The sequence below is a fragment of the Diadema setosum genome, chromosome 14, assembly GCF_964275005.1.
Source record: "Diadema setosum chromosome 14, eeDiaSeto1, whole genome shotgun sequence".
Taxonomy (NCBI): Eukaryota; Metazoa; Echinodermata; class Echinoidea; order Diadematoida; family Diadematidae; genus Diadema; species Diadema setosum.
This window is the reverse complement of record NC_092698.1, coordinates 27371654-27515832: the sequence shown is the minus strand read 5'-3', so window position 1 is coordinate 27515832 and position 144179 is coordinate 27371654. Positions and strand designations below refer to the sequence as shown.

At 39.1% G+C, this 144179-nt stretch overlaps 5 protein-coding genes and 1 long non-coding RNA gene across 7 annotated transcripts in view; 4 read left to right on the top strand and 2 right to left on the bottom strand.

Moving 5' to 3' along the window:
• The window catches only part of LOC140237498 (phosphopantothenate--cysteine ligase-like), a 57623-nt gene extending 46038 nt beyond the window's left edge, over positions 1-11585 (bottom strand). For both annotated transcript variants that reach the window (XM_072317424.1, XM_072317425.1), the window contains exons 1-5: positions 11465-11585; positions 7721-7809; positions 7029-7174; positions 5621-5835; positions 604-789 (exon numbers count right to left, since the gene is read on the bottom strand). In XM_072317424.1, coding sequence (XP_072173525.1) covers positions 604-789; positions 5621-5835; positions 7029-7174; positions 7721-7809; positions 11465-11581 — 753 coding nt within the window. In that variant the 5' untranslated portion in view covers positions 11582-11585. The remainder of the gene's footprint in view (positions 1-603; positions 790-5620; positions 5836-7028; positions 7175-7720; positions 7810-11464) is intronic.
• A 2322-nt stretch (positions 11586-13907) lies between these two features.
• Positions 13908-31909, top strand: LOC140237709 (3-hydroxyisobutyryl-CoA hydrolase, mitochondrial-like). The gene is made up of 9 exons (XM_072317630.1): positions 13908-14400; positions 23770-23950; positions 24917-25001; positions 25843-25976; positions 26767-26991; positions 27685-27771; positions 29449-29589; positions 30329-30448; positions 31210-31909. The coding sequence occupies exons 1-9, from the start codon at positions 14372-14374 to the stop codon at positions 31354-31356; spliced, it is 1149 nt and encodes a 382-aa protein (XP_072173731.1). The 5' UTR covers positions 13908-14371; the 3' UTR covers positions 31357-31909.
• Positions 31910-46216: 14307 nt separating this feature from the next.
• On the bottom strand, positions 46217-108705 carry LOC140238034 (uncharacterized). The gene is made up of 5 exons (XM_072317960.1): positions 108671-108705; positions 76780-78856; positions 71153-71244; positions 65021-65182; positions 46217-46564 (listed from the first exon to the last, which is right to left on the bottom strand). Exons 2-5 carry the CDS (start codon positions 78731-78733, stop codon positions 46313-46315), a joined length of 2460 nt encoding a protein of 819 aa, XP_072174061.1. The 5' UTR covers positions 78734-78856; positions 108671-108705; the 3' UTR covers positions 46217-46312.
• Positions 108706-112934: 4229 nt separating this feature from the next.
• On the top strand, positions 112935-119130 carry LOC140237941 (prolyl-tRNA synthetase associated domain-containing protein 1-like). The gene is made up of 2 exons (XM_072317871.1): positions 112935-113192; positions 118552-119130. The coding sequence occupies exons 1-2, from the start codon at positions 113085-113087 to the stop codon at positions 118987-118989; spliced, it is 546 nt and encodes a 181-aa protein (XP_072173972.1). The 5' UTR covers positions 112935-113084; the 3' UTR covers positions 118990-119130.
• A 5589-nt stretch (positions 119131-124719) lies between these two features.
• Positions 124720-127219, top strand: LOC140237607 (uncharacterized). Its single transcript, XR_011901856.1, has 3 exons — positions 124720-125063; positions 125622-125775; positions 126462-127219. It is a non-coding gene; the product is annotated as an uncharacterized lncRNA (long non-coding RNA).
• Positions 127220-137725: 10506 nt separating this feature from the next.
• LOC140237666 (CDK5 regulatory subunit-associated protein 3-like) overlaps positions 137726-144179 on the top strand; it is a 12755-nt gene continuing 6301 nt past the window's right edge. The window contains exons 1-6 of the mRNA XM_072317591.1: positions 137726-137766; positions 137864-137939; positions 140256-140387; positions 141213-141313; positions 142571-142708; positions 143524-143613. Coding sequence (XP_072173692.1) covers positions 137761-137766; positions 137864-137939; positions 140256-140387; positions 141213-141313; positions 142571-142708; positions 143524-143613 — 543 coding nt within the window. The 5' untranslated portion in view covers positions 137726-137760. The remainder of the gene's footprint in view (positions 137767-137863; positions 137940-140255; positions 140388-141212; positions 141314-142570; positions 142709-143523; positions 143614-144179) is intronic.

Here is a 144179-nt window from a genome sequence, read left to right as displayed (position 1 = left end):
CTTCACTTCACCATTCTTGTTGGTGATTTATGCATTTTTTCCCAACTGACTGACACCAGCCAATAGGGATTATCAAAGTAGTCAGTTCAAGTTTGGCGTTGGTAATTTTTAGATAGTTAGATGAAGTACGATTCTTTTTTATTTCATTCTTGTCGACATCACAGCCAACCTGCTAGGGCTTTGTAACCCATCCACAGAGAAGCTTGGTATTTTGCTCTTGCAATGTTTGCCAATGAAATACACACAAACAATGGAGACATAGCCAAATAAATCTGGGCATGGAAGCAAAATTAAAGATCGTGCTTTGGAGACAGGATGACATTTGCAGCATTTTAATGTCTCCCCATCATGGGTCTAAACGTAAGCGTACTACATTTGTTCATATTTGACTTGAACAAAGCGTTGTCATTTTTTTTTCATCCGCATGATCCTGTGGACATTGTGCTGGCGTGTAGATAATGCTAGTGTTTGGGATTGATGATTACGATCAGCTTTGCTTTCTTTAAAGACAATCTAATCATGACCATGTAACTCAGTTGTGAGCAAGATAACACCAGCACCGAACTTGAAATCACACAGTGAGAGGGAAAAAGTAAAAGTTACCTGATGTTTGTTTGTCTCTAGAGCTTTCCTTGACTTCCCAATCAAGAGCTTAGGGTCTGTCTCGAGTTTGAACGAGACGACAAATGCCTCCGGTGCCCAGTGGTGGATGAGGAATACAAGCATCTTGGGCACTGCTGACAGCTTGATCTGAGGAGGGCCGTGAGAAGACTGCAGTTTGTGCTCAGGCTGTGGAGAACACAAAACCCAAAGAAAACAAAAAGAAACAGATCAAAAAGGTTATAAAACTTGGACAACTTCATACAATGAATCTGTGACCTCATCAGCAAACCTCACATATTATGTTGCACAAGATGTTAATCTATTATATTATGTTCAATAGCAATGAATGGAATACCTGGGAATATTGGTCCTAATGACAGCAATTTTCCATGGTATTCCATGATATAAAGCCATTTGATATCAATATTATCAATATCAAATAATTATCTAAAGGAGGCATATGCTGCTGCGAAAAGCAGTTCCCACAATTTGAAGTAGACCGCAATTAAAGGACAAGTTCACCTTCATTAACATAAGGATTGAGAGAATGCAGCAATATTAGTAGAACACATCAGTGAAAGTTTGAGGAAAATTGGACAATCGATGCAAAAGTTATGAATTTTTAAAACTTTTGTGTTGGAACCGCTGGATGAGGAGACTACTAAGGCTCGTGATGTCATATGAGTACAACAGTTTAAGAAAATGTAAAGAAAATTCAACATATTTTCACTTTTTTCGCATAATAAAAGAGCACTTGACTTGCCTCTTTCTAAAGGCAATGGGAATGATATTACCCATAACATATGTCAGTAACAAGTCAAGGGAATGTGTACTTTTTTCAAAAGATGAAATTTTGTGAAATTCTCTTTATATTTTCCTTATATTGTTGTACGCATGTGACATCATACACTGCAGTAGTCTTCTCATCCAGCGGTGACTGCACAAAAACGTCAAAAATTCATAACTTTTGAATGGATTGTCCAATTTTCCTCAAACTTTCAATGATGTGTTCTACTAATATTGCTACATTCTTACAATCCTTATGTTAATGAAGGTGAACTTGTCCTTTAAGTGCACTTATAGCACGAGTTTGTGCACTTGCAACCAGAAATCACACATGTAGCATGCATACACCTGCTCGTGACTAAACAGACGAAACAAAATCAGGTGTTGAATTACATGGCCTCTTTCCTCAGCCTATGGGATGCATTGAAGAGCCCTGATATTGCACATGCAAATCAAGCGGACAAAAAAAATACCTTTTTGATATGCTGCTTAAATGCCAAATATAGATAACAATGCTATGGAAGGCAGGTTGCTGCAATCCCGCCTACACACTTGACTACAGCAATTAAAACTTACTGTCGGGCAAGTAGCACGTATATTTCTGGTAGAATCCCATTTTCTTTGCTTATTTTCATTTATATCATAATATTCCTGGTCAGTTTCCCTTCTACCAAAATGTCTGATATTGTGTAAATATGGAACTATGGGAGAGCTAGAACAAAAAGTAAATGCTAAAAGGTTCAAAATTGGTTAAAATCTTTGAGTGACCATGTTTGCCATACCCAATATCTCCCATATAGCTGGTAGTGTTAGAATAAACCCTTCAGTAAATAATTCATCAGCATAATCCATGTCTTCATAGATCTCTTGTAGTAATGGCAAAAATCTAAAAATTATGTATGCTGGAGTGTTTCTTCATGCATTTCAGGGTCATAAAGCTCAGTCAGCAAAGTTCACCAAATTCTGATAATGATCTACCACAATGTTTGATAATGTCTTGAGCCATGGACCTTTTACCTGGCAAGCAGTCAAGTCTTATCCATCAAACAACTATGCTCCCACTAAAAATCTTCCCACATATATCATTTAACTTGTTTCACCCTTTCAAATAATTTGAGCACATTATTCAAGAATCTCTACACAGAATGTGACATATATTGAATATTTACACAAATTGTAAAACATTTGTCTATTGCTTTTACCATACATGCAGTCCATTGATATCATGCTCACCCCAGAACAAGCAGTTGTGAAATTACATGCTGTAGATATCAACTCCAGCAGATCAATAATTTAAACAGCGCCATCTCGAGTTCATGGTGGATGCTTCAACCAGTTCCACTTGACAGTTAAAACTGAAGGCCCGGTCACACCGCCCGAATTTTGTTGGAGCGTTCCTTGAACGGTAGGGAGAGGGGCCGAATTTCGACAACGCTCGTCACCACGCACAAAATGCTTTAGCGTTGGTTTAACGGTAGCGAGCATTGGTTTAGCAGTGACGCGAGCGTTGATAGAGCGGCGTTCTGCGCATGCGGGCGTTGGCTCTGCGGGGGTTTAAAGTTGGTTTAGCGGCATACCGCTTTTGACTACGGAGCTGAACGGATCGCTTTGATAGAAGTTCTGATAGATTTTTGATAGAAGTCGATAGTTGAAGTTCATCATGCCATGTGGACAAAAGAAGAGGAAGGCTGGAGAAGGAAAGGCAGCAGCCTCCAAGAAGATTCTGCTGCTGGACTAGTGCACCAATCATAGCAAGTCTCTCAGCATCCATGGTAGTACAGTTTTACTGTAACTTTGAGCAAATTCGATATAAATGAGGTCTGCACTCAACGGCAGCTCGATTCCAAATGGGCTCCTGGTCCATTTCTCCCCATATTTATAGCCAAATTCTGGTCCCGCTCTGACACCTCCATACCAACGCCAAACCAAAGTTCATCACCGCAATGGATCGTTGCTTCAATGCCCGACACCGTTCCAGCAATCCCGTGTCCACTCGTAAAACGCTTACAACCGCTCCACCAAAGTTTGTGCAACGTTTAATCACCGCCCGGGCAAAGCTGGCGAAGCAGCGGTAGTCCAGCGTTCAAGATTTCTGCGTTGGCCTAGCGGACCCAAGCGTCTACGAACTTGCGTCTAGCGGTGCCAAACTTTGACTGGGCGTTGTTGGAGCGGTGCCGAACTTTGCCGGAGTGGAAAATTGTCTGCTCCTCACCGCTCGCAATATTTTGTGCAGCTCAAAACTTTCGGAGCGGTAGGAGGGACCATCAGTGGTGGCCGAGCGTATACGGCGTTGCCTTAACGGAGGCCAACTTCTGTTAAACGGTGGTGAACGGTTACGAGCGGTGATGCATTTTTTTCACCGCTCCAGGAACGCTCCAGCAAAGTTCTGGCGGTGTGACCGGGCCTTGAGAAAGCTTTGATAATACGACCTAAAACAAAGAATGAGCACATCCTACAGCAGACCACGGTATGAAAAAAAAAAAAACAATCAGCAAAATACAACGGAATTGTGTTCTTTACTAGCACGCTCTGTTAATTAGAATATTTGCACTAACCTCACAACAATTATTGCTTGAACTATAACTTTAAAACAATGTTTAATAGACTAAAAACTTTTAACTACAGCCAAAATAAAGATCTTTTAATATCTAATGAGCAATAAATGACATTAAAATTATCATCCTTCACAAAAAGCTATTTTATGAGACAACCATGGTAGACATTGGGTACCCTGCAGTCTGCGCTAGCATTTAGCACCATGCTATAGGTAGAACTCTGACAAAGACAGACTATACGATAGGTGGCAACTTGCTTGCAATCACTTCTCCTTTTCTATGATTAAGCTATGTTTATTGAATACTTACACCCAAATACTGTATAAGCGGTTATTTTCGGGTACAGATATTTTTGCGAATGAGGTCTCGGACATCTTCGTGAGATGTTGTTTTCTCGAATGGAAACCTAGGTTATCGTAAGTGTACTGCACATGGATTAACCTGGCACACAGCGGCATTTTCGCATGTTGTTAAATTCGCGGTCCAAGAGTGATTCGCGAAAATTAAACCCTCGTGAAAATAACAGCTTATACAGTAAGACCCCGTTTACAGCCCAGCCTCAACTGCGCGGCCGAGCCTCGCAATTTTGTCCATTTACACTGCTGGGCTCGGCCGCGCTTTTAATTCAAACCTTTCAATATTTTGTCGTAGTGGCGCTCTGCTTGTAAACAAACGCAATTTGGTATAGTCTGGTTTTCAGACCCTTTGCCAACTGGATTCTGTGGCGACGAAGTCGCCGTTCGGGCAAAGGCCTTTGCCGAAGGAAAAATCTTTTGCAGGACAAAACCACCTTAAACTATACTAGCTTTCGACGTTGAGGGGGTTAATATCCTGAATAGTGAAATAGTACGGGCAGAGGGTCTGGAAGCCAGACTAAAATTGGCCGCGCATTTGGCCCAGTTTGCGTTTACACCAAGAAGAGGCCGAGACCACCTCCAGAGCGAGGCCAAATGCGAGGCCAATTTTGGCCCCGCATTTGGCCTTTTGCGCGTTTACACTGAAGCGGGGCTGGGCTCACACTGTAAACGGGGTCTAACTAATACAACTATGGTGATAAGTGTGTAGCCATCAGTCTACATTATAGATCTCCTAATTGTCCTTTTCACACTAAACTAGCTTCCACCAAAAGGGGTAACCTTGAATGTCACTGTACTGCTCTTCTATATTCTCATGCATGTCAGCTGTTGGGGCAACAACTGCAGTTTTAAACTTTAACAACACAAAGTAAGATTATCGTGATTATGATTATGATTATGATTATGATTGTGACTATGATTATGATTATTATCATTATCATTAGCTACTGTTTTGTGATGTTGTCTTAACTGGAGCCTTGCACTAAATGGTCAGTATACAAATGATACAGAGGTCTGAATGTGTTGGTAGGAATTGCATGCATAGGGTAACTATGACTTTGTTTCACCCAAGAGGTGCAGCCAAACAGATTTAGACAAGTTTCCATGACAGTTACCACATACACGCTATTCCTAAAGAAAAAAAAAGCTTGCCACCACTGAGACTGTTGAGATTTCTCGACCTGATCCATGATACCGAGTGACAGAATTCTGCAAGAGATATGATGGCACAATACTCCCTATTACGACATAAAGTACACCTCAAGTAAGTCATGTGCCAGCAGATAATCAAGAGTTTATCCTCAAAAAATTGATACAAACCAGTTCATCTCTTGGAATGTAGAAGTCTGACACAGCTGCAGCGAGGAAGATCATGGCACTGTGGCGGAGCAGGGAGAGCGCCTCGGAGATCCCTCGCAGGAGGTAGAGGTAGTCTTGGAGCGAGAAGAATGGAATGATGAGGAGACTGTTGGAGCTGAGTGCCTCTTGTCTGGCCTTGACCAGCTGGCAGACTTTCACCCTGTGTGATGGGTTCACTATTGAGGAGGAGAAACAAGAGTCATATAAAAACAATTCACAGAAACAACATTGTTTCAACTGATATGTCTTAGAATTAAGTAGATCACTTGGTGTTCTTTTCTGCATCATCCTTCACTGATCATACACAAGTTTATCATCAACAGACAAAACATGGTCTCTCTGACTTTGCTATATCCTTTCAGAATCTTCCAGTCACTTTCTCCATTGAAAGCAACATTGCAAGTGACACTGGCATACCAGGTATTTCTCTTTAAAGTTACAAACTGGTTGCCCTCCTAGCACTGGTCATGCCTAGAAACAGCTTACTTGTCTCTTTCTCCTGGACATAAAGCAAGATTATTTTCCTGTACAACTACATTTCAAAAGGCCAGATTTCCTTCTTTTTTTCTACTATGGTTCTGTGTTCTACATGTTTACAGTTTACTCTAACAAGTTAGTAGCACAAGGCAAGTGCCAAAATGTGTCTCGCCCATTCGTGCAGAAGAAATTAATATTTTTTCTAAAATTCCCGGAAGTTCATTGACCCTGCCTATGACCTTTGACCTTGTGGTGACCTTCAACTCCCCAAGGGACATTTACCAGCCAAGTTTGGTCACAAACGGACTTATGGATCAAAAGTTATGAGCCATAATTGAAACGTGCCATAAAAAGTTAACATTGGTCCCTAATAGTTCATTGACCCGTCTGTGGCCTTCGACCTTGTGGTGCCCTTCAACTCCCCAAGGGACATCTACCATCCAAGTTTGGTAACAAACGGACATATACATACAAAGTTATGAGCCATAATCGAAACGTGCTGTAAAAACTTAACATTGGGCCCTAAAGTTCATTGACCCCTGCCTGTGACCTTTGACCCTGAGGTGACCTTCATGTTTGGTAAAATGTGTAACTTTGAATAACCACTCATCCCTCCAAGTTTGATTGAAATTAAAGTCCTCAGTAGAGAGTTATTCAAGTTTTTGTAGCGTTACGGACGGATGACAGACGGACAGACATCGAAGGCGATCTCTTAGTCTCCCCGCACCTCTGGTGGGCTCAACAAAAACGAGACTGTGCTCATACTATCCACACTGATGGGTCCATCATCTAAATGCAACTACGAGACACCATAAACACATCAAACTGACGGAGACCGGTATCAAGGTAAGTGCCTCGATTTAGAAATGCTAGTTAATATGCAATGACTAACCTTGAACGGAGGCTGCGTCCGAGTCATCCTCTGTCGTCAGCGTGAAAAGGTCAAACAGGGACTCATCTGGAAAGTGCCTCAGAAAAGGCTTCGCTGACTTACTCCGCTGCAGAAAGATGACCGCATAATCTTCTGCGAGGAAGTATCTGATATTGGTAAGACCAGGTTTGAAAAAGAAAAAAAAAAAGATGAACAAAACAATTTAGTTATAAGCAAGATGTAAAAAAAGATAACTAAACAAGATGTCTGCAGTAGCAGCACCACAGAGTAGTTTGAAGCAATTTACTGCACACTATCAAAAACTGTACATTGTCTACAATATCAAATCATCTCACTCTGTTACAGATGAGATGCCCTTGATGGTACTGCCAAGATGAATTCCCAAACATTATACCCTTCCTCTGTGCATTTGTTTCTGACAAGCAGCATTTTAAGAACTTTTAAGAAATGCCTAATACTAAATTCATCTGCAATTTCCATGAAAAATTAGACTACCTCCTAAGAGCTCCAGGCCTCGATTGAAAACTAGCCCAATAAAATTTGCAAAACTTAACGGCACAACAATCAGGAGCCAAAGTTTTGAAAAGAAGGCTTGAAATAGGAAATACCCAACACAGTCAGATAAAATTTTGCGACAAATGAGATGCTCAGTTTCTCTAAATTTCCAACAAGAAGTTAAAGGAATCCCATACTCAGTGGATGCAGCTCCTCGAGTCCCAGTACTGAAGTTGTCGATGAATCTAACCGTCCGGCTCTCGATGGGCACTGCCGTTCCTCCAGACTACCGGTAAAACAAACAAAAAGCATAAGGGCATATAAATGGCTTTCAGGAAGTGAAGGAAAACTCCAGATATTATTGGCAAAGAAAATCATTTCATTCTAGAGCAAAAAAAGAAAGGTATAATGGCTTATGTACAAGTACACAACTTTTCTTAAATGCAATGAAGGAAACATTCTACGTTTATTTATATCAAAAAATTAGTAAATGTCTACTCAAAAAGGGACAGACAGACTACAGAGTAAAAGTAATAAGAGCAACGTCATTTGCCATGAGGTACACACAATGTATTGCAAAAATAAAAAGAGATTCCTTGAATGATTTTGCACTTTCCATAAATCAATGTGCATATCAACTGACATACTGACTACACACCACCTAAATGAAAAGTATTCTTTCCACTACTCACCGTAAACTGTGAACATCAGTTTCACTGCATTCTACACTTGGTGATAGTTTTTGCAAATTAATGTATTATCCAGCCTTCAATAGTTGAAGTAGGTGGTTTCATGGAGCAAGTAGTAGTACCTATCAGAAAATGCAAATAAGGTGATAGTCCATTGGGAATATTTTTGCCTAAAGTGCACTGGCCTTGTCTCCCCTGTGCATGTTCAGTACATGATGTTTAGTAACAATCGTATGATTGAAGTACCGGTACTCACTACCTTTATGCATCAGCAATTCTAAATAACTAGACTATATATAACTAAAACAAGGAGGATAATATCAGAATGAGGTAACTTAAAAAATGAGTACTAAAGTACATAATTTTCAGCCTTAAAAGCACATCATTGAAATCTGAATAACAAACAGTAGTACGGCTTTATACAAAATAACAGGATAAAAGCAATTTTTGATTGTCGTCACATCCACATACTATGAATCAAGTGTGAAAAACAAACATTATTTGTGACCGTGCATCACAAAACAAACAAAAAGTCGCACCCGTTGATTTTACGTGAGGACTCAAGAAAGATGAAACGGGTCAACTAAACCAATTTTGAGTTATCAATATTTTCTGAAAGAGCTATTCTTCTTCTGCATTATTCTTGAATTTGGGATCATAAATTGAATGGGAAAGTGGGTTTTCAGCAGTTTTTCTACAACCCCCTTTTTGGTAGAGTACCAGTAAAATGATTAGGTTTTTCTTAGAGACCCCTTTTCATTTCTTGAAAATCCTTTTCACACTCTTCATTTTCAACTCTAATAACTTTTGAAAGGATAATGCTGCTGCTTTGAAAGTTGACATTTATCATGGTCAGAATGTGTTAATAGAGCATGATCAATTTCAGCTTAATCTGATAATCTCTTTGTTGTTTTGATACAGTGGTTTACATCATGTTTTTGTGCCATTCATGGCACAGGTACCGTAGCACAGCTTGAATAGACCCTGTACTTCAGAGCCTCTTTTCTCAGTTCAAACTTTTCCAGAGAGTGGGTTTTCTTTCCAATATTTATATACGTTAGGAGAATCCATTTGAATTAAGTTATGCATCATTTTAAAGCTTAGAGTCTGCTCTTTCAGCATCTACCCTCAACTAAAAATTCATGTCTGACGACTTTTTGATGGTTTTGTGGTGCAGGGTCACATTTACTCTTGGTCTCATTTCACCTGTCCACTGTAAAAGAGTAATCAGCAGTCATATTAAAGGTACATGGTCCCGGTGGTTTAGTCAAATGCGTATGTGGGTGCACGGAGCAAGTTTCCTATAGAGACTACCCTACGCTATTGATTCCTCTTTAGTGCTTACGCTGTGGCCCACTTCCCCGAGTCCTAAGAAGTCTGATCCACTGTAGCCAGTGGTCCGATCACAGTTCGGCTCATGATTCGGCTGAGGGGATGACAGCTTTAGGAAACTTCTTTTGTGATGTCATAATAAGAAACACATATGCACGCACCCTGGCATTACTACAGACTGCGTGATGGGCAGAGAAGACAACAAAGGCAACGTTACTTAGCAACACCTACGCGCTTTACTCTTGATGACAGCTCAACTTCGGCAATCTTCGTATCAACCCTAACGGTGATCGGCAGTATCATCAACAGCGCCCTCTACATTACCGGGACTATGTCTTTAATGTATGTTCTGAGTTACCATCACAACATTATGTTCACGAGTCCTCTTCAACTCAGTGTATCTTGCAATTTGCATGAAGGAAAGCAATCTTGGCTCATAACAGCTTGGCCCATACAGCATGCTGCTACTAGTTCAAGCAAAGCAAGTATCAAACACGTTTGCATAGCTCGGTTACTTTCCGTTGAGATCTGTAATACTTCAATGTATATTATCAGGGTTTTTTCCCCCTTCTCAGTTCTAGTTTTTCCTCTTTTCTTCCCACCTCCCTTTACCAGCCCAAACGCTAAGTATAGTGAGGTGCCCGCACCTCGTCAAGGGCCCGAATACCGTCACCCTGCTTAAAATTGTTACAAGCGCACTGAACAAAAAAGTACGCCTAGGACTGTGTTCAGCACGCTTGAAACTTTGCAAGGATAGAATCTACCACAACTAAGCAAATTGAGTTGAAAACTGAACAATTTTGGGGGGTAAAAATCTTAAATTTATATTAGGAATATGTGTTACAGAGTATCATCACGGTAACCTGCACACGTCTTTTACTTAATTGACTGAAAGATTGGTCTGTATCTGGTCGCCGGGGGCATGTTTAACTTCGCACAGCATCTGGTCGGGCCAGGCATGTTCAGCGGGGACTGTGGCTGGCTTCATGGATCCCCTCGAGGAGAGTGATAACGTCAAAAAAGTAAAAGACTCCTCTGGACAGATGGATCTTTTTGTCTATACGGTTAGGCGAGTCTTTTACATGCTTTGTCTATGGCCCAATGGGGGAGCATCATGGTCACCCGCACAAGTCTTTTACGTGCCTTGTTATGGCAGCGCGGGGTGACAAGGTGTGGGCCCCTTCCTCAGCACACAACCATTATATTTAAATTTATGCATTGTTCGCGTTTGACGACGATAGCTGCAAATTTCTGGTATCGATCAGTGAACTTGTGCAGTTCTATTGGAATCTTCAGCATTTTTCTGTATATGTGAGTGGGATTTCATAGAATTTCAGTGACGAAATGTGATTAAAACATGCAGAAACATCAACTAGAGTATTATTTCTAGTAATGACGAGACGAGGTGCGAGTCGTACTGTGGCCACCTCCTATGAAGGAGCGCCCCGTCGTGGCCCCGCCCGGAGATGGGTAAAAACCCTAACGAGTACCGTAAACGTAAACGTTTATGATGTATGATAGCACTAGCAGACGACTAGTAATGATGAGGGTCGTCCTTCTTTTTCAGACCTCCCATGCAAAAGTGATTTTTATACTACGTCTAGACTAGATCTAGAAGAAATAAACGACATTCTCCGAATTGACAATTAGAACGGATAAACCGACGTACTTAACCAGTTAGTAACACTAAAAAAAAAAAAAAAAAAAAAAAACGAATTTAGTAAAACTGAAGTCGCGCCGCTCGCGCTGCTATGCGCGCACGGAGTCATTTACACGGTGCTTGGCAGTCGTGAATAGATCGTGCGACATGTACTGATGCACGAAACACGCGCAGCACAGGGTTGCAAAATGGGCTTTCACCTTATCGGAATTTACTTGACTTGGCCCAAAACTTCACACTGATTCAGAATTTGTAATTACCGTGACAAGGACAACGCTTTTCTTGGTACTCTGGTGATGTTCCACAAATTTGGTCACTCGCTCACATGTCGCCTGAAAATCTTTGGGAGCTGGGAAGTCTTCGAAAAACTGATCCATATCGAGTTCGAGTTTCGGCAAAAATTATGTAGTCTTTCTCAAGACGTAGTTTACAACAAATGCGGCGCTCTGTCATCTTTGTTGTACTGATAATGATAAAGGACATTTACGCAATTATGTATAGTCTACTGCGCATTACAAAATACCATACATAATTCAAACATAAAATATATTACTTCAAGAGATAATCATTAATTGTAGCTGCTTGTCTTACAAAGGGAGATTATTCCATAGTTTTGGTGCAGCATACAAAAATGCCCTCAAGCACCAAGAGTAACTTTTGATTTCCCTGATGGATATTTCAATAATGTTTGATCCTGTGAACTTCAGAGGGGATAAGAAGTTTGAAATGATGTTTTTAACTCTACAAGTTCCTGTAATGTACACTGGTGCTGTACCATGAATAGAGCTCTATCAACATATTTTTTAATATGAATCTCTGCTTTACAGGCAACCAATGTAATGCACATAGTAATGGACTACAATGAGAAAAACGAGGAGAATTGCAAACTAATGGCTAGCACATGCATTTTGCACCCTTTGTATAGTTTACCTAATTTGATTATCAGGTAAGCTATAAAATAAATTGTTAATACACTTGTGACAAACGCCATGCACGCCATACAGACAGGCTTGCGTCGAAGGGACATCCCCCCCCCCCCCATGTTTATTCCCGATATGTGGAAAATTTTCAGCTCTTTTTTTTTTTTTCGAAAACCATCCAAATCTTTCACCCAAAGTGTGCCCAAAATGGTTGCCATGAATTTGAATTCTGAAAATGTGGGATCTCCTCGCATGGGAGCGGAATATATTCCCCTCCCACACCCTCACCTGCTTGGTCCCATCCCACTGATTTTTGTACACTTTCAGACTGAAAAAAATTCTCAATATTTTCAAATATAGGCGTCCCACAAAGTTGCTATGATAGCAGCTCTTGCTGGAATGGCAATTGTCATGGTATGACAGAATCCAGCATTGTTGCTATAAGCCTGTGGGAAGTTGCTGTTCTATATTAGTCAAGAGTTGCTATCCTAATCTTCAAGTTATGAAACAGGGCCCTGATCTGTCACTTCCAACAAATTTCACCAAATGTGCACCAGATTGCTGAATTACACCATGTTCATTTGATTCATCTTCATCAAATGCTTTCATTAGCCATTTGTGAAATGAAAAAAAATATGACTGATGAATATCAATGGGTGAGAGGGACCCTTAAATAATGCAAATGAGTGAAAAATGATTGCCCAACCTATATATATACATGAGTGGTGGTTTTTTTTTTTGTGTTTTGTTTTTTTTACTTTTACAGAGTTGATTGAGCTCCCAATTCCTAATCAGTTTCATTACTACAAATCTGACAATTTAAAGTATTATTTTAATATTCTTCCCATTAGTACATTGTTCAATATTTCCTGTCCTTTGTACCTGCCTATACAATTGATGATGATGCAATTTAATAACAAACTGTAAGTACCTCGATCTGCTCGACATAGAGTAGAACGGTCAGTTTCCAGCATTACCGGCGTTTTCTAAATAGGCCTATGTTATGCCAAGAATTAAAGAAAATGTCAACAATTACATCCCCTTTCACCCACTAACGAGATAGATATGCTACCATAGCAAAATGCAGACAGAATCCCTTTGATAACAACATCACATCATACTCCATACTTTAGAAATAAAGGTAAATATGCCTAAAAATTTGCCAAAGTAGGCCTACCACCTCCAATTATTTCTTGGCAAGAAATGATTATTCAAATAATTGTTTTTCTTCACGTAGATTGGCAAATAAAATGTGCAATTATAAAGAAGAAGAAGAAGAAGAAGAAGAAAATCATGATACCAGAATTGATGAGAACAAGTCTTCGCTCATCAGAACTTATACGGGGTCCAAATAGGGCAATTACCCCGGACCCTTCCCCTGACCCTAATCAGTGGCGGATCCAGAGGAGGCGCATGGGCCGTACGCCCCTCTTTATTTTTTGTTAAAACAAAAGAAATAAAAAGAAAAATGGGGGGGGGGCATGAGCACCTCCCTTTAATTTTGTAAAGGCACCCCCCACGGAATTCCTGTATCCGCCCCTGCTAATCCTAATCCTGAACCTAATCCTAACCCTAACCCAAACTCTATACCCTAAACCTAACCCTAATCTTTACTCTAACATGTATAACTAACCAGTATTTAGCCGGGGGTAATTGCCCTGATGCGGGTCCCGATTGTGTGCCCACCACCACCCCCTCTTCTTTATGAAAAAAAAATCAATAACGACTGGAACCAATGCTAAGTTTCTGATGCTGTGTGCATTCGATGGCTTCACCGGGGATTTGACCTGTCATGCGTCGGCCAAAGACATTGAAATTGGACGTTAAATCATAGGGATATGCTTCCGTTGGCAGCCGTTGTACCCCTCACACAGAGACACCCACTATTGATGGAACGTACTGAACTATCGACGGAGTATTTTGACGATCTCAACGCCATTTTCGTGACGTTTTAGTCTTGCATTCGTCTTTAGGCCTCCTCTGATCTACGTGGTGTCCTTCTGCGAATGAGCGTGACATCCGCAGCCGATGGTTCTGGCCCAATCCAGTTTACCTAACCCGTAGCGTTGCATCAGCCTGACGCTCCAAAACAAGTTGTCCATGAGCCCCTTGCGTGCTACTACGGCCCTGCCAGCTCAGCTTCTTTGACCTGAAGCGTGATTTCATTCGGTCAGATTCGATCGATAGGACTCCCATTTTACAATCAGGAGTTTGCATTTTTAAACGTTTCTGGGCTGATCCTTGACCATGTTGGCGCCGAGATTAATGTTGACAAGGTAGGCCTACGTCGGTTCGTAGTAGGACAAACCTACACTACTTCTATTTCTCAATAGCAGTGCCAGTGGGTCAGGTATCGCGTGTAGCGTGTTGCGTGTGTGCACAGATGAACCTGACCTTGATAAAGCTTGCCTTGAGCCGGCCCTGAGTGATACACTGATACTGATAGTGATAGTGATGAGGACAAACCCGGCCCTGCATGGGTTGTGTTCGAATCGCCTTCAATTCGAATGAGTCTCTGTTTATACCCAGGAATGAGTATAGATTCTACTTACTTGTACGATTATATGAGTAGGCGTGGTGCTAGGCTCATTAAAAATTGTAGATTCACATAAGTTGTTACGTTGATGTGATTGATGTTTTGTGTTTAATTTTGTTAGTGAATAGTGGCGTTTTCCATTCTCTTTAGATCTAGAAGATTTAGAACCTAGGACTACCCCAGCTAATGAATATTAAAGCCAGTCAATTAATTAGCTAAGTTGTTATTTTTTGGCGCTTCTCAGTCAAACATGACTATTTTATTTTACGCCTGCAAGTTGGTTGTGCTGAAGTTGTGGTGTAGCTGATGAGATACCCAAAAGCCGAATGATCGCTTAACACTTTACACATATAAAGCCGAATGATCACTTTACACTTTACACAAAAGCCGAATGATCACGTCAGCTTACACTACAGCTCACACAGTAGGCTCTACTGCAGGAGTGATTGTTTTTGTTTTGTTTTTTTTTTAGATTATGTTTCAAGATTAAGAGGGACAGTTTTCTATTTTTATACAAAAAATAAAACGTTTAGGGGGCCTAGAGTAAGGGAGGGAGTATTTGGCCACTTAAGCATTTTTTTTAATGATATAGGTAAAAAGTAAATAAACAGAACCAAAGTGATGACTACACGAATAAAGAGTGTAGACTTCTAGACAAATCCCTAAACATGAACTGAACCTGTGGTAAGATTTTACCATGGCAACAGATAGAAATGTGACAAACTTCTGTGGAGGGAGTTTTCAGCTATTGTGGGGGAGTTTTTGGCCGCTGTCTAGTGTGTGATAAATTACCTTTCATGGTGACAGTAACAAAATGGCTGTATTTGTTATAAAAAGTTGTATATAGAATTCAATCAATATTCCTCTCTTCTTCATTCATCCATGAATTTCAGTTTTTTTCTGCAAATCTTTTCTTAATGTGTTTTTCTTGACCTACAACATGTACCCTTCTTAACACACTGTAATACAGTGAAAGTCAAATTGTTTCTCCCTTCTCTCTAACATTTCTTATATAATGTGGTGATGGTCATTTTCTCTTTTCTGCTTGTGTGTAAATCATTGAACTTTCGGAGATATCTATTCCTCATTTATGATCTTTTCCCCCTTTTATTTGTCTTGTTAGATACACATATAGGTCTACTATTCAATAAATTCTATTATTATTGATGTCAAAACTTTGCTGTTCATATGGGGGGGGGGGGGGCCAAAACTCCCCCCTCACCCTCTAGAGGTGGGGTTGAAGGTTCAAATCCCTACTAAAAAGCTAGCAATTGGTCATTTCACAATGGTTGTGAGAAGGTGAATATGCGGATCCTAGAGCTTTAGTTTACATAAATTTTTGCCTTAATCCTTAGGAATATGACAGTGAGGACAGTCTAGGCAGGCTTAGAAACCCTAGATGTCTTCTTATTTGCATGCATAAGGAAGTGCAAAATTGGACTCAACTTAGCTAAGTTTTTAAAGTGAAAATAAAAAAATGGAAAACTTAACATGTCAATGCCAAATCTCTGAAGCTAGGTCTCTGGTAGCTGTAGCCATGGATGTGATATGGTTGATTGCTATTCAGATCGTGTGAGCAAAGATATGAATCGAAAGTTGGCAAAGGTGGCCGAAAACTCCCCCAGCCAAAATTACCCTCACTTACTCTACTTTGCAGACCTTGGTCCCAACCATTCTGAATTTGGAGGAAAGAATATGAATTTTTACCATTCCTATCTCTTGCTTCAATAGAAACAGGAGTTTCCTTTTTTTTTTTTTTCATAATTTCACGACACACTCTCATAGGCTATGGGAACTGCTCATACTTTCCTATTTACGTGACTTGAGCCAAGTCATAGTGTTCTACTACTTTTCAATCAGAAAGGTTGGGAGGTGTGTTCTTCAGCAGTCAGAAATCTGCTCATGAGCATAAAGGGGGTGGGGGGGGGGGGAATGTTCCTGCTCATACGGTTCCATCCCCGTCATGAGGACCCCAGGGGTACTTGTAAGGCCCCTCGGCCCAGGATGCTCACGAGGGTCTTCTTCATTTCTCATCCATTGCACATCTGACACATAAATTGTCGCAAGTTTGCACAGTGATTTTTGTTGCACACACATGTCCACTCTCTGTGATGAAGAGAAGAAAAATTCTGTATACTGCGCTTTTTGACAAAAATCAGGTTCTGTTCAAATCATTCGATGTGCAGTGACTCACCGAAGCGTGAGTACCAGTGGTTTCGCTCAATGCAGGGCTGCTGCCACCTATCTGACTCGGCCTGATCCAACTACATTGTCCACAAGGCAAATATGAAAGATTTCTGTCAGCGCATTTCTGGCCAAACCCATTTCATGATTTTTAATCTTATGATGTCTTATCGAAGTATCTGTCAATTGGACATTTCTCGCATATTCCTTTTAGACAAGATTTCACATGGGGTATCATGTCCACAAGGCAAAATATGAAGGATATCCGTCTGTGCATTTTCTCCATCTGTAATATACATATTTTGTAATTTGGACTTCACATAAAAATATCTCTTTAAAAAAGAAATCTCTGATTTTTCTTGCATATTATTGCTTGATGATATTTCATATTGGGTATGAATAGGCCTGCACCATCTACAAAAGCAATTTATGTGAAAGATTTCTGTCTGCGCATTTTCTCACCAGACACAATTTCATGCCTTGATGTATCATCAAAGTGTCTCTAAATTGAATATTTCTCACACATTGGTTTGATGATATTGTGGACAGTGTAGTCATACCGGCTACATATTCTTATCAAAGCAGTTTGAGAAAAATGTCTGATTGAGAGTTATTTTTATAATAAATCCGAGCCATGGAATGTGTCTGGTGAGAAAATTCACTGACAGAAATCTTTCATATTTGACTTGTGGACAGTGTATTCATACCCTACATGGAAATAATTGTAAAATGATGTCAGACTTCAGTTTCATGGGGCCGATTCGTGCTTGGAGAGGCGAGAGGCTCAGAAAAAAAGTATGAAAATTTCAAGTCAAATCAGGCCAATAGCTGTGCAGCAGCCCTACATTGAGTGAACCTGCTGGCATCTGTGCTTAGGGTGGTTGCTGCATATCAGTTGATTAAAACTCGATTTTGTCAAAAAGCGCATACAGAATTTTTTTTCTTCTTTTCATCATGTAGAGTGAACATGTGTGTGGATGTTCTGGATCGAGGGATCATATGACATTAGAAATCTGCTGACCGTACAAAGTACCAGACACTTAATTAATGCCTAGTTACTGTCAAAGTTTTCCTCATTGTATGTATGAAATGATAGACACTTTCTCTATTTATACCCCCACTGGCCTTTATTTCTAAAAACCATTACCAGGTACTCAAAACTACCGGTAACTCTGTCCGTAACACCCAGGACTTGGGGTCGCTTAATTAGAGTAATATCTTCCACAATTTGATAAGGTACAATGTAACTTCTAATACAGGTGTATGTAGGGCCTACAATGTTAAGCAGTGTGTGCAACATGCGTGATGTATATTTTTTTCTTTTTGTGAATGTACATTTAGAACTCTTGCCAATAAGATACTAACCCTTTGTCAATTAGCTGTGGTGTACATTCAAAACTATAATTATGAACAGTGGATGAAGTTATCCTTCAATATAGCATTGGCATTATATATGTAATCATTGTATCTAGGGCATACATGTATGTACTTATATCTAGGACACAGCAAGCAGGGGTATTACCAATACAGTTTGCTCATAAGAGGAATTGACAGACTTATAGCCGGTAACTCGTAACCCAGAGTCAACAGTCTATCTGGGCAGGAAACGGAAAGTAAGGCAGTAGTAAGGTACAGGGTGATTGCTTGTTCAAATGTCAGTGATTAGATTCAGAGTGACTGCACAAGTGTTAAAGACACAGTATTTGTATCTGTAAGGTGTTCAGCTTACAAAATTTAGAATGTCAGTGCTTCAAAATGGAGAAAGCTACCTAGAAGCCAGTATAGCACATACGGTACATCTGCTGATACATTTTTTTTTTTCAATATTGCCAACTGTCAATTCTTTACTGATGAAGGGAAAAAAATTATACCAAGCATCACCAGTAAAATGACTGATATGCAGTAATGTACAAGACATACAGCTTGTACTATTGTACTCGACGGTAATTATTTGGGAAAAAAGAACGGTAGGAAGGAGAGTCCTTTGAATAGGAATGAGACAACAGAAGGATACAGTACAAGGTTCCTTATCAATGCACTTGTATTTAATGTTTCATTCCATGCAATTCTGTGAAGTACAGCTTTTGACTTTCTTCTTTTAATATATTGTCACCGTATTGGGATATGAAATAACCTGTTAGCAAGTGTTGGGTACTTGGCAAAAATGTTTTGAGCAAATATCTACTACAGAAAGAAGTGTATGACTTGAGAAAACTGAAATTAATCCCCCCCCCCCCCCCAAAAAAAAAAAAAGAAAAAGAAAAAAACGTTCGTACTGCACAATTGAGGTTCTTTGATACATCTGTCCAAAAATGTAGAAGGTGGCTAAATTTGACTTCCACTTTGTTACATATTACTGTACGAGCTGATATTTTCGCGAATTGCTACTTGGAGGACATTTTCGCGTGTTGTTAATGTCGCGGTTTGCGTGGGTCTACCTGAACTTAGTTATTCGCGCGTTGTTATTTTCGCGGTTCAAAGGCGATTCGCGAAATTCGCGAAAATAAAACCACCGCGAAAATTTCAGCTCGTACAGTAAATGCAGTTGGTACAACTGTCATGTAGGACCAAGGAGGTTCTAGAGAATGGAGTCACAACCGTCTTATTTCCTTTGCTAGATGTTGGTAGGACCAAGGAGGTTTTATACATGGAGTTCCAACTGGCTGTTATTTATTCAAACAGTTGTCAGATTTCTATTGATGTACAAAAGAATTCCACAGGTGCACTTGTGCCTTTGATGATCGATGTTCCAAGCCGCCATCTTGCTGAGCAATCTGAAGATTCTTTTTGAACGTTATCATAATGTTGGCCATATTTTGCTTATCTATTTATTGAATGAAATGAAATTTCACTTAATGTTATAATAATAAAGCATGTAAAACAAAAGTCAATTCCGTTCAGAAATTTGCACAAAAGTGTAAATCAGAGCTGTATTATGTGAAAATGTTTAAAACTGTACCATCCTGGAAAGCTGGTTTTATCACTTTTCGACTTAATTTCCCCAAATGAAACTAACATGTAATAATCTTCAAGTATAATTCTTTATTGATAGATATATCAGATTAGTGCCCGCGTATGCACAGTCAAGTAATTATCATTTTCATTTCAGCATTTTTTCCTCAATTTCTGTTCGCGCGTCCTCGTGTCTGTACCACCTAGCTTTTATAAGAAGGGATAGCGAAAAGTAATTACCATCACAAAGACATATCTTCCTTTGAAAGTGGCTGGTGATTATGCAATGAGACACAAGTCAATTGTCCTCGTATCGGCGCGGCAGACCCTGTTTGGCACATGCTTCAAATTTTTTTGAGCAGTGGCTTCGAACATAGATCAAAGGGAATAACACTGTTGTTACTCCATTTCTTCAACCTCCTTGGTAGGACCAAATATGTTGCCTACATGTGTTACAGGCTGCACATCCAGGCAGCTACTTTTCAACTCAGCATGTTATACAATTTAGAACTGAATATCAGATTATGAGCATCACGTTGTTTGAATGCCCTGCTGCAGTATTTGTCAGGCTAAAATGGTGAGTCAACATGGCAGCTGATAACGGGATGTGCAATGCTGCTTGTGAGGGCTGTGGGATTACCATATCATATGCTAAGCTATTTTGGGCTCAAGATAATCTCTTCATTGTTTGGAGAGTTGCATACGGTACTTTTAAATGCATTCTTATCCTCTCTGTTGCCCTATGCTGGGGGCCTCAAATATTTTGTCAACCCAGGGTACTTTCACAGATTTATACTTGAAAATCCCACCCTATATTGAATGATTTAGTATTAAATGGGGGGGGGGGGGGCTCATGTAGGTAGGTAGACAATGTTTGGTTTGGTTTTTTAAAAGAAATACATGTACCGGTGTAGCTTTGTTTGAACTTAAACTCCGATAGCATTTGTTGTTAAAAGTTTTGAGGCCACAGGCTTACCTGGGAAGTTCTGTGGTACATCAATGTCTACCCAAAGTGAACAAAGAACAAAGATCCACTTACTGTAGTGTAGTACAGTAATTCATGACTGCTATTAGAACATGTGGTAGGTGTTGTACATACAGTACTGAATGTAAAAATCTAAGTACCGGTATGTCTGGCAGAAGATGTTTAGTTGTATTGAGCAACTAATAAAAATAATGATAGCAACAACAACAAAGAGTTTAAGTCACCCAAAGTGCTGGTACACTTATGATGTACAGAGGTTATAGTCCAAGTGTGCATTTCAGCTGGAATTTGATACAACCATCCAGTAATTTTGATGAATGGCTTGCAGAAGAGAAATTTACAGCACAAGGTGTACAAAACTATCCCTGCTGGCACACTAAATGTTACCTGGTACCTGCTTTAAATATGGCTCATGAGACTAGGTAAGAGAACTCATCCAGATTGTTCATTTAAGGGAATCTATAGACATATTTACAACTATTGTGTTACTTTTTATGTAGACTGCAGTGAAAGATATTTAGTTTATGCACAGACTCACTGCATTTGTCTTGACTTAGTGTATGGAACAAAGTATACCATGTTGGTTAAGATAAATATATCACTATCATAGGATGGGTCGAGAAAATTTCGCGATCACATAGGTCAAGAGCTGTGTTTTTATTTGTACGGGTTGCACGTTGCCTCACTAGCAATAGACACTGTAAACATGTTATATATTGCACAATAATTGTAGCAAGAGTTCGCGCACAAAGCAAGCTTTTGCCAACTCAGTAAGAAATGCCTATTTGCTCTGCATCCGCTAATTAATGGATGCATGGCTTGAAGTACTGCATGCACAGTATGCGTCTGTTGTGGAGACAAAATGAAATACATCCAATACATCCGGGCTTTTAATTCAAACCTTTCAATATTTTGTCGTAGTGGCGCTCTGCTTGTAAACAAACACTATTATTTGGAGGGCGCCGGTCGCAATTTGGTATAGTCTGGTTTCCAGACCCTTTGCCAATTGGACTTTCGTCGCCGCCTCTGCCGAAGGCAAAGGCCTTTGCAGGACAAAACCACCTCAAACTATACTAGTTTTCGACGTTGAGGGCGTTAATATCCTGAATAGCAAAATAGTATCGGCAGAGGGTCTGGAAGCCAGAATAAATTTGGTACCGCACTTGGCCCAGGTTGCGTTTACAGTGAGAAAAGGCCGGGATCGGCCGTGGCCGAGACTACCTCCAGAGCTTCTGGGCCAAATGCATGGCCGATTTTGGTACCGCATTTGGCCTTTTGCGCGTTTACAGTGAAATGAAGGCCGGGCTCGGCCACAGCCAAGCGCGGCCCTTTCACTCACTGTAAACGGGGTCTTTGAAAACCCAAACTATTCCAGGTTTTTAAATACTTCCACCTCATTCTGGATAAGATTTAACAGGTGAATGATTGGAGTTAAAATTACTCAGTATGCTAGTGAGCTTGCTGCCATTGTGGATTGAACATTGCACTGGCCTAGCCTTGATAGATCATGCATAAAGTTACTCAGAACTCGTGAGGCCTCACAGAACTCGCACATAACGTAGAGCTTTGTGGAACAGGATGCGATTGTGTGTGAAGTTATGCATGATTTGGAGACTTGGTACGCATGACTTCAATCTGAACTGATTTCTTTGTAAAACACCCCCATCATTGCCCTGGTCAAACATCAATCATGCAATCATGCATGAAACATGCAGTGAATGCAGGGAGATATAGCCAATACAATGTAGGCAAAAGCATTCTCTATGGGCTATCACCCCATCAGAATTTACTCGACCTGAGACTATTCACACTGATTTAGAATATGCAGTTACTGTATAAGCTGTTATATTCGCATACAGATATTTTTGTGGATGAGGAGGTCACAAACATTTTTTGTGAGATGTTCTTTTCATGAATTGACACCGATGCTGTCGTTTCTCCCAAGTGGGTGTACCTGATGCTTCTGGTAAATGCATCTCTCTTAGCTCAAGGCCACATTTTTGCAATCCAACTGTGATTCGCGAAATTCACGAAAATTAAACCCATCCCAAAATAACAGCTTATATAGTACTGTGACAATGACAACACTTTCCATGGTACTTTGAAGATGTTCTACAAATTTGGTTACTTGCTGGGAAGCTTTTTAAAAAACTGCCGATCCATGAGGAGGTTGAGTATCGTCAAATTTGACTAGTCTCTCTGAAAGAGTATACAGTATTGAGACAGGTGCACTGGGGTTAGTGCACGCAAGCTGCTCACCTGCGATTGCCTCACATCCCCACAATACAGCAACTCAAAAAGGATGCAGGTGGGGTCAAGTAACACAAATTTTGTATATTTACGTCATCATTTTTAAAGATACAATGTATACAACATTTTTACTGTTTCTTTTTTTTGTCTTTCTTTTTATTTGGCCTGACATGTAGTTGATGGAAAGAAAACAGTTTTGCCTAATAAGGAATTGATATTGAAATGAGTAGAAGGATATATCACCAACATTTGAATCTCGTGAACAGAATATACTCATTATCCCTGAAAGGTAAAAAAAGAAAAGAAAAAAAGATATATATTATACATGTGAGATTAAAACAAACAAATGTGCGAGGTCAGCTCTGTTTTTTGTTTTGTTTTGTTTTTTTAATTTCGCATGGCATATCACCTACTACTCTTATATGAGATTGCATTAGATTGTTAGGTGCACTGCTAGCATTTATCCATTCAGGTCAAGTTACAAATAATATTCATTTTCATTACAAGCATGTGAAACTGAAGCTTTCTCCATGAACTGTACCATCAGCCATTATTGGTTATGCAACTCTTGAATTGTTGAAATACTAAGAAATTAGAAAAATATATCATACCTGTTGTGACACCCAAAAGCATCCAGAAGACAAATTCGAATTGATATGTGTATTTGACAATATGTTACGTGTAAAAAGCAAGGTTGATTATCACTCTCTTGTGTTTTATCTCTTTATCTTGGTGCAGGGCTTCTGTTCAGAGAACCGCCGTTGTCTTACGGCACGTCAGGATGTCGTCGACCACGAGTGCAGAGGAAGATGTCGTTCTGGAGAGAGTGGATTCAGCAGGAGTCATCACACTGAACAGACCAAAGGCCCTCAATGCCCTCAACCTTTCCATGGTGATGAAGATAACTCCAAAGCTTAGGGTGAGTCAATTACCACTGCACTCAAAGACATCTAGACCTTGAAGAGCTGCTGTGGCTTAGTGGATCATGAGGTCCCTGATTCACGTCCCCCTGGCTGCAATGGTTGTGCCCCCTGAGCAAGGCACTTTCTCCTCATTACCCAAATTTGGTCCCCCATAGGGTTCCCAGAGGGGACTTTGTTAGTCCTGTGGCTGCTTACATATGAGCATTCATTGCTCATTTAGCAGTTGCATAGAAACAAATAAATTCAATTCCTGTGATTTCAATTCAGTTCTTTCTCCATCAGTCCTTAACTCCCCCATTCCTACCACAACTAGATACACTGTATATTTCCGCAAGCAATAGCTGGTTTTAAGATATATTCCAGTTCTAAATCCTCTTCTGCCACACTGAGAGCTGGTCAGACTTTACCGATAACTATTATTTACAGTATTCATGATACCACTGGAACAACCAAGCTTTGACAACTTTCTTTGTCCCCTTCCCATTGGCCTTTATGTAGAAATGAGCTTACATCTACATAATGTGGATCTCTTGTTTAGGGAAAGTACAAAAGTTTATAATGTATTCAAGTGTGTGCATGTTTCATCCTTACAAACCAGCCATTAACCATTTTTCTCACCTGTTACATATAGATTCTAAGTGATGCTCTTTTCTTTATATCGCTAGGAATGCACTCTTCATGTAGTTGTTGTAAGGTCCAGCAAGCCTTCAGCAAGCTGTAGGGTTGTCAGAGGTAAACTTTGTGATGGAAATGAGCATGGAATTTGAAAGCAATTACGAATTTGAAAACAATAGTAATCTTGTCTATTGTATAGTCTAGAATCATTCTTATGCACATTTTTCCAACGATAGAAGTCAATATGTGTGTAAAATGAACTGCAGATATGTACAGCTGTATGTCTTATAATTTTACATCATAAATATACTGACATGTATATGTGTTAATGTTCCTTCGTTTACTAGGAGTGGTGTGCTGACCCCACAGTGTCTATGGTCATTATGAAGGGGACAGGAGACAAGGCATTCTGTGCAGGAGGAGACATCAAAGGTACTGGTCTTCCCACCTCTACTTTTGACATGCTCCATTCTGAAGTCAAAATGTCACTTTTGTGATGTGTGAATAGAATTACTTGGATGGAAACCAAAGGGTTGTGGTAAAGAGCAATTTTGCAGTCGCCCGTATGCAGTCAAGTGTTATTAGTACTCAATTGCTCACGAATTTAGTCTGCTTTTTATGGACAGTGCAAATTTTTGCCCTCGCTCGATCAAATCTTAATGAGAAGAACCGTATGTGCTATACTTGCCATGAGAACATTAAGAGTACAGACTTATCATTGCTACTGCACTTGAAACAACTGACTGGATCAAAGGCACCCATACACAACACTGCCAGACTTACGGGCAATTCAATACCGGTATTAATTTCCGAATGTTACATGATGCAAATTCAGGGCTGTTACTAATCCATTCTCCAGCACCCCTATAGAGACACATGTTTTGTTAGACTTACACCTTTCACTTATTCATTGTGTTGTGGTAGCTCTTTCCATATAACTGGTGCAGGTAGCAACATCCAAAGAGCAGTCCAGACATGACCATTACAATATAAGCTGTAGATTGAATCAACAATGGATTTTACAGCATTGCATATTGGAACTGATATCTTCTGTTTGTATTTGTTTTTCTAAAATCATAATCATTATGTCCGTCCGGCACATAAATGTGGACATTTCCAATCTGGCTTGCTTTTGTGTTGAGATAGCAGGATTGACTCTCTTATATGAAGAAAAGACTTGATTACCCATTCTAAAGTTGTCTTGTGAATGATTTTCCGTGTAAATCTAAACAGCTTGATTTTTTTGAGTGTTTTCATTTCCATTCATGCACAGCTGTGACAGATGCTGGCAAGGTTGGCGATCCATCAGCTGGCAGCTTCTTCAAGAACGAATACATCTTGAACCACGCCATTGGCACGATGCGGATTCCATACATCGCATTCATCCACGGAATCACGATGGGTGGGGTGAGGACAGCCTTTCGTTGTCAAGCTTCTGATGTAAACATTCTACCCCAAAGTGAATACCAAGCTGTGTTGTATCTCATATCAGAGAATATTTTCTGTACTTTGAAGACAAATTCACATGTGTTTGTGAGGAAACTTGCAAAAGCATTGCTATAGACAACCAAGACCAGGAATGCCCCGAAACTCCACAAAAAGACAAGTCCTCTCAAAACCTTCATCCCAACATGCCAAGTTCATGTTTATATGTTCATACTTAAGTGCAGTGTTTGTGTAACTCACAACCATTACATAGTTGTTCCATGCCAGCAGCACTTCTTGTATGCCCAAACTGAATAGTGTAAGATTATTTCATCTTGCTGAACCGTATAATGAAGAGGAAAAAGAGGGGATGAGTCTACTGCCAATGATAAGATATGAAAAATACTCTAGACTAGAAAAACACGTCTGTGCAATGAGCAAGTTTTCTAAAGCAATAGTCTCCTCCTCTTGATCATTTTTGTTTGTTTGTTTGTGTGTTTGTTTTTTGTTTTTGTTTTTTTTTTGGGGGGGGGGGAGAGTAGTCAGTTTATGTAAAAGGAGAGGAGCACAGTTTGGTCTGTTCACACATCATATAATGTTTGGCATAGATTTAGGCAATGGAAACCTCCCTGTATAATGTTGTATTGATGGTATTTTCAATGAACAGAAGTAACAGTAGGCATGCATCTCTTTGTCTCATCATACCCTGCAGTACATTAGTCTAGATTCATATGTCTACCTCTTGACTTTCTTTATCCCCCCATATCTCAAGGGTGTTGGGCTGTCAGTCCACGGTAGGTATCGTGTGGCCACAGAGAAGACACTATTTGCCATGCCTGAGACCGCCATCGGTCTTTTCCCCGACGTCGGGGGTGGCTACTTCCTCCCCCGTCTGAGTGGCAAGCTGGGACTCTACCTCTCGCTGACCGGTTACAGGTTGAAAGGCCGTGATGTCTTCCATGCCGGAATTGCCACCCACTTTATAGAAGCTCAGAAGGTGAGGGCTGAATGGGACGGAGACAAGTCTATAAGGTTTTTATAGTCAGCAGAGAATCAATGGGTGGGGTTTCTCCAAGAAACTGAATGGCTCGTCTAGCCAAAAAGGTATATCCTGCCACCAATAACTGACGGGGCACCACACTCAGCTCGCCAGCCCCTGGGAACATTGAATGTGTAAAATGATCAGCTCTAATGGAGAATTTTTTTATAAACACTCAAATAGACTACATTATAGGAGAAAATTTACTTATCTGATGTGATTATGTAAAGAGCATTTTGCACAGTGGTCAAGTTGACTGTAGTGAATAGATTGAAATCAGGGCATTTAAATGGTTGCAAAAGGGTTGCAATTCCATCATAATTGTACTTAAAGTAAGAAAGATATGACATTTTCGGATGTCACATACTTTCATTAATTGGCTATTTTGGTTGCAACAACTTGTGCAAATTACCTGGAATGATGATGTGATCACCTCAGAATATTCTACTTGTTTGTGTAAAGAAAAATGTATCATGAAATCAATTCCCATTTTTATGATGATAGAGCAACTTCAAACCCATCCCCCATCCCATTGTCATTGCAAGGTTATAGCAACCCAACTAAAACATGATGCAAAGGATGTGAATATTTCATATGATTTTACCTCTAATGGTGATTTATTGAAAATGTATTTTGCATTTTTTTTTTCAGCTGTCTGACTTGGAACAAGAGCTACTTAAACTGCCATCACCTCAGGATGCCCAGATCCAAGAAGTTCTACAACGTTATCACCAAGAGGTAATGGCTGTTACTATGAACATAGAATACTTTGTGGTGTGAAAATCTTCACAAATCTTATGCTCAATGAAACTGTCACTAGTTTATCAACATTTGTGGAGATATTAAATAAGGTACAAAATTACATTTCCAGCTTGACTTCAATTGCCTGGCCCTCTCTTGTCCGGATTTCTCTCTTATTATCCGGATGCCTCCATGCAGTGAAAGCCCGAAAAAGAAGAAGAAGAAAAAAAAAATGAAGAAGAAGAAGTGATTTTAAACACAATTAAAACTCCCTAAAAACTTGGGCAATTTACCTATGATATTCCCTCCAGAAGCATGTTATTAATCTTACAGTAAAATGTGTCAATTTCAGGACTATGATTTCATATATGCCAGCATAAATTAATCTATTCTTGCAGTGTACAATATGTACATAGGGCTACCACTGGGTCGGTAGCCTACTTGCACTTTTATATATAATACATAAACATTGTTTCTCTCATGTACAGCCACATCACTTAACCAGATGGGCACCAGTCCTGACATGGCTGGATAACAGGGGACTAACTGTATAAGCAAAACAATTTTGCACCCAAAGTTAATTGAAATGGGCCTAATGCAAAAAATTGAGGATGCTTAAGTGTCCAATTACAATAGTTTACAGAAGCAGGTTTGACTTTTAACTTGCCTGCTTGCCTTTGGCAAGTAAAATTGTATTTGGGCCAATGAAAATATTAAAAAGTCACTTACTTGCCCATTTGGGCAAGTCAGATTTTGACTTTGATATGAAAATCAGAAGCTCCTCAAGTCAATTCAATTCAGTGGCATTTTTGAGGGGTTAATACTTTTTCTTTCGAGCAAGTAAGAATTTGAAAATAGAGGACTTTTACCTGGCTGATGGGCAAGTGGAGAAAAAATGTTAAAGGGATAGTACAGTATTGGTGGAGATGAGAATTGGGCTTTTAACTTTTTGCGAGGTACCAAGAAAACACCTATGAAATAGTACCAGTTTAAGAGGAAGTCAAAGTTTATTTGATGAAAATTGGGTTTGGAATAACTGAAACATACAAAAACAAAGTAAAACAAAGCGATCGTAATAAAGTGTGGGTCCCACACTTTATTAGAATCTCTCTGTTTTGGATATCTCGGCCATTTCAAAACCAATTTTCATCAAATAAACGTTGAATTCCTCATGGAATTACATGCCCTTTCATATTTCATAAGAGGTATCTCATTATCTCACCAAAAAATGTTAGAAACCTGAAATTAGGTCTCAACCAGAACTATACAATCCCTTTAATGTCGGGCCCTGTGGAAGTAACGAGTTGGCTCACCCAATATAATGTCTGGGTAACAATGGTGTGACTTTGGGTGCTAGGCTCGATGAAACCAGCTGAGAAGTTTTGTATGTTATGATTTTATCCCTCTGTTGCAAGTCAAGATGCTCTTTCTGGCATTAAGAAAGGACAAAGAGCATTCTCTCACATTTTATCTTGTATATTCTGTACTATTTTAATGTTGTAGTGCAAAGCTGGAGTGTTGGCACCACTATGTAGTTCCTGCAATCAATGATTTCAGATATATAGGGAATGCAGGCAGCTAACCATCTACACCATAACTCTCGTCAATTTCTCTTAATAAAGTTTCATTGCCAAAACTGCACAGAACTGTCATTCATTTGCATGTTTCCTGCAGTGCACAATTGATGTCGACAAGCCATTTTCCCTGGAGCCCCATAGAGAACACATAGATAGGCTGTTTGACGGGGAGTCATTGGAGGAGATATTTCAGAAATTGGAGCAAGATGGGTCTGAGTGGGCCACAAAACAGCTGGAGGTAGGTTTCAGTCACAGCCTCAGACTACTGGTATCTTTGATTTTCAAAAAAAAAAAAAAAAAAAAAAAGAGGTTCAGACATGGCTTATGTGGCAGGCCTATCCAATGTATACATTATACAGCAGGTCATTTCAAAGTTTTGCCCAGGTAGATACTGATTCAAAGAATTTGGAACAGGAAAATAAAGGTTCTTTGTGAAACATGATTAACATATATGTGTATTTTTAAAAGCAGTTCCAAAGCACACACACAATGATATTTCACAAGTTTAGCACATAACTGGTAGTAGAGTTTAGAGTCTACATTATCAGTATATAACAATGTTGGAGATCTAGAAAAAAAAAGTGTTTTTACTGGCACGCGTTTCCCTTCTTTCAATGTCAGTAGAATTCTCCTGCCTTGTTTGACATAGTCCCGTATTATTGTGATATTAGTCAGATTTCCTCTGTCTATGCTTGCATGTGTGCGTTACTTTTGGATCCATTTATTGTTGACTGTGAAATCCCAATATTTTGTCGTAAAGCCATAAGGTTATTAATCAATGGAAAGTCTTATTTTGTAGATATGAGATAATAGTAGCAGAAATTTAAACAAAGTTGATTTCAGTCTTGAACAATAAAGTAAATGAAAGATACATTAGTGCTGTTATTGCTATGTTGTTGTTTTTTAGAGAGATAATTGAAAATGAGTGAACAGTGAATACTGTATGAGCTTATTCTTTGTATGGTCTCAACTTGCAGACACTGAAAAAGATGTCGCCTACGTCGATGAAGATTACCCACAGACAGCTGACAGAGGGCGGCAAACTCTCCCTGGCTGATGTCCTGTCAATGGAGTACAGGATGGCACAGGGATGCATTGTAAGTCTTACAAGTTAACTCCCTTCCCCTGGTTGGTTTGTATCAGACTATATCCATCTTGGATTACTAGGATTGATCGCAAGAACTTCTCAGTAAAAGCTTCAAAAAGATCTCTTTTTTTTCTTCCATCAAAGTCACTTTTGCTGTGTGGCTGTGAAGCTCTTTCCACCCTAAAAGCCTCATAATAGTTTTATTTTGGTTTCTTTTCTTTTTTTGAGGGGGGTGGGGATGAGAAAGAGTTTTTAGAAGTGAAGTCGATTTAACAAAGATTTAATGTAATCACAATTTCCCTTCTAGAGATCCTCAATTTTGAATGCAAAGGTAGGAAAGGAGAAAAAAAAAATTAGCAGTTTTGTGGCAAATTTTGACACTTAAAGCCCCTTGTGAACATTTGCAGATAAGAAAAACAAAAATTAAACACAGCTTTAGTGCTTCAAAATGAAATATGAAGTGAAGCTTGAAAGTATTAATCAGAATAGTCAATGTTAAGTATTTTCAAATATAAAAATTTTAACAATAGTTTTACTTTAAAAAAATTTCTGGAATAAACCATCACCGCGACGGCTTGTTGAGAAAATTAGTGATATCTCCTAAATATATTTGTGGCTTTATTGCAAAGTTTTTGTACAGTAGGGTGTTTTGTGATACAGCTGAACTATACATATGCAGCAAATGTGATAATTCTAACAGTTGTTTAATCACTCCTCCCAATGTTGAATAGTGGCTTTAATGGTTCGCTCCTGTGTCCTTTGAATCCCCAGAGGGGCCACGATTTCTATGAGGGCGTGCGCGCTGTCCTCATCGACAAGGACCACAGCCCAAAGTGGGCCCCCGATACGCTGGAGGGCGTGAAGGAGCAGATTGTAATGAGTCACTTTCAACCGCTTGACGACGAGCTTATTCTTTGATGACCAACGAGGGCACCGTTCGGTGCCAAAACATTGATAACAATTTATTGTGAATGCTGTGGTTTGCATGGAGCAGGGTGGATTTTAAAGTCCAACGTGATGAAGAAAGCTTATATTTTTATGTGGTGGCATCAAATTAGCCTGAAATTAATGACGGTGAATTACCGTGTAGGAACACAAAAGGTGAAATGATAGAGACATGGTTTGTATATAAATGTTGATAAAATTTACAGTTATCAAGGTTTTCTATTATGTTGAATGATGAATGACGTACCAGCTTGAGTCTGGCATTGTTCAGACATCTCTTTGTTTCATATTGGGTGAATGCTTGTTTACATGACTTTGGGAGCAAGTGATACTATGATATGAAGGTTTTATGACAACATGATTTGTATCAGTTTATGAGTAAGGTACCATTCAGATTTTTGCTAGTGAAGACTTTGTATCTCCTTCCATTTAATCATGATGTGAAAATCTTCCGTGACAAAGCAATAATGTGATATTGTGCAAGCCGTATCAACCCTGCACCGTCTCATTCTCACCATAGGCACATTCGGTCATTCAACAAACTCTGAGTCACTAGAATGTTCATGATTGATGATCGTAAGCAGCGAACTGAGCTTTAATTTTCAGAGAGCGGTGAGTTCAGCTTGCTGTCCCTGGCAGGGCATGTTGCTCTACTCTTTCTTTCTTCCACACCTGCACTCTCTCTTGCAGCTGTAGACGTAAGAATTCCTTTAAGGACTTCAAAGATGCTGTTTGAATGACTTGCCATCCCCGTATTTACCCATTCATTCATCTTATGTCAAGAATTTTCATGACTACCTCTCAAAGCACAACTCGGGACAGAGTGTTCAGGTAACTATGAAAATAAAATGCGATTCAATCCAGTGATTGGGTTTTTAACAGAAATGCACTGAATTTTTGTGAGGTTCCAAGTTTTGAAAATGTCGGGAGTCTCTTATTACTGTGGACCCCATACTTGGCATCAGAAATAATTCACTACAACATATATGGGAAGCTCAAGTCTGTTTCTTTGTTTGTTTGTTTGTCTGCTAGTGTGAGTAGTATTTGCAGATGTTCTGGTGCTGTTGTCCTTGTTTTGGGCTGATTTGTCACAATAAACATGATTTTTGATTTCCCTCATCATGTCAACAGCAACAACGACAAAAGAACTTCTCGTAGCACGTCCAGGCGGTCAAGCAGGAAAGCAGTTCAGGGATGTGTAGATTTGAGATTGACTTGAAGTTTTTGTGGTAGTGGTAAGATATGAGGCAGGTAATTGGTGAGTCGGTGAGAAGTTGCAGGCAATTTGGAGATTTAATGTAAGTACTGCCATTTAGTCAATAGTCTGCTGCAGAGAGGATTTTCCAAGGCAAAATAGAACTGTGCAAGTACAAGCAATATGTCTAATTTTCAGACATTGTTTGGGAAATAAAGCCACCAACACCATCTATTTCTTGTTCATCCATATTTAATGGAAAAGTAAATTGCAACTGATGATTAACATGGAAAGCAGTATTGAATGATTGACTCACGCTTTAAGAGGAATCAAAATGGTAGGTATTAGGTTTTAGATTTTGCTGTTTTGGGATCAAATTGTTAATTTGCCAAAGGTCCTTGATGAATTGTGCCAAAGTTAAACAGTAATGCATGCACAGACAGCAATGCACTCGCATAGTACATTTTTCTAGTATTTATGGGAATGTGACGCTGGAAATCACGCATCCTGTATGCAGGACATGTTAGGTCAAACAGAGGTGATTTTTTTTCCAGGAATGTTTAAGGCATTGACCAAAGATTGAATTTGTATGCAAGGAAACTTGTGTCTATCTCTTTTCGATTTTTTTTTTTTTTTTTTTTTAATTGAATCGAAGACTATAACAGATGTGACACCAGTGCTAGACAGGTGCGTTTATAGCTTTTTAGATGTGGATATTGTAATTCATTCTCGATGTTGAAAATAAAGTCTGACCGTCACCATATCGTATTTCTTACTTGTTCATACATGGACATGGCAATATATTGTTGTTCTAGAACTGACCATTCTGGCACTAACAATCTTTGTTCTCTAGTGAGTTCTTAGCGATGTCTGCCGGAAAATTCTTTCCCAAAGGGAGTGCCCAAGTTTGTTTTGACACTGCTTGTAAATCCATACATGGGAATATTCTAAGTGGGTAAAGGGACACATTTTGCTTAGAAAGAGAATCTTGTTATTCGTGGTAGCAGAAAGTATATTGATGAGGATGTGAGCTAGATCAGACCAGTGATGGAAGAGATAGTGACGATTTGTTCATAATCATCACCTCAACTGGTGTGCATGAGCTACACTGTATATTTCTCAATAGCTGTCTTGAATGTGTAGTACCTGCAAACCAGTGTCCATAGGCTTTACAATGCACTATTCTCTGCTCGATTTCATTGGGTAAGTGGAAGCAGATTTTGCCCAACATGTAAATAGAATTTGAACAATTCTATTCCATCCATTAGAGGTATTTATGAGATCTTTATGACCGTTTATTCAACTGGAGTAAACCATCGAATTAAACTGCAATATGAGACTACTGTATACGCAAAATAGGCAAAACAGGACTTTTGATATAATACTCCTCATGGAGAGACTGACTTCTTCAATTCAGGAAGAAAGCGTAAAGACATATTGTCCTTAGTATTTGAAGCGGTCATAGTGAAGCCTGTTTTCTAAATGTTAATGCACCAGTGATATAAGACAAAGGATTACTGTTTCAGCTGATTTACAATTACTGTATATGAACTAGTTTTCGGATGTCAGAGAGACACTGTGTTCATTGGCTAATCAAAATGATAAATGTCTATGATCTAAGTATATTGCCCAGATTTCAGTGAGCTATTAAATGTTGATACACTGCCCTCCTTCAAATGACATTCTTGTCGGTAAATTCTTCTGTGATGTGGCCGCTTACCAGTATTTTTTTCCCCTTAACCTGTTGAAGATGAGTCTCGAGTATACTCGGGCAGGTGTCTATTGGAAATGCGTGTTGTAGCAATATCAGCCCGTCCTCAAAGGGTTAATCTCTGGAGAGGCAAGAGATACTGAATTGAATAAGGCATGCCTTGTGCTTGTGCATGACATTGAACTGTAGCATTTTATTTCTACTTTTCTGCTTTCCATTAAAGACAGTTTTCTTGTTGGTATCCATTCCTTCATAATATGGCTTTCAAATGATGCCATACAAAAATAATAATAAAAAAAAAACCTTAATAGGAATGTTTTGAATTTGCAAGTTCAGTATGCCATAGGGCAAATACTTTGCCTTTTTCAATAAGCTTATGCATATTTATACTTCATAGTGGTATTTTTTCTTGTTTGTGATGGTTGCAATGGCAGCAAAGTCCCTTAGGAATGGACATACAGCTTTTCATAAAAGGAGGAAGGGTAGGAAAGTGTGATTCATACGAGTGTCAACACTTCGTTATTTCTGTCATGATCTTGTGGTGCAAGCGTTGACAGTAGTTCACCTCTTCTTTGTGAAGCCCTGCAACTTTTGACTATGGAGAGGACATTTACTGCCAAAGCAGCACTCGTCTAAAGTCGAGTGCATAACTACCTTCACCAGGAATGAAACCATTACCCGTCTTTTCTTTTTGTATAATTTGATTACCGGGTGTGTCTTCCGTTTACCCAAAGGCTAGATTTTGACTTCCAATTGACATATTTACATTGGTAATTGTCATATTCAGGCTACTCAGAATTCGATCATAATTTCAGTTCCCCTCCCCCTCCATTAAAAAAAGAAAAAAAAAGAAAAAAGAAAAAAGAATGCCTTGTAAATTGTGACAACTACACGAAGGCTTTCCTTGCTGTTTATTTGATTTTAAATTGTGTGTGTGTTCTGATGCAGTGATTTGGATATGGACTCGATAGCAATCAGTGTGAAAATTACAGGTTAATGTGCTTGTAACACATATCGTCGCTGGGCTGACAAAACTTTGTATCTACAAAATGTCATATTCAGGAGAGCAAAAAAAAAATGGCAGCCAAAGCACTGTATCAAATGGGAGAGCCTTTCCTTTGACATGCCATGGTGGCTTCAGTTTTGGGGTAAGACCACTGGGATTTGGACAGGACAGGACATCACTTAACTGATTGTCTGACCATTAATCAAAAAAAGTCATTTTCACCAAAATTTCAGATACAAGGTCTTGTTGCCCCAGCAACGATATCCTTTGATAAGAGATGTTAGCATTGTCTTTATAAATGGGGTCAGTCTCTCTCATTCTACGTTATTGTCAGTTGCATAACTGCTGTAAGTACAGTCCATATGAATCAAGTCAGTTTACAGCCCATGTCTTTTAGAATGTGGACCTTAAAGTTGTACAAAACCTTTTTCCTGGTGGAGTTAACTTCTGGGAGACTGACCGTATGAAACCATGCTGCAGAATGAATTGTACTTCTGTCAAACAGTAGTAACTTGATGCGACAGAAGCATGTTCAAAGTATGAAGATGTGTGTATTCTTGTGTTTTTTTTTTTTCATGAAAAAGGCAATTAATCTCTCTCATGCTACAAGTTTCATGACCAATGGTTTGGAGATTGAATTCATTTCATGTAAAATGTTATGAGCAAGCAACATGTTACTTTAGAAATTAGACTCATTCCCTTTTGTAGTGTTACATAGGTTGAAGTGTAAACTTGTTTTGTTCTTTGTGGGTATCAGTTGCTGCTCAACAAGCTGGAATATTATGCATTCTAATTGTGGTAATTGTCAGGGATCCACCATACAGTGTTATAGATAACACTCCCATTATAACAAACACTCTATTAACAAAAGTCTTGATGCAATGAAGTAAAAATTCAGGTCCAAAAATTATCATCAATATTTTTTGTTTATGATTAATTGTTGGGCCATTTCAAAAAACTAACAAACAAAAAATGCTATGAAATGAAAGAAAGCTGCCAGTCCCGAGGACTTTGTTATAACAGGAGTCTTCTGTACTCTCACCGATTCTGGTCACCCACTGAACAGTGAAGAAAATGTCCTGTATGCTCTGCATCTTTCTTTCTTTCTTTTTTGTTTTTAATATCAGTCTTTCATGGTTGACATATAATTTTGTATAGATCACTGAAATACTACTAATGCGCTCAATTATATGATCGCAAAAAAAAAAGAAGAAGTTAATGTCATGATTAATGATTGCGTTCTGAATGCATCAAACTGTCAAAGAGTGTGAGAGTGTACGCACATTGGTCTTGAATCCTATGATAATAACAATGCATGTTCTTCAATAGCACCAAGTTACAGCTTTGTATGTTGAAATATGTGTTCAGCTTTACAAAAAGGGGACAAAACTGTGTGAAAGCATTTCCAGTGGCTGCATATATGTGCTCACACATCTTGAATGTAATATGTTGATGGTAAAGAATTTACTTGAAGAATGAAATCAAAGAAAGATTTTGTGTTTATATTAAAGAAAACAAGACACTCGAGTCTTCATCACAAAAAGAGTCTTGGCTTGCAGCATTCTTGTTTCATAAGCATATCTCTTAGTTTATTATTTTAGCATTTTGTGAACAATATTTTTTTTTGTTTACTTTACAATTATGTGGCACAACCAGCATGAGACTGACTACAAAAATAATATCTTATCATGCTAATACAATCTTCCCTGTGTTGAGTTCAATAACTTCAATTTTTCTCCCTCACAATCGTACTGCCTCTGTATCTTCATGCAAATGATCATACCTAGGCTACTTTTAGTCCGAAATAAGTTGAGATCGTTGCACCCATTTATCATACTTCTGGATAATCGCTCTTCAGGAGTGTCTTCATGCAATCTTGAAAATAACTTTCAATTTCTTTCTCTGATGTCCAGTAATTCAACACATCACATCATTTGTGTCTCCATGGCAACTTCACCTTGCCTACATGACGGCTGATCAGAGGCAGACACAAACACATTAGTCACATAATTAGCCATGTCCAATGGTTGTGCTCGCGTTGTCATTTTGCCAGGACTACAACTTCGCCTCTGACTCTCACACCCAACCTTGTGCTGTTCCACTGTTGCCTCCACCCATATTGCATTGGTTTCAGAGGGCACACCAACATGCCAAACCTTCTACATCCCCTTACCCTCCACGAGACTCTTTACTCGCAGAACATAATTACACATAGAGTAAAAAAAAAAGACAACGAGCATGCATGTTGCTTCAAACTACATTATTAGCAGCAGGCAAGACTTATTAGGATGGTGCCTTTAAAATATCACATAATTTACAAAATGTGCCATCTTCTCAGCTACTGTCTGTAGACTTTGTATAAAATTCACAACTCGTACAAACTTCGTATAAATTCATTTCATGCACTCGGTAGTGTGAATACATACTTCTTACCATGTGCATACTAATCTATGCCCATCCTACTTTCCTTTTTGTTCATTCTCTACCTTTGTTCGATTGAAAGAATATACCTTTTCATAGAGTCTCATTGCCTTTCGGTGTAAAAATATTTTTTTTTTGTTGAAAGCCACATAAATTAAGAAAGATTTCAGCATGAAGTCGATGCAAAACATCAATAACAAAATGTTAAAAAGACAGAAGATGTACACTGTTTCAAAAACTCATTGCATAAAATTACATTTGGGTAATTATACAACGGAGAATAATCACAGCAAGACATATAAATAAAACCACTTTGATTACCACAGAAAGCTTGTGATCTTCCAGTCAACTTAATAGCAACCTGACTCCCTGGAATGTGCCAACTTGAGTGTTTAGTAACAGGGACTGTATTCTCATCTACCTTTTGCTTACACTTGGACTCTTTCATTTTTAATCTCATCTATTTTCTTCTTCTTCTTTTTTAGTCACCTGGAATTTACATTTCCTTCTCACATAATTCTTACCTTACCGAATTCTAAGAAATATGAACTGTTCCTCAATGACCACAAAAGGTAATCTCCTATCCAGTGCAGTTGTATTTACCAAATTTAGCCATAATCGGCCAGCTGCACTTTGAATATTACTCTACCATTTTAAAAATACTCGCTACTTAGTAAATTACATTTGATGTGACTTCAACATAGGTTTGTATCTTCAAAACATGTTCTGTAATTCATATCACTGGCCTAATTTCATAGAAAAATTTGCAATTACTGTTTTGAGTTGCAAAGTTACCAAGGCAACAGTCAGAATGCTCACGGACGATTGGCTGGTGCCAGGCTGCTACCACGGTTACTGTTGCTAAGTGTAATATATATTATATATATGGTATGACGACCTGGATGGCGAAGTGGACACTAAACAAGGGAGGAGGGGGTCACACTCACGGTGTGGGGACACCATGTCGGAAGACTGGGTCAAGGAAAAGGATTTTTGGAAGAGGACTTCTGAAAACCAAGACGGAAAGTAATAAATTAATGTAAAAAAAAAAAAAAAAAAAAAAGATTAAAGAAGATCTTACTTGATTCACACACAGGATTCCTGACCCACGGATCATAGAAGCAATTCATTTGGTGGTAAGATGTTAGATACCAAAATCATTATGCCAACATGTGTAAGCTCTCTACGGGATCTGACAGTCTTCTTCCACAATGAATAGTCTATGTGAAAAAACAATGTGAGGTGCATATATATAAATAACACATCCCTATTTCACATGTACAGTTAGATCAAAAACTTCTCTATTTAAGTGCACCTCATTTTGGTTGTTTGGGCGGATGGGATGGTTGGTACAAGTTTATAATCTACTGCGCCATACCATGCTCCGTGGGGCAGCCATGATAAATTACCCCACACTGACCTACTGCAGCACCTCTGAGAGCCGCCGCCTCTAACGAAGAAGCACATCGTATGTACAGCCAAAACTGCTACCATGGCATAATCTGCATTCTTAGCTGAGATATGTTCCAATGGAGTGCAGGTAATTGACAAACTGGCAAAAACCAAACTACCACGAAGTCAAGTGCCTCTAAGCACAAACCTGTATTGTGTATGCCTACATTGTGCCCTACCGCCTGTACATGAAACAATCAACAATATTACCTCCTCAACTTACAAGGAACACTCCTCCATACCATGGGTCAAAAAGAGATTGTAAAATGAAAAACCACAATAATTAATCCTCTGAACCTACGAACTCACACAAAAACTTTTAAGTAGAAAATGGAGAAATTGAGAGAAAAAAAGAGGATAAAATGGAGAAACAAAATGGAGGATTTCTTCTGTAGTAGATACTGTCATATTTAAAGATTTACTACATTCTGGAAGTTACAGTTTCAACAAAATGACTTAAAAATTTCAGGTGAAAAAGGAAGAGTACACAGTAAACAGAGCTATGACATGAGTTTTCTTGACTACTTTCTTAAGACATTCACAGCAATACTGGGTTAAGTTGGCTTGCGCACAACAAATGTACAGCATATTACATGCACAGAAGAGATTCTTGTACTGCACAACCGGAAGGGCCAAATCAAGACTTTAAAGGCTAATGCCGATGACGAATACACGTCCTACAGCATCTTATGGACATTTCTTGATTAACATGATGAAACTATGCGCTTTAAAACATTGCAAAATAGTATAATGCTGAGTGTTCCGGAACATGTTCAAGTTAATGTCTCTCTACGTGCATAACATTCCCCAAAAATGACACGCGATATGACCTGATTGTTTGTGGAAAAAAAAAGAGGAAGCAAAATTGCACCTCTCCGTTATGTGCGGAAATACAGCAGGAATATAAACAGCAAGGATGGCTTTCCTGTTTTAATCCTTGGTCGGTCAGGAATGTGAACAATGCCACTTTTATTCAGAGCTGTTTACAGGGGAAGAATAATCCTTGAAAAAAAGAAAGATAGAATACAAATTTCCCCAGAATGCCAACAGCACAGGAAATTGGATAAGGGATCACATTATTTACTCTATACACATTTCCACCTGGCATGACACAGCATGTGCTTCAAAGGCAACATTTTTTTTTTTTTTCAGCCTGTAGAAATCCATAAAATCTATCGATTACAAACCAAAGAGATATTATATACAATTACTTCAGGTCACGTCATGCAGGTAGCTTTACGCCATATTTCAAGTATGTAGAAGCCAAATATAATCATGCATGCTGAACTATACTGTAACAGTAGCACTGGTACTGGAGACCACACCACAACAACAACAAAAAAAAAACAAAACATATGCCTGGCAAGAGAGAAATTACTGTTACTTGTACACGGATAGAATATATATATTTATATATATGACATCTTACACTGATGTAGGTGAGTGCATCGACATATACCACAATAATCAAGTTATATTTTCACAGTTTGGTAGACACTAGAAATTACAAAACTTGTAGCCAGAGTATTTACTTAGAAAGAATTACCACGTTCATGTGACGAATAGACCTTCTCATAATCAAACGAGACAGCGGAACATTACCATTCATCTAATATCTAACCTTTGACAAATACAGGGGCCTTCTCAGATATCTTCCTATAACATTATATTCATCTGCAGCCAAATTTGATTTTTCACTTCACATAGTTTGTTGAGTTGATAACATTCTATAGTGCATATAAAAAGATATATCAATATGTCTTGTACGAGAAGCAATAAATACGACCTACCCCAAGAATATATGATCATCCGAAATGGCAAAATAATACATGCACCATACATTTGTATAGAAAATTATATTCTTTCCCAATATAAATAAAATATATACGTTTGTATGAGTGTTCTGGTGTACAACAGAGTGCAAATTACGTACAGTATACAAGTGCATGGTAGAATGCACTACAATTATGCACATACAATGCACTACAATCATGACTTTTATACTTTCCACAAATGTTATCTACAGCATGTACAATACAAAGTGTATAACAGGTACATTGTACATACAGCATAGACAATGATAAGCATGATTAGGTATGTAGAATATGAACTGTGAGAGACATCAATTGGTTACAGTACAGTTTACATCAACAGCATGAAGATTTTCAGTCAAGAAATACTGTCTCCTTTACTCTTACAAGAGTTCATGAAATAGTTTCTTTGTGTACAAAATTATCTTAAAAACTTTACCCAACTACACAAAAAATGTAGCTGAAATTTTGTATCGACTTAAACAAGTAAAATTTCATTGCATTTCCCTTTTCCATTAAACAGTAATTCAAAAATTCATGAAGTAGAGAGACCAATCTCTCTGTATGCATACCAGGGTAAAATATTTTTGTTCTTTTCAAGACTTTCACATGACAAATAGGACAGGATACCAAAAATTTCCCGTAGGAGTAGAACCACTACCTATACATGGTGGAGAAGGAATCCTGCATCAAGACGTGCCGTATTCTCAGCTACGGGCGCTGTTAAAACGTCTTTCATCGGCAGCACCCCTGCTGCATAGCAACACCCACTCCCATTATGGATCAGTCACACGATTTCACATTTGTTGTTTTCATATTTAAAAAATTAGTGCTTACAGATAAAAGCAATGACTCCCAGCCTGATAATCTTCATCTCCGCTCCTGCATCTGAAATAGACTGAACCCCTTCACAATACCAAAGCAGAAGATGCCTTTTGTACTGGTAGACATCTAGAGTTGGTGTTGGTGCTAACCCCCTTCAAAAGCCTTCTGGGTGTTCATCAAAATTTGTCTAAAGATGCTGTAGAGTACCACAGCAGTGTATTTAAACTTTTACATCCAACATATTTTGGCAGCCCAAGATGAAACCATTTATTGTGGCATCTTCTACTTTCTCCGACTGCTTGATAAATCTATTGTTTTTTTGAATGTCCCTTTTATTTGGAATCGTATTAGTTTCTTATTGCATGAGACTACTCCCTTTAAGAATGAGGTTGTCATATTTGTTTTCACCCTTTATAACACCCCCAAATCAAGACAGCGTGCCTTCTGTGACTCACATATATCATGTTTGAATTTGACAGGAAATTGTAAACAATCCTTCAGAGATCAAATTGATTATTTGCATTCACTAATCATGTTTACACATTCTGTATGCATTCCAACTGACGTCTGACCAATGAAAGCAAATGGAAATTGCCCTGCTTCATGTACCGTGCCCCAAAGCATTACGATAATGTATTCTGTAAATGCCTCAGGGCTGATAGTAATTTACCTGTATATTCATGTTTTCTTTCTCTTGCAAAGTTGTTGCAATTCAACACCCAAGTTTTTTTCTTTTTTTTTAAAGCAGTATTTAGTAAGAAAATGTTTTGCATTTCTTGCACTGTACCACAGTTTGAAAAAAAAAAAACAACAACAAACAAACAAAAAGAATTAAACCCATCATTTCCAAAGTGCAGGCTGGCCTTAAATATTAATTTTGGAGAAAATGTAGACATCATTCTGCTATCCTCCACACAGACAGGACAAACTCGACTATCATCCAGAACTGAGAACATAACTTTGTTACCACACACTCACACACACAAGAAAAAAGGCATGCTCACCACAACCTATAAAACAAATTAACACAAATGCTTACTCTTTAACATTTGCGTTCACTCTTCCCACTGTCCAAACTCTAGTGTTTACAACTTCTTGACGAAAAAAAAAAAAAATGTGAAGAAATAGAAAAATATTTCAAACATTTTTTTTGCTCTCTCACTCAAGTTAATTGCTCTATGAAATGGAATATGATCTGTCAAACTTGAGCGTTCCTGCAAACTGGTCAACAAACGAAAGCCAATCAGAAAGCGGATTGGCCAACAAGGGCCACAATGAAGAATGTGACCTCAGCGACAAAGACATTGTTGGAATGCCGATACTGTTGGTCTTTTGTGGCTCAACCACTTGAGAGGTATTGGGTCTCAGGTGCAATGCCCTTTAGCCTTAATAGTTGGGAACACAGATAGAACAAAAGAAAAGTTTCGATCGCAAAACGAGTTAAGCGTCATATTTAAAAATTTTAAAGTCCATCATCAGATAGAGCAAAATAAAATGCTTCCAATGACACCTCACTTGTCACAGAGCAAGGAATAAACATTGCTAAAGTTATGATGAACAACATCCCATACTTTCTTATTATTTTCTTTGTTCTTTAGAAGGATTAATCTCAAATATATCATATTGACAAGAATTGGAGTTAACTCGTTTTGTAATCAAACTCTTCAAATATATCGTACACAAAACAGGCTTCCCAGAAAACGTGCAGATGGCCAGAACTTTAAAGAGATTATCAGGAAGGAACGATCGGCACTCCCCCATGGTTGAGTCAGACCAAATAAGGTCTGATGTAATAATGACAAGAAGAAATTGCCTTCATTACAAAATTATCTCATTGCGTGTCATTATCGGCACAAGGATATCATAGCTAACATATTAATTTGAAGTGCGTACAAACGGATGAGCCTAGCTGTATTCAAGGTCTAGATAGGCATGTTTGCATGACTTTTTTTTTCTATGTGCTGTGATGAAGATTTTTCACTCAAAAAACAAAACTTTGGCACACATTTACTATAAATTCTCCTACCACTTTTTCACATCATAACTCCACAAAAGAACAACAGAGGAGATGTAGCACTGGGATGATACAAAACAGAGTAGATTATCTCTATGAAAACTGGGACGGCTTGACAAATAGCGTGTTTGGTCTTGTTGTGTTTTTTTTTTTTTTTTTGATAAGCATGTTGTGTTCCTGGAATGAACACACACACACACACACACACACGCACACACACACACACACACACACACACACACACACACACACACACAAACACACACACACACACACACACACACAAACACACACACAGAACTGTTTTGGACCCACTTTGTGCATCTTCCTGCTGCAATGACTGGCAAAGCAAAGGAAGGAATGACGTTAGTGATTACACGGCTATTGGGGGGGGGGGGGTGTGTGGAGGAGGAGGGAAGGAGACAGACGGACAGACTGACAGACAAAGAGTGTGACAGACAGACACAGACAGAGAGAGCTCCGTGGGTGCCGACTCCGCTCAAACTATGTCCTCTCCCACAATCTGATCCATGAATCACATCGAAATTCAGAAATATGTCTGTCCCAGTTTGAGTAAGTTTTTTGTTCCTGATTAAATTTTGACGGCCAGAATTGCCATTAATCCAATTGAATACCGGTAAGCCTGAATTCATAGTTCCAACGTCCTCTGTTCGTGTAGGTGTTCATTCTTACAAGCTTGTGACCTCCTGCAATCATACAGGATTGTTTTACTAGCAAATAAGACATGTTAGATGGGGAAAGTCTTTCCTTTATCTAAATAACAGAGGCCATACAAAGCACCAAAAAGAGTGATTCCTATCCAAACAATACACTGATGTCCTTGTGGCTGACTTCCTTCCAAATGAGGCCAAGTCAAAAGAGATTAACTGTCGTCCAACCTTCAAAAATAGTGTTGGCCTTCTCAATATTGAGTGGAAAGTTTAAGCATCATGTGCTCTTATGAACCCTTTCTATCCCAGGGACTTTGGACAGTGTGTACAACGCTGTAGCTTTCTGTGCTAACCACCACTCAGAGCACACAAAGGGTTAAGGAATACTGTAAAACATGATATATTCGCGGCATGATTTTTTCGCGAATTTGAGCCGACTGCCTTTTTTGCGGCATGAAATTTTCGCGAACTGCCACTGGCATTCAATGCATATAGTGTAGACAAGAACTTTTGCATGCATTTTAATTTCGCGAATCTCGGCGCTCGCGAAATTCGCGAAATTAAAGTGCACGCGAAAATTCCTCGTTTTACAGTATTATTAAATGGAGCCCAAGATTGTCAATGCAGCTACCATACTCCATTGCTACCCTTGTACCATGATTAAAGTAGATCACATAAGTTTTCCTCTTCTTCATAATTCCTACTCCCAACAGCACATACTGATATTCTAATGAACTTTGTCCTCTGGCCGTGAAAGGCCGTAAAATCCTGTGGACATACAGAAACAGAAATGTGGTCTCCCTCTACCAGTACCGGCGGCACATTCCCAAGAAGAATCCTCGCCAGGGATGTGTGTGATTTGACACGTGGCGGCCAGCAAAGCATGACTCCAATGCTTGACTGATTTGAGCCATCTTGAAGGGTATTATTGCCTTGTGGTCCGAGGGCCAGAATTGGATGAACTAAACAAAAGTGTGTGGGTAAAAGGATGTCAGTGTAATACTGTTTTTTCTCGCATATATTGCTATGCCACAGACATATAACACTGTCATAATATTGAATTCTACATCATTCTTAATTTGTATGAAAGGTTATCATATGTGTAACCCCCTCCCCTCATACAATTGAACGCAAAGCATGTAATATATACTTTCTAAGAGATTGTAGATATCCCTTGTCTCTGGTCCAAAATATCATCCTAGCACACAGAAATCCCAGATATCCTAATAACCACAAAGATGAGTAGGAATCTGTGATTGCATACTGTACTTTCCATCTAGCAGATAGCAGTAGGCACAGCATTACTTTAAAATACTGTTAATGCTACTCACTAACACAGAACAGATGATGGTACTGGACCAAGGACTTATACAATTTGACTTTCTTTTGTGTGTATGTGTGCGATTGTGATAGACATCTTGATGCACTGGAAATATCACTTGCCAGGAAGAATGTTTTGTGACAGCTTAAGTGGCAAGCATGAATGTAATCTCAACCTACACTTTATCCCATTGGGATAGTTAACAATAATTGAGCTCAAAGCCATTTTGAGCTTTTACTATATGCAGAACATCACTGCATCAGCAACCGTTTATATGAGGAAATGTAATTTCATCCCTACTACGCTTCTGGAAAAGACTAATTTTAGCACATTTCCGACTCCCCATAATGTCAAGAAAGTGCCACATGACGCAACTCTGTGAAGTAGCGCTGGTGGGATGTGACAAGACTCGGGTCCCCTGATGGTCTGTGATGTTGGCAAGCAGCTTCAGGAGTATCCCAGTTAACTGGTCCACCAATCCAAATGGAGGAGCAGCTACCCATCACTGCTGCTGCCCGCTGGCCGTGAAGATCTCCACCTCCGTCTCGCTGGAGTTGGAGAGGATGCGTTGCCGTGCCGCCTGCTTCTTGGCGGCAATGAGCCTCTTGCGGGCCTCCTCCCTCGCCGCCCTCATCTTGGCCGCTCGGCTCTCCTTCGCCTCGTTCTTGTTGGAGTCCTTACCGTCCTTCTCGTCCTTGTCGCGGCTGACCTGGCGACCGTAGGCACGCTTGGCCGGTGTCTTCCTGGGTGCCGTCTGAAAGAATCAATACCAATAGACGAAAAACAAAAGTTGAGTGACGCTGTTTTCGTGGATCATTCTCATTTACATACCGTTTGAAAAAAAAAATGTAGTTTGAGGTTCTTTCCAACACATTGAAACTTTGGGGATTCAAAACATTGATATCAAGACATTTACCTAGTTTACATTTTCTCAGCTACTTCAAGATGAAGGGTCTTGAGATCACCTAGCGGTGTATGCATCACAATCCAAGAAGAGAAAACACTCCAAGGAATAAGCAAAGTCACCATCCCCACTTTTAACAGTTCAGATAGGAGAGAATCTGCATAAATTATATGTGACCTGCTGTCACTTTACCCCCATCAAACTAGCTCACTTCAAGGCTGAGAAAGCCGGAAAGTAAGAAATTTACAGTTTCTCCAAAGGTAAGTTTATTTGTAATGTAAATTCCTTCTAAATTCCCCACATCTATGAAGGTTTTGAAATGTGAAAAAAAAAATTAAATTCTTGAGAATGACTTCTCAATTATGGTGAGGAAGAAATAAATGATTTATGGTTTGGTTGCTAAGTAACACAAGTTATGAAAGTTATCTTTTGCATTTACACAGAAATATCTGACTGGCAGTGATTCTATTTGTAAGTTCATCTGGTAAAATGAAAATCTCCAACATTCTCCATTAGACATATTTCACTTGATTTTAGGTTACCACATATTAAAGACACGAGAATTGAAATCAGTCGGTAGTCAGTCAATGAAATGACACAGATGACAGAACTCTGCCTTTACAGCATGAACCACAGTAAAAAGCCCACTTCTCTTTTCTTTCCCAGTGCAATTTTCATTGCATTCCATTTATTCTTTGGCAATGATGGTTGATGGATGCCCACATTACCGTCTCATGACTCAATAACCGGTAACAGTCAACGCATTATCATTATCAAATACCTGCGGGGACGAGCAAGAAAATGTGGAGAATGCTTCGAACGTGTGAAGTATGTTCCCTGTCAAACCCATCAGGGTAATACGTGGTGAATTCCAATCCAGACACAAGAATCACACCCCCTCCTGGCATTTAAGCAAAGGGTCCTAAGTGTTAGTTGAGAGCTATTAGCCATCTCTCATTCAGACCCAGCCATCAATCTCCATCTGGTCCCCCCGCCTCTGCTCTACTCCGAGGAGCTCGACGCAATTTAAAACGGCATCATCAAAAGTGTACATAATGAAGTCAATTTTAGAGGTGGGGTGGGATGGGGGGAGGGGGTGGGTAGCGAAGGAGGGAGATTCACAGGGAATGTTTGAGCAGGATTGGAAGCAATAAGTCACAATGTATGCAGTGTGAATGGCATGGTACAAAAAGTCACAACATATAAACTAACTGGTGTTCAGAGTGAATGACTTTGTACCTCAGTTGCAACCTACTGATGCAAAGTGTGAATGGCATTGCAGGGTACAAGCACACGCCTGTTCCGTTTTTGCTCTTCTATATCATATCACAAAAGATAAATAATTAAAAAATATGCTGTTTTCAAATGGTACTGAGACTGAAGGTATGATGTGAAAATTACAATTTCTAAATGAACATTTCACTTCTTTTTCTGCAATACCTGCAGCGTGGAAATATGGCTGACCCGACTTCTTTATCGTTAAGTGCATTCACACAATTGCACACAAGTGTGTCATAAGCTGGCTGGGATCGGTTTGTTTCATATTGAGAGTCTGTGAAGTTTTCATTACTGTTGTGTTGGCAGCATGGCAAGGATGCTCCTTCCAGCATGAAATGTAATTTCTACAATGTGACCGTGTGATCTGATACAATGTCTCAGAGATACTTAATTACTCTCAAACATATGTTTGGAAGAAAAAAAAAAACATCTCTTCCTTCTGTCTACATAGTTACTCATCGAATGGTTTGACTGTACAGGGGCGGATCCAGGATTTCCGTAAAGGGGAGGCGCCCTTACAAAATTAAAGGGGGGCGCAAAAGCCCCACCCCTCCCATTTTTTTTTTTTTATTTCTTTTGTTTTGACAAAAAATAAAGAAGGGGGCACACGTCCGGTGCGCCCCCTTCCGGATCCGTCACTGACTGTAGCGATGCTCACAGAACATTAAAGAATAGCCATGAGCTGGCTGCCATGGCCGCGGATGTTTGATGTGACATATGCCGTCTTAATAATGACAGTCATCATCGCCTGTGTGAAGGATCAAGGAACTTGAGAGGGGCTCAATCTGGCCCTGTATGTACAGTATGTATGCACATCCCTGAACCATAGATTTATATTATCTGTGTGCAGACAGGCATCCAAGGCTATCACTGGCTCAAGACATCATGATCTACACACACACATTCATGCACTGCCAAGGGATTCAGATGCGTCCTCTCCAATTACAGCATTCATCCCTGCCTAGCTCTATGGCTGTCAGCACAGTGCATCCTTCCACACAAACTCATTACAGTCATTAAAAACAGGCGATTGTGCATGCGACAGTATTACAGCACATATCCACTCTCAATGTTTCTGATGAAGCGGATTGATTTAATCTCCCTCGTGACACTATCCAGGCAAGTGATGTAATGTTTAATAGATCCCCCAAAAGGGGAAGGGGAAAAATAACAGGGGGAATGTCTTTTATCAGAGGGTTTGTAAAAACACATATTTCTTTTTTCCTTTATGAGAATGACAAAATTTAAATCCAAACATGCAAGATCATGCATGATGAGGACAATTATGTTTTGTTTTTGTTTTGTTTTTTCTGTGTCAAAAAAGAAAACAGTTTGTTGTGTGAATGTGTGGGTTTGCATGGTGAGGTGTGTATTGTATTTGTGTGAAGGGAGTTTGCTTCGTCACCTCGTGAAAGTCCTCCTGAGGACTGTTAGAATTCTTTCTGGGTAAAAACAGTTCTAAAAACAAGAGCTAAGCAAGCTTGAATAAGCTTGACTTGTTCTAGGAACCAAGTAGCTGCTCACAGGTTTATGTTTCAGAGCAGACTGAGTTTTAGAATTTGTGAGACCATTACTGAATTCATTACTTGCTGAGCAGCAGTCATTGCACAGTTAGTGAACGTTACGCCATCTATTATTTTCCTTCTTGTTTCTAAATCTCTTTTCTAGACGATTCTACCCTATTCCTTCACTATGCAAGGGTCCAACTCCTCTGGCACCACTCACCAATCTACTTCATATATTCCACAACACCCTTCTAAAAGGAACTACTATATACACTCTTCAAAGGGAGAGTTGAAATAGACCACCATCCTGTTTGGACCTACCCATCAATGTTTCTCTTTATCAGCATAGAAGAACAGACAGACAGACTGTCAACCAAACAGAGACAGACAGACAGACAGACAGATTGAATGTTAAGCTGAAGCATACAGACTATCTGCCGTTATGTAGCAGTGAGAACACTAGACAATGCAATCCGTAAGCACTGCACTTGGCTATGTGTGACCTCAATTCTTTTTTTTTTTTTTTTTTTTTTCCTTGGCCTGACTTCTTCATTCAGGCAAGTGGGGAGAGTTAAACATTTATAAGGAGAGGCATCAATTTTTCCCTGGAGTGCTTGGCTGAAAGAGGGCAAGTGAGGACAACGGACACAGTTGAGTGGACATGAGATAAACTGATCTATCCTCAATACAGTCACCACTGCTTTGTCGGGATGAGTATTCAAGACTTCTACCCCTTGCACAAACCCACATACAATGTAGGTGGCATCATAAATTCGGAGCGGAACCAGAGTAATCTGCACTACAGAATTTGACAATGTTATTATCCGCATTGTGACCAGACTTGGAGTTTGCGATTGACAAAGACAATTTTCCCATTTACCGTAACCATCATCTTGTCCTATCTATGCATTAAAGAGAACAAGCCTCAGAGAAATGCCATGTGATATTGTCCTTTAAAAGCGGTGTTCCTGTCTATCCAAGTTTCGATCAAGCGGCAGGGACTGTACCCTAAAAGTTGCTGGTACATGTAATGCCTATCAAATCTAACCGTTCCAGGTAAGGCCTTCTAAGACAGAGACTTCCGTAAAAAAATTTCCACAAATGCATACATAGAGTCCTTGCCCTGTCTGACTGACGACTCTTGTCTCCTATATCTACTGTATGACCCCTCACTGACCTGCTACAGCAGTCACACCTCATTATCATTTTAAATGTCATTTTTCCGCTGGCAACAAACGTGTCACACAGAGTTCAATCATTATATGACTGTAAAGTGGCATTAAGCATTTGTAACAGTTCAGTGAAATTAGCAGGAATTCTTGTAAAACGGTCCAATGAAAAGTCACACGGGGTGCGCGACAAACGTGACATTGACTGCATTTGTAGCAGGCGCTTGCCTGCATTCTGTGTTGAAATATGCATGGTTAATACTGAAATTGCACTTTCTACCTCAAAAAAACTAACAGCACTTTGATCAAGGGCAACAGTTAGAGATTAAAATAGCAAAAAAAAAAATTACAGTTGTGATCATGTGATCAGCAGTTGGACTGCTCAGTTTTACTCCAGAGCACACAATCTCCTGCATCAAACATAGTTCACCTATCGGCACATTTATTGAGCATTGTCTTAATGTGCCAACACTGTAAAAGTTTCCCACTTTACACTTTTGGGTAAATAGCTTGGTAGCCTATCAAGATTTATTTGGCAGGGCAGGCCGAATGACTATATATGCAGACATCCAAAGAAGAATATCCTTCAGAAAAATATCCTATGCACTACACATATTGACCTATCTTCACTATATTTCTAATAAAATGTCTCAATTTTGCCACGACCACAGCTATTGCTGCTGCGCAAATTTTCACAATGCTTTCCAGGTAAGACAGTAATCTGGAAGAAGCTAGAAGCTGATTGAGACGATACTGGTCAAAGCATTCCCTGTTTCTGGCAATCCTACAAAATAACTGTAACACCAGGAATTAGCTGCAATACTTTCTCAGAAATTGAACCAGAGCCATTGCAGTTAGAACTTGGTCCACAATCAGCAACATTCCAAGCAACTTTAGCATACACGATGAGTCATTTGGCATTGACTCCAGTTTTAAGGTCAGGTAAACTGTGTCTGGAAAGAAAAAGTATTTCAGACAAAGCGAGAGAAAACAGCCTGGCATGATGTGTTTTTCTGGCAAGATGTACGGGTACAATTTGATCTCGTTTCTAAATAACCCTGCATTATACACTGCAGCAGAGTCAATTGTTGAGTTAACATTGCTAATCACTCGGTCAATAAAGGCGCTCAAAGCAGTGTTTGGTATTTTATTTGCGAGAGACTCTGTCATGTGTCACTAAACAATTTCAATTACTTTGTTACTTAGTAAGCGTACATCACACTTCAGGCAATGGAGCAAATCTGACAGGACAAAGCTATCATGGCCTTGAAGTTGAATTTCACAACAAACCACAGGAGGATGACATAGCTGAAGGCACACTGCGCTGTTCTATTTGCAACAGCAAGCACACAAACCGTGGCAGGAAAGTGAAGGAAAAAAATTGATCAGGCGTTACATCTGATTTACCTGTAAATAAATGCTATCTCAGATTTAAAAAGGTTATCTGAACAAACAACCATGAGGATGAGTGGTACAAAATGAAAATAAAAGGCTACATATCATTTCCTCTATGTCTGGTAGATCAGTCTATTAAGCTCAGTCTCTCTGGACAGCAACATGCTTCATGCACCATAACAGCTTTGCCAGACAGGAGGTTACACAGACAACTCCTTCACAATTGAATGTATATCAACCACCATTATGATATCTCTGTATAACTGAAGTAGCTACCTCCCCCCCCCCCACAAAAAAAAAAAAAAATCAAATGAAAACAAAGCAGAACATAGCAAGGAACTACAAGGGAAACAAGAGAGCAAAACATCAACAAGCCAACCCTGAGCAGCTGTTTGTTTACAGACATGAAGGATGGTCCATCAGGGATAACTGCATGTAGTGTGTTCTGGTTATCACATTTCATATAGGAAACATACTGAAAAACATTTTGTGTAAATAGGATATCGTCATTCATTTCATTAAACAGCGGCATCGGTATCTGGAAATGGGAAATGATGAACATGCATATTTTTAATTCAGGAAAGGAAACTCGCCCATGCTTTCAAGTAATATCAATTTTACTGAAATACATTTTGATATGACATTTATGAGCTTGAATTCACAAACAAAAACAAACTTCCACAAATCACAGATGAACATGTTTCACAGCTTTTTGTTGAATTTGATATGAATATTCTATTGGAGGTTCTTTGGCAATGTTTACTAATAATGCATACATTATCCATAAGGCATAATTGTCATGTAACTTCTGTTCTACTACAATGACATCCCCTAATTGTTGACAGGCTGAAGGACAAGGAATTGATCACCCCACTGATATACTTTACTGGATTTCTTTTTATAACCGATGGACATGATGACGATGGGCGGAGAACATTTAGTACACTACATAAACTTCCAGACACCGAGGTGATAGAATCCAAACCAGGATCAGCTTTCATAACTCTCCTGCCCAGGTTACTTTGGTTCGTCTCCTCTGTGTCCTCAACCGGTGTCAGTGGTAATAGTAGAACCAACCTGCAACTGGGCTATCATTTCAGGATATCCCATTTAAGAATGCCAGGAATTTGTCATCGCCTTGTCCATCCATACCTGGCTGACTGAGTGATTTCTACAGGTTTCTTGATGGGGGAGGAAGAACCAAGAACCCACATCAACACGTACCTCACGTCTCTACTCAGCAGATCAAAACGCTGTGGCTAGCTCCCTTTCTGGATGGTATTCCCTGACTGTCCATGACACTGATTACTGGCATGATGTTTTATTTGAATATCAGAGACATCTCTCACCTTTTCTATTTTTACGTCAACCAAAACATCTCCACATCTTTCCCACATCTTTCCCAATTTAAGGGTGTATAGATATCAAATATCCCTTTTGCAAACCTCACAAAATTTTGTGTGGTTCAAAATTATGTCTCCAAACATTGTGTATGAAATCTTACAGTATTTACACCTCAGAGCTTGTTACTTTTTTTTTTTTTTTGGAGGGGGGGGGGGGGCTGTTGTTGTTTTTAGAACTTAAAAACTAACCCCAAGAATAACGGTTTAATTTTTTACGGGAGTCTGAATAAATTCACTAAAAATCTATAGTATTTATTGCCCCTCGAAAATTCATAACATTTGTAAGCTTAATGCAATTTTTTTCCATCAAATCTGAACATCTGGAGCATAATTTCAGGATAAATGAGCAGTAAACCAGTATCTGCTGATAGATTTTCCTCTCTGCACAATTGATATGTGTAAAATATCTGAAGCTAAACATGAAAGTCAGTATCAGAAAGTGCCACGTGCAAAGGCAATCTCTGAAGGGCTTTTATAATTGCCGTGTACCACAATGTGTAATGCGAATGGTCTGACTCCAGTTGAAGAATGCCATTTTACAGAAGACTTTAATTAATGACTTGTGCTTTTGCCAAGAAGGAAAAGGATCTGTTCAAAGTCTGGGTTCTGATTTCATTTCAATAGATCCGGCTTTCTGTCTGGCACATGAGCTGTTTGCCAGAGTTCAGCCAAATGTGTGTGCTAGCTTCTACATCTGGCTGTGACACACCCCAGCAATGGCATCTAAACTTAACGATACACGTTTTACCCCACCCAAATGAAAGACTTGACAAAGAAAATATCAGCAGTTTATAGGTAGAAACACCTGCACACTTTCTCACATGGAGTGGTACTCTCAAATGATTTTCACCAAAAACCAACCACAAACTACAGTTCTATTCTAAATCATCGTGCCAATACTGCTTTCATGTCATGTCATTTATACCTACACATTAACATTATATGATCACTAACCAAGCAATATAATACTACTTTCTCCTTATACTAACACATAAGAAATATTATGTTTCCCTCAATCCAGGAGATGGAGTCTCTTCCATCCTTCATTTCATGAAATATGATTCTCTTATAAGTTAAAAATCTCCCTCAGTGATCCAATGAAGAGATTTTATGTCAATGATGTGGAAATGCAAATACCCAGCACTCAAGAGCCTACGTTCCCAACACTCACACTCCTACACATTATAATAAATCCTACAGAAACAAACACTTAAACTGCACTGTCCAGAATGCCCTGAGCCATGTCAGACATCACACAAATCATAATGGCATTGACATTCCAATCAATCTAACTGCCTGAAACTACATTGTATCATGCATATAATAACTGATCACTGTATGTCCAACAAACAATGTACGTTTGCTTTACGTCAAAATGCAAATTATATGTCTAAGCATTTGCCAGGGGATAGAACATATTAGCTGATTGGTACTGTTGGTAATTTGTAAGTTTTCGCAGATTACTTGAAGTGCTGTATGCACACATATTTCCTCTGCTCCAGGGGCCTTGTCAATCTGTAGACTGAATATCATGATTGCTATTCCTACGGAGCAATGGACTTTCAACGGTCAGTGGCACAAGCAATGGATAAAACATACAGCTCATGCCCTGTGAATTTTTAAGCTAACAGATGCCTGTGACATTTAAAAGAGTTTTCCTAATCGTGAACATTGTCCGCTTTAATGCACTGTTACGTGCCAGAATTCTGGCAGTCTCCCTCGAACCCTTTTCATTCGGCCTCTGGTATTATTCATCACTCCGCCCACTTCTCTTCTCCCACTGTCCCCTCAGATCACAGCAGCATCACCCAGCTCAAGACGTGGATCTCTGGAGCATCTTAGAGATACATCATCCCTCATCATGCCAGCACCACATCACTAGGAGGCATTCTGGGGCATCCAGCTTGCACTTCATGCCATGGCCTACAATGGACTATCAAAACATATTTGTCAAATCTCAACATAGGGCGGTCACACTAACAGTAAAAAAACAAACAAACAAACAAACAAAACAAAACAAAAACACCTAACATTATGGAGTAAGTTGCTGCGCAATTGTGCCAAGAGCAACTCCAGACATCTTCAGTGAAATCACATCCAAGATTGCGATTTCCAATGTCCCATGACGTTTGCTTATAATTTGGAGTGTAAAACCTCCTGATGGAAAATTCATCAAATGTTACAAATAGGGGCCTACTGTACGTGACTTCCACTTGTAGTTTTACATTACATCTCCTGTGTGTTCTATCACTCATGTGCATGAGACTGCAAAGCTAACTGCACATTTGCATAACGGTGGCAAAAATTCAAAATTTTGCCCATAGTGCCCTAATATTGCACTATTTCATTGTACAAACACTGCAATATCTCATTTCAAGAAATTTCTGCATGAGAAAGGAACCCTTACACTCACCTCTTTGCCTCCCTAACCCCCCCCCCCCCAAAAAAAAAAAAATGATATCATCAAGAGGTGAGCTATATACTTGCACAACCTAATGGCTTAAGTGTAATCCACTACACAAGCACCTGCCTCTACAAGAATTGATTTCTTTTACTGTAGACTGTATTGTGTCGGTTGAGAACTGTTTTGATTTTTCCTTTTTTTTTTTGGGGGGGGGGGGTTCAATAAAAACAAAAATAAACAAAAGAATTGTGTTTTAATATGGACACTTTTTTCTTATCTCTCAATCTCAAGTAGGTAGGTCGAAACATTCAGTACTAGAATTCATCAACAAGATGACTACTCCCATTTTTCTTTCTTGTTTTATTTTTTTTCTCTCTTATGCATTACAAATTTGATGAACATCCATGTTACACAGTCATTCAAGACACAATGTCTAGGAAATTTACTGGCATATTTATTGTTACTAAATTTCTACTGGGCCTTTAAATGCAATATTCAAACCACTGCTTATCAAATATCCTGCCATATGCTCCGTTCAAGGACACATTCATTTTGGTGGATGTCCACAATATATTCTTTGCACTTGAATTTCCATGGGGTGAAAATGATAGGTAGCCCAACAACCAGCAGAAATACAATCATCATATCACGAGGTGAAGATCAAAAGGAAACAAAAAACAAAGTATACCACTGTCTAGGCCTACCCTGGGAGATGTGGCATCAGCTAGAGGGAATACATCAATACTAGAATACAACAGATATATTTTTATCACATTGCACAAGAGTGGCAATATTGCCCTTGTGAAACTCCTGGTGTAACTAAAGGTGTGGCATATACTCAATCATTTAACAATATCATGGTGATCCACATTTCCATTAATCTAAAGTGAATAAAAGATGTTTGACTGTTCCCCTCAAACATCTCACCTTACCCCCCCCCCCCCACAAAAAAAAAAAAAAAAAATGATAATAAATGAATGTACATGTAATGCTCCTGTCTACTAAATTGGCAGAAGCAGCTCTTTGTGCTACCCGAATCTTTGAAAGTCACAGCCCACGCCACTCATGTTTAGCGTAACATTGCCATTCCATGCAGTCACAGTACTCTTGCCTGCTAAAAAGCAAATGGACAGCAGCCAAGCCATGGTTTCATCAGGTGGCACGGCTATGGATGAGTGGTAATGTCAGTGCTTGGGAACATTGTATCCTTTCCACTGTGAGTCATCTGTAGATGTTACTCGTCGGCCTGATGTTGTGCCAACAGGGGCTATAGGAATGAATTCCCCTTCTCTCATTCTTCCCTACCCCCCCCCCCCAAAAAAAAAAACAACAACAACCACCGTTTGAATCTGTATAAATACATAGGCCTACACACATACATACACATTAACATCTGCATTCTTAAAGAGCATTTTGGGGGATATTGTACTTAATATGTTAAAATTACTGAGGATGGAGGTTCAATAACCATAGAAATGTATAAGTTTCCTTTGTTGTTGTTTTTCTTTTTCAGCAATGACCTTAACTGTGTTCATACACTCAAAGTCACCAGGTAATGCATTCTTGGGGTATCCAACACTTTTTTAAACCTTGCGGTGACTATTGCTCGCTGAATCCGAAAGCAAAGTTCCATTCAGTGATACGATTAGAGCACGTTTGAACAAAAAAAAAATAAATGAGAAAAAAATACTTCCATATACTGTATCTCACTGAACAAGGCAATCAATCAAACAGTTACAGTTTGTAGCACCTGCAATCAGCAATGTTTGTTACAATCTCCTGATAAAATCAGATTGGAATTCAACATCAAGTTAAAAAGAAGCTGGCAGCAGTAGTACAATCTATGTACATTTTCATGCAAATTCTTTAAAAACAAAAGACTTCCAAATAGTTTGATACTGTAAGAGGTGTTTTTGCAATTCCTTACTTGCGCGATTTCTGTTACTCTCACTTCTATTTTTTTCCAGCATTTCACAGTAGCATGTTGCTGCTTTCAAATAAGATTTGTTTCTCTATCAGTGTCACACAATAAACCAAGTAATATTTACTTGCTGCAATGTACTAATTCATGTCATGTAGACTGCCAGTTCTGCACACTATTCACTGAATAAATACCCCAACTGAAAGTGAGGGAAACTGTTGTATAAACTACATTCATACTTTTATCAACAGCTGTCATGTTTCAGACAGAACAGTTGTATGCAGGTGATAAAATCTTTGGGTGGGGATGATTCATCATCAAGGGCAAAGTACGCTGACCTTTGTGATTTCATTTGTCACATGATACCATAAAGATCATTCATTCTAACTGCGTACAATACTACTAACCTTCTCGACAGAAATATATATCGCAAATAAAAGCACAAGCTAAGTTGAATGATCTGATAGAAAGTCAAAAACCTACAAAAGATGTCACTTATGCATGAGGCACTTGAAAGTTCACCATAACGTGAAGCCTTTTAATACTCTGAAGACAAGAAGAAAAAAAGAAAAAAAAAACTTAAGGAAATGACAACGGGGTCAAGGCATAGCACATTAAGAATACTTTCCAGGTTTTATGGGCCAAGGTTCAGATTCATTGTGTCCTTTCACATCAATGATTTAATATTTGGCCCCCTGTGTCAGTGGCTTTATGCAGGTAGCATAGATTGGCACAGATCTGGGATGAAATTGCAGACAGACTTTCAAGGGCCACAGGCACTGGAGTCTCCTTTCAGTAGAATGTGGGATCCAGAGGCCATTTCACACTTACAGATGAACTTGTTTGCAACCATGTGTCAGCAATGTGTCTCAACACATATGTTTCTTATGAATTGTAAAATCCAGTATTCTTATACCAGGTATTGCAATTCAGTCTCCTTGCCAACTGCTACATGCAACAACATTCCCTATAGTGACTCTAAAATCTGTAAATCAAACATAAAACTCTCCACTCTTTACATGCCCAAGTCCAACCTATGTTATGCACACACCATGGTTCAGTAAACTAGAAGGTCAATCTATACCTGTATGTTCCACTTCCTCATTGTGTTGGGAGGTCAAATGTGCAAAACTTTTTTTATGGAAACACCTCCAGACTGTGATTGGCTGGGTAAGATTTAATAACAAGTAGGCCTATATGGGGGATGTGTGATTCAAGTTTGCTTTTGAGATCTTCCTTGATTATGTTCAATGAATACAAACAATGTATGCATGATTGGTAAGAAACCGGTTTCTATAACATGTTTACAAACGAGCCATCCGTAGCCGTGAGAGCCCTACTTGTGAGACATACATGTATGAATATCTGACAGCCAGGGGCCAGATTTACATATATCCGTGGCAGTCAGCCTGATATGCAATTTTGAGTTCTGGGTGGCAAGCTATGGTCTCCAAATGGAAGCTGCAGTGTCTGCAGCCATGGCGAGGGCAGAATTATGCACAAATGGGCACATGGGGTGAAAATTTGATAAGCCCTACGAAATGAGAAATTACCATACACACCTAGCACGTTCTCCTTCGTGGAATCTAATTTTTACTCCAAAAAAAAAGGGGAAAAAATCACCTTGTGTAATATATCATAAGTTATTGAATTAATTAACTTAGTCTTATAACAGAATAGAAATGTAAAGATTCACTCCCTGATTTCAGGCCACAAAATGTTCAAAACATGTGGCAATGCACACTAAGAAAACATTCCTAACCACATTACAAGTAGGCCTACATAACAGTGTAGTGCATTTCCAGCTTTAATAAAAAAAATTATGAAATTTAATCTTCTACGATAAAGCACAAACAAAATGTAAATTCCACCAAAGCATCTGTACACACACGTACCACGTCCTCTCTCTACGGTAATCCCATCCCAAACGCCCATGACAGCCTGTCTGTGTTCTGCCGATAGTGATGAAACCTAAATCTTGTCTGGGTTAATAACGAGATTGGGTAGGCCCCGAGACTGATGAATCACATGACCAGGATGTAGGCATGGTAGGTAATTTACCTTGAATGGTGTTTGCTGATGCAGGACCTCCATACACGTATAACGCTGGTTGGAATCGAGCAACACATGTTAATGCACTACCTGAGGTTTGTCCCAAGCTAAAAGGGTAAATTATCTAAGACCTCATTTCTACGATGACATGGGATGGGCAATCTTGAAGAAAGAAAAGAAAGGAAAAAATAAAAGATGGATGATCATTTGAACCAACCCCTGTTATTAGGTGTTAATCCTGATTTCATCTTTAACAAACTAAAAAAGCTGTTGACAAAATTTGAGATGCAACTAATCTTAAAGGTTGCATTTATCTAACTCGAGTAGAGAGAATCACGTTTCAAAATGTGTTTCGAATGGCATTTACGAACTTGCTTGGGTTGCCGCGTCATATTATAATTGCGATTTGAATGTTGTCACTGCGGAGCAGTTTTGTGCCATTCAACCCTGGAGGCAGAGGTCAACTAAAGCATGCCCCTTTTTGTAATGGACGCTGTTTTTTTTTTGTTTTGTTTTTGTTTTTGTAATGGACAGCATATGTATACTGGAAGTTGACCTGAGCAGCTTGGAGAAATGAACACGTCTGAAAACGTCACTGCGTTTATCTACTCGTAGAAAAGCGATCAAAGTCTCAAACACATTTCAAATCGCCCTTTGAATGGCGTTTCAAATCGGCATTTCTAAACAGTTTGAAAACATGGTTGCATTTATTATCGCCTGAAAATTCCTAAAACGCATTTAGAATCGTGATTCTGCCTCACAATTTTTTTTTTTTTTTTTTGATAAACACACCCTTACTTGTGGGAAATTGCATACCAGTAATCTAGGAGCAAACTCGCCAACACAGCCTAGGACTAATAGAAGCTCTGTGGTCTGGCATTTCAGACACGTCTACATACATGAAGACTACAGTTCTTTTTGCTCGACAACAGATAATGTAATCATGTCTGTAATACGTTTAAAGCACCAGACTGTGTCAGCTTTGTGTCTCAAGACAAGTACACGCCTACACTGCACACGAGGGACCTGACCTCAACTGAATGCACTTTTTGCAATGTATGGATGATGGAACAGAAACTTTATTGGGAAAAAAAAAAAAAAAAATTGATTGCAAAAATCAACAGTTTAATCCTGGTACGCACAAGAGCGTCATTGGCACTTTAACAACAAAAACATACAATAGAAAGAACTCAATAATCTCAACACTGATTAAAAAAAAAAAAAAAATGAAATTGAGAGAGTTGTCTTCAAGTGCTTTCCAGGCAAAGAGCATCATGAAATTAAAAGCACTCATTTCTGAAATATCATATTACAACCTAACCACTTTGTGCTGTTCTTTACTCCTTATTTCCAAGACAATTCAAAAAATATGAGGGTATAAGAATATTAGAGTTTAATATGGCCAAACCTTTCTGAAATGAGAGCACTGCTTGACTTTGTCATGAAGATTTGATATTGAAATGAAACACAATCTTACTGTAAGAAAAAAAAAATACCCCCAAAAAGTATAAAAGAAATAAAACCCAGCAACTTAGATTGAAAACCAGAAGGCATATATCATTAGTTCAGGAGAAGAAGGTCATTCGTCATGCACATCAGACGAGTTCAGATTTTATTGCCCTTACACACATGTGCATGCATCAGCCTTCAACGACCACACCTTACACTATAAGCAGCGGAGGCAACATTAACTCATGTCTAATCCATCTATCTTTTTTATTTCTTTCTGGTTTTGTTTTTGCCCGGATACCAGGTTTCGTGCTTGCATTGCTACTGAACACGAGCACCCAGAAATCTGAACTCAGATTCTTATCAAAGAAAATACTGCTGAAAAAATTGAGGCTTCCTGTTCCCCCAGCTTATTGATGGGTATGCGATTTCCTTCTGTGGGTTATTTTGGGGTACAGACATTTTTTTTTTTTTTTTCTTCTGGCGATGGAAAAACGGACAGGATTTGACAAATCTCTCGCCAAAACCCAGTTGGAGGTACGGAACATCTTATCAAAGTATCAAAGTACACGGATGAGGCACTGAATCTACTGAAACATACTGAACAAGTTTTGCATCAATTACAACGCTGACCACATAACTATGTTATAGGCCTACCTCAAGAACAAGACTGAAACTTGGTTAACTCTTGCAATTGGTTGTTAATGCCTGGGGAATTGGAGTTCAAGTTTTAACAGGGCAATATATGATAGTAAATTAAAAAAATAATAATAATAATATGTGACAGTCCCCTCAGAGAGTGTGGACAATAAATATTTGACTGTCTTGTGCAAGAAGGGGAAATTTCATTCCAAAAATGCACAGCTCTGTATCTCGTGAACAAAATACAAAACTTGTACATGAAGTCAATAATCTGCAGTCTCCCTTGCAGTAGGTAAGTTCTCTGATATTCATGGCATACCGGTAAGCCTTAAATGGTGTACTACCCTTCAGCCAAAAATGCCATATGAATGCTATCCCTACTATGCTGGTTTATATCTCTGCCTCCCATCCAGCCCCCTCCCCCCCCCCCCCCAAAAAAAAAAAAACCAAACAAACAAACAAACAAACAAAACAAAATAAAACAAAACAAAACAAAACTAAACAGAAACAAAACAAAATGACAGCTAAGAAAAAAAAAATAAACAAATCATCATTAAAATGTCATATTGAAACAGCACTGATTACCTGCCATTAATTTGTTTTGCGTCAATTTACAAGTTGAGCAATAGTAATTTGATTACCTCCTGTGTTCCTAGCATCAAAAAGAACAGATATATGTTAATTTTGTATCTTCATAGAAAATGTATCACTAGGCCTACACTTAGTCCTCAGAGTTCACTGTACTATAAGTCATGCAAGGATTGATTTCAGAATGCGAGAACAGCATCACTGTGGGGGGGGGGGGGTGTGCTTATTCTGATACAGTCTTTCCTACTACAATATCCTGTAACAGAAGATTTCTTATTTACATTTTGGCTCCAGATATACAAAAAGAACAAAGAAAAAAAAACACAGTACATTCATTTTCAGCAGAGCATGACTTCAACATGTGCAAATCACTGATTAGATGCATTATGCTGGCCAGGGTATGACCCCCTGTGTGGCTGGGTGAATGCACCAGTATCACCAGACCAGGAATGGAAGTGCAATGTATCTTTGGCCATGAGACGATGTACATTCCTCCTTGATGAGGTGAAAGGGGATTCAAGGCCAAAAAATGCCATTTAAACTGGGCTGCTACTGGGGCATGGTACTGTCACGCACGAGATTTCATGCTTTCGCTGCTCTTTCCGTAGTATCTGACTGAACATCTGAATTGGAACATCCCATGGAATGAGTATGGATTAGAGATGTAATGAGAGTATCATTGGATATCACTATAAAAAGGGATGCAACAGCAACACAAAAGAGCAGAGGTTCCATACCTGATGTGTGTGACATACAGAGAGAGAAATATAAAAGTATAGGATACCGTGGGGGCAATATTGCAGTGCAGGAAAAATATTGCATGGCATAACTACAAACATGTTCAGAAATATCACATAGAGTTCTAGTAACATTCTCTTCATGATTGCCAAAGCTGTCAGATGTAAAATGTCATTTTGGGATTTGTTGCTCAGAGCTCTTAGGTTACATCATAATTATGTGGATATCACTCTGGTAGACACAGAGTGATGTGACTTGGACCCATTTCCGATCAAGGAACCCAATCCAAAATGTGAAACAGGAAAAATCAACAACAACCCCTTGTCAGGAAAGCCAGAAAGTACTCTAGCCCACTGTTTTGTTCCAAAGTTAGAAGGATATGCCTGCCCCATTTGAAAGAATTCAGGAAGAATGCAGCTTGTCTTGACACCATCAAACTGATTTCACAAAGTAGGGACATTCCTTTGTAAAATAAACTATTAGAATCAGCACTGGTTCTAATTCAGGACCATTGAAGCAGAGAGGTTACGTCAGGGCCGGCTTCCACGTCACAAAGGAGACTTAGTCAGCCACTGTCTGTATGGATGGCTGTCGAAGACCTTACCAAAATAAATCACTATCCTCCATCAACAACAGATATACATCCAGCGATGTGAAAAATATAAACATGTACACATTCCTATTCTTTGTTCTCACACACTATCCTTGATTTACCAACTGCACTTCTGTGCAGTCAAGTTGTTGATTTTTATCTCCCAAAAAGGAGAGCCATAGAATACTTTTCAACTGAATGAATATCAGCTAACAATATCTGCATGAACTGGTATAAATGAACGAATAGAAGTCGAAGTAAGTCCCTATGCAAGATTACTGTAAAGTTCTGAAGCATGATGGCCAGCATATCACAACTCACAGCTCAGGTATTTCATGGTTCATGTCCAATACCAACCACTACTGCATCGCACTGACAGTCATCAACAATTATCGGCAGATTATGCACATCCAACCCAAAAACGCATGACTACATGCTTTGGCTGGAAATGTCCAGTCTTGTAACAGATGTTTTTAGGATTACTTTGACAAATTCTACTGCTTGTAACATACTGCAGTGAAAAAAAAAATATCCTACACATCTTCAGAGCAATGTCTGGGAAAAAGACTGTTTTAGACATAGAATAGTTTTTTATGACCGTATTTACGACCTACTTACTTTTCAGACATCCTTTCCTGGACTACCTCATGGTGCCTCATTCACACGATCCATTATTGACAGCTTGCTACGCTCATCTTACACAAGACTCTCCTGAATCGAACACTTTGTCAGTACAATCATATGATTCTAATACCAACCTCCTAGTAGCAATGGTGACATTTGCTTTCAGGAAAAAGAGGTTGAAGTTGTTTGATCATCAACCAATAACCTAATTTTTCATCAGAATTTGAAGCGCATACCAATCACAGAGTTGTGAGGCATTGACAGCTTTGTCTTACCTACTTTAGCTATACCAAGCAATATCACTGCATTGTGAAAAGGTATGAAACTTAAAAATATCTTTTTCTCGAGTAATACCTTTAACCCTTTCTCTGCCAGAGATTTTGGACAGTGTGTACAATGTTATGGGATTATTGTGCCAACCGACACTCAAAAGCACACAAAGGGCAAAGGTGAGTGGACTAACGTCAGGGAGATTCCTCCCTCAACTCCTTCCACTCTTGTAATCTCATCACAGATCGCATCCTTCATCCACACACCCCCACTCACCTTGGTAACGGGAGGAGGGGCCGACACCTTCCAGTTGTTCTCCCTCATGGTCTGGATGTCGGCAAACTTGGAGTTGATGTCGTCCACCTGGATCATCACCATGTCCCAGAATCCCGCCAGGTCCGAGGCCAGGGTGCTCTTGCCCGCCCCCGCCGATGGCGTCTAATCGGTGGAAGAAAGGGGAAAAAAAATCATCAGTTCATCTACAGCACATTGCTAGAGACATTCTATGGACTGCATGCAGTCTATATGATATACAAATATGAATGAAATGGCACTCAACAAGATATAATTCTTTGTGGCCGATATAGCATTTTATGTCACAGCCTCCTATGGTGCTAACGATAACATTTTGAGCGACACTTATCGTGCTTGTAATTTGTTGATTATTCATGTGGAATGACATTAATCTTCCACCTCTAATACAATACCATCTCCTCTCAGTAAAGCCATTCCTTCCTCAGCGACAGCAACAAAATTATCAACATATATCTTGTTTTTATACTCTTTAGTTCCTGCTAAGATTATAATCAGGTTTAGAATTCATTCATCAGGGAAATATCTGCCCCCGTCAGTGGCAGCAGCCTATATCATTAACCATCTTATAAAAAAAGAAAAAGATTTCAGGGGATGCGGGCATTTTAATCTGAGAGACCTCTTTATTTGCTGAATAGTGAGAATGCACAAACTACAATGCACTGTGTATTCACATGAGCAGCATCTCATTTTTGCCTGACATCTCTCATTCTTGCTGTGTATTCTCTATTCATGCACAGCAACATAGCTGGGAGAAAGCTTTACCCATACATAATCTGCACGATCCAATACAGAATGTGAAGGGCATACAAGAAACACACACAAAAAAACAAGCAAACAAACAAACAAACAAACCCACAGCCATTGAAACATCAAAGGTTTGTGCTAGTTATCTCAAAAAAATATCTCAGCCAGATTCATGAACATCTAAGCGCTTTATACAGGTATGTTTAAACACCCCATAACAATGCAAGTTACATATATAGTACCAGGGTTCTCGCCAGGAATTTCTTCACGCTTGTCGGCAGTAATACGCGTTGTTCTGGGGGTGGGTACGGAAGGGGGGTTCCCCCTCCCTCGCAAAGCGCGGAAGCCTTCGCTAATGCTCAATACAACACAGATAAATCGCCGCTAAAATGCCACTAAATGCGACATTTTCACGGAGATGTAATGAACGTTGTGAGGGGCATATTCTCACAGAAACAATGCAGAAACTCCATACCTTTTGTTGGCGGCAGTTCCTAAATGATATATGAAAGAGAAGTAGGTGCCGATGGTGAAGGTTCCGATTTCTTTTAGGCCTTTCCTGTTTCACTGTTGCAATGATTAGCCGTCTCTGTGTCATCGCAACGACACGCGCCGTGTACTAACTATACCCGTAGTGTTTTTGCTTTCTCGCCGTCTGCTCGACCACATGGTAGGCCTATATACTGCATGCAGATGCGCGAGAAGCGATTGAGAACTTTCGGGACATTGTTGCACTTTCCTTTCTGGGTATACTGCGGTAGTTTGGCCGTGACATCAAAGAGACATCATACAAATCATACATGTAATGATGGTCATTATTCCGAAGGTTTGTTTAATCATAAAAATGAAACGATTCATTACTGATTACTTCGAAGGTCTGTAATCGGAAACAACAACAACACCAAAGGTCGGTACTATAGATGAATGTTCAAAATAAACAAAACTGATTTCGTTCGAAGATGAACAAACATTTTTTTTCTCTATTATTTTCCGATCAACGAACCTTCAGAAAGGAATCGCATCTATCATCGTTATTGTTTCGGAATAACAAACCTTCAGAGTAAGAAAACACCGTTTGGGGGCCGTTGTTGTATTCCGAAATTATACTGGCAGAACGTTCGAAATAACAAAACTGATTTCGTTTGGATATAAACGAATATTTCTCCTTTATCATTTTTCGATTAATGATCATTCAGAATTAAGAATGTGGAGTGTTATTTTACCATTATTCTTTCGGAGTAACGAACCCTCAGAGTACGAAAACTGTAACCGTTTTGGGGCCGTCGTTTTATTCCGAAATTATACTGGCAGAACGTTCGAAATAACATAACTGATTTCGTTTGGAAATAAACGAACATATCTTCTTTATCGTTTTCCGATTAACGATCGTTCAGAACTAAGAATCTAAAGCATTTTATCATCATTATTCTTTGGAGTAACGAACCTTCAGAGTATAAAAGAAAACTGTAACCGTTTTTGGGCCGTCGTTTTATTCCGAAATTTCACAGGCAGAACCGTTCGAAATAACAAAACTGATTTCGTTGTGAAATGAACGGACATTTTTTCTTAATCATTTTTGGATTAACGAACCTTCAGAATAAAGAATCAAGCATTATTTTATCATTAATCTGTCGGAGTAACGAATCCCCAGAGTAAGAAAACTGCAACTGTTTTTGGGCAGTCGTTTTATTCCGAAATTTCAAGGCAACGTTCGAAATGACACACTGATTTCGTTTTGAAATTTACGGACATTTTTCTTTCTTTAATTTTCGGTTAACAAACCTTCAGAATAAAGAATCTACAATTTATTATTTTATCATCACTATTTCTGTTGGAGTAACAGACCCTTAGAGTACGAAAACACGCTGTTTTGTGCCGTCGTTTTATTCCGAAATTTCACTGGCAGAACGTTCGAAATAGCAAAACTGATTTCGTTGTGAAATGAACGGACATTTTTTCTTAATCATTTTTGGGTTAACGAACCTTCAGAATAAAGAATCTAGCATTATTTTATCATTAATCTGTCGGAGTAACGAACCCCCCAGAGTAAGAAAACTGCAACTGTTTTTGGGCAGTCGTTTTATTCCGAAATTTCAGAATAAAGAATCTAGCATTATTTTATCGTTAATCTGTCGGAGTAACGAAAAAAAAAAAGAACCTTGGTGGTGATATTAACTGATGCTGGTGTAGAGAAAAAAAAAAAGACAGCTTGCTCAAAAGATGCTTCCTTCTTCCAGTTTATTTTCTCCCCAGTCATTCCTATCGTTCTCCTCCCACGAACCCCTGCCATGCACGGACGATGAAACAAAACAAAATGTTACCGACGTTGCAATGAAAAAAAAAGAAGAAAAAAAAAGAAAGAAACACGTGCTCGTAGCAAATTATCTACACTTTTCAAGTTAAACAAATTGATGTTCGTAATGAAGAATTAAAAAAAAACACGACCACAAGCAGTGGGGAAACTTGATATCATGGCTTGTGGAAATTTCCACGAAATTTCCATGAAAGCCAGGTGTCGGATAAAGGAATGCCGCGTGTACTGCCACCTTGCTCCAGTGGTCGTAAACAGCGTGTACATAGCATGTAAACCAACTGGGAACTTGATGAATGATTATCCATTTATTTTCTGCCCATGAAGGCCCCGTAACCCACCAAGCCAGAAGCACGTGGAGCATTACGTACGTTGAACTTGAAAGACCATCATGACAGAATTACCATAAATTTCGGCCCGGAGAAGGAAAATGGAATATTCACGAATGACGTTTACAAATCCATGGAAAGTGACAAGGCTCAAATGGAACGCATGGCTTTTTGAATTAAAAATAAATAAAAATAACCCGCGGAAACTACCAAAACTAACATAACAATTTGCACTTGTTTACTCCATCGCACGTTCTTTTTTCTTTTTTAAACGAAAGATGGAGTTCATTTTCTCTCTGCGGCAATGCTTTGAACGCGTCTAATTTTGCGTCATTGCTGACGGCCAGCTTCCTAAAGAATTGACACGAATCCTTTCAAATATACGAAACAAAGTCTAAAAATCCTGGATCCTGGCGGTGAATTCCGGTGGTATTATAAATCCTGCTCACTATCAAAATTTAATCATCTGTTCCTTGCGCCATTTTACCAACCAACTGTTTTTCATCCTAATCTGTTCCCAAATTGTGACTTATTTTGCGAATAGAGAGACAGACAGGCAGACAAACGAACAAACAAACTAAAGCAGCAAAAAAAAAAAAAAAAAAAATACAACCTTTGGCGGAGGGGGGCATGCATTTCACATCGTTTGTTTTTGCGTAACCCGACAACAAGCGTGACAACAAGCGAGCACGTGTCAGCCTTCCTCAGCCTCCTTCGGCCTCCGACCATCTTAGTTTCCGTCCTCTCTCTCCCTCTCACAATACCGTCGTACACACATAGCAGGCCGCTGTGTGGCCGGCTGGGTGGTGCATGACTATTGTGTGTGTGGATCCCGAATCAGAGCGCATGTTGTGAGCAAGTGTGTGTCGTGGTGTGTACGTGTATGTGCAGCTAGTACGTCGCTATGTTGAGCCAGGGAGGTGAGACTCACCTCCCTGGTTGAGCCGAGTTGTTGTGATCGGTGCGTGATAACTTTTAGCGCTTGTAAACTGCTGCTCCTTTCAACATCTAGTTTTTTTCTAGCCAGATAATAAAGACTGAAAAAGGCGAGAAATTGGTCCGACCTTAGCTCGTCAAGCAAGCAGTTCACGCGTGGTGTTACCCTTGTCGGCAAGTTCACGCGTGGTGTTACCCTTGTCGGCAAGTTTTACCCTTGTCGGCAATTGTTTCTTCAAACCGCACGCTTGTCGGCACCGACAAGGGTGATATACGCTGGCGAGATCCCTGAGTACATGGGACTAATCTATTCAAGAGAAAATATAATAGATGAGAGTTTTAAACTGTGTGTGAGCTCCTTTCGGTGTGATTGCAAAAGCTACATAGCTCAAGGACAAGCCCCACAGTGTATTAATGTTCATACGCTTTGCTGAATTTTAAGTAATGTACAGTGCGAATGCAACTGTTTCTGTCATTTCATTAATAGACACTGCCTACAATAATTTGATGTCATAATACCATGATTCAAATGCACCGTGTCAGACTTCTTTATGTCAACATAGTATGTTGGTTTAAGTTATCAATATACATTCACTATCTAATACTACCCTCATCACAAGTTGCTGATGTTTCCTCCCCTAGCAACAACTTCCTGGAGACGGATAAAGTCTTTATGTGTCTGGTCCAACCACAAACAAATACTCGGGACCGGAAGCGGTCGTCTTCAATGCGGAAGTGCCGAATGAAAACACACAAGTCCCACTGCCCATTTTAACTTGCGTACACTTACAGAACACTTTCCATATACATGTCCATACAAGGAAGACTGACTATGCTGACATTCTGGACTACATCAGAGTTTGGGGAGAGCAATAGAGCAGCTGCATGAAATATATTTCTTAAAAGATTGTACCAAAAAGATAATACCTCTATAAAGCAGACTTGCATATGCTTCTTATTCTTGGAAGTTAATTTCATGCTTTGAAATGTATTGATACACAATGAAGGAGATCTCAAACTTCACTTGCATTTTTAATGTTTTCGATGTGTTTCAAAACTTGGTATTTTACATTTATATACTACACATACAGTACCTACAGCAATGCCAAACAGATTGTTGGCATTTTATTACATGGGTGAAGCATACAAGGACCATGAATGTCTTTTTTTTTTTCCCTTGCATCATGAATAACACATATGCTCCTCTGGCACAGCTTAAAATGCTGAATATAATCACACAATGTCATGATGATGTCATAATGGATACTGTTGGCACTCACGTGTGTACACTATGATTAATGCATCCTGCTAACTACACGATTTGGACACTGAAGTGAAGAGACGTGCTACTTCTCACTGCACAAAAATGTAACATGTGGCTTAGAATTCTCCCTATCTGTTATTTCAAACCACTTTCTACTACTAAATAGCTAATACATTTGATGTAAGTGTGAGCATTAATCCTAGCAAATGGTCTTACCAAAATCAAACCTCTTTGCTCCTTCCTCATAACAATATTATGCACTCATACTGTTAATTTGAGTGACATGAAATGCCATAGCAGCAGAACAGGCCCACAACTAAATATAATTTGAGTAGAAAAAAAATGCTGCTGTGCTAATACACAACAGAGCAAACAGTGTCTTGTTCTTCCCTTATTATCATCAGTTACATGGGCAGGTATGAATACATTCTTTAAATGTTATGTCTAATAAACAGGGAGGGGTAAACAATTGCAAGGTTCCCTACCCCAACAAGCATGAATTTACTTACGATGTTTTGTTCACATAGCCCTCGGAACTGCTTAAACTTCTTGCTGGTCAGTAGGTTGGCTTTGCCCAGGGCTGCCCGGCAGATTCCACTGGCTAAATGATGTCAAGATCAAAACATGAAATCATATTAGGTGTGGAAGTAACATGATATTACTGAAAGAAGGGGGTGAAGCACTTATTTTCAATGTTCTTTCAATTGACAATATGCCAGTAATAAACTGCCTATCGCTCACAAATTGAGCATACTGCAACTAAACATAGTTACATTGTACATTAAAAACAAATGGGCAGTCACAAGAACAAGCATTCATACAAACCCTCTTTTCAGACCGTCCAGGTAGGAAAAAAAAAATATACACAATTATGTTACAGAAACATAGGAATATATAATAGATGTACATTTGTATTACATAATGAAATATATGCACACTGCCAAGTGCATTATACACTGCTTTATTTAGACATAACACACGCGCGCACACACACACACACATACACACATATATACAGATGAGCGGTGCAAACTGATTAATACAGGATGCATGCAAGTGAGCTTCATTATACACATAATTATGTTCACATGTATAATATGACCCTTTAAAGGGATGGTATAGTTTGGTATAGGGGATTCATGTATTAACTTCTTGCAAGGAAATAGGAAACCACTTATATGAAATATTAAATAGCATGCAATTATAAGAGTAATTAAAATATTATTTGATAAAAATTGGTTTTGAAATAGCTAAGATATAAAAAAAGGAAAACAAAGTGGTCCTAATAAAAGGTGGGTCTCACCCTTTATTAGGGCTTTGTTTCTGGATACCTCAGTCATTTCAAAACCCATTTTCATCAAATAAACTTTTATTTCTTCTTAGAATTGCATGCTATTTAATATTACATATCATGAGTGGCTCCCAATTATCTCCCAAGAAGTTAAACCCCGAATCTTAATCTCAACCAAAACTATACCATCCTTGTAATGGGAAATGCCTCAAATTTTCCCAGCTAACAAACGGATCTCAGAACACAGAACAAAACAGCCCCAGATGTAGATATTATTGCTACCTCCTTACATTACAGCCCTGTACGCCCTACATGGTACACTGCACAAGACCATGGAGCGTCTGCCCCCCCCCCCCCTTCTATTCCCCTTTCTTAATGCATCAAGAATTGTGGCAACTGCTCCACTAATGAAGGCAATTAGAAACCAATTTCACCTTCAAACCAACATGTGCTAGCCACTGATATCAGTGGACATATTCCCTGTAGAAAGTCATACTTTCACGGGTCAGCATACGGTATCTTGGATAGGGTGAAATCTATAGTAGGGTAGGACTCATTGTTGTACTGCTTGATGAGATGTGTTACGAAAACACATATCTTATCTCCATTTTTCTGTAAAGATTAAATGAATTCACCATCCCTTTTGCCTACCAATCGATCTATATAAGTCTTTATTTTTTTCTCTCTCACTCTATCTTAAACCATGTCCCCCCCCCCACACACACACATATACACACACCAAATAGAAGGTATGTCACAGCATTTGAATGTTGTTATGTTTACAAAAAATCTGAACCTACTTGGGCACCATTTGATGGGACACTAGTACTTACTTGGGTACAATTTGAATAAACAATTTCTTATAGAACGAAGCCATACAAAACGTTCGCCTATTACAATGTAAATACTCTGGTTTAATTGGTTAAAAACTCTCACTACCCCTATCAAATTATTTTCAAAAAAGCCGAGATTTGTGATAAATCAAAGCCATATGAAAGGACATTTATCCCTAGGGGCCTGTAGTTTGTGGCATTGAATAATTCAGTAGCAGACAAGCAGTTGCTGCATTTTGTCTGTTTATCTGTCTAATTTCATTTGACTAGTTGTTTTTACATGTAGCCTTAATACACTATAGGCATGTCTTCATCAGCCCGAAGTTTCAAAATAGCGCGCTATCTTGCGGTTACCAAACTAGTCCGATGTCAAAATAGCGCGCTATCTGTGTAGTGAAGACGCAAATAGCGCGCTATTTGATCGCGAAAATTCCCCAAAAAATCTTGGTCTAGTTCGTGAACTAGAGCACTAATTCGTGAAATAGCGCGCTATTTTGGGTGCATCTCCATTAGCCCGAAATTTTCTCAATCCCTCCACGCTTCTGGTTAGCCAGCTGGCTATGGAAAGCGCGTGTACAAGCTAGTGATTTGTGTATAGAGCATACACTCACGGCGTATTCAAGGATCACATGTGTGTACTAGGCCTACTGTTGTTGACATCTTTAAAACCAGGGAGGTGATTCCGTGCATGCTAGCTGTTTTTTGTAAACTTCTTCTTCTGGTCCACTCTACCTTAGCTAAAGATTCTTGCAGATTGTGTGTATTTTGGATTTGTTTAAACATTGCAATTCGTTCATTTCATATAAGATGTGTCACTGGACAGAAGAGTAGCGTTATCAATATCCCTTTGTGGAAAGAATTTGCAGTACTGCTCAACTCCCTGGTTGTAGTATCGTACATACGGTGTTGTAGGAGATTTTGAGCGGGGAAATCCACTTTCGAACAGCGAGCTAGGCAGAGTAATGATGCAAAGTGCGCATGCGTCAATTTTCGGACTAATTTCCCGAAGTAGGCTGTTCGAGCTGATGAAGACGCACATTCGCTCTATCGGGCTATTTTCTAAGACCGCAACATGTCCTGCTAGATTGAACTTCGGGCTGATGAAGACACGCCTATAGTTCAGTCACTTCATTAAAAAAAAAAAAAAAAAAAAAAAAAAAAAAATCCCTCCCTTTCTGATTCTAGCCCATGCTCTCACGGTTGTGTGTTAGTGTTTGATCATGAGTCTCGGCCATAACACTACACACCAATGATCCAAACCAGTAGCCTCACTTCATTTACAGTGTACACCTACAATATAAACACTACAGTTACATTTCACATTAAAAACCATCTCATTATAGTATAGAGTCAAAATTTACGAGAATCTTTAGGAGTAGACTCCTACAGTTTAATTATATACAAATGTCATTTATCTCTACAGTACTTTAAAGAAAAAAAATCTATATATTGTGTAGCAATGCAGAAGATCAGAGGTGACAAGAATATAGGTATGTTTGCACATTTAACTGCACAAGTTCCTACTGCCTAGCTTACATTCATGTAAAAAAGGTAGACCTACACAGCCTGTATGATAAAAGGATCAGAATACCAAATAACTCCCCTGCCTATATATCATCTACAACAACATGTGGTGTCTGCCACTTCCAGCCATAATATGATCAATCATGGCCATGGTGAAATGCAGGCATTTTGAATTGCAAAGGATATTGTTTTTCAAAGCACAGTTGAGTCAAAATATAAATGGCAGCGATATGATATGTCTTGTCTGCTTGCATTCCGGGTTAATGGGGCGTTGGTACAATGGCTAGGAGATGCGATCGACCTGCCATTTCAGGCCAGAATATATACACACAGCCAACACATAAATCTTGTCAGAAATCTATGGAAAGGATATTGCAATCTTTCCTTGATTGATGGCACTATTATTAATGAGAGGGCATAATCTGTTCAAAGAGAATACTTCCTTCACCATATGTCATGCCATGCAGAGCAAAGAAATGATTCATATTGACAACCTGTATATAACAGGTTACTAGAGGAAAACTAGACACTACCATCCTACTACTTGAATGTCTGGTTATCCCAAAACGCTAAGTACATTGTACGTAACATGCTATAAAGACTATACCCATACATTTAACAGAAATCACAACAGGGAGAGAACTGTTTCAATGAAGGCAGTGGCAAATTGGCAACACATCAGTGAAAATTTCAGCTAAGCCAGACAAGCGCTAAGACAATGTAAAATGTAGGATACCATCTATTCAGACATCCCACATGCAAATCCAATTACCATTCTTGATCATATCGCCATGCCATTTAATTTTAGTCCGACACCTCAAGGATGTTGTACACATACAGTTAACACATTCAAATTCTTTGATCACATGTAGTGAATTTGCCTCACTTCCTCTTGGATGGTGGGTAAAAACAAAATTATCTTGCAGTAATGCACACTAACACTTCGGGAAAATATGATAAAAGAGTAGAATTTCACAATATATTACGATGTCTTTTGAAATGGCCAAAATTTGTTGAACAAATTATTATTATCATTTTTTTTTTTTTAATGGTTCCATGAGAGGACATGTAAGACCACACAGTAATGTTAAAAGTGTCAGAACTTTCTTTTTGGCTGTTCAATTCATTCACATATTTGTGTATATTCTACTTTCTTTCTACACTTTACAGCAATAAACTGGTTTTTTTTTTTTTTTGTTCTTTTTTGGCTATCTGGGGCAGAGTCTGCATTGATAAATGCATGTTGCCTTTTTTCATAATGAAAATGATGCATTCACTCAAAAGAAACCTTTGAGTCTCCGACATTAATCTCATCTATTGTTATGTGAATGATGCCACAGATCTCTGAAATGGCCCTGAATTATAGCTTTGGATCCAAAGTAATAATACGCCATCATCAGCAGTGAAAAGTTCCCATGATTTACTGTACTTCCTTTCCATACATAATATCAACATCAATTCATATGTGACCTTGCTGAATGGCAAGGGGTAGGAAAAAATAATCATTGCTACAGCAAGGCATGTGCATCATCTCTGCTTCCTACATCAATTGCCTGATTGGATTTGCACACAGGACCAGGCATTGCCGCTGATGTGAATCATGGCCCGTCGGCTGGCTGCGAATCGGGGACACCACGTGGCAGCCGTACGATTGATGCCTTTAAAATCCACTGCCAGGATGGAGTAGATTAAAGCCTGTGATTTGCTCGTTCACTACAGTCACAGCAAACGCATGATGTCAATAACACCCTTCACCGGTGCCATGTACACATACAATGATTGCCAAGAAGGGCTGGTTCTTTCATACATCCTATTGTAGGTGCACTGATACACATTAGTACAATACACATGTGTAGGAAAACGGGGGAAAATATAGGGGCACAGGTACGCACTTTAAAACAGAAACATAAGGCAAGAATAAGAGCTTACATACGAAAAGACAGGGGGGAAAAAAGGCTAAAGAAGCAAACAAAGAATGCTATCTCCTTCCAACAAGATGCCATTGTTCAAGTGCATCCATGTTCTGTTGATTGCACTGCCCTAAAACAGAGGTCAAGGGGCAATGATAAAACTTACAGTTGTAATTGCGTCAATGTGTTAATACAATGCACATTTTATATCCCTGTAAATTATGTGTGCTTCCCCTGTAATCAAGCTCACTTTATGGAAGTTATTTTAGAGCTTGGTATACAAGGAATTACAGTAGAGTATCCCCATAGAAGTATACAAACTTTGATTTTACCAAACACAAAGGAATATGTTGTTGCCAAGAAGTACAGTTAACCTTGATATTGTAATCAGCGATAAGCCCCCATTGCTCAATCAGGGGCAGCAAATTCATGATCCTTGCAGTCATATCAATTTTTTTTTCCCACGTTAAAAGAGAGAGAGAAGGGAGCTAGTACACAGACAATACAATCTCGCACTATCTTATCTTGTAAAGTGCAAACTCAGTGAGAAGGGAAGTGATGATGGTTTGCATACTGACCTTCCTCCGGCATGTCGCCCTCTAGGTCCCGCTCGACCAATCGGCACAGGGCTTCTATCCTGGACTGCTCCTCATTGACCACTCGCAGGAAATAGTGGCCATCTTTCTCCCCCATATCTTCCCCATTGGAGATACCAGCCTTCTCCTTCTCCTTAGCCTTGTCCCTCAACTCATCATTCTTATCCAGGATGTTGTTGTCCACGTTCTTGAGACTCTGCATGGTCTCGCTGTTGAGCTTGTTGATCTCCTTGGGGTCTGTGAGCCCAAGGAACTCGCTGTATCCTTCCCTACTCTTGAGCTCACTTTCACTGGAGGGCGCCTTAGGCCGGCCACCAAGCAGTTCATCCTCATCGATGAACAGGTGGATCTTACCGTTATCTGTTTCGTCCAAGCCGTTGCCTGCGGAGGAGTTAATGTTTGTGACCACGCTATCAATTTTGTTCTCCTTGGCTGGCGATATCCTGTGGTTGGTATCCATGTTTTGGTAAACAGGTTTCACTGGTAGACTGTTGGGTGCATTTGGTTTGCTGCTTGGTGAGGGGACAATCTCCTGCAAGACAGATGGTTTGTCAAGCAGGTTTTCCTCTGGAGTTCTGTTTTGTTCACTGCTGATTACATTATCCCCCTGAGCATTTCCCCGATTTCCCCCACGTCCATTCACCTCGGCTTTGGCCGAAGCACGCGATTCGGAATCAGAACTAGAAGACTTTGTTTTAGGCACTTGTGGGCTAGGGTCCGGTTTGCTATGCAGCGAGGTTGGGGATGTGGGCTTGCTTACCTGGTTTTCGTCCAGCTTAGATTTGACTTTTTGCACAGATGCTCCTTTGCCAAATAGCATGCTTTTTCGCTGGGTCACACTCACTGATTGCTGCATGATTTTAGGAGCGTAATTGGGGTCCAAACTGCGCCTGTTGTTGGCTTTTTCTGACACATTCCCCAAGGGAGGTCTTTTGGTCACAACGGTCACACGCTCCTCCCAAGCTTGCCTCTGCCGCTGCACAAAGCCGCCAAAGCTCTGGCGGTTCTTGGTGCGCTCCACACTTCTGCTGCGCACTTGCGTAGAGGAGACAGTTCCGCATTTGGCAGATGGACTCAAGTCGGCAACGGGCCGCATCATTTCATTGGAGCGTACCCTGCGTATTGGTCCCACACTCCTCGCTCTCGCTCTCCTCATGGGCTCCACAGATGTGCCGCTGGAAGAACCATTGAGTTGCGTGTCAACACCAGCCTCGGTTCCCGACCCGGTTCTACTCACGGCAGACCTGGCCCGTCCCTGGATCTTGTCGGCGCTACTAATTGTGTGGGACTGATAGCGGGGCACACCACCTTGCATGGTGAATAACCGTGTTCTATCTCTTGAGTCTGTGCTACTTGCACTGCTGCTCCGTGAGCTCTTAAAATGAACAGATTTGGAAGGTGACTGTGAAGGGGAGCTCTCTTCGGAGCTTGAAGGTGTGGAATTTCCAATTTCTCTGTCTGCATTCTTTCGTGTTATTGTTGGAGTTGATATTTTCTTCTCCAACGTGATCTCGAGGCACAGTCTCCCCTTTCCAGAAGAGGGTCTCGCTTCCCCATTAACATCAACTGTTTTTTTCACTTCACTGCCATTTACCCTGATATCCGAATCAAGCTTCCTACCGCTCATGACTTGAATCTGTGTCTTGGACGTGATCGCTGTCGTCGTTGCTGTACTGCTCTTGCTACATTTCGGCGGCAGCATTTTCCCTAGTGGAGGCTTCGCAGGAATGGCAGGCTTCTCCTTGGGTGAGATGCGTCTCCCCACTTCGCCAATGCCTGCTCTGGACTGGCTGTACGGAGAGTTCCCAATGTCATTTGAGTGTCTGGTCTTGGGCTTCACCGATGCCACACCATTCATGACAGAGTTGCTGTTTGTGGGTGACTCCATGGTTCTCCTTCTGGATTCTGAGTTGACTCGTCGGGGCGGCTGTGCCATGGCTCTCTTTCCAAAAAGCTCCTCCTCACACTGGCTGCTCAACCACCTCTCGCAGCACTATCTGTAGTCAACTCTTAGTTGTATTCCCTTCCAAAGGTACAGTCATTATTGCAGGCATGCAACCTGTATGGCAAAGGGGAAAAAAAAAAACATACATTAGATATCAAGTCAGCCGAATTAGCCACGTTTATCACATTATTTCGCATCGTTTGTATTTCAACTGAGGAGTTTCTGACTTTGGACAGACTTAGTTTCACATCTAAGTCAAAAGTTCATATGGAACACATTAAATGTAATGTGTGTGCAAAATACAATTCTGCTGGTCTGAATGATTTAAAAATAGTATCAACATTATACATGTCTGGCAGATATTACATCAATTTGATGACAACTTTAGCACACATACCCACTAAATCTGCTCCATAAAATGTTGAAGCATTTCTCTCATTAAATGCATTATAAGAGTACCTTCCTGTCTTGTATACAACATAGGTATAAAAGATAAGAAAGATATCTTCAGCCTGAATTCTCTTTTAATGGAAGGTACACTGTATCTCTCCGGCAAGCAAATTCTCAGACTGGCAAAATTCCTCAAAACACTTTGGGGAGTGAGAAAACAACATGAGCTTCAAGGATGAAGGCGAAAAACATCGCGAGCTGAACTCATCTCTATTAAACCACAGTACTATGCCTACAGCCAGGAGAAGCATTCTTATCCCCACAACCGGAAGGTTGCTGTCAATGGCACGCTAATCAATACGGTAAACAGCTGAACGAATTCAAATGCGCACCTCTGAAGCAACTCGGTAGAAAACAACTGTAGCCCACGGGGAGGGGGGAGGGAGGGGGTAGGGGAGGCAAGTGATAAACTCTCCTGCCTGTTGCTGAGATGCTACCGTCTTGCCAAGAAACAAGCAGCAGGGAACATTCCACAGATATTCCACATGTACAATGTATGTGTTTTCTGCAAGACACACACAACGACTCCCTCACAAACACCCAGGCAAGCACAAGATGCCGGTTCCGTCACAGGAAGGTGCCATTAATCCTTAAAACTTGTTGTTCCACTCGGCCTCAAACTACGGTGGAAGTTCCCGTGTAAATGTAATGAGATACACCTTGCCAGAGAAGCGTCACCTATAGAAAGTGTTGCTGAATGCAATGTGGGCACTCAGCCATGAATACTCACTGCACTGCATGGGACGTTTATTATTGATTTTAGCAGCCTTTTAAATGTTGACAACCGTGAGAAGATAACCACTGGTATGCAAATTGATCAGACAGATGACCGGGTCAGGGGGGAATCTTCAGAACCCTGGAAATGTTTGTTGTAGTGAGTAGAATACATCACTAACCTAGATCAATTGATCCACTTTTAACTGTCTTGTTCATCACCTAGCCACCCAAAGCAGGCTCAAGATAGAATTTAGTTTGTAATACCACCTACAGAATACTTCAATATATTGGCACGAGTCTTATTCATACATGCATAATTTCATGAAAGAGACAAAATAAAAACAAAATTGCATTTTTCACTTTTTTCACTTGTTTTGTATTTTGACAAGCCAAGACAACAATGAATCAATCCAAGGTGTTTTAACATACTCAAAATGAATATTGACAATAATTTCAAATAAAGTATCAACATGTTTGAAATATATTTTTGTGTGAATATAAACATGTCTGTGCATGCTCAGGTGTTAGCGCTTCATGTATACATGTCATTCTTCAGCGAATTTGAACAGCTTTTTATGTTGTTATCTGCCAACTCCCATCAAATAGTAGCATCCTGCAGTAACCCTTGTTTTATTCCTTTACCTTGTTTTCTCTCGCTGCATAGTCACATTTAAAACTGTTAACAATCTCTAAACTAATTTTCTCCCAGGGGACTTTTCCTGTGTGCCACTAACAGTCTGACCCCTCACTGCAGTGTTAATTATAGAGAAGGCTCATATGTGTCACCCTCACTCCTGTTGTCATAGCAACCTCTTCACTCAACTTCCTTTGTTAACTCCTCACCTATGCAAAGATTTGGCTGTGCCTCCTGTTCTTTTCCTCCTTTATTTCCCTTTTTACTCCCCTTTGCTCTTCATCTTGTGGAGCAGAGGGTATTTGTTACTGGCAGTGTTCAGACAAAGGCGGCTGATCACCAAGTCAAATAGTGCTCCCTGGATGACAGAATACATCTGCCATTCTTACCATCACTAAACCATTTACTATGTGTTTTCTGTGTACACTTATCTACAGTCCCATTACAAGAGTCTCTCTTGGTAGCATTCAGAATTGGAAGGCAGCTGCACAGGGCTTACAAATATTCTTGACAAAGATACATGTACTTCCAAGTGTTTAATCAAAGTGAACCTTGTACACAGATACTGCAGGTGATGGCCATAATAAAGACTGTACTTCATGAAAAGTTCATGTTATAGCATGCAGATTATGTATCTATTGTTTTACAATGTCTGGTTTCCATTCCTCAGGATTGAGATTTGAAGGAAGTCTAAAGCATAGTTTTAAAGGGGATGGCTTGTAACTGATCAGTGGGAATGCTGGGGGATGATTGTTGCAATCCTTGTGGGATTCATTTAAGAGTACATTATATATCTATTGTGTGAAAATTATTTGCTTCAGAATGGTCTCATATTCAAGTAATGTGCAGTTTCCCGTTAACGATTGCCCCGTCACTGTACAGGCATGCTCACCTGGTTAAACTGCACATTACTTGAATAGGAGACCATTCTGAAGCAAATAATTTTCACACAACAATGGATATATAATATACTCTTAAATGAATACCACAAGGATTGGAACAATCATCCCTCAGCATTCCCACTGATTCCCACTGACCATTTACTAGCATCCCCTTTAACTAGTCTTTAATCAATGTGAAACAGATACATGTACTTTGTTCGTGATATCAAATTCCCCTTTTATATCAAACAATAACATCTCTGACAACAGTATTGACTCTAACAATTCTCACTGCTACTTGTATTCCAAACAACCACTGCCAGTGCTACAACTTCTACTTTCATCCCTACTGCTAGTGTACTAAAATATGTAAGCACTGCATGGCTGCTTTTTCTTCAATACAGTGTATATATGTACAAAATCTGTACCTGCTTCAATTACCACTCCAGTCACTACAGCTTCTGCTAAATACCACTGTTGTTAGCTCTAAAAACAAGAAATGACAAGAACTGTTGCAACAAATACTGTCTTCCCTACTACTACTACTACTAATACTGCTGCTACTACGACTACTACTATAGTGTGTACCACTGCTACTTCTACTACTACTACTACTACTACTACTACCACTACTACTACTACTACTACAACTGCTGCTGCTACTTCTATTACTACAAAAACTGCTATTACTCTACAACTAGAATAATCACTAGTAGAGTTAATTTTTCATTCCTGTTGCCCTTCTTCCCCCCCCCCCCCCCAAAAAAAAGAAAAAAATCAGGGACAAATATCACACAAAGCATTTAACTTTTCAACCCTACCCTAGGGGGTCCTATAACAAAACACTTGACGACAAAGAGCTTTCAACAGGGAGTGGGTCTAGTGACTATGTTGGCATTGAATTGTGAGACCTCTCCCTGAACCTGGGTACGCAAGGTCATTTGGCTGCCAAGGGAGGTCAAGGCATTCAGAAAAAAGAATATTCAATAGGCAGCTCCATCCATACAGCCGAGGAAACCTGGGTCTGAAAGATGGAAGTTACTCGCAACAACTCACAAAATGAGCCAGACACAGTGACCCACATAGACTGTTATCAGGATGAAGAAAGTAATCAAGCAGTGTGTTTAAAAACCATGCCTTCTAGCACATATATTATGCAGGGTTTCCCTTTAAACTTGGAATGGCTGCCTAATAAAGATATTCCTCACTTTTGATTGGGGGTCACGGGAGACTGCAAGACTCACCCCCCTTTCTTGTGTTGATATACGACGTATGAATATAGTATGTTTTTTCTGCGTCTTAATGCCCGCATACAGCACATTTTTCAAAATGGTGTTTTGGGCATCTTTTCGTACGATTATGCTATATCCATCATTACGCTTTTTTTTTCATTTTTTTTGCATCTGAAAGCTCTTGCGTATCCGTGCGTTGTATTCATGTAGGCGGGGCTTATTCACAATGCACGCTTAGGGCCCAACCTCTACTACAGATAAGTCTAGCACAAATTATAAACACGAAGCTCAAAGCCCACATCAAGTTCGTACTGTGCAACGGACAGACTTGTTCATATAAATTAGCTTCCCATAAAAGTTCAACTGACAGCGATGTCTGAATGCTCACATATGATTATCGAATACAGTGTGTTGCATCTGAATGGACTCATATCAATATGTCGTACAGCCATACGTCATATACGAGAAGTTTATTCGTTTATTCTTACCTTTCTGGATTGATTTGAGTGTCACTATCTTATGTATTACACCTGGTGATATACACATTGTAACATACAAATAGACCCACCCTATAATCAACCGTGTTAGGTCTCAAGTCCATTATTATATGAGTAGCCCATCGTACACAGTCCAGTTATCTTTATAGCTTCTTTACTTTTCATGTCATGGTCATAAAAAAATATAAGGCCAACAAAATGGATCTTATGAAGAGCAAGTATAACTACTTAAAATATGGAAATTGACATGTGCTTTGGATTGACTCATAAAAGTGGAACAGCAGAATGTGAAAACAGTTTGGTCTACTTCTACTTATGCTAAGAAAAATGATGACAATTTTTGTTAAACTTAGTCAATTAATGCAAATTATTACAACATACACTTTTTGCAACACTAATACAGATTCAAGTAAATATACTTGCCTACTGAGTATGACAATCAGGACATCGCACATTTTAAGCTCAAACATGGATGTCCTCATTGAAGTGAATCTGAATTAGGTAAGGGCTCTTTGCATTTAATTCTTTGAGTAGATGCCTGTAAAAAATATATGTATATATTATAAAGCCTACAAATAAAGTATACTTCATGCCTTCTATTTTATAGTATGCTCTCTCTCTCCCTTGAGCATATTCACACTATTTACAAGCAGTGTATATTACACTAGCTATATAATCAATCTCCAGATAGCCGAAGCTATTTGTCTGTATAATTAACACGCATTTATAAGCCCCTGTGGTAAATATTATGTAATCACCTAGGTTTCACCCCTCCCCCCCATCTCTGTTTCTCTCCCTCTCTAACAACTGCATTCAGATGGAATTGTACGCCTATTGTTTTTGTCTGCAGTGTATACATTTTATGCAACTGAAGTGGTTCTGTCTTCTGAATGAAGAGTCATGGCATATTGCATGACACGATGTGACTTTATTTCTATTTTTGTTCAACCGCCCTTCAAAAAAGCTACAAATGTGATCCACTTTGCAATTCTGGATGGTGGTTGTAGGAATATTTGGACAAGATCGTGTGACATCACTCATGGGTGTCAGTATTCGCACTGACATTGACCAGCTTTTCTTGATTCACATTAATAGGAGACCTTGAGACAGAAAATATATTGTACCAATACTATTTGCGGACTGCTTCAAATGGCTCCAGCTTGATGAAAGAAAACTCAACTACCTTTGTACTGAAGACACATAAGTTTCTTTCATCACAACAAGCACATCTGTAGCTCATGAAGCATTTTGAACCATCACAATATTGCTATAATCTGATATGTATGCTGTCCCAAATGACTGCTGGTTAAAGTGCAATGAGCACTCCATGTTAACATAGGCTTTTGCAAATCAAGTCAAATCAAATGAGCAGTAGACATACAACAGAGCCTTACACAGAAGAAATTCCTAGTAAATCTTCTGATGTCACTAGGGCTCCAACAAAAAGATATGATATATCAAACACACAACCATAAGGGGTCATCAAGTAACATATAAATAACTAATCTATATCTATTGATAACAAAGTAGTTAAACACTTGCCTTTGGTTTCAAGAAGTTAGCATATGGTCACATCCACTAGATAATTGCCTGATACCAACAAAACAAAAATGCTCTTGAATCAACCCTCCAGAGTGTTATGCCCATCAATCCAAGATCAGGTACAATGTAGCCCAATACTGAAACAGTCTGCAGACAGTCACTACGAGAATTTTTTTTATACCCTATCTTCAGCTTTTGTTTGCTTGTTTTTTCAGATGTTCCTTTTATATGTGTGTGTTTGTGTGTGTGAATTGCATACCGATATTCCTCACAGACGATGGACTCAACAAGTCTGATTCTAAGACCTCGCTTCCTCTCCCACAGAAAATGGGGAAAAACTTCACACAGGAAGTGTGGTGAAGGGAACATTGTCAAGTGCGACTGTAATGCCCTGTCATCCTCAAAGAATCGGAATTGACAGGCTATTGACGTCATTATTTCCGATAATAATGCCCCCTGCGATGGTTGTGAAGAGTGGCTAGTCTGATTCCTGTGTACCATGCGCATGACATTCCTGGAAGTATAAAGTAATGTTCTTGAGAGTAAACCAAAATCACAGAGTCACTCAGATGTTGAGAAAGAAATTCCATGGAGAAAGCAAGTTAGTCCTATCTTTTACTCATATATCACTGCTCTTCCTTTTCTTTAAATTCAGAATGGTCAGCCCCATGGAGCATATTTCAACATACAGCTTGAAAGGTCATCATGTAAAAAGAAGGCAAGATCAACTTTCAGCTAATGCATTGCAAAGACACGTGTCCAGAATTAGTCTTCAAAAGATGATGAAAATCAATTCAGTATCCTTTAACAAGACACAGGCACTGGGTGTTAGACTTTCATAAAAGCTTGTTCAGTCTAGTGACAGGAAATTCAACTGCAAATAAAATATGCACCGGTGCATGCTACCCTACTGGGGCACACATGCAGACAGTCCAACAATAAACAGATATCATTGATTATTTCCCTCATTTCGTTTGCTGACGACGAAACACGACACCCTTGACCGTGCAGCCCCCAATCTCATCCCCCCCCCCCCCCCAAGCACATGACAACATGGGATGATTCCTCTTTAGATGCATGATGGTCCTGTGGTCATGCTGCCAAGAGATCACAATTTGCAACACCGATAATCAATTCAGCTCAGGTTCACTGCAATGCATCATGCCGAAATGTTCCGACAGACGACGGTAGACTTTAGTCGAGTCTCCCCGCCCCTCCATCAGTCAGATTTCCCTACCCACTACCCCCACCCCTCCCTCACGCTCTACACAAAACTAACGAACTAACGAACGACAGTCACGAGCAGCGGCGAGAGTGAGTCACCATCATCTGAATTGCATGGCTCTCCATGGGCAGGGTAGGTGAACAGCCTACGTGGCTGCACGGTGGGACGAGAGATGGTAAGAGAGGGGAGACAGTGACATCACACATCAGGTCGCAGGAAAGGATCACATCATCGCTTTTACATCAAGACAATTATCGGCTCCACAAGACGCATTGGATGCTCATCTCTCTCCTGATTGATGGATCCTTGACAATTACTGTGTGAATTTGCAGAATTCATATAAGAGCTTTCTATGTTGATTCAGTTTTCTGAACAGCCGTGGCATGCCCAGCATTATCAACAGAAATCAATGCAACATATCTTTGATTTTCTGCTCACAATTCATTTCAAGTGATTAAAAGACAAATAAAACTATCAAGCTAACAACATTCTGTCTCACCATTGACATAATGTCTGTACTGTATACAGATAAAAGAAGGTCATCACTGAAAGTAAATTACACAAATATTTGCATCAATTACATGCATTCTTGTCTTTCCATTTAAATTTCACTCAATGCCCCACATGATCCAACAATGATTAATCCAATATATGTTTCACCCCATGAAATATACTTCATGACATTCAAACAAATCCACAACTGTTGCATGCCATTTGTTGATCTACATAAATGAATAGCTGCAACCATTTTTTATTCGCAAATTAAACACCTACCTATATTCAACCTTTCGCTGTAACATTCTGAATGCAAAGCAGCAGCAGTGAGAACAAAATGGTCATATCATCTTACCGGCATTATGAACCCAATTCTTCATGAAAAATTCCAATGCGCGTGCTGCCTCATCATAACACGGTCAATCATAACTCACAGGTCAGTGATTCAGAGCCACAAATCCCACTTTCCAATAAACATTCTCATCTCCAGACAACAGCACCGCACCGTAACTCCAATACCAGTACTCGCTCGCTCGCTATGGTTCTATCTACACTCTATACCGGGAGAAGTAAATTTATACGGACAAGACGAACTACATATCCACACACACAAATACAGACACATACACACACGCACACACACAAACACAGACACACAGAGGTGCCCAAGAAAAGCAAACCGGTTCTTACACATGGAAATATTCAAAGGAATATCCACAGCATAGTAGTAGCGGACGGCTTCCTTGCCGCCAGGTTAGGGAACTGGGCTGGTGGAGTGCGCACACACACACACACACACACACCAACACACAAACATGCATACACACAATGTACGCTGGGCGAAATATGGGTCATCCACAAGACAAGTTGGCCCCTGAGACGGAGAGAGGGAGAACTTGTGGTTGAAGAAAGAGCGTGGTATTTCCCTGCAATATTGCTGTGTGATTCAAATAATAAGCATGACAGGAGTCCCTTGCTTGCCGCAGCAGCGCAGCGCCTTGCCTACTTGACCTGCCTACAGCGACGGTCCAATCCGTGGCTGACTGTTCGAGCTCGGTGAATATTTGCTAGCTGTAGCTGGTTTCTTCTCTCTTCGCTGCCTACATCACACCTCTTTGAGGAGTGTGGAGAGAAAAAAAAGCATGAAGCTTGTCACAGCTCCACTTACACTCTGTACACCTCGTCATGGGCACAATTGTCACTTCGACCCTAAAGAGGGAAATGTATTATGCAATGTGGCAGTGAGGCAGCGAGAGTGAGGAAAAAAAAAGGCTTTTAGAGCAAAAAGCTTAGATTTCATAAATCCCTTCAGAGCCCTTAGCCCACATTGAGATTATCTACATCTTTCAGCAGTGATACAGTCGTCCACTGTACATACACACACACACATTAAACATACCGGTACTCCTTTGATTTATCCCCTCCCACCCCCCCCCCCCTTCCCCCTGACAGACATAATCAGCGTAATGCATTGAATGCCCATTTTATATTTAGCATCATGCCCTTAGAGATCGGGAGGGAGACAGGATGGGTACAGATTCACACAAGCTGCGTATCCTCCTTGCCGGTAGCCAGGCCGCTGACTCATGCGACTCATGCTTCTGTTTATAAATATCCGTCGTCATGGATGAACTACATAAACTCTGTACGAACACTCTCTTTAGATGTTTTTTGTTTTTTCCCCCACACTGTAGACACAAGATTTATGTGATTTTATAACAAAACAAAGGGGGGGGGGGCTTTAGGCTCTAAAGATGTTGCAAACAACATCAATTTCATGCATGCATCATTTCAGAGCTAATGAGATTCACACCAATCTCATGTGCTGGAACATGCGTGATGTTCTTCCAGAACCCAATGGTCCTACAACTTTATCTTTTCTTTTAAATGCCCAGGCCTGTAGCCAAAAGAACATACCAATGGCTCTATTATGTAACCAGCTTACCGAAAATCAATATCCTGTGGCCACTCCCCCTCAAAACAAAACAAACAGACACAAAAACCAGGCAATAAATGATACCAAATAATGCACAAATGTTAAGCGGTACCTCATGACACATACTGCATAGTCCCTTACATTGATCAATCAACATGGAAATGTGTCTGTCATATTGAAAAGATACAACTAGCCATGCAAAGATGATAAAAGATCAGTAAACTAGCCCACCCCCCCCCCTTTTATTCTGATTTAATGATGCCTAGTGGTTATTGCTCATTAATATACTTTAAACAGATACACAGATCTACATTTACATCTAATAAACACAAACAGTCATGTACAATACATCCCAATATCTCCAAGCCCTGTAAGACCAGATACTAAAGAGGAAAGAAACCTCTACATGTATTTAAATTTTCCTCTTGAGGTTCGGACATTCGCCCCCCCCCCCCCATGTGAAAATCAATATCAAGCCCTGCCCTTCCTTACAGCTAATATGACACACACACACACCTTAGGTCACTGACCTACTTCCCTTCTTTATTCATTAACCCATTGAAGATGAGTCCTAAGTTTACTCGAGGGAAAGTGTCTATGGGAAATGCGTGTTGCAGCAAAATCAACCGTCCTCAACTTAGCCTCTCCTATGTCAATCATCACTGCAACAATGGGCCTGAATGAAAGACTTTTTAATTTCATGTACAAGATCTCTTTGACACTTATACCCAATATTAACCCTCACAAAAAAAAAAACCAACCAACAGAAACTATAAGATCACAAAGAAACTAACTACAATCTGACAATACACAATAACCAAAAATTTGTATTTTCATCTTATGAAGCATCCCATTCCATTTGCGAATATTTTAGACCCAGAATCTATCCCATGAAGAGATACACATTGAATGAACAAAATTTGACAAACTTTCCTATGACATCAAACTGCTCAATGACATCACCAATGTCTGGAACATTGATGCTTGCTGTCTGCTCAGACCAGCAACCATAGTGGCAATTGCAGATGTTTTTAACATACAACTTTTTGTACCCGACGAAACAATTTTAAAACAAGAACATGACAAAGATGATAACAACACAAAAAAGTAAAACCAAATTAAAAAAAAACAAGATATTGAAAAAGAAATATATGGTTCTTGATATTTTTGCTATCAAAATGAACACAAACATCTCATGCGTGAGTGGATCAGTATGACTTGAGATATTTCTGGCCCCACAGTACATCTTCATGGTCATTGCAAGGAAGTTTTTCCGTATCCTGCTTTATCCCCTGCATGCTGTTTTCAGCACTGTAATGAACGTGCATGACAGCCTGATGCCAAGTCATGTTAGACATATGACGTCGACAAAAGGAAAAAAAAAAATGTATTCCTGGCTTCCTCTATCATAACCTTCAACCTACATTAATTTCATGGCAAACTATGTTACAGCTTCAGCGCAAAGAACATATGCCATGAGTGTGGCGCCCAGCGCCCGACAGAATTTCCCATGATTGACTGTCGGCCTCTTCAGGCTGTGCACAACAACAACAGATACATCTCAATCATGTCGCACAAAATAAAGAATGACAAGCTCTCTGTTTTTTTAAACTTAAAGGTTGTCAGCCTCCATTGGCAATAAAGGAAGATCTGGATACATAAATTTATCCATTTTCATTTGTATATTGAATAGTATCTCGTGACTTATTAATACTCAAACTTTATGCAGATATGAAAAGCTAGACGTTTTTTGAAGAATAACAGTAACTTTAAATAAAAAATCCTATATCAGGAAGATGAATCAAAACAAAAATAAAGCATATTGTGACTTTTTTTTTCTCACAAAAAAGACACACATAATACAGCACATACAATTCTAGTATTTGTTGCTAATTATACAGCTAATATTCCTACCTGCACCTTACTTTCCTATGTAATGCCCTTTTAATACTACAATATAGAAGCAAACAGAACTCATGCTTCCAAAATAAACAATACTTCCAGCTTGGTATTAAAGATCCTGTTTACCTTTGGGAACAGTGATTTAAAAATATTCAAGATATCATATTTGATGCATCCGTGTATATTAAAGTCTGTTGTATCAGAAAACATTATACCACATAAAATTTTCGCAATAAAGCCTAAAATATAAGGAGATATCAGTATTTTTCTTAATAAACCATAACTGTAGATGGTTTAGTCTGGAAACAATTTTATTATATTGTTCATATTTAGTGCATTTAACATTACTTAACATCAATTATACAAATTTTTACAGTGGTTGTTTCTATCCCTAACTCACATTTTAGAACAGTTTTAAAGCACTAATGCTGGGTTTTTTGTTTCATCTGCAAATGGTAAATTATGCCTTTAACTGATACTCTACTTATTGGCACTCAAGCAACAAAGGCAATTTGAAATACAGATATAGTGATTCTTTCATGGCAAGAAGAGATTTTGTGAAGTTTAAGGTCTAATCTTTTGAATGGGGCCTCTTCATCAGAGAATGTCAATGACATTGTACCTTTAAATACAAGTATAAAGGCACTAAGTAGAAGCAAGGCTGAAAAAATGTTGCTTTGTTTTTGTTTTCTTTTGTTTCCTTTTGTTTTCTTTTGTTTTTGCAGAGGGGGTTGTTTGCTATGCAGTACTAGCAAGACAGGTGCCTAGAAACCCTGGGTACCTGTAATGCAATCAGTATGCTGTGGTAACTGCAACAGGTGCCTGACTGAACATGGAGGTTTGGAAAAAGGGGCTGCAAAACAGATTGTGTGATTCACAGTTCAGCATGCATGGGAAACGCAGATACAGTGTACACTCAATGAACAGTGTGTGTTCACAAGTGACACTGTGTGTGTGGACCACAGTACTATGATATGCTATGGTCCAGGATAAAGTAAAATAAAACATAGCAAGAAGGGAGGGGGGCAAAATAAAATTGACACAACCAAACATTATAACTATGATATGAGCATGGGGATTACTGTACAGACCTGTGTCGTGTTTACATGGCTTTTTAAAAAGAAAGGTGGTGTGCAGAATGGACTTCATTCCAATATTAAAGATAGTATGGGGCCATATAAATAGTATCTTTATTGCTAAATAGCAAATGATACAGCACATTTCATAACATGATTTAACAAGAGCAAACTTGCATGCAAAACATTAACTTGACATAGAAGATATCAAATTCTGCAAGCTGCATTTATTTGGAGTGTAACTTCGGGTTTAAGTTTCCTTCTGCACATTACAGCAGAACAGGAAAGAGTCTACGTGCCAGCCTTTCAGCTCAGTTCACGCATATTTATGTGCTTGACTGGCATGAACTTACAACTTGCAGCACAAGTTTCACATCATTTACAGTTTCACATCATTTATTGATCGAGGAAGTAAGTTTCTATTTATATGTGAAACTATATAAGAGACTGGGGCATCCATTGTATTATGTGATGCAGTTCTTTTAACTCTAGACTGGTAAAAGATAATCAAACCCTTGCAGTAAGACTATGGCATATCATTCCAATTCCAATTCGTATCATTAATTCTTGATGGCAGTTGTAGTTTGTCAGATCCCTTCCATGTAATGAAGGGTTCAGTTTTCATGTCAAACTTGGCATTATGCCGAGAAATAGCTAAAACTAGAGATTGTAATTTGTCGTCACTGACAAATTAAGGTGATCCGATTTCTTTTTTAATCAATGATTCGAATCGTGATAGTGCAAAGTCTCAGCTACAACATACTAAAATCTGAGAGAAATTCACCGAATCATAAGTAAGATAGTGCTCGATAAAGAGAGTCATGTCAATTTTCACATCTAAAACTAGAAATGTCGCTTTGGCGACTGGTATGCCTCCGCCATAATGCATGATTTTCCCAATAGGTCTAGATAGTACATGTGGACACTGTGTGATTACATTTTCACAAAATTGGCAAAATATTGGAATGACAAGTTTGTCACAAATGTGTTGAATGTTCACCTTCCTCGACATAGGTTTAATTGGATGAATAGGAGAGCATGTATCTAGGGATTTAAGGACTTTAACTTGACTTTGAACCATTCATACATTTAGGCATTGAGTAATTTTCAAGGTACAGGTGTGGAGAAAAAGTGCAACTTCTGAATTGAATAGTAAATTGTTACCATTTTCATCTGGCCCTTGACCCTAAAATTCATGAGATAATTACTTTCAGGTAGAACATGCATAATATGTACTAAGTTTCAAGGTAACTTGAGCCACTTCCGAGATATGGAGGAAAAAGTTAGTTCAGCACTTTCAATTGATCTTTGACCTTTTGACCTTTGAGGCAAAAAGAGAAAAAAAAAAACTTTCCAGAGAATTTCTATTAGGTTACACACACATACACCAAGTGTAAAAAAAAATAACCCTGCTGGCATTGCATGAATATGAGGGTAATAGTAAAATTTTGAAGTCTTGCACTTGACCTTTGACCCCTGACCTTTGACCCCATGAACCCTACATTCTCTAGATAATCACTTCCAGTCAGTACATGTATATACTATGTTCCATGAAGATACCTTGAACAATTTTCCAAGGTACAGAGAAAAAAAGAAGTTTTGATATTTCTACTTGACCTTTTGACCTTTGACCTTTGACCTCATGACCCAAACTTTCACCAGAGAATCTTAATTGGGTAATACATGTATACACTAAGTTCCAAGAAAATATCTTCAGGCATTCAATAGATATGGTGGAAATAGTGAAATTTTATGTATTTGACCCTGACCTTTTGACCTTTGACCTTTGACCTCATGACCCAAACTTTCACCAGAGAATCTTAATTGGGTAAAACATGTATACACTAAGTTTCAAGAAAACATCTTCAGGCATTCAATAGATATGGTGGAAATAGTGACATTTTATGTATTTGACCCTGACCTTTTGACCTTTGACCTTTGACCTCATGACCCAAACTTTCACCAGAGAATCTTAATTGGGTAATACATGTATACACTAAGTTTCAAGAAAATATCTTCAGGCATTCAATAGATATGGTGGAAATAGTGAAATTTTATGTATTTGACCTTGACCTTTTGACCTTTGACCTTGAGCATGTGCACCCAAAAGTTGATAGGCACAACTTCACCCCCTAATACACATACATGCCAAGTTTCATTAGGATACCTCAACAGGTTTCGATAGTTACCTTGTCCACAAAATTCATTACGGACGGACGGAAGGACGGACGGACGGACGGACGGAAGGACGGACGGACGGACGGACGGAAGGACGGACGGACGGACGGACGGACAACCCGAAAACATAATGCCTCCGGCACCACTTCGTGGCGGAGGCATAAAAATTCACTCCCATAGAGATAACACGTCATAGCGAAAATAGAAAAAGAAGTACATATGACCTTTGACCCCACTTTGCACAGACAAGATGGCATCTGAGCAAAAAGTGGTTATTTTATGAAATGATCCCTGTAACATGGTCTTTACGTGTGCAAAATATGGGAAAGATAGGACATGTATTCACCAAGATACAGGATGAAACATCTATGACCTTTGACCCTAATTTACATACCCAAGATGGCGTCTGATGAAGTCGTTGTTATTTTATGAAATAATGTTCGTGACATGAACTAAATATGTGCAAAATATGGTGGTGATAGGGTATGTTTTTCTTGAGTTATTGCACATAACATTGCAAAAAGAAAGAAATATTTCAATACATCGAAGATAAACTTTAATTTCAAGTAAGTTTTTTGACGTGATCTTGACATCGTATGAAAAAACGAAGGGCACACTAACGATAGCCCAAAGTCTCAGCTACAACATACTAAAATCTGGGAGAAATTCACCGAAGCATAAGTGAGCTAGTGCTCGAAAAAGATAGTCATGTCAATTTTCACTTCCAGAAAAACTGCTCTCCCATAGAGATAACACGTAAACTGGTCAAATTTTACAAGGATACTTTTAATCCATTTTTACGAGGTGATGACGTCATCCAATCAAAAGTTTGTAATTATAAATATGAAAGAACATTAAATAAGCTACAACATACTGAAAGTTAGGTGAAAATCGGCAAAGGATAAGTGAGATACGCTTGAGTGAACTTGAATTTTGATGACGTCATTTTGAAAATTTACTTTTTTTTACTTTTTAAAGAAATTTGATATCTTTTAATCATTTTTTCAGTATCGCCAACCCATGAAATGATATGTACAACTCATCAGCTTTCAAAATATGTAAAGAAAATGGGGGGTCACCGTCCATCCTGACGAGTAAAATCGGATTTAAATTTGGCGGTTTTTTGGCATTGTTGCACTGTATATCGCCATTGACGCGCGCGCGGAATTTCAACTTTGACGGGTCCGTATGACGTCATATTGAGTCGGATCGACTTGAAACTTGGTAGAAACATTCTTTGACATTTCAGACATCCGATACGTGTGAAAAAACGGGGAATTTCTATTGCATATGAGCTGTGCGTGCGTATATGCGCGCGCGCGTACGCGTCCGTCAATTTTTTCTGAAATACTCCAAATGACCTGAAACGTGTGCAAAACAATTTTGAGCTCGATTGGAGCATGTTAAAATTTCAACGCGCGCGTACGCGCTCGTTTACTATGAACGTGACTAAATTTTATGAAATATATCAATAGAGCTTGACTTGAACTATATGATATGTAAATTTCATTGAGAAAATCCATTCCATTAATGAGATACGAATGTGAACGTGTTTTCAGATAATGACGTCATAGTGACGTCATGGTTGACTGATCACAGTGATACATTAGATCTGTCGTCCTTATGACGTGATACATATATGGTATCAGTTTAGAAGTGATAGGTGAATGACTTTTTGAGTTAACCTCTGCACAACATTTGAGGAGAAAGAAATAAAGAAGAAGAAGAAGAAAGAATCCGTACAGATACAATAGGTGATCCGAGAGGATACTCGGATCACCTAATTACGTTGGAAAAAAACTAGATATATCGCTACGGCTACTGATATGCCTCCGCCATAATGCATGGTTCTCCTAATAGGTCTATAGTACAATGTCTTGACAATGTGTGATGACAGTTTCACACAAGTGGCAAAATATTAAAATGACAGGTTTGACACAAATGTGCTGAATGTTCACTTTCCTAGAACTAGGTTCAATTGGATGAATGATTAAAATGTCAGAGTGCAGGTATTTGGGGAACTGATGATTTTTACTTGACTTTTGACCCTTTTATAAGTTTATGCATTGAGTAATTTTCAAGGTATTGAGAAAAAGCATAATTTCAGTATCAAATGGGAAAATAGCATTATCTAAACCTGGCCTTTGACCTTTGACCTCACAGTTCCAAAGAGAATCACTGTTAGGTTGAACATGCATAAATATGTAAGTCTCATGATGATACCTTGAGTTACTTTCGAGATATGGAGGAAAAAGTGCAATTTAGCACTTTCACTTGACCTTTTACCTTTTGACCTTTGACCTTTCGGCAAGAAACTTCCCCAAAAATATATATTGGATAATGCATGCCATACATCAAGTTAAAAAAAAAAAAAAAACAAACTTCAGGCATATTGCATTTTAAGGAAAGTAGTGATATTTTGAGGAGTTGACCTTGACCTTTGACCCCCCCCCCTGACCTTTGACCCATGACCCCCAACTTCCCTAGATAATCATTGCCCATCGGTACAAGCATATATACTAAGTTCCATGAAGATACCTTGAACCATTTGCGAGATATGGAGAAAAACATGAAATTTCACAAAATACAAAATAACCTGTGACCTTTGACCGTTGACCCAGTGACCCTAAAATCCACACAAAGTATTATCCCCCAAGGATATACCCTCATACCAAGTTTGATGTAAAACCACCGCACGGTTCTTGAGATATCGACAAAAACAAAACGGGACGGACGGACGGACGGACGGACGGACGGACGGACGGACGACCCGAAAACATAATGCCTCCGGCCACTTCGTTGCGGAGGCATAAAAAAGCTTTAAAGACATAGCACCACAGGGAAACATGGGTGTTCAGATCAAATTGATCCTCATTCGCTGCTCACCAGAATACATTAAAAAAACCAAGAATAGCACCTGTTAGCCATGTGTCAGTGAATATTTACACATTGAAGCATGTTGCTAATTAATAAGGGTCGATTCCAGTCAAGATTCTTTGACTGTGTGTGTACTTATATTGTACATGGAAATCAGTGATAAAGCTGTACAAAATTTGGTTCGGGATTTTTGAATTGTATAGGCCTATATCCGAGCTGGGCCACCTTCCGACTCCCTGATACCCCCATGCCTGGGGGTTGTTTCACAAAGCCGTTCTTAAAGTTAAGAAGGACTTAAGTGTGACTGGTGATCAGTTCTTGAGCTGAATTATTGAGATTCTGATAAGTATAGCACGCAAGAACTGATCACCAGTCGCACTTAAGTCCTTCTTAACTTTAAGAACGGCTTTGTGAAACACCCCCAGGTCTATAATCTTGTTTTAACATGACCATATCAGTAAAGGAAATACAGATGACAACTGAAACTTGCTTTAAATAAAGATTGATTGTCAGTGAGGTGATCTGGACGTAATATCTATTTTCAAGAATGTGATTCTGAATTTATAAGACACCTCCCAGCAGTTTAGATCAGTCTCATATAACTTTGAAGAATGACCCTATAAAATTGGGTTTTGAAAATACACACAGTACTACACTCGTGACATCAGCGTTCAAATTGGAATTACATCTCAGAAATTGTAACGATATGTAACCATGATTTGACAGACATTTTTGCTGATCAAATTTACACTTGCATCACACGGGTATACAACAACATTATGGATAAATGAAAAAAAAAAGTGTCTTTCTTTAAGTGTCATTGAGGTGTGTGCAAAAAGTATCAGACTTTGGTTAGAACTGCAGACATTTGTGATAATTTAACAGTTGAAACAGGAAACACACATACAGTGTATGAGCCCAGATGCATCAAATTGTGCATTTGGGTGAATGCAAGCTTGGCAAGAGGGTCAGTAAAAACATGTACAACGTCCATGGTAAAAAAACATGCTCCTCTCCCCCCCCCCCCCCCCCAAAAAAAAAAAAAAATAATAATAATAATAATAATAATAAATAAATAAATAAAAAATAAAATGAAAATAAAAATAAAAACACACAAAACAAATGCTATAAATAGCAAATGTTTGTCTCTTTGTCCAGTAATTCCTGAAAGCATGAGTGAACATATCGAACACTGATTCCTACTCATAATGGTGCATAAAAAGAGAACATTCACAACTGCTGATCTATTTTCACAGAGAGTAGATTTACATGTTGATGGAAGTCATCAATTTCTAGCAAAAGCCAGCTTTGCAGAATCACTGCATAAAAGACTATTTGCTACTCACCTTCAATACGGAACCTAGTAGTTAAATCAAAAAGTGCTAGCTGACTTATTACAGGCATCTCAGCACTGACAGTGATACAGCATTCAAACCCTATCAATCAACAAGTCACTCTTGTAAAAAGCTGTCAAACGCACATATCTACCAATGAATAAGTGTTGTAAGCAGTGAACATGCAATCTAAATAGTCAACTCTCATCTAATACCCTCCTTATCTACACTGTATGAGTCACAAAATAAACATACAGGTATGTTTCTTTCTTTACTCCCCAGCACAAGCTACAAACTACAGTTGTACCAGTATGTAACTCAGATTTGCAAATAGCAGAACAATACCACACAATAAAGGTTAAGCTGTATATCGCACATCTTTGTCAATATGCATTACTCATCCAAGGTCTGATATCGACATATATATATACGTGAATGTTCTTGCTGTTTACATGCTAATCAGCAAGGCATCATGGGCAATTTCTTAGTGGAGTTTGAACAGTATCTTTGGCCCTGAGATTTCCACCCCCTCAAGAGAGAGACCCCGGCCTTGCGGTTTTGGCATCCAGTCGTTTCTGGTTTCAGAATTTACTGCAGCATTTACAATTTAGCATTAATCCAGAAACAAAGAATACCGGCACACACTATTTTACCAATTTTACCAAACAAAATTTTGCTGTACAAATTTAATGTCACAAAAATATACACACATACCAAAACGATAAAGGCAAAAGCATGAAAGAAAAAAAAAATGTTTTCAAACAGCATGACAGCATAGGCCTACTACCTATAATTCACATTTAAAAGCAGGAGGATAACTGAACACCATGATATACCGTACTTTTCTGTTTTTCAAAACAAGGCATGACAGGCAAAGGATGGAAAGAGGTTGTTCTCTCTGCATTTTCGCTTGTCTGGTTTGCACAGCCTACAAAAATTCATGAAATTCAACCCTGCAATGCATCTTGATGCACAGCAACAAGTCACCCGATATTCAACAAGGAAGCATCCTGCGAACAACAACCAATCAGGCAGAAAGATTCCCGTCTCCAGAGTACCGGTAACTCGCTTCAAGCACTGCAGGTATATATGGCAAGACAATGCTTAGCCTGGCTTTCAGGCAACGAGCCACAATATTGTCTCAATATCTGTATGTACATTTGTTTTTAAGGAGTAGTCAGGAGGACAGCTCTTCTAAGCTAAACCCAATGGTACTACAGCTAAGAGGAATAGCCTCAACTCAAGACCGATACATCCAGTATATGTCTACAAACTCTTTGTAATTTGTCAAGGTTAACATATCCATGGCGAAAACAATCCAACAGCCTGTAAGCAAGGCTAGATGTGAAGAAAGCACTTAATAGACTGCATATTTCATTGTATATCCACTGAAACTACGAAACTAAACTTGATCAACAATGTATGAAAACACCAGCTATCTCTAAACCAGCAGTAAAACAAAGGAAAATCATATTGTACATCATGGTCTGCTACTTTGATATAAGTACCACTTACGGCCTACACTATAATATCCAATCAAGAATGCTAAAGGTCATGAGTTCTAAATTCATGAAACAAAAGAGAATGCTTGCTTTTAAATCTATCATGTAGAATAGTATAGTGATCTGAGTTTCATCTTGAAATGAAATAAAGTGGGCATGAACGAAATGTTGAGAAATGGCTCATAATGATAATGCCATTGCAAGCATCAATCAAGTAACAAAAGATCATAGGATTCTAAGAACTTAAAGCTTTAAGAATAGCCAGTGACTATGACCATGACAATTGCATGTGCAGACAACCATTTGGACGTATCCATCAGAAAGCTTAATGCTATGTCACATTTCCTGCATGTCATGAAGGAATGATTTTCTTTGACTCAGATTTCCTGTAAATTTTTGCTTCTTTTGAGACAAATAAATGCCAACTATTTCAAGGCCGACTTCCCTTTACGCCACATACACTGTATATGTGTGTCCAGGATGACAAATGAAGTCAGAAAGTTGAATACACAAACTCCATTCATTCTATTATGATTATCATCTAGAACTTACCTCACAATGCTTAATATAGTTACTTTCATGTCACGTACATTATTTCATAAAATAACAACTACTTGATCAGACACCATCTTGGGTATGTAAATTCGGGTCAAAGGTCATAAATGTTTCATCCTGTATCTTGGTGAATATATGTCTTATCTTTCCCATATTTTGCACACGCAAAGACCATGTTACAAGAATCATTTCACAAAATAACCACTTTTTGCTCAGATGCCATTTTGGGGGTGCAAAGTGGGGTCAAAGGTCAAATATACTTTATTCTGCATCTTTGATAGTGTATACGGAATTCGGTACCCAAGATGGCAGGTCTGACTCCCTTTTCAAAATGAGAATCCAAACATCACACGACCAATGTCCCTAATCTCAGGTGAAAACTCGAATCATTGATTTAAAAAAAATCGGATCACCTAATTTGTCAGTCTTGACAAATTCCGAGTCTAGTTCATTTTTGAATTTGTAACACGAGTAGTGGAAGAAATTCCATCACAATGCCAATACATCATAATACATAACACTGCAGCCAAAACAAGCATCTGTAAGAATCACTGAATTATTTTCTTCTCAAAATGCTCTACAGCAGCTGATTACTTTTAGGGCAGCACAATCTTATATGAGTATTTAAATGCATTTCACTTTGGACAGGGATCTGATCAGAGTGTACTATAAAGCAACCTTCTAGCTACAGCATACCTGGCTTGAGTACATAGCAATGTATATTGACATTTCGGTCTGGACAAATACTAGACAGGCATTTGAAAAGTTTTCGCATCAATCTTATTCCGCGAGACAGATAAACACTCCTCATGCAGATCATTCAAGGTCCACCAACTGTCTTTTCATATCATGCTCATTTAAAACAATGACATTGTTTTTGTTCTGTACACCAAGCATACTAGCGTGTTCTATGGGGTTGTAGCTGTTAGCTGAGGACAACCCAAATCAGAGTTCAAGTAACAATTACATTGTACAAGGTACATGAAATTTGGAATATACCAGTCGCAAAATGAAAATGTTATCTCACTTGCATATTGTAATATCAACACAAAATACATGCTGTGAATAGTTTGTTTCCTTCTCTTGAATAGGTCACAGGGACTTAGGCCCTATATTCATAACTAGCAAAGTGTCATAGTCAATAAAATCATGAACATGTACAAATTCATGTATCTACAGTATTCAAACCAGCAATGAAGTAATGCAAAGTCTCTACACCTCTGAATGTCTTGACACGAAAAGGGAGGAGAGTGCTCAGTTGCTTCACATTTTATATATGAAAATTTGGTTTTGAACAAGAAAAAATATAACACTTTCTACAAATACTACACATTTACAGTTGCTGAGCACAAACACCAGATGGAACAAGCATTAAACAAGTAAACTTGTATTTCCACTTTGAGCATGAGCAAAAAAGGTCATGACGTACCAACAGACATGTTGGTTTTTAAGTTAACTGTGATAGGTATTTATGATATAACGACTATTCATGTACTGTTAACCTTATAAATGGTGCTTGCGAGCACATCCATCTAAGGCAAGCCTGCTTTTTTTGGCAGTAATGCTAGAAAATGTTTGATAAGGCATTCAATGCAAAGCAATGTAGATGCTTCTGCAAGTGTTTTCATGACAAACTATTCTCGTCATCTGGTCTACAGAAATTTGTTCTTTGTTTGAACATGAATTCTATAAATTATTACGTCAGGCAAGCTTATAATGTTACATCACTTTGAAAACTTGTGAAGTGCCTGATCAAATGACAAAACAGAAAGGTCATGTGATAAATGTGTAAAGGAGCTACTATGAATTGGCTTACAATTCCTAATGGACAAATCACAGAACTTTGTCTCTTCTCCAATTCACAACTACTAAGTTCTAGAAATACCCTCATACCCTGTCAGTAAACCTTTCATTCCTTCTGTTTATTTCATCAAAGTATGTATATGCATCATGACATCTTCTAACTCCCATTGTAGAGAAGCACAGAGCCAAACACTTCCTTTGCAACAATTTCAAATGCCTCTTGCAGTCTTAGCCAATGATGCTAAAAATACATGGTCCTCTGCTGACACTACTTGCGATAATCAAACTAATAAAAAATTTAAAAAAAAACCTCAATCCAATATAAATACAGTCTAACAATTCTTGTATGACCATAGAACTACATTGCAAAAGGCAATCAAAAGACTGTACTTTTAGACTATGAATTTACAAGTTGCCGCATGAATCATAAAAGCCAGATCAAACTCCCCCTTTGAAATCAGAAGTCTGCAGTGAATCATTGCCAAATGTTTATTGAGTGGATGTATTTGCAGAAGACAATGTGTGAAGGTGTACTTATATGAGGGTCGAAGGAGCTAACAGTATGATTCTTACCCTGCACATACATTTGTGAGGTACGTACATTGTAGCATTGCTGCCTCACTGTGTGTGCACAGTGCACCATTTGAGGGCTGATTAGGTAATTGTCAATCTTACACAATCATTTCAGCACATGGTACACAATGTACATGTACCTGATGTACATTATTGACGAGAGAATGGGCTATCAGGTGTAATCAGACAGTATAGCATATGTTTTATATCCATGTTCAGAGCAGATAATATTACCAATACACAGTCTACCCTTACTAGAATACTACAAATACATTGTATACTATGCATAGAAAGTAACAGCTTTAGCAAAATAAAGTGAAAGCAAAGACTTTAATAAAAAATCTGGATAACTAATGGACTACATTTGAGTGTACAGACATGTAGGAACTTGACACCATGGTCTTGTATTATGAAATACTTCTCATTTGTTTTATGCATTGACAATATTCTACTTCATTTTTTACTGAAGACTTACATATTTCCCAAAACTCTGCAAATAGAATTTTCAGACCTTGTGTTCTTTCACAGCTTCAGTGATGATGAAGGTCAATTCTTTATTGTACATTGAAGGGCATCGTTTGGCAAGCTTTGTGCAGAAAGCAAATGGGGAATGCTGAACAAATTACATGACAATCACAATGATGACAAAAGCTTTTAATGTCGCCATAGAAACGCAGCATGTGATTCGAACACTGTTTGACTTTCAAACCCACGAACCTCCTGCAGTGAGAACCCATCTGGTTTTGCTGTCTGATTTCACACACAACCCTCTATAAAAGAAGCATGGCCTTGTATAGACTGAAAAATGTTATAGACAGACTTCTTAACATAGGAGACACAATTCTTTGAGTCATCCTTGGAGTACCCTGCAGCCTAACATGAAGTGTACAGGCGTCCACTAGTCCAGCTACACTCTGGCTGACTAGTGACCAGGCAGCCTCATCTCTCTGCTCCTGGCTACAGCGAGACAGCAGAGTCAAATCGATCAGGCCACCTTTTACCGTGGTGAAATTGGAAGGAAGCGCCCGTTGAGTAACTTTTCCTCTTCAGCTGCTTGTGGGGAGAGAGATGCTACATACCAAACTCGCTGCTTTCACCAGCCACCTTATGTCAAGCAAAATCAGACACTGGCTGCCTTAAAAGCTCTGTGCCTGGCATTTAGGCTCCTCTAGATTCACGATCGAAACAAAGTTTGAAGCATCTTTCCAAACTGTTGAATCTCCCATCCTCTTGCTATGCTTGAGCGACATCAAAAAATCAACTTATAATTTGTAAAGTTTGGAATATATTTGCTTACATGTAGATCTCTTTACTCTTACGTTACTTTCACTGCTGCTGAACAGTCAGTGCCAATAGCCATATTCGCACTGTTTTGTCTACTTTGAATTTAATGAAAAGTACATAAATTTTTAGCATACCTCAAAGAACTCTTAACATCCCTTTCCTGTCGTCACAGCATTTACTGCCTGAAAGATAAAAAAGAAGTCAATAACACATAACTGTGACTACGTCATAACACAAAGCTACCAACGAAGTAGATCCATGATTCAACTGATAATCACATTTCATAAAACAGTACAGTGACATGCCGACACAGAGAGCACAAATTCACGACAAAACAGCATAAAGGGGAGATCAGATAGTATCTATGGAACTGATTAACTAAGTGCAGACAGACATTTCAATATCATGGGCAAAGACCATACTCAGTTTTAGCACTGCGCGAAGAGTTTACGTTGTGAAAGCATTGGCCTTTTTTCCTTCCGTCCTTCCTTCCTAGAATCATTCCAACCACAATTAATTATCATTGAGGGTTTGTAGCCTCGTAATTCTGATAGCTAAGTACAAGTCTGCTTGTTGTTTTTCCCCTCTATCTCGCTTCCTGAAATATTAAACGGACAGATGTTACAGTACAAGAGGGTGAAACCGTGCAGAAATTATCGACATATGATCCATTCACACAACACTGTGGATAACAGCCAATCTTGAAATGAATGAAGTGCAGCCAAGTTATGAAAATAGTTTGTGGTCCATTCAAGGCCTCATACTATGATGTTTCCCTACATCAAAAATATTCCCAGGATACACTAAATCAAGAATTACATTGTACATGTGATGGTATAATTTTCAACATGATTCAGGATTATAGGTGCGGTAGTGACACTAAGAAATTGCAATGTTTGACATTCTATAATATCTTATACTTCAATGAAATACTGTGATACTTTCAGAGAAGTATTGCACACTTTTGCAATGAAACTGTGCATGTTACATGCAACTGACAGGACAATAGCACCTTTGGTTATTTGTACACATGCATGTGGCAGCCAGGAGTAATCTTGATAATAAGTCAAGGTCATATACGATAAAAAAAAACAAGCTTTAAATAGCATGGGTTAACAAGGCAAATCATCAAAGAAAACTATGTGAAGTTAAAAAGATCTTGCCTCTGTGTGCACTTTTTGTTTGTTTGTTTATCTTTTCAGGCTGTCTTGAGCTGCTTTTGGAAGTCAGTGACAAACTTTCACTACAATGTCTTTATTTCTTCACTTGTGTATGATACAAATTGTAGGTTTTGATGTACTGTAAAAGTGGAAATGTTCGCAATGTTGAAATTTTCGCACATTTTGCGCAATCGGAAATCAGATCAGAATCGAAATTAAAAGCATGCGAATATTTTTGCTTGGCATTTGTTCCTGTAGTTGATGTCTTGACACCGCGGAATCAAAAACATGCGAAACTCTTCTTATCCGGCCGAGCGCGAAAAATTAGTCACACGAAAATGTCCACGTTTACAGTAAATGTGAGTGGCCCTCGTACATACTGTACATGTACATGGTACACATTGGTGGATCAACACACCTTGCTTATAGCAACTACAGAACACTCCCCTGACCAAAGAAAAGCAGTCAAGGGGGGGGGGGGGGGAGAGAAAAAAAAAAGATTAAAGGATATTCCAATGATTCACAGGGTGATCCCCTTACTTCCCATTGTCAGTGAGACTATTATCACACCCTGGAGCTTATCAAAGCCTCCATGAACTGCAAACATTGGCACAATGTAAAATGGGGCAACATCAAGTAGCACTCCTTTGAAAATATGCTAACAAGGAAGGTGTGAAATAGTCCCTACCCCATGGGTGATGCCATATTTCCCAGAATGGGAGACATCTATGAGTCACCATCACTTTACTACACTACAAAAACCATGTAAGAAAGGAACGCACGATAAAAAGTTTGGGGAAATTCTGTTGTCCCACAGTCTCCACTGAAAGGGAGGAAATCTTTAGAATAAACAAGGACTAGACCAAAGTTAGAAGTGAGTATGTGACACACAGCGTACCAGCACTTCATGTGTTTGGTTTTATCCAACTTGATCATTCTGACCAAGTCTAAGTTCAATATTTACAGAAACTACTGGCACTGGCTGGTCAAGGAAGTATTTTGTACCATTGAAAGGAAGGTTTAATGCCAGGATCTCTGGACGCCATAAAAAAGTTCTATTACCACACCTGAAGCCCACACAGTTTTTATGAGAAGTTGGTGAGCAACAGATAATCTATGCTAAAGAGGAAGTTACTTGCCTTCTATAAAATACACACAACACCTATGAAACTTGGACAACATGGAACATTGTGAAATCTGCTAATGTACTGTCTTGTTGCAAACACCTTGATCAAGAAGTGTTTTTAATGTTGATTAGGTTGCACAAACTTTCAATTGTACTTCCTATTCAATGAGACTTACCCCCCCCCCAAAAAAAAAAAAAAAAAAAAATGTTTTGATATACACTCTCCCTTTGCTTTACAGACTTATACTGTATTCGATATGGTAAAGGGAAGGGTTTTATTTAATTAAATTAGTTCTGTGAGTTACTCACAAACTCACATCCAATAACCATTTCTTAATCAGACTCACATGTAAGGTGAAAGGGAAACGATAATTGTTTACTTTTTTTCCTGCACTGTATGTGTACATGTACAGCCTGTATAATGCACAAGATAGAAAACTCTCACTCATATTGCCTCATCTACAGAATATAGAGATTATGACTATTAATAGGCACAATGATTGAAACTTGAACAACATACATTTTATGTACATAATCACAGTCCCATCTCCTGGCCTTTCTGTAAGGGCAAACCTCGCTAAACACTAACTGTTACTTATTAAATATTACACATTGCAAAAATAGACCGCGCATCTACATGTATCTAGAAACCTGTCATTTGAATTACCATAGTAACATGGAGATTATGACTATTCTCACTGACAACAATGCAAGAAACTTGAACTAATCACAGTCCAGTCTCATGCAATCTTTACTCTACTGTTCCAGTGATCATAAACATCAAACACAAAGTCAAACCAGGGTGGATCTAAAACATCAAGTAACATGAATCATCATCAGAGAGAAACCCTATGAAAAGGCATATCTTTTAAAAGGCACAGCTCAACAACAGGGAACTCGTCCCCGAGTTCCAGGATACTGTGATGACGTCACAGGGAGCGAGCTAAAGAAAGATATCCTTCTGCCATTGTCATTTCTCCAGGGGAGTACTGAAGCATAGCCTCTTCATCAATACAGCTCAATCAATAATCTTAGACCACAGACAGGCCTTTAATGATCTCCTTGATGTACAGGAGGTAGAAAACCCTTAAAAAAAAAACAACAACCAAGCAGTGCAATTTCATGCAATGCTCCTTCGTGATCTACCAGTATATTTTAGTGTACACAACCAATGTATGGGCTGATCTATTTTGACTATTTTGAAACCTAACTGTTTGTAAATAGCTTCACAAGTGTCAGTTTTGTGGTAGATTCCATTCACATACAGGAGCAAGAAAGATTCTTGGCATGATGAATACACTGTAAAGTATTTCAAGAGAACTGTTTCTCACATTATCTCTATCGAACAATATCATAAGACTTTCTTTTTACCTTTTCTTGTTACCTTCTCACAGACACATGTTGACTTCTAGTAAATTCAATACAATCATCTTGTGATCATTTTATTACCAACTAATGAGTCACTGACAAATACATCATATATATCATGCAACATCATGAACTCTATGTACAGCACTGCTGACACAAACTGCTACTACGTACTAGTGCTAGTTTGAACTCACAATAAAAAAAAAAGAAAGGTTGTGTTTAAAAAATATATCTACATCGACATTCATCACAGCTCAAATTTTAACAGTTCTGCTTTCCCTGAAACTCTCTGTGATTGGTGGTTAAAGCTTCATCTATTCCACTTAATATGATCAATTCCAATGAACATCTTCATACTTTTAATTCCATACAGATATTACATTGTGCTATATTGACAAAGTAAACAATGTTGTTGTTGTGCATCCATTCTCTCTTGACACTCCGGTAAACAGCTTTTACTACAGAAACTATTTGAAATATGCCACTGCACTGATGATGGGCACAGCAACTACAGTCAGTTTGTATGTGATTTCATTGATAAATGGTAGCCTACTGTATTTTACATTTACAAGTAAGAATACTGTCATCATTGTCATTATTTATTCAGCCAAACGAAAATGACAATTACAATACTAACATATTGGAAATGGTGCTGTTGACATACATACAATACATTATAAAAATAACACAAGTTGATCTAGGATATTACTGTAAAGGTGGAAATTTTCTTGGTGTTGAAATTTTTGCGCATTTCGCGCAACCTGAAACTAGCGCAAAATAAAAACACGCAAATATTTTTGCTTACCAATCCCATATACATTCCACTTCCAGTAGTCGATGTCTTGATTCCGCGGAATTAAAAACACAAGAAATTCTTCTTACCCCGCTGAGCGCAAAAATTAGTTGCGTGAAAATATCCACTTTTACAGAAGGCCTAGGCTCCTAGTACTAAACGCAGTAGACTTTTACTAGAATGTCTAACGTTACTTGCATGGGCCATGGACTTCATCCAAGTAGGGCCTAGGCCTACTACTACTAGGTTACTCTTTAGCTGTCTAGGGTAAAATTTTACTCCTCTAGGCTCTACTCTAGGCTAGCTAGCTAGGGTCCGACAACATATTGATAATAAATTTACTGAACTTTATAGACCCTTGAACTTGAAATCATCTGCTGTGTGTCTCACGATACACAAGCTAACCCAAATTCCTTTTATATCTTACTTACGTTATTCATCTGCTCATGATATCTATGTCCAATGGCAATGTAGTGAGAGTTTCTATTCTACCTATGCATGGGATGATCTATGAGGAATTCGAATGGAAGCCGGTTGCATCGTGAATGCGCCGGCAAAATGTACCGGTACGGCGATACGGTAAAGTAAGCTAGTGCAGCAGTGCCGCAGTGGAAGACCGACCGCATTGTTGATGCCCTCTGCTGCACGAGGAAATCGGAGGCACTTTATACCACTCATTTCCTTGATTTGAAGGAAGTTTCGTACATTAAATATTAATAATGTAGCGTATGAAAAACACATCGATAAATACATACACCGCTACGAGAAATACAGTAAGTTTTACTCACCTTTTCGAATGGTTTCTTCGGGTTTGGCCCTGTCCGTACCGAACACACATGCATAAAACAACATCAATGAATGAACACGAGCGCGCGCGCGCAGCTACATCAAAAACATCCGCACTTGGCCAGGCTGCGCACTCATCCCCATCTCTACGTTTCCCATTGCGGTACAAGATCAGCTATTCCGCATACAGTACAGTTCCTGGATGGGCGTATAAATTATCATTCTGATCGCAGTTTTCAGCTGTAAATCTCTGCTAATCTTCATGATCGTAGTCGTTTCCCCTCATTTTCGACTGAGTAGGTTACATAAAATATGCTGTAAAATCGTGCGTCACTGCTGGTAATCACAATTAATCGCCAAAATAGTAAAACAAACAAACCAGAAACTAACAAACAAACATACAAACAAAACAAACAAACAAACAAAAGCAAATCAAAACAAAATTATTAGAGATGGAGCTATCAGCAGGGTATACAGAATAAGATGTGTGACGCAAAAATCCCTGGCAGGCATGCAGCGGTCATGTGTGAAAAAACTGCAATTCCAAGCATAGGCCTAAAACAATGCAATCTGCTTTTACTAGTAGTGCCTATTTTCTATTTTCTTTTGTTTCATTGCTCTTGTATACGTTTTTTTTTTCTTCTCTCTTCTTCTTTCTGTCCTCTCTTCTCTTTTTTCTCGTTTCTTCTCTTTCTTTCTTATTTTCCTTTCACACTTTTAATTTGCCATGTCCTTTCCTTTCCTTTTCCTTTTTTTTTTCTTTCTTTCCTTTCGACATAGCTTTTCATGTTTTTTTTTTTTTTACTCTCTGCGGAATGAAGTATCCACTAGTAATGTTCACTACAGCTGCATGCTGCATATATTTGGCATTCTAAAGTGCAGAGAAAGCATTCTTTTTTCCAGATCCCCACCCGCCCCCACCCCCGCCCTGCCGTACATACACAGCCATGCTGTATAAATTGATATGTTTATAGAGGTAACAAATTAATGTCCACTTTCAAAACAGGAAGCATGTACGTTAATGATCAAAATTTTTGATAATGAATGGGTCGGTAGCTGACATGCAATTAATGTTAATTATTCAGAAGACACCATCATGATATCTTGCTTTGCTAAAAAAAAAAAATAATAGTAATGATAATGATAAAAAGTAAATTAAATGAATTAAAAAAAAAACTGGTCGGATAACCGATTTCATAATTTCGTCAACATCATGCGATGACTCGCAGTCTAGATAAAAACCTGCAAAAACAAACAAGCAAACAAACACATTTGAATAAAAGACATGTTGCACCTAAAAACATTCCTCACTGTGATCTGTCTCATAGTCGAAGGAACCGCGGTGATGGCGCTCTTCACAGTGTCCCAACAGAGCCTTTCCTGTGTCCCAAAGAGGGGAAATCAGTGGTCCCAATAGTACGAGAGAATGGATCGTTATATCACCGCACGCTTTTTTGTTTCTTTCTTTTTTCGTGGCACTGATATCCGTACTCAGGGGATAAAATTTCGGCCAAAAATAGCACCAGTTATTCACAAAGTCCTGAAAATTACGAATTCGGCAAAATTATGAAAATCGTTCACTCCGATTTTTGTAAAATATACTTCAACATAATATACCCCTCTCCAAAAAGTTGTCTTTTTGCGCGGTATAGGCGCATTATAATTCCAGACACGATTTTTGTAATGGAATAATCGACGTCTTTCGCACCTTGTCCTTGCACCAGAATCACAATTAATCCCACGAATCACCGTACACATTCTAACTGAGCGGACGACAAAGGAAAAAAAAATCAGCAAATGAGGCTCAAATTTCGTATTTTACGGTAAAATATCAAACTTGAACATTTCGAACAATTCACGGGATAAAACCTTGTGATAAATCGGCATCTTCTTTTAAATCTGAGGTGAAATGTGAATTTCTTAGCGTTTTTACATTTTTGTGTCGCGGTTTTGTTTTGTTTTGTTTTGTTTTTTTCAATTTCAATCCATACAACGCTCTGTGAGGGTAATCTATTGGATACGAAGTCCCGCGCGTATTGAATTTCATTAGTACGCATTGGTATCCGCGGTGATACCTGTACTCGATGTGATCTCGTGTGTTTAGAACTTTCTATTGCCGTACGCTGGTAAAACATTTTTATGGAGATCATGACATCAATTATTGTTGTATTTACATCATCCCAAAAAAGAAGAAGAAGAAGAAGAATTAATGTTCGAAATTCAACGAGTGAATTAGGATCGATACTTAAAACGACGTAAATAATAATAAAAAGTATAGGTTCTTATATTTACCACTGATTATACCATTTGCCATTAATTAGTCGTGACGCCCCCCCCCCCCCCCCCAACACACAGACACTCTTTCTTTCTTTTTTTTACCCCGGAAGTGCGTTAAGTGGCACTATAAGAAAGAAATAGATAGAAATAAAAAAGAAATAGATTTTTTTTTGCTTGTCAGCTGAAGAAACGCGGAAGGCCCTTTTTTTTTTTTTTTTGCTTGTTAACTCATGAAACCTGGAAGTGCCCCCCCCCCCCCCCCCATTCACACACACACACTTTTGAAAACGTTCCGCCGGCGGTGTGAACCACGAATGAGATTGAGTCGTCAAGATTAAAATGCACATGGCAGCGAGAGTGAAGATTGGCACTAGTACATTGTACTTTAGTTAGAACGACTTGTTCATTATCGTATATGAACAATACATCAAGTTATTGCCAGAGTTTGTTGCAAAAAGGCCGGGAATTTGTTTATATTGGATATCCGGGCCGTTTGGATCGCGTGTTTGATTTGTTGTAAAATATTGTAACATGAAGCGTTTGTCACTCATTTTAAATGTAAAGTAAATTACTAAAGTGAAACCTATATGTTTCCACATTGTCATTTGAATTTGAATTTATGGAATTCAATAGACCGTCTCAAAACCCAATTCAAGTGAATGTAGGATTAATTGAGTTGGCCTTATAATATAATATTCGTACGAGAAATCTCCCATCGCGAACTCCTGTCCAAAAGTTTGTAGACGTCAAGAGAAAAACGAACTCACCGTAAAAGCCGCATGCAGGGACCGCGGAATGCGGGGGGGGGGGGGGGGGGGGAAGGGGGCTGCAAACCTTTAAACCTTTGATTTACTTGTGCTTATATAAACAATACCCGAGTTAAATTGGATAGGCATTGTCTAAATTTCTTCAAACTCAAATATTATTATATGATAGCAATGATTACACTATTGCGTTCAGGAATATTTCAACATGCAATGATTACACATTGCGTTCAGGAATATTTCAACATGCAATGATTACACATTGCGTTCAGGAATATTTCAACATGCAATGATTACACATTGCGCTCAGAAATACTTCAATATGTTACGATCCTTCACCACTATACAATTTTCTTCATTGAATATGATAGAATGGAACAAGCAACCTGGGACAGGTTACAACATTTTCGGACTTAGAATAGCACATAATGTAATATACTTTAATAACACGTTTTCACAAAACAGTGCAATGTCTGAGAGTGGCATATAGCTACATCCGCAAGTAGGTGATCATTGTATAGCAAGACAAGTCTCCCATTGGCCTTGCCCGTATATAAGTGCCCTTTTTGACATAAACTTAAAAAAAAAAGAGGACTATATAGGGCCTATAACTGTCGCATCAAGTTATTGGTTTGTTGTATGTTGAAAAGAGATGAAGTTGCAGAAGTATACCGAAGTATGATTTTCTATGACATTTTTTCTTACACAAAACCAAAGAGAGAGCCTCGGAGAGAGATGGGGAGAGAGGGAGGAAAGACTGAGTACTAGTTATATGACAATGTATGATGTCATCATTTGACACTACCAGAGCTAATTTGCATTTATCAACATACACTCTTCAGCTACGAGCTCCATGCTCCTATGTTCCTAGCGCGGATCTCTGGTAAAAACTTTATACATGTAGTACCAAAGATCCTACACAACTGGGATCTTTGGTAGAAAAAAAAAAAAAAATTATGTGTACTGCTAACCGTGCTCTCCCGATCTTTATCAACACGCTCTGCCTTTCATAGATTGCTGCCCCCAACGTCCATTGGTAGCAATGTTTTCACGAAAACCAAATGGCACGCACACACGTGTCTGTTGTCCACAGGACGGCTGACTTCTCGCCGCGCCGAGCTAGCGCCTCCGATCCATTGGCATTAGACCATAAATGATCTACCATTGTGGTAAATATATAAACTGCATGTGGACGTAAAAAAAAAAAGTCGAGATCATAAGCATGCAGTAGTCCTACCTCTCCAAAATTACACCCGTTTCATGAGTACTCTACTCTTGCGTATAACGTTAGTCAAGTTCATTGGTTCTGGGCGGGGTCGTCGGCTGGGAGTACCAGGCACTACCAGTATCGGTCCACACAACATTCAAGAGCAAAATGGCAACAGAGGAGCCACCTTCGACCACAAATCACTGTGGTAGGCAAGAATTACTGGCCGAGTTCGACAGGCTCGGAATCACCCACGAAACTGTGGAACATCCAGAGGTGTGTTTCATTGTTGAATGTTGTATGTTATTAGTAGCCTATTCAACAAGGCACTCGGCTAGGTTTGCCGCGGCCGTATTATATACAGTACTGTAGTCTGACAATTAGTGACATGACAACACTATTTTGAAAGAGACTGTGATCTGTAACTGTGTAACGTTACCTGATGCAGTTCTGGTTGAGATGAGGATTTAGCTTTTAACGTTTTGTGAGATATTCAGAAACCACTCTTATGAGATTTCAAAGAGCATGCAATTCTAAGGGGGATCAAAAGTTTATGCTGTAGGCCTATGGCTTTGATCAGCTGTTGATGAAAATCAGTTTTAAATGAATAAAATGGCCGAGATATCAAAAAAAGGTGAAACGAAGAGATCCTATAGTATAGATCTATAGGCCTATAATAAAACTCGGGTTAAAGTCGTGGCCTTTCGCCTTGATTATTATTATCACATTTTTTGATATCTCGGCCATTTGAAAACCGATTTTCATCAAATAAACATTGAATCCTTTTTAAAATTACATGTTTTTTCATATTTCATAAGAGCCAAAGGTTTCTCATTATCTCACTTAGGAATGTTATGAACCTGAATCCTCACCTCAGTACTGTACAGTCCCTTCAAATGTTAACACTAAATCATAGTTGACAATGAAACCTTGTCATCATATGTTGATCTGATGTTCATTAATATGATTTATTACAGCCGACTTGAATGTTATGTGAAAATTTATGAAATTACGATTTAAACTCGTCACCTGACACCGGAGTCATAATACTTTTTGATGTTGCCAAGCCTTTGGCAAGAAGGTGACACAAATACAACATTTCCGGTAAACAGTTTTGGGTGAAAATGAGACAAATACACCTTGATGGTAATTATTCAGTCATGGTTTTTGTCATTCAGTGAGTACTACCACTTTGAACTCATCTGGCTCTTACTTGGACACCTTGCTTGATTGTTGACATCTCACACTTATTTTACCCCACCCCCCCCCCCCCCAACAAAAAAGTCTGTTGTTCTGGAAGACTGCAATACTACAAGGTCAGGTCAGGTCAACCCTTTACGCCCCCTGGCGTGTAGGGCAGCGACGAAGGCTCTCCACCCGTCTCTGTTGCTGGCCATCCTCTGTAGAGAAGCCCAGGACTGTCTGTAATCTGACATTTCTCCTTCTACTGTTCTTCTCCACGTCTGCTTGGGCCTACCACATCTTCTTTTCCCTTCAGGTGTCCAACGAAGAGCCACTCTGGGGATGGAGCTTGCGTCCATTCTTAAGACATGTCCAATCCATCTCCATCTCTTCCTGGTGATTAGAGTCTCCAGGTCCTCAGTGCGGCATTGTAAGAAGAGGTAGCAGTTGGATATCTTGTTGGGCCAATAAATGCGCAGGATTCTACGCAGACATGTGGTGTGGAATGCTGATAGCTTGGCAGCATCGCATCTGGTCATTCGCCAGCATTCAGATCCGTACATAAGGGTTGACAGCACGCAGCTATTGTACAATTTCATTTTGGTTTTCAAGGTGTACTGCTGTGATTTCCAGATACTGTTCATACTTCTCATAACATTTCTTGCCTTGTTCAGTCTGTTCCTGATGTCAGTTTCTGCTCCACCATCCTTTCGTACTATGCTGCCCAGGTATGTGAACTGCTCTGTTCTGGGAAGGTTGACACCATAGACCTTGACTGGAGTGGGGTTGTCACTATTAAGAATCATTGTTTCTGTTTTCCTTTGGTTCACTTTCAGTCCCACCTGTCCTCCAAATGTAGACAGACGGTTAGTCTTCTCTTGGATGTGACTATGCGAATGTGACAACAGAGCCAGATCATCTGCAAAATCCAGGTCATCCAACCATGGAGAAGAGAGTCCAGCGGATTCCTTTCTGCGATCCCTCCATTGTACGTCGAGTCAATGACCAAGTTAAACAAAATGGCAGACATAACGCATCCCTGCCGAACACCCGTTTCCACCTTAAAGTAAAGGTCGCTATTTCCAACAGTGCAGGAAAAATTTTTGTAGAAACTTTTGATGAGTTGCACAATTTTTGTTGGAATTCCATAATGTCGTAATATTTGCCAAAGACTGTCTCTATGAATGCTGTCAAATGCTTTTTCAAAGTCAATGAAGTTAACATACAGTGTTTGTTGCCATTCTGTGCACTGTTCGATGATGTTTTTCTCAATGTGAAGATCTGATCTATGCAACCCCTGTTTTTTCTGAACCCTGCTTGTTCTGGCCTAAGAGCTCCATCTACAGCATCTGATATACGTTGTACAATAATCTTGGCCAGAATTTTACTACACACTGGGAGGAGAGTTATCCCTCGCCAATTGTTGCAGTCGTTTAGTGCACCTTTCTTGGGTATTTTGACAATGATGCCTTTTGTCCAGTCTTTTGGCACTTGTTCTTCTTCCCAAATAACATCAAAGAGAGATTTCAGAAGGGTTGCTGTCACCTGTGGGTCAACCTTGAACAGTTCAGCACTCAAACCATCTCCAGGGGCTTTATTATTCTTCAGTGTCTTAATAGCTGCAATAATTTCTTCTCTACTTGGGGGTTCAATACTGATGTCCAAATCATTCTCTGCTGTTTCTATAATTGGTGTCTCTTCAGGTGTAGCTCTATTAAGTAATTCTTTGAAGTGTTCCGTCCATCTTTCTTCTATTTGTCTTTCTGTAGTGAGGATCTTACCCTGTTTGTCTTTAACTGGTCCACTTCCATAAGTTCGGAGCTTACCACAAATCCGCTTTGTAATCTTATAGAGCTCTCCCTGTTCCCCTTTCTGCGCTGCAGTTTCTGCTTCTGAAGCCAGGTTATCCAAGTATTCCCTTTTATCCTTCCTGACCAGTCTTTTCACTTTCCTGTGTACTTCTTTGTAATCCTGCTGACATTTTTCCTTCAGCCGAATTGATTTGGCATCCATCATTTTCTTTTTCTTGCTTCTTCTCTCTTTCATCGCTGTCCATGTCTCTTCTTGTACCCACTGTTTTCTCTTGTTCTCCCGCCTGTATCCAATGCATGTCCTACTACTCTCAAAAAACACAGTCTCAACTTCTTTCCACGCTGTATCAGTATTTCCTGTGTTGGCTTCTTCAACTTCTAAGTCTTGTAATGCTTGAAATCTGTTTCTCAGTTCTAATGTGAAGGCTGATTTCACTTTTGGATCTCTTAATCTGTCAGTGTCAAAATGTCTCCTTGGAGTTTGCTGTCTTTCTGCTCTCTTGAGCTTCAGCTTGATATCTGCTACACTGGAAACTCGATATAACGAGATGGTCGGGACCGAGTCATTTTCCTCGTTATAGCCGATATCTCGTTATATCAGTAGGTATAAAAGAAAGCATAACATAAAGACATTAATTTGCACACGTGGGACTACCCATCATCTTTCAATCAATACTGATAACTTGGTAATGTGTGTGAGGTAATTACTCACCTTTATGGGTAAGAAGATGCTTTTTCGCCAATGAAATCCGAGATCAAGAATGCTTTTCTTATTAATTGTAGATGTTTGAATTTGTAAATCTAGCTTGCGATTGTGTGAAGATCGTCTGTGGATTGGTATGTGGACATGGTATGGGTGTGTGTTGTGTGTGGAAAGCTTGAATATGGTCTGCACAATGCTGTGTGTGTGTGACACATTCTGTATACATTATGACTGTGTGTGTGTGTGTGTGTGTGTGAAGATGGGGAATTCCCTACGTAGAAAGCCAATCATAGCATCAGATTGCCTCACACCTGCTAAACGTCGTGATGATGTCATGTATACGGCCGTCCCACCACATTTTCTGCATGTATCAGCTCTATGCGCGCACACACACACATACATGTACAACATGCGGTGCTAGCTGTAGAATGAACTGAAGAAAATATGTGTGTACAAGACAGTTTTTGGCGCATCAAGCTTTACAATCTCGGAAGATGATAGCACAGGCGAAGTAAAGCTTTACCAAAGACATTTTGCTTTACCTCGTTATAACAGGTTTGATTGGCTATGTTTTTCTTTGTTTGGAAGTCACAAAATTTATCTCGTTATAGCAGTTATTTCGTTATAGCCGATCTCGCTATAAGAGTAGCATTTTACATAGACTTGTGTGGAAGGAAATTTGGGACCGGGAAAATTTCCTCGTAATAACCGATATCTCGTTATAGCAGTGTTCGTTATACCGAGTTTCCACTGTACAACAAGTTGATGATCACTGCCAACATCAGCTCCTCTCCTAACTCTCACATCCTGTAGGGATCTTCTCCGTGTGCCATTGATGAGCAGGTGGTCAATTTGGTTCTTATCCCTTCTGTTAGGAGAATACCAAGATAGCTTATGAATTTCCTTGTGGGCAAAGAGTGTTCCTCCAATGACCAGATTGTTCAGAGCGCAGAAGTTTGCCAGTCTCTCCCCATTTTCGTTCTTTATTCCACATCCATGTGTCCCCATTTCTCTCGCGTAATAGGTGTTGTCATTTCCCACTTTCGCATTCATGTCTCCCATCACAATGATCAGGTCATGGCGTGGAACAGTTTCCAGTTCTCTTTGAAGAGTGTCGTAAAAGATGTTCTTATCTTCCTCATCTGCATTATTAGTTGGTGCATAACATTGAATAAGTGATAAATTGACCTGCTTACCCCTCAGTCGAACTTTCATCATTCTACTGCTAATTGGCTTCCACTCTAAGAGGCATTTGTCAACCCCCTTTTTTAGAATCACCGCCACTCCTTCATGATGTCGTCCATCTTCCCTCCCGGAGTAAAATACCGTCTCTCCGGTTGTAGTCTTCATTTTGCCACTTTTCGTCCACCTGCTTTCACTGATTCCTAGGATGTGTAAGTCATACCTTTGCATTTCTGAAACAACTTGAGCTAGTCTGCCAGTGTCATACATAGTTTGTACATTCCAAAATCCTACCTTCATCTTCACTTTGGCTGTGTTTAGTGCTTCCTTGGTCATGCCAGTAGCTTCCTCACGGCTTTCACTACTGCCAGTCATACAAGTCCCAGACTGGAACTCAGGGGCACTCGGGGGCACTCAGGGGCACTCAGGGGCAATACTACAAGATGTCACTTTACTTGTGTCTTGAACAGCCTTCCTGCCAAACAGCTTTTTAGTCTCTTGCTCTACCATACTCTCCTAGAATATGAAGCAGTACAGTGGCCTCCCGTTATGATGAAGTCCAAGGGACCGGCAATTTTCTTTCGTTATATCGAAATTTGGTTATAACCGAATGAATACACAATCAAAATACATAGAGTTGATTATGTTGTGGCCCTAAATTTTACTTCTTTGTAACCGGAATTTCGATACACGAGTGTGTTATAACGGGAGTGCACTGTACCAAAATCATTTTCCATTTTGTTGTCATCCAACCTAGGTGTTTACTGTGGAGGCTATGATGCCACATCTCAAAGACCTAACGGGAATGGTTTGCAAGAACCTTTTTCTACGAGACAAGAAGAAAAAACTTTGGCTCCTCACCGCCCTCCATGACCGACAAGTCACCATCGGCACCGTTGGCAAGAAGGTCGGCGCTCCAAACCTTCGATTTGCCGACGAGTCGATTCTTCTTGAGAAGCTGGGTGTGAGGCAGGGTTGCGTTACTCCGTTTGCACTCATCAACGACAAAGCCGGGGATGTGAGGTTTCTGCTGGATTCGGAGATTGCCAAGGGAGGGGATGTTAAGGTGTATGCTCACCCATTAGTAAACTCTGCTTCCACAGCCGTGTCTTCGGAAGACTTCATGAAGTTTGTTCGAGCAACAGGACACGAACCAATTCTCGTGGACTTCAGTGAGATGGACAGTGCATCTTGATTCCGTCTATCATCCAAATCATCCTCTACTGGGCTTTTAACTTTTTCATTGTAATGTTGCTTTTTCTAGCTAGTGACATTAAAGGACAAGTTCGCCTTCATATAAAAATGTGGATTGAGTGGATGCAGCAATATTGGTAGATCATATTAAAGTTTGAGGAAAATCAGACATTCCGTTCAAAAGTTAGGAATTTGTAAAGTTTCTGTGCAGTCACTGCTAGATGAGAAGACTACTACAGTTTGTGATGTCACATGCGTAGAACGACATATATGTAGAGAATTCCACAAAATAATTCATTTTTCAAAAAAAAAGTACATATTCCCTCGCCTTGTTACTGACATATGTAAAGGGTAATGTTATTTTTCCTGCCTTCTGAAAGAGGCAAGTAAAGTGCTCATATATTATGCGAGGAAAGTGAAAATATGTTGAATTTTCTTTATATTTTCTTTATATCATTCTATGCATGTGACATTACAAGCTGTAGTAGTCTTTTTATCCAGCAGTGGTGGCACTGAAACTTTTAAAATTCATAACTTTTGAAAGGATTGTCCGATTTTCCTCAAACTTTCACTGATGTGTTCTGTTAATGTTGCTGCATTCTCACAATTGACTATGTATATGAAGGTGAACTTGTCCTTTAATAACCTTTCTTGATTCACCTTCTTCCACCCCCCTTCCGAATTCCCCTTTCCCCCGGTAGATATTGACTTACACATTTAGTGTGTAAACAGTGTTAGTCAGTCCTCTCCAATGGCAGAAGAATGACATTTTTAAGCACTCTAATGCCTACTTCTGAAAAACTCCAGTGTTTTCTGTAAAATGGCAGAAATTTACATTGTTGAAAGTCCAGTGATTCAAATCACTGCATGAAATACTAATAGGCACAGATGTTACTTGAGTAGTCGAAGTCAATTTGTATGTATATTTTTAAACACATCAGTAATTGGCAACCTAAATTAGAATTGGCAACCCAAATTAGAATAACTGGGTTTTGTGTGTGTTTGTGTTTAAACTCTGCTGCTTCTCACACGACATTCCCATGTGCTTGAATGCAAACCCAAAAAACAAAACAAAAAAAAATGCTGCTCTTCACATCTCCAAGATTAATACATTTTTAGTGCTGTGAATGTAAAAAAAAAAATTGAATAATTATATCCACTTTGAATTTGAGTAGAAGCATGTACTGTAAAAGCTGTTAATTGCACAAAATCAGCATTGGGCTGCAAATTTAGCAACATGCTAAAATATGGCCACATGCTGGAGTATGTAGTGTCTTTGTGCATTAACGATAGCTTCAGTGTCAAATTGCAAAAGCAACATCTCGCGAAAATGTCTGTGACCTCATTTGCAAAAATATCTGTACGTGAAAATGACAGCTTTTGATAAAGTAAATGATTAATTGCAAACAACATTGGTAGTTGTGACACTAAATGCACGAAAATTAAAGGAGTCTCACAACAAAGATAAATTTTTGACAATCTGCGCAGTGACATGATATGAGATCTCTCACTGATATTACGCAACTTTGTATACATCTTAATCTGATCATGCTCGTGGTTTCAGTGCAGCTGTGGAGCTGTTGTGATCTTCCTTGATAGATGAAGCCATTTCTCATATACAGCTGTATAACTATAGTTATATAATAGCATATTACATGTATGTGGGTGGCACACTAGGTTATCTATGGTAGCTTTAATGGATCAATATGTAACCTGAATAACCCAGAAGATCTCTTCCAGTTTGCATTCCAACTTTGACACTTGAATGTAGAATATTACTGATATCTAAAATCACTGTACTTCATTGGTGTTCAAAATGTATTATGAACTTTAAATCATAGAGATCATGTTGCCTTCTAGAATTAGAAATTACAACGGTGTAAGCATTTGTGTTCAGGGAAAAATCCTTCAGGCCTCTGACAATCTTTAGATGCACTACATGTATTAATAAGATGCATTGAAAAACTGAGAGAAAATAATTATGTGCTTGTTTTAGAAACAATGTGATATTGTAAGATATGTTTATTGACATTGTGCAAACAGGGTGTGTTCTTTTAAGTTTTAGCAGTACCAGTTATTTGGATGAACAGATCAGTAAAGATGCAAATATAGGCAGGAACTCTATACATGTACAGCATTTATGGCATCACCAAATGGTGATACATAACCAGTTGTGTTTGCACTGTAATGCAGGTATTGCATGAGGGCGCCAAACAAGAAGGTTGCAGAGTTTTCTGGGTTCTGTAAACCTGCTTGCCCTGTAGTCTGGACAAACTGTCACCCACTGTCGGGCAGGTGATATAAACGGGTACTTATCTGTTTAAGTATCCCTGGGCCCTTGCCCCATGCCAATTCAGGCAAGTGGAAAAAATGTTGTGGTTGTGTGTGTGTGTGAGTGTGTGTGTGTGTGTGTGTGTGTGTGTGTGTGTGTTTATGCCCCATCCATGATTTGAACATTCTATTACATAGTGTACATTCACAAGATGAAACAGAGCAGCCTTATGCAATTACTGCATGGTACATGTATCAAATGATGCATTCCGAGTGCATGTAAGCAGGGAGGTGACCTCCCTGATATAAGCCAGGATATGTGTGATTTTTATGTTTTATATGTTGTGTGATTACTTGTATTACAATGAGACTATGGTAAACTTCAAAGTCTGCATGTCATAGCCCTCTGTCTCTCTCTTCTGTATATTGCTGTTTGGATTGATTGTGATCATATCTTCTCTTTTCCACATGCCTTCTGTAAGAACCATGTCTCCTTTCCCCCAGCGAAGATTAGCAGAATCTATTGAGGAAATAGCAAGCAGATTGATAATGATGACACATCCATGTTTGATAATGCAGTAAACCACAGTTTTGTGGTAGGCATCAATAGATTAAAGATTTTCTGTTTGATTTTTTTTTTTTTTTTTAATTTGGTAAACTTCCTACAGGAAATTAAGGTACTGTAGAAGCGTAAGTGTACGCATGGTTTGTGAGATTGGCTGTGCCTTGATGCCATTTCTTGGAAGTGTGTTGATTACCAATTAAGTTGTGTTCACAGAGGGATTAAATAGCTGTTGGTATTCCTGGGCCAGGGATGTATTTTATGTACACAGACTGGAGATTGTATTGTTTTGAATTGAATGGCCACCCTGAATGTAATCAACTCTGTACATTGTGAGGATTAACCTTTTAGAATGAACATTTGTCTGTGGAGTCTTTTGTTTAAAATTTGTGGAGGGTTAGTTTTGTTTGTTGTTGCTTTTTTTTTTAATAGAAAGGAGGAGGTTTGAAGTTGGAGTTCAATAAGGGCAGACATGACAATGATGCAGATCTCATTCTGGATGTATCTAGTCATTATTGTGTAAGACAATGGAAGATTCTGCTGAAATAAAGCCACCAAGGCCTGTTGTATATACACAAGCTGAAATCTCCCAGATTGTTTTGATTTGTGTGAGGAAAACTAAGAATTGAGTAAAGGAAAAAATTGGTATCACTATTAATTGGCACAGACGAAACCTATCCACCAAGGACATGCAAAAATATATACAAAGAACAGATCTGAAGATTGTTTTTTCTCAAGAGAAAAGTGAAAATTTGTGACTTTCGTGTACAAATGGAATGAAGAACTGTTCAACGTGTTAGACAGAGTTGCCAATACACTGTATGTCTTGCTGTGTGTATGTGTGTGTGTGTGTGTGCGTGTATTTTCCCCAAAATGTTCACTTATCTATTTTCTGATATCGCACAGTTTCCAATTTTTCTTAATCTATAAACTTATCAGTATCTATAAACTTTATCAGTTCATAACTTTTTTTTTCTGTGCCTGATTGTTTCCTAAAAATTGTCACTGATCTACATTTTCACTGATCTACTTCTCTTATTTTGTTTGTTTTTATTCAAAGCAACAAAATGTCATAGTGGACATTTTCCTTCAGGAGGTAAGGGATAGTCACAATGACAAAGGAGGAGGCTTTTCATATATCGTGTTGATATCACTATATTCAATTCATGGCCATAATTTCTATAATGTAATACTGTATGCGATTGTTATAATCATGTGTATAGGCTTACAGCGCTGAATTTATTGCATGCTTCATCATGACTGGAAGGAACCTATGGATAATCAGTGGAACTTCCGAGGTACCGATTATTTTTTCATTTTATTATCACAATCAGAGGGAAATCGGACATGACAGTCAAAACTTTTTTTTTTGAATGTTCATGGGCAATATTTGATGAATATAATATTCCAAGGTTTTCTTATAAAGAAGAAGTAAGTGGTGTCAAAGTACCTCAACTGTTTATGTTATGTCAGTCCTTTTTTTTTCAAAAATATACACCAAACAAATGTGAATGAAATCTCTAACTACAGTATATAAAAAACACAACTTCCCATCTCCCCATAACACAATCTCATACCCCACTCATAGACATACCCCCACTATTTGTTACATATAGACATTTCTTGGTACTTCTCAGTACCCTTGTATTTCCAAAAATCTTCAACACTGGAATACTACAGGGGCTTAATCCAGAATTCATACTCATTCCCTTCATAATTTTATATACTTTTCACTTTTTAAAATCATTTGACATTATATTCCACCACCCTCTTTTTTCTTTTTCTTCTTCAGCCGGATGTCGCTGTGAAAGTAGATGTATACATAAACGTAAACATATTCTATGATGTAATTCTGGCAGCATATTGCTCTTTTAATTCGGTCCTTTCATTCATTCTCTGCTAATACCCACTTCAGAACAGCTTATATGAAAGATGAAATAAATACATATGCCGCATTAGACCTGATGGAGGTTGAAGGAGAGCAGTTTTCATAGCTAATGAACTTTTTTCAATGTTGTCATTTAACCTCCTTGATTCCACCAATTATTATTATTATTATTATTATTATTTTTTTTTTTTTTTTTTTTTTTTTTTTTTTTACCGGAAATCACGCGCGATCACGACTGACCGTGAAACAATAATGCAAGCATACATGCACAACGCGCAGAAATATCCGTCTGTCCCGTCGGAGGCCCGTTGCATAAAAGTTACAATTAGCTGGTAACTTTGCCATCCAATGGTAACTTCCATGGAATTCTTGATTTTGATTGGCTGTTGAGTATTGTTGCCATGGTAGTTACCATTGGATGGCAAAGTTACCGTAACTGTAACTTTTGTGCTACGGGCCCCTATTTTTTTTTTTTTTTTTTAACGCATTTATGACGAGATTCCGCGAAGGTAGCCGCGGATTATACAGATATCCCCATACAACGACCCGTGCCACTCATCAGATACAAACGATCTTTCTGTCAAGCACACACACACACACACATCAGAGATTTCAAGATGTCGACGCAACTCGATTTATCATGAATTTTCCTTATGAATTTCCCTGCCCCTGTATTTCCCAGGGACGTCAGAGGACACGGTATGGTCACTTGAGTGGTCAGAAAAACTGACCCTTCAAACTGGCTGGAACCGGAATGAGAAATTCGGCTTATGCAATAACTGCACCTACTGAGCATGCGCAGAACAATAATTCACCCCCGGCCCGCCCCCCCCCCCCCCCTTCTTTTCTTTTTCTTCCAGCCGGCCGGAAGTCGCCGTCCCGTATCATGAGGCCGTACACGTTTTGCGCGGCGTGCATTCGATGCGGGGTCGGTCGGCTGCTGCGCTGCATGCATGCTACCGCTAAGCTGGGTCTGCTAGCTTGGTAGTAAGTGTTCCATGTACTCGACGCGACGCACACGACAGGTCATGAGTCGAGACATGCAGAGACCGTCTACGGTCTAGAGGACAACGGTTGGGACGTTGATTCCCTGTTTACATCTTTGATTACCTGTTTCGTCCCATGTATGTGCTACAACTTCTTCGCTTGTTCTCTCAAGACACATGGTTAATGTTAGAGCTCCATACAGAATTCCATCGAGCTCAGTCTTGGCTCTGCTCGTCGACGCCATTTTCGCACGCCGCATAGAACAGTGTGTGATGTGTGTATACGACTGCGTCTGGTCGAGAAGGCGACTGTAACCTGAGAAGCTCGATTGCTGTGAGTTTCCTACAAAGACCGTAACTTCGAAATGGTGAGAAAATAAGTCCCAATCAACTGCTCTTGCTGAAACCAATATGTTTTTCTTGAATTGTGAAAGGGTGAAACAGTTTGTGCTTTGTGGCTGCATGCATGCCACTCCACCAGTTGTCCACTGGGAACTTCCTAACAGCGCGGCGTAACAGTGTCTCTGTCATCTGATCATGTCTAACAATAATGTCTCACCTCCCTGACTCTAGTCCCCTAACGTTAGATCGATCTAGAACTAAAAGTAAGTATCCTCATAGACTGAAAAAATCCATCCGTCTGGAGGAGTCTTTTATCATTTTGTTTACTTTATCGGCTCTTGGGGATTCCATGAAGCCAAACGCAGTCTCTGTGTCCGCGGAACATATCTCTGACCACCAGATACAGACCGATATTTTGGTCAAGTCACAAAAGTCATATCATATCAGCTTATGAATGGATTTTCCTGCTTGTTTATTATACATTTAAAGAAGAACTGCCTGCCTGGACTTTTGCTAGGAGTTGCCTTCATAATGCTAATGACACAGTATGATAGTTTCTCTCTTCTCTTCTCTCTATTATTCAGATGTGATGTGAGGACCTAGGAGTGGTCGGGGCTGTGATAAGTTGTGAAACCTTCAGTGATACCAACTTGTTTGCCTAAAGTGTGTGAGATCCACATCATCGCCATGATTGTGTCCAGAGTTCCAGGTCGACTTTTCCCTAGTCGATTCGTTCAGGTGAGGATGAAGAGAATGTAATCAAGTGCATGGCAAAGATGAATTTTTATTCTTAATTAGGAACTATATCATATGCCCACGAAAATTTCTTCACATGCATGGAATTGTTTTAAGTTACAAACTTTATGATGATTGTTAATCAGGAAAATTTAGCTGAAACATCGTATGAAGAGGTACTATTACAGAGATACGGTTCTTTGCAGGTATGACAAGCTTTGATAACCATGCCAGATCATTTGAGATGTTTGTATTGTCAGGGGCTCCGGCTCAGGGCTAGACAAAAATTACAACAGCAACAAAAAAAAATCTTAAAGCATCTTTACATTCAATAATACTCTAACTTTGTTCTTATATTTTCAGTTGTTGTATATGATATACAGTACTTAAAATGGTCAACATTTCATGTGATCACTTGTTCTAAAACTTTAATAGTGGTCACATGCTAAAAGACAAAATTAGACAACAATATTTAAAAGCAATGCAGGGCATTATATCTTCCTGTGCTCAAGTTCATGGCTTGCTGTGACAAAGTGTGCAAAAGAAAAACAAAAACAAAAACATACTAATATCATTGTTACCTTTAAAATCAATCATTGCCTACAAAGAAGTCTTCCTAGGATCTCACGTAGCTGTCATTCATATCATCTGTTGAAATTGGTTTTCCATCATGTTTCTGTTTGTCACAGATGAGCAATAGTGTGCGGTCACATGACAGCCCACCGGCCCCGCGATCAGCCCTCTTTATCCTCTGCATGGGAATGGGGCTATCTCTCTTCAGTGCACACAGACTTCATACAACATGCTCCATGAGGCACTTAAAGGGGAAATAATATTGACAATCTCTGAAAGCAAAATTGTCATTTTCCAGAGAGTAGCTAGCTTGGTGAGCTTGGATGCAATGGACTGTTTCAAACACCGGCCATGATTCTCCTTCTCATTCACACGCTCCAGAGTGCTTTTCTTTAAGTGCTTGTGTCAGTGCGTGTGAGTTCAATTCACAGCAATGCTGTGCCCTCATGCCATGGATGAAGACCAGAGGGACTTTTCTGCAAAGAGGAGCTAGGAGAGGAGAGAATCATCATGGAATCTGACATAGACTGGCCCATTTGTGGTCTTTGTCTCACTGCACACATGTGCCTTCGTGATCAAGCTTGGCTCCGTGTTCATCATTATAGAGAACGGAATGATTTTGGTTTCTTGTATGTGGATCGCCACTTTGAGGAAGGATGAAGGATGAATATCAACTGAGGAGGAGATTTCCTGGGAAGATTGCAATGATGTCGGCCACACCAGACTATGCAGGGCATATGAACAGTGGTCCCCAATATTTTTATTTTTGGCAGTGTGATTTTTTTAGAATGTTCAATATATGCACTTTAAAATTTACTTTGTGAATCCCTCCGTCATTGATTTGGTGATTCTTCTTCTTTCTTTCTTTCTTTCTTTTTTTTTTTTTTTGGGGGGGGGGCATTTTCTCACAATATGATATTGTGTAAAATACTGGTAAAATAAGTTGGAATGAAAGCAGTCTTGTATCAGCTGTACTGATGAGTGTATGTCATGGAAAAGTCTCAACAGATTCGGGCAATGAAAGAGATGCTTTTAATTTGTTTGAATTGTTAGGATAGATGTCAGTTTGTAGGCAGTCCTAATGGCTGTTCAGAATTCTCAGCATACATGTAATTGCATAAACTCTGTTGCAATTGTTGTTTGCCTTATATGCAATATGACAAGTAAGTGATTTCTTGACCTTTGCATTTACTTGGCCCTCTCTATTTGAGGAGAAAATAAAAATGTATTCCAACATTTGTGATCTACACAATATTGCAGTGCAAGAAAGAAAAGGAAATGACTTAGCAGCAACTTCATAATGCTTAATTTAAGATGCTTGTAAACTGTCAGGTGAGATTGCTTGCTGTCTGTGGGACATCAGATTAGATGTTATACATGTATGTACAATCAGTTATTGTATCATCTTTCTGATTTTATTTGAATTGTTCAGAGTGCTTCTCTTATACCCCCTCTGTAGGAAAAAGAGGTTGTGCCATTCTGTAAGTTCTTGTTTAATCAGATGAAGTTCATGAATTGTATTTCTTTTTTCATTAAGGAGGACAACTTGTTGCATAAAGTAATTTTGTAAGCTAAGTGACTATGCGATATCTATGATAGGTCTTGTCCTACATCACTTCCGAGGAATTAAAAGGAATAAAATGACCTTACTTTAGTCAGTACTTGTTTGTGCCAAAAAGATGCAGTAATAGATCTGTGTTAGCACTCTTATGCCAACTGTGAAGTTAAAATGTGAAATAGATTGCCCTGATGCCATAGGTGTCTTTCATTTCCACGCAATTCTATGCCCTGAATTGTGAAGAGAAGCACTACACAGTAAGTTTGTTCAGTATATGGCCAGTTACTGAGTTATAATTGATATTAGTTTAATTTCACATATTGTAATGTGGCACTCTGAGTACTGATAGCATCAGTACATGATAATTTTATGTTAAAGCAACATGAATTACAATGACACTTAGTATTTGCCAAACCTTTGTTCATGCATGCTTCACTACCTAAATATAAAACTGATCAACCTATTACCTTGAGCAGTGCCTCTAGAGAGGATGCATACAGTGCACCATCAACATTGTTAATGGGTGTCAAAGAAAAAACAGAGGGGATTACACCTGTATCTTTACCATTGTCTCCCCATATTCCCTTAGCAAAATATGTGATTGACCAAGAACAATTATCTAAGTATTGCTTACACAATATGCTAATTACAAAGGTTCCCTGTGTGGCCTTGCAAGGTGCCTATCATGATAATGAAAAATTTGCAGAGATTTTGGATGAAGTACTGCGTAGTCTACAAACAGATGAAGGTAGACAAATGTTGAGTGACCTGATTTCTAATTTCTAGATGATTGATTTGCAATGTCCTTTCCACTGATGATACCAAGTGTTGTGAGACTAGAAAGAGGTTTGTAATTAAGAAAATATTGAGTCCTTCAAGTCCTGACCCAGTTGTAGATTCAGTTCAGGTATTCATTTGCAAGGTTATATTATCTGTTGTGGTAGACGTTCAGTTCTTCATATTCAGGTTTCCGCATCACCAAGACTGTTCACAGTACTTGTTTGTTGCAAGAATATGTGAAGGTGTCTGTTGTCCTAGCCATTGGATTAGTTCGTATTCAGGTCTCCACATCACTTGTTCACAGTAGTATTCATGCTGTGTGAATATGTGAATAAAAAAGAAAAGAAAAAAAGATTGAAAACTCATTGTTAATGTGATTGAATTTGTCTCGCCATGCATCAATGTAGTTGTAAAGCTCGCAGTACAATATAGTTTCAAAGTCTCGTTCACGTTCTCTGGAGCGATAAGCAATGCTTCTAAGGTCACAGGTTTGTGCTGGATGAGTGCTATTGAAAGGTCACTACAAGGTTATACAGTATACCTTATACTTAGTAACACGCTACTTGAATACTTATCTTCAGTACAAAGGTTGGTGAAAAGAGTGTCCCCATGATGTGCACCCATGTCTACCACCTTTGTCTTTCTTGTCAAAGTTTTGTAGTGTGGAATATTCCATTATTTTTTTTTAATATACATATGAACATAAATGATGTTTTCTGTTAATGTTCACCATTGTTCAAACATACCTGCTCTGTACTCCATGTAACATCATAACTCCTGTTGCTTGCAGTGTGGTTGCATTATGTACTAAATTGTACAGTGTACATGTACATGCACAACTTGTACATTGTATTGTACATACATACACCATGTTCTTCACAGACCCTTTATACCAGGAATTATGGAAGATACAATGTATTTTTGTCCTTTCCCCATGTGTGACTTAATGTACAGGCCTACATGTAATGGGATGCTATAAAATGAATTAATTACATAGCATTCATATTATGTTGCAGTGTCAAATATTACTACATTTTTTAAAGGGCATGGATAAATGTACAAGTGTTAAAAATGCAGCTGCTGACTGCTTCTACTGTTTTTATGATTTCAATTTTAACGTTTTACACTTACAGCTGTGTATATTCAGCTCATATGTTGTATTACGACATATCTGTGTGGCAAAAGAGTTTCCTTACTGCATGGACATTTTCTGTTTTCAGTGTGATGATCCTGGATTAACACATAGCGTGGTCACAGAAAATTATATTGAGTTTTGTGCTGTGCACTAGCCCCATATGCACATTACCCTATTCTTACACCATGTTGATAATCCTGGAGAGTTGTGAAATGTATCAGCCTTTTTAGTGTGTGAGAAACACCCTTTTATTCAATCTGTATGAATATTTGCCAATATTGTCTTGCTATGCCTGTTCTAGCAGGCAGACAAGAGAGATATAATTATGAATATGTTGAGTGATTACAAGAGACACTTTTTTTTTTCCAATTGATTTGTGTTGAATAAACCAGACACTGAATTAACTGTAGTTCTTACCACAAAGAGTACCAAGTATTGTATTGTGTCCATATACATGTACATGTGAAGTCGGAATGCCTTCCAATATTATGGCCCTAGTTTCAGCAGGTAAGATATACAAAGTACTTATATGATGAGATAGATACGAAAATGAAACAATTGTAGTGTATCTGTAGACATTGGCCTCTGTACTCCGTAAACGCGTGATAGAGCTCTGTCTGTGGTGTGCTTGCGTGCGTTTTATTTGTAGTTCATGTGAGCAAAAGGTGTATTGAAGGCATGTTACAGTTTTGGTTGAGATGCTGCTTCAGGTTCCAACTTTTTTGGTGAGATATTAATTAGAAACCACCTATGAAATATGGTAGAGTATACAATTTTCAGAGGAATTCAAGGATTACTTGTTGAAAAATTGATTTTGAAATGGCTGAGATATCCAAAAACAAAGATCTTAGTAAAGGTGTCACCCGGCCACCTTTTAGTTGGCCCACTTTGTTTTATATTGTGTTTCAATATCTTGGCCATTTCAAAACCAATTTTCATCAGATAAACTGAATAAACTTTGAATACCTCTTAAATTCTTCCATATTTCATACAAGGGGTTCTAAATTATCTCACAAAAAGTTAAATTCTTAATCCCCCATCTCGACCATAACCGCACAATCCCTTTATACAGTGACTGAGTAGTGTAGTTGATCATTTTCTACTCAGTGTAGTGTAGTGTAGTTGATCATTTTCTACTCATATGCAGTGCCCATCTAAGCTAAGTCTGCATCAAAATCAGATTTAGATGTTAAATTTAAAGTAGAGCACATTAGTAATCAAACAACAAAACCCAAATGTTTATATCCTGATATGTACCTCTTGTAAAGTTGACTGCAAAGTTTAACAGCACTAAAGTCTATTGAATGACAGAAATAGGAAAATAATTAGGTGTAACATGAAACAACCTGGACTTTGTTGATGTTAGAATGCTCCCCCCCCCCCCCCCCCCAAGGAAAAGACATCGAGGAACGTATGGTACACTGGTGACCCAAGCACAATAACATCTCCGAGCTGATTGTTATGGCGGAGAGAGCGAGAGGGACAGAGCGCAGGGAAAAAACACGAATAACCTCGCTTTGATGTGACAAGGGAGGTGAGACGTCTCACCTCCCTGATGTGACCATAACACGTTCGCTGGCACGTGAAACCTTGGTGGAGAGAAGAGTTACGTAATCTTGTCGCCGCTCGATCCACTGACGGCAAACAAAAAGCTCCCACGGTAGGAGCACCGAGATGTATGGTAGGGTGTAGGGTCACATTCCCAGGGTCCTAAAAAAAGGGTGCTCATAAGCTGTCACCCTAATGCCACAGGGTGTTGCCATGGAGCTAATAGCTCCATGGTGTTGCTAAGGGTGTCCATAATGTACACTGTACCGGTATGTGCTAGTTTACTCAAGGAGGTACTAGCTACCTCCTTGGTAAAGTTACGAACAACTTACGAGTGACTGGTGATCAGTTCTGATGTGCTATACTTATCAGAATTTCCATAATTCAGCACAAGAACTGATTACCAGTCGCTCATAAGTCGTTCGTAACTTTACGAACAGCTTAATGAAACACCCCCTGGTAAGTGCAGTGTACCCTATTTTGTTTGCTACAACCATGGAGGTAGAAAATAGTTTCTACCTCCATGCTACAACTAAATAGTGATGACTGATGATGATGATGATGATGATGATCTGATGGGTCAGACGAAAACAGGGTTTTCATTCATTGTGGCTGTGTGTGTGTGTGTGTGTGTGTGTGTGTGTGTGTGCGTGTGTGTGTGTGTGCGTGTGTGTGCGTGTGTGTGTGTGTGTGTGTGTGTGTATGTGTGCGTGTGTGTGCGTGTGTGTGTGTGTGTGTGTGTGTGTGTGTGTCTGTGTGTGTGTATGGCAGGGGCAGGGAGGAGGCGATGCTGGAGTGGTGATACTAGTAATTGGCAAGACAAACTCGTGAGAGGCCACATAAATCGGGTCACAAAGAAATGCAAAGCATACACTATGCATCGTCGGGAGGTGACCTCCCTGGCATTTGGAGTTACATGCATGGGCATTACAATTCGCTTTCCTTCCATCCCCTGTTTCTTTCGAAGCCACACAAAGTTCACAATAGCTACATCGATGTTGACGTTTTAGAGTCGATTGGTGCAATGTGAAACTTGACAATTTCGATTTGTAATACATGTGGTTGTATCTATCTGTTACGTGTGTGTTTTCAACAATCTCATATTTGTATGAAGTGCTTTATCCCAATGACGTTGTCGAAAATTACCATATAGTCCATCTACCATCTGCGGTACCAATCGCGTAGAGGTATATTAGATTTTCACACGTACAACGTAAACAACAACGGGTCGTCGTTTTGTACAGAGAGATAGGGTGCACTGCACTATGTGGCGAGAAGCTGCAGACAAAATAAAAAAATGCGTGCGAGTGCGATTGAGGTCAAAATTGCTTACTTTACGGGGTGCCTCTGCTGGCGGAAAAAAAAAATACCGCAACCACAATAACAAGAAGAAAACATTTTGTACTTTGATACTGCTGTTGTTGAAGTTTGTCTGTAGATACCCACTGTTCATCGATGCCTCCCTGCAAAGGAGGGTTGTGGTATGTCAATGAACTTATTAGGACTACTGTCTTGTTTACTCCTTCTCATAGACGTATACGCGACTAGCTTTTTTATTTTTTTAATTTATGTGTAGAATGTCTTTATTGATTTTTCATATCAGCTGCATAACAAAAATAGATACGATCAGAAGTCTATTCCATAATAATACTGTCAAAAAAAGGGAGAGAAAAAAAGAGAAGAAAAAAGGGGTACAATATTGAAATATCAGGGGAGGTGGAATCTCTCTTCCAGGGCTCCCTGCTCTGATCAAGGGGGCACTATAAGTTGGTACACTCCTTGCACTTAATTTATATTTTACAACCAGACCCAGCTGAGGTCGGACTGCCGCAGTTGGCGATTAAACATTGCACGTTTGAATCGATGAGAGACATTAATATTGCATAATAGGTCAGTGTATTTGCTTTTTGTGATGACAGATGATTTTGTCAAGGAATAGGCCTATGCCTCTTCGAGGCATTATGGGTAGACGATTTCGTGAGTTTCTCTCTTCCAACTCCCTGATAATATGCGGGATAAATTGTGGCGTCTGGATCGTGGAGCATAAATCACTGGCATTCACAACGTAATCTTGTTATACGCCTATCAAAATTAATGATCATCAGCTGAGCTGAGACCACACTTTGTGTTATTTCTATCGCATACATACATGTAATTTCCATCTCGTTGGAGAACGCCGGCCCATCTCTTGAGATAACAGACGGGATCGACACGTGATCATATCACAGTACAGATAATCTATGCTGACCACTTGATGATTATACTCCTATATAGCGAAAAGTTTGAACAGATAAAATGAATGTTCATTGTACAACCTTGTGGATTCAGTGAATATGAATGACTTGTGTTTTAGTTGATTTATCTGGTCATGAATACCATATTTTCAATCACTGTTGTATTTTTGGGGAAAATGCACCGTAGCTATAGGCACAATACTACACCGAACCAAGAGATATAGGCCCTACATCATGCATGTCTCCTTGACCAGCAGTCATTCGGTAGGTAATACACCATCAGTTGGTGGACTGTACTCCAGCCGGAAGAAGAAGCATTTGATAGAAAAAAAAAATACATTTAGGTTTGAATTTGGTTGAACCATGGAGCTACTAACAGATAACACATGCAGAAATGTCTGAAGAACACAAGAGTGAAGTTTGATGAAATCGGACAGTCCGTTCACAAGATACTAACTTTCGATTAAATTAATAGTTTCAATTAAATCCATGCCATGTGCAGTTACCATGGCTGCCTGGTTAGAAGGAAGACCGTACAACAGCTAGTCCTTGATGTCACATACGGGAACGACACATGGACAACATTGAAAGAATTACTCGAAATGTCGGGATTTTAAAGGAAATGTGCACAATTTCCTCGACATAAAATAGAGGATTAACACTGATATAATCAGAGGCCGCGGAACGTTTTATATTAGAGCGTGTGCATGTGTATGTGCGTTTGTGTCTGTGTGTGTGTGTTGGGGGTGGGGGGGGGGGAGGGATCAAGGAAAGTGCTTGGTACCCCCCCCCCCCCTTCGACGGGAAGAACTTCGGACCGACCATAACCCTTGGGAAGTTTTTCGTTGTGTTTTCAAAATATACTTTCGAGGCTTTTCCGTTTTTGTTTTGATAAGAGCAACAAATGTGTGTGTGATGGTGGTGGTTGTGGTGGTGGTAAGGGGAGGGGGGGGGGGGAGCTGTGGCACCCAAGTCCCCTCCCCCAATCTTAAAACCCTGATAATGTAATGAGAAAAATATTATCATACGATTATGAGGTATATTGATTATATAAGCCATAATGAGCTTTTTCATTATCAACGCTCAAAAAAAAAAATGTGGAATTCTCCTTGTGTCTTCTGTATAGCTTTCTCCTTTACATTATGACATGAAATCACCTATTTTTGCAGCCTTCGATCTCATCTAAGAGATGACAGCATAATATGGTTTTGATTAAAAAAAACCTTTTGCGGAGATTTTTCTTCCCTTGGAGGACCCCCCCCCCCCCCTCCTAAACCGGAACACTCTTCAATGTACCCTCCTGATGTGAAATCTCATTCCAACCGGCCCATATCTCATGAAAGACCATCCCATCTCAGACATAAAGTATATGAAGGGAAGTATACAATGCCTAAAGATTAAAAAAAAACACCAACAACAACAAAAGAATTGCATGTCTTACGTCTTACGTTATATCTTACTCTCGAGACGATGAGAAACTGTGGAGGAGAATGTTTCTATTTCTAAAAATACAATATTGCTGAATTAAAAATAAAAAAATAACAAACAAACAAACAAACTGCATGGCAAGTTCAAATTCATGAAATTCTTCCGTCGAGATGTTTTCATTGCAACTGATTGACAAATTACCCCACATCGACGTAAATAAGCACTGAATTGATCAGTGTTTTAGTAGTAGTCATGATACAATTTTAAATTTTAAAATTTATTTTTTTTTTCATCATGGGTATATCGTTATACGACTAAAACACTGATCAATTCAGTGCTTATTTACGTTGATGTAGGGCAATTTGTCAATCAGTTGCAAAAAAAAAAATGGCAAGTTCCTTTTGATCACATATTTTGCTGCATATTACTTGTAAGACTATGCAAGTGGGTTTGTTATTTTGATTAAAATCTTTGAATATAGGTAATAGAATATTTTTAGATTTCTTTTTTTTTGGGGGGGGGGGGGGGTAGGGGTCAGTACAAGTAGAAGTTTTCAAAAAGGCCGAACTTTTACCCCTTTACCCAATTCGCCGCAGATTTAGGACCACGCATGCATTCCCTCTGATGACCTCGGGGGGGGGGGGGGGTGGACTTGTATTCTGTCAGTCTGAGTTTTCACCCGAACATTGAGTGGATTGTTTCTCAAATTTATTCACTCAAACTTATTCCACCAAAAGTTTGTACCAGAGGGGGGGGGGGATACAGGTACGTTATCGAATATACTCTCTACAGTTGCTTTTTTTTTACTATCATTGTTTTTTGAGAGTTTGTTTTTATTCTATTTCATTGTATGTCATTATATCTTACTTCTACATTCCTTTTCACACACACACATACACACACACACACATTGAGTTTACAGAGGAGATAATACATGTACATGGAAAGAGGTAAATGAGGTGACTGACTCACATGTACAACACTGTTTTTTTCTTGTATATTATGATACAAAATAAAGACGAGCAGGTTTTATTATTGTCACAAATGTACACACAAGTAGTTATGTACATGTATCAAGGCTGTATGCATGGTTGTTTTAATGTGTATGTACACTAACACAGGGTGACCAGATTAATGGAGAACATTCTATATGATATAGATATAGTACATACAGGCTGACCAGATCAGTGGGGAATTTTCTACATGGTATACAATGTAGCTACAGTACATGTATGCATGTGACAGGAAATACATTATAGCTCACTCAATCTAGAATGATTTAACCCATTCCAGAAAATTCTAGGAAGTGCTGGCTGAGTGAGGCACTGCCCTTATAACCCAATGCGATTGGTAGTTAATTTTGGCAATGATGTTATGCACATATTAGGCAGTGAGTCATCCAGGATTCCTGGAATTTGGACTTGCTAGTATGTTCAGGTATGTGGCCCCAGGTTGGAGAAAATGAGAGAATGTACTAGAAAGGGGTGAATGGATAGTATATAAGCCGGAGAAATTCTGAGGTAGGCAGAGTACCCAACACCTCTGCTCTGAGAGTTACGTCACTTCTGGCTCTGAAGCGACTTGTTATAGTCAGTCCTGTGTTACCTGCTGACCTGCTATACAAACTGTGTTTGTGGAGATAAGGCCTGGGAGACATTTTGCCTGCAGAGAATTAATTTGCCTACATTGGAGATAGACTCCATATTTTAGTGTCAATGGACATTGTTACGGCAAAGCTGTGACGGGCTGGAGTCCTGCTGGACATCATAAAGTGAATCATCATTCAACGCCGCAACTGGACGTGGTCGTCATAACATTTGGATTCTACACGTTTTGCTGTGGACATCTATCGTGGATTTTACCCCGGATTTATACTGTGGATTAATGCAACCTGTGCCTTTGGAGTTACGTCGGAGGAATCATTCATCGGTGCGTCAAGGATCATTCATCGGTGCATCGAACATCGTATCTGAACATTTTCAAAGGACTACTTGATAACATAATATGTAAGTGATTCTATTACCGATTTGTAATTGTTTCTATTGATCATTATTGTACTGATGTGAAAGCCGATTACGAGTCTGTACCCACAATATTACTGTTAATAAACCGCCTGAACATTAGTTGATCGTTTCTTTTGTGCGATCATTCTCAGAGTGATTTTGGTCGTAACATTATACCTATAAAAACATTACTTTTTGACATGATCACTGTTTTCATCTTTCCTATTTTCATCATTTTCTTTTTTACCTCTGTTCAAATCTTGTTTGATCTCTAGCCTTTTGCAAAACGAAAAAAGGAGAAATAGATCCCAAAATTATTAGAATTCAAAATTTCACAGAATTTAACATAATGGTGACATTGGTAGCATGAAGATTGCACCACCTCACAATTCTTCTATCATAATTAACACACGCACGTCAGTTTGATAAGTAAAGATTGTGTTTTGAGTCGATGATTTATTCAGTTGATACAACCGCTTTTCAACTCTGCAAGGTTATAACACAACTAAAAACTTTAATAAAGTGTGTGTGTGTGTGTTTTGTTTTTGTTTTTGTTTTTGTTTTTGTTTTTCGTATAGACAGACCATTACGGAGTATACTCTGATAAAGGTTTTACGCAGATTTATTGTCTTTTTTTTTTTTTTTTTTTTTTTTTTTTTTTACTTTTGAGGATACCATAGGTAATCAAGTTGTCTTTCGTGTCTGTCGTGTGAAACATATGGAATCAAAATGCAGGTGAGTAGCTCGAACAACTTTTGTAATATTCTACACTGTCATCTTGTCCCGAGATAAATACCCTGCAACCTTACTTTACACCCACTTCATTTTACAGGGTATGAATGTTGGTGATTTGACAGCTCAACAGATCGAGAATCTGCCAATCGACATCAGTTCCAGCAAACTGCTAGGTAAGCAAATGTTCAGTCCCTTACATTCGCTTTGACGTATGCTGACGTTTTCATGCTATTTACAACGCAGGCAGTGCAGTTCGCAGTGTTCTCTTCTGTATATCCAACACTCCAAAGTTATTTTACTGAGTGTGTAATGTAAATATACTGCAACAATTGAGTCACTGTCTCTGTAAACTTTGATGTAAGCATTGGTAAGAGAAAGATGAGTCATTTGTTCAGGTGTTTGAGTAAACTAGAATTTTCTATAAAATATTTCAATAAGGTAAAATTTAGCCATCCAGAATTCGACCATATATTATTTTATGAATGTAACAATGCCGTCAATGCCAATGGTAACACACAGCATCCCAAAGTTGACTGCCAATTCGACATATGACCCATGACTAACACTACAGTTGAATGTTTACCTGTTATAAATTTATCCTTTTTACACACCATCAAATTTTGGCATCTGCAGGTGAATTTGAGTGCCTGAATTCAGCATAGTGTAGGTATCATGGTGCGGGCCTATAATGTAATACCTAACAACTCACCGAATGGCGAACAGGACGACAGGACTGGGGGTACCACCAACAGGAAGGGTAGACACTTGGAGTAGGAAGGGTATGACACTTGGGAGTAGTGTAGAAAGCACCAGGGCACCAGTAGAGGTGAACAGTGTCCTTGTAGGATGTATTGCACTTCCCGAAATGATAAGAACGAATATGGACTAACTCCGAATGCACTTAGGGTGTCCGAAGACGACAGTGTCCCATAGAAGTATGTACAAAATATCCAGCAGCAGCGTGGAATATCCTCCGGGTGCCGCGGCTAGCACAAGCGAGGGTAGAGTCCACCGCTGGGGGGCTGGATAGATCAAACTGCGAGGTCCCTGGTAGAGCCTGCACACCACGAACAGAACGCTAGCAGGACCGATGCAGTGCAATGTAGAGCGCAGGTAGATCGCGTTGAATGAAGCGATGTAACGAAGCGCTGATCGCGTTGAATGTCAAAGCGATGTAAAAATCCCCAGGTTGGAGTGTAGAGTATGAAGAAAGGGCGAATCGCGGTATAAAATGTAGCGAAAGTCGCGAAGTATAAAATCCGGGAAAGTGTGATATTCCGAATTGAGAATAATCCGTAAGTAAAGGTGATATGCGGACGTGACTTCGACGATTAGGACGTGCTCTCGGGATGAAAGCTAATCGTGAAGTGAGGAAGCGTGGAAAATGAAACAGCGTGGTCGGAGAAAACATGTCACGGACAGGAGCTTTGAGAGTGGTAATTGGCTGATGAAAATGCGCAGCTCGTCACTAATTGGTAGCTTGTTTCCGTGACAGCAAAACAAGGGGTGTGTTTATGAAAATCCGACTACTGTTGGAATGTGAAATACGCGTACCTCGGCACGATGACAAAAGCGAAGAATGTAGTGCGCACCTGTCATGTGTCGGCGCACAAAGAAAGCTCGCGTGGATGTTGACAAAATACTGTGGCCGCCAGACAGCGTAATTTACAACAGCCAGAGTGCCAGACAATATGATACATAGATATAGAAAACCGCTACAATAGGCTGAACCAATATCTTTCTCTTCGTACAGTATTGTCACAAAGCCAAAATATAGGCCATGTTCTATTTGAATACTTCTAATGCTCCAGACTTTGAGTCTTGTTCTTGCTAAGAAGTGAACTGCACTGGACTGTACCATACCTAGCCTTACCAGATTTGGAGCTTTTAAATGAACACTCTGTGAAGACAGAGCATACCTCATGAATTGTTTTTGGACTCGAGTCAGAGTGGTATGAATGACATTTAATATAGCAACATGGTGCACCAACACTATACAAAACAGGTGTCCCTAAGAAAGAGAAATAACTTTTTGTCTTACGACGTAGTGCGAGTTATGCGCATTCTTCATGTCAGCAGCTGGTGTTGTAAACATTTGTACCATTTTGTATTCAAGCAGTCTGTGATGATGAGGAACAGTATGCTTTTAATTTTAGAGCGCATCAGAAAATGGTCCACTTTTGGCACAATACAGTATCGTACAGTACGGTACTGTACACTTTGGGAGCATTTGGGCTCTCCTCTGGCACGAGTGTTGCATGGTGCACTTCAGCAACTTAGCAATCAAGCGCACCCATAAAAAAAAAAAAAAAAAGCAATAACAACTTTGAGTAAACTTCAACATAGGAGAAGTAATGGAATTATCAGAGGGCAGTCAACAAGATGTATAAAAATAGGTTGACCATTATCCAGTAAGCATCCTGCTATTATGAGAAAAAGACAGAGATAATAAAAAGACTTCTTTTATATCCTCCCTGTGATGTTCCCAGATTGGTTAATTGACCGTCGCCATGTCAACCTCAAATGGCAGTCTGCTGCCCTCGTCATTCGAGAGAAAATCAACCTGGCCATCCAGGACATGCCAGAAGTTGAGGAGATTAAGCAGCTTCTTTCAGGAACCTGTAAGTTTGTAGGCATAGCTTCTAGAAAGACCCTCTCAGCAGATTGAGCAAAGACCAAATTAAGTTTAGAATCTATGTACATGTGAGAGGATCATCTAAAATTTTGATTGAATCATCAGATATTTAAACTAGTGTAATCATTTTAAGTGTAATTTTAAAAATGCCACCATTATTAGTAAACACATTTACAGCATCAAACTTTATAGAGATAATTATGGCAAACCTACAAATGTACTTATTTCATAAGTAATTGTATACCCTTTTGGTTTGTGAAAACAACATTTTGTTAATTTGTTGATTATTACTCCGGATGGTTTCTCATACTATACATTGGCTTTACTTCAGTGCAGCAGAAATGTAGGTTTGAACAAGATCAAGGTAGTCGCAATGAAAAGTCTTTTATTCTTTGAATAGTAAAATTAACCTTAGAATGAAGACATAATATCATGTGTAGATAGCAAAGTAAATTCTGATAAAATTTCCAATTGGCCTGGAAAAGTAGTATTAGATTCAGTTTAATGTGCTTTTGCCAGTGTGAATGAAAGGAGCTTCCTTCAGAATGTGGATATGTTGTAACAAAGTCAATGATGAAAGAAATGGAGAGAGTTCCACGCTCTCATTTTATGGCAGCTGGTCCCTATTTATTTGGTCTCAACCACATAATTGTTTATGGTTTTTTTTTTTAATGTGCAATTGTCATTGAAATGAGGTAAACAATGTTAAAAGTACTTAATTGGGAAAGGGTACATTATAAACCAGCAGACCTCACATCATGCTAACACTTGATTTTAGTTTGTTTGTTTATTCTTGTTTTGCTTATGACAGATATCAATTACTTCCACTGCCTGAAGATTGTTGAACTGCTTAAGGTGTCAGAGGAGAGCAGTAAGAACATATTTGGCTACTATTCATCACAGCGAATGAAGGTTGGTTCACACTCCCCGTCCATGTTGTCTTATAGACATTCATGGACTTCTAAGTTATTGATGTTACAGTTGCTAGAAACCGCTCATCTTCAATGATGCTTCTGTAATTCCCAGATGTCTAGCAGCACAAAAGTGTACGGTATAGCTAGATTCCAACTTTTACACATATTTTTCCCCCTGTGTATGTGTCAGTGGAAATATGACTGCTCTCCCTTGGTGAGGCATGAGAGCAAATGTCAGACAGTTTTAATGTATCTCATGAGAAAAACCAGACAACATTTAGGTTATACTGATAGACAATAAACTGTAAGAGAAAAAAGGTTGACATTGTTATTAGCTGATCACACAATGTGTAGTTTTGTACCCATGTTGGAGAGTCTGCCATGATGTTCCTCCACAGGTTTGATGGTATACAGTTTAAAGAGATGATACATTAAATGGTAAAGGTGGGGCTTCAGGTTTCCAGCATTATTTTGATGATGGTTTTGTAGATAATGAGAAACCTGTAATGAAATTTGAAAGAACCTATAATTCTAGAAGAAATTCATGGTTTATTTGATGATTTTTTTTTTTCAAGAATGGTTGAGATATCCCAAATAAAGCAATCCTAATAAAAGGATCACTTTGTTTTGCTTCGTTTATGGATATCAGCAATTCAGAACGGATTTTCATCAAATAGAGTTTGAATTCCTTGTAGAATTGTATGCACTTTAACATTTTATAAAATGCTTTCTAAGTATCTCATGAAAAGTTAAACGCTGAATCCTCACTTCAACCAATACTATACCATCCCTCTAAGGCCAGTGTGCCTTCACTTCATTGCATCAAAACTACTAGTGCCTCTCGCACCTGAGTTGAAAGGAGACAGTGTAGTTCACTCCGCTGTCTCTCTCGTCAGTCACATGGGTGCATACATGATCACACAACACTTGGAGTCATCACAGCTGTTTTGTGATATGATTTTTTTTTTAATGTTTGATTATTTTTATATTTTTTGTTAAATTATAACATTAGATTTATCATGACATTAGATTTTTTATCATATTTTCAATAACTAAGAATGTCTACAGTGATAAGAGAGGACAAATTTGAGAGAAAATGGACAACTGAAAAATGTACCATCAAATTTGACCTGAAATTTGAAATGGTGTAGGTCACCTAATTCTTGATACAAACAAGATATTTTAAAACCATAAAAAACCTGAATTTGAAATTCCACTATATTGAAATATCCCCCACTGTGTTCTACTCTTACAGGATTGGCAGGAGATCGTAAAGCTGTATGAGAAAGAGTCAGTCTACTTGGCTGAGGCTGCCCACATGCTGACCAGGAATGTGAGCTTTGAGATCCCCTCCCTCAAGAAACAGGTCACCAAATGTCAGCAGTCCCAAGCAGTGAGTAAATCATACAAGGATACGTGCAACAATGAGAGCATTAACACCAACCACTGCGCTATTGTGTTGCCTCCTTATGTAGCAGTCATAAATCTAGAATATTTCAGAGCCCCCCCCCCCCCCCCACCTTTTTTTTGGGGGGGGGGGTGTGGGGATTGTTGCCCTAAGCTTCAGGACATGTTTGCTCATGATCATGGATTTACCAGTTGTATTTGATTTGTACTTCTCGCAGATGTCAGTTTATTGTAATGAAAATCTACTGATAAATGTTCATGGCACTTATTTTCATGCATTAGGAATGACTGTATTTTTCTGAGGAGAAGTGTCAAGTTTGGAAAGTGCTTAGTGTTGTCACAGATTCTCCAATCTCTTTGTAATTCAAATAAGTGTGCCTTTACTATGATAGGATTTCATTAAATATATAGGCGTTTTCACATCAGCCCGATGTTTCGAAATAGCGTGCTATTTTCTGACTTGGGAAATTAACCCGATCACGAAATAGCGCGCTATTTGATAATGTGAATACAAATTAGAGAGCTAAATGACCGAAAAAATTTCTCGAGTCCAACTCGGGAAATTTCTGAAATAGCAGGATAATTAATGCGAACTAGCGCGCTATTTGATAATGTTCGGGCTGATGTGAATAGGAAATGAAATAGCGCGCTAATTTGCGATCGCGAAAAATATCTCGAGCTTGGATTTTTATTGGGCTGATGTGAAAACGCCTAATAAATGACTATCTCTGGAGTTTGTATTAAAATGACTTTGTATTTATTTGCATATTTAACAACACTTCTTTTTGATTTGTATACCAGGAATGTGTCAAGAAGGAGAAGGACTATGGAGAAAGTTCAAGCGCTGCTCGAGAAGATTACAAGCAGGCCTGCAAACAGCTGGGAATTAGAGTAAGATTACACAATGAGAGAGTTATTAATAAAACATGCAAGTTATCAATAGAGGAAACTAAAACTATTCCAGATATGTACCTTTGATAGACTGATCATTTAAGGGTTTAGACACCAACCTGCTGATATACAAGTTGATTTACAGATATTACTGATTGATCCATTCTGCGAAAAGTGTATTTGTTTATGTGTGCATTCATTTGTTTGTGTTTCATACTTCGACATGGAAGGTGCTAGAGATATTGCCATGATGGATTTGTAGAGTCTTTAATTTTTATGTTTGTGTGTGAGTGTGGCTCAAATCTTCTGTAGATCACCAGAAGTTTATTACCTTTAAGATTTAGTGTGTATTAATATGGTTGATTATAGAGACTCCAACTCCGAACACCTTCTGATCTGGAGATTCTCCCGCCTGAAACCCCTAGCAAACGGGAGACTCCAACTTGATGTGCGTGCAGCGCGAAGTTCCTTGTGGCCGGGGTCCAGCTCTAGGGTTCTAGATGTTATCTTGTGCTATCTAAGGCTTGTTTTTCAACATACAATGACACTAAGTAAGAAATCATTTC

Bases quoted from the DNA above. Each gene is read 5' to 3' on its own strand.
- LOC140237941 (XM_072317871.1), top strand. From the start codon at position 113,085: ATGGCAACAGAGGAGCCACCTTCGACCACAAATCACTGTGGTAGGCAA. The intron at 113,193-118,551 runs GTGTGTTTCATT...CATCCAACCTAG, and splicing joins AAACTGTGGAACATCCAGAG to GTGTTTACTGTGGAGGCTAT.
- LOC140237709 (XM_072317630.1), top strand. From the start codon at position 14,372: ATGTTGGCGCCGAGATTAATGTTGACAAG. The intron at 14,401-23,769 runs GTAGGCCTACGT...ATCTTGGTGCAG, and splicing joins CCGAGATTAATGTTGACAAG to GGCTTCTGTTCAGAGAACCG. The intron at 23,951-24,916 runs GTGAGTCAATTA...TTCGTTTACTAG, and splicing joins AGATAACTCCAAAGCTTAGG to GAGTGGTGTGCTGACCCCAC.
- LOC140238034 (XM_072317960.1), bottom strand. From the start codon at position 78,733: ATGGCACAGCCGCCCCGACGAGTCAACTCAGAATCCAGAAGGAGAACC. The intron at 65,183-71,152 runs GTAAGTAAATTC...TCCACCGATTAG, and splicing joins GGCTATGTGAACAAAACATC to ACGCCATCGGCGGGGGCGGG. The intron at 46,565-65,020 runs GTGAGTGGGGGT...TGATTCTTTCAG, and splicing joins CCCCTCCTCCCGTTACCAAG to ACGGCACCCAGGAAGACACC.